At 55.3% G+C, this 112999-nt stretch overlaps 1 long non-coding RNA gene across 4 annotated transcripts; it reads right to left on the bottom strand.

The window, feature by feature from the left end:
- Positions 1 to 33177: 33177 nt before the first annotated feature.
- Positions 33178 to 108959, bottom strand: LOC135311199 (uncharacterized). Of its 4 annotated transcripts, none has more exons than XR_010371001.1 (5): positions 108854 to 108959; positions 80085 to 80194; positions 51047 to 51156; positions 38658 to 38736; positions 33178 to 33284 (listed from the first exon to the last, which is right to left on the bottom strand). It is a non-coding gene; the product is annotated as an uncharacterized LOC135311199 (long non-coding RNA). The 4 variants fall into 4 exon arrangements; XR_010371000.1 differs by lacking the exon at positions 33178 to 33284 and adding an exon at positions 36885 to 36967; XR_010370998.1 differs by lacking the exon at positions 33178 to 33284 and having other exon boundaries at positions 38491 to 38736.
- Between the last annotated feature and the right edge of the window lie 4040 nt (positions 108960 to 112999).

The raw sequence follows: 112999 nt of genomic DNA, 5'->3' as shown, positions 1-112999 counted from the left end.
AACGGAGCCAGAGCCAGGCAGAGAGAGGCGGAGAAAGAAAAAGTAGCCACAGGCTACAGGACAGAGAGAGGGAGGCCTGAAAAGACGGGGAGGCAGGGAGCCACTCAGAGCGAGATGGAGAAAGAAGGGGCGGGGGGGGCGCCAAAAAAAAAAAAAAAAAAATTTTGCAGCAGGTAAGGAAAGAGAGGGGGCCAGGGGGGAGAGACAGGGAGGGCCCAGGACGCACAAGAGAGGCAACGGGGCCCCAGTGGCCCAGGACTCACCGCGACTCTCGCTCTCAGCGCTGCTGGCACAATTTAGCCGTTCAGATGCTTCTTTCCCCTCCTCTCCGCCCTGCCTCTTCTGCAGCTCCAGACTCTAGGCCGTTCTCCACCTAAAGAGGATACATGGGTGTCTTACCGCTCTTACGAGATGAGGCTTCCTAGGCACGTAGCCTAGCTCGCTCGTGCACTACACGCCCGTACCCAACTCCCGGTTACGCGTACAGACCCTGCGGTGCACGTTGGTGGCCTGGCCCGCTGCGGGCTACGAAGGGGGATCCTCCCTCCCTCACCTGCAGGGACAGGCTCTCTCTTGCCTGCGGCAGGAAGGCAGCTGGCAGCCAGAGCGCCTTCAGTTTCTTCTGCTTTACCTTTCGTTGGCGTCTCCAGCTTCAGCCGAGGCAGCTCCTGTCCACAGCCGGGAAGGGCTCTGTGTGTCCCTTTTCGCCCCCGCGCTGCGAGGATGGCAACGCCGGGCAGAGAGAAGCCACGCAAGCCTGAGACGGCTGCAGTCAACGGCATCCCCGGGGGAAGGACAGACAACCACGTCCTCAGCACGGTCTCTGGGAGAGGGAAAGAAGAAACAGCGACCGTCATTACCGTCGATCGACCCTGGCCAAAGCCCCTCCTTGCGCAGGGGCTTCTGGACACACCGCCCCTTCCCCGCGCTACTGCTAAGGGCCCCTGCGCCGAGGGGGAATCCAGTGCGCTCGAGGGCCGGCTCGCTGCCTTCACGACAGGGCCTGGGGGCGGCCAAGGGCTACGCAGCACGCTTCAGGGGAGGTGCCGGGGCTGGGGGCAGGCGCACGGGGCAAGGGGGGGCCAGGGGAGGCTGAGCGGGAGCTCCGGTGAGCCGGTGAGCCGGCGGCCATCATCTGCGCCCTGGGCAGGGGGAAAAGGTCCTCCTCCTTTCCCTCTTCCCTTCTGTCAGCTCCCGGGGAACTCACCGCTTCTCGGGGAGCGGCCGCACCTGGAAGCCCCCAGAAATCAACACGAATCCAACCCCAAAAATACACCGCGCCTACCGTACGCGGCACGGCCGCCCGGCACCCGAGCGCCGGAACACCGCGCCTCCCGCCGCGCCCCGGCGAGCCACGTGACAGGGCCGGCAGCCACTGCGCCAGGACTACCGCTCCCGGCATGCTCTGCGCCACAACGCGGCCGCCCGGCAGCCGAGCGCCACAAGGACTACAGCTCCCGGCACGCTCTGCGCCACAACACGGCCGCCCGGCAGCCCCCCGCCGCAAGGACTACAGCTCCCGGCATGCTCTGCGCCACAACACGGCCGCCCGGCAGCCCCCCGCCGCAAGGACTACAGCTCCCGGCACGCTCTGCGCCACAACACGGCCGCCCGGCAGCCCCCCGCCGCAAGGACTACAGCTCCCGGCATGCTCTGCGCCACAACATGGCCGCCCGGCAGCCCCCCGCCGCAAGGACTACAGCTCCCGGCATGCTCTGCGCCACAACACGGCCGCCCGGCAGCCCCCCGCCGCAAGGACTACAGCTCCCGGCATGCTCTGCGCCACAACACGGCCGCCCGGCAGCCCCCCGCCGCAAGGACTACAGCTCCCGGCACGCTCTGCGCCACAACATGGCCGCCCGCCCAGCCGCCACACGCACCACCACAGCTCCCGCCACGCCGCGAGCCCGCCCTCCCCGCTCTCTCACCCTGCGGGGCACCGTCCCTCCCGCCGATGCACCCGGAAGCCCCACCGAGCCCTCAGCACAGCCTCGCTCTCCCCACCGCCCGCTCCGACCCGCCGCTGCCCCGCCGCAGCCCTCCTCGGGACTTGACCCGGCACGCAGCGGCCCCCCACCCAGCCCCCGCTCACCTCCTCCCTCGCTACACTCGCAGCCCGCTGACGCTCGGCCACAGCTCCGCTCCGCCCCGCCCTCGGCTCACACTGGCCCCCCGGAGCAGGGCACCACCCCTTTTCCAGGGAGGAGCCGGCACCGCCAGCCCCACTGCCCGCACCTGGGGCTCCTCCAGCCAGACCCCGCCCACAGCTGAGGCGCAGCAGCAACGGGGGGCCCCCTCCCCTCACCCCCACAGTGCACCACCTCCTCCCCCGGGCTCCATCACAGCCCCTTGCCCCACGCCAAGGGAGCGCAAACGCAGCCCTCAGGCCAAAGGAGAGGGCAGGTGTTTGTGCAGGCGCGCACGTAACAAGTCCCAGGAGCGATTCGTGGCTCAGGGTCCCCAACGCTCCCCCTGCCCCAAGGCCACCTCGGCCGCCGTTGCCGCAGCCGCACGGAGCTGGTGGTGGCTGGGATAGTGCTCATTTTCTCCACAGTAGCTAGGAAGGGATACGTTTTGGATTTATGCTCAAAACACCGTTAATAATGTAGAGATGTTTTGGTTCTTGCTGAGCACTGCTTCCACAGTCAGGGCCTCTTCTGGTTCTCTCAGTGCCCCACCAGCAAGTAGGCTGGGACAGCTGGGAAAGCTTTCCCAGCTAACTGACCAAAGGGATATTCCATACCATTTGACATCATGCTCAGCACACGCAGCTGGGGGAAGAAGGGGGAGTCCTTGGGGGGGGGGGGGGGGCTACGGCATTTCTCTCCCTAAGTAACCATGACACATGACAGAGCCCTGCTTTCCCAGAGGTGGCTCAACACCTGCCCGCCGAAAAGGAGGAGTGAATTCATTCCTTGCTTTGCTTCCACGCACAACTTTTGCTTTACCTATTAAACAGTCTTGATCTCAGCCCATGATTTTTCTCACTTTTACCCTTCCAGCTCTCTCCCCCAGCCCACTGAGGGTGGAGCGAGCAAGCAGCTCCCTGGTGCAGAGTTGCCAGCTGGGGCTAAACCACGGCACGCGCTTGTCCGCGTTTGGCAGGGAAGGGACCGTCCGTCGCCTGGCTCCTGGAGCGACAGGCTGCTGGGCAGAGGGGGAGGCCACCAAAGGTGAGGAGCAGGGCACAGGACAGTAGGAAGAGAGAAGAGAAGAGCGGCAGCCGGCTGGACGGGGGCGGGGGGGCGTGTGTGCGTGTAGTGAGAAGGCACGAGGCAGGGAACAGGACGGCCAGAGAAGGACAGGGAGCCTGACGGAGGTGGAGATACAAGCAGCAGAGAGAGGGGAAGAGAGGCAGCAGAAAGAGGGGGGAAGAGCAGGACACAGACCAACAAAGAAGGAAGAGGAGCAGGCTGGAGACGCACAAAGAACCTGGGGCAGGCAGCACGACAGCGAGGGAGGAAAGAAGAATAGGGGCAGGAAGCTGGACCGAGCGCGATGGAGACAGACAAGACAAGCGACAAGAACAGGGCAGAAAGGGAAGAATGAAGCCACGGGGACAGGGAGCCGAGACAGCCAACAACGGAGGGAAGGGGCCGGGGAGGGAACACCACAAAACAAACCATGGGGCTACGTGGTACAGAGCACGAGAAGGCAGAGAATTAAGAATTAGGGACAGGGAGCCAGAAAAACAACAAAAAAAACACCCAAAACAAAGGGCGATGGGGAGCAAAAGGAATCGCAATGCGTACAGAAAGGAGAGAGAAACAATTCTAAAACAGGGTCATGGGGAAGCCAGAGACAGCAAGATGGAGAAAGGACAAAAGCTACAGGCTACAGGGCAGAGAGGGAAGAATTAATGAATAGACACAGAGAGCTGGGCAGAAAGAGATGGAGAAAGGCTGAAGATCACACGGCCAACAGGGAAGAGAGAAGAGAGGGAGGAATTTTCAAAACAGGGGCAAGAAGCCAGAGAGAGGGAGAGAGGCGCAACAATAAAATGGGGACAGGCCACAGGGCGGCGAGGAGGGAATCGATGAATAAGAACAGGAGACCAAAGAGAACACAATGTAGAATGGAAAAAAGGAACAGCGGCCTACAGGGAAGGAGGAATTAAAGATCAGGCACTGGGAGGCAGACAGAGACACATGAAGAAACAAGTAGGAAAAAAAAAAAAAAAAAACACACAACGGCAATGGGCTACAAAGACAGACAGAGAGGGAAGAAATAAAACATAGCAGCAAGGAGCTGGACAGAGAGAGATGAGGACAAACAAATAGCACGGGTCTACGTGACAGAGAACGTGGAATTAGAACACAGAGAGGGGGAGCCGGACAGAGAGAGAGGCCGAGAGAAAAATCTAGACGGGCTACGGCGGGCAGAGGCAGGAATTAAAACCTAGGGACAGGGAGCTGGACAGAGAGAGACAGAGATCACAGGGAACAGCGGCGGGTGCAGGAAGAACAGGAATTCAAGAATAGGGAAAGGGAGCTGGACAGAGAAGAACTCAGGCAGGCAAGTAACAGTAGCAGGGTACAGAGCAGAGCAGACGAACTAAAAAGCGCGGCGGGAGCGTTGAGGCAGACAGAGAGAGATTAAGAAAAAAGTCACGGGCTACGTGGCAAAGCAGGAGGAACTCAGAAACGGGGATGGCAACCAAGGGAGAGTGAGCTGGTGAAGGATAACGGGTATTCAAAGTGAGGGACGGGGAGCTGGGAAAAGCGAGGCAGAGAAAAACAGAATCACAGAGAGAATCACACAAAGCCAAAAAAGAAGAAACTGAACAACAGGAACAGGTGTAACCAAAGCGATGAAATCAACCAACCAGAGACGGTGTTCCATTACGGGAACACGGAGCGTACGAATCAGCGCATCTGTCGATCTGCATTTTAGTCCCTAGGCGATCGTTAATGTCAGCAGAACAACAGACAACGTGCTTCTGTCAGAAAAGGATGACAAAACGCGGTTTCGTGTAGCGCACTGAGAAAACTAGCCAAGACTGCCAAGATTAAGAGCCAAGAAGGTAAAAGGCAATTCTGGCAGGGGGAGATCGCGACCACCGACTCACGGACCACCACCGAGCCTGCGCAGTGATTTACATACGGAACGAGCCAGTTTGTACCGATCAGTAGACAGGACGATAATGAATATGTATGAATACGTAAAATTTTGATCTACAAATTCTACGGGAAAGGTGTGTGAGGTACGCACGCCAGGAGAAGCGATCCCCCGTGCATCTGGCGCCGTGAATAAAGAACGCCTGCTCTTTAATACTAAATCGGCGTTGAGGAGTTGTTTCCGATTTTACCGCGTTTTTCGGTAACACACGGAGTCAGACCAAGAGGGCCAGAGAAAGACAAATACCGACAGGCTACAGAACAGAGCAGGAGGAATAAAAAAATAAAAACGGAGCCAGAGCCAGGCAGAGAGAGGCGGAGAAAGAAAAAGTAGCCACAGGCTACAGGACAGAGAGAGGGAGGCCTGAAAAGACGGGGAGGCAGGGAGCCACTCAGAGCGAGATGGAGAAAGAAGGGGCGGGGGGGGCGCCAAAAAAAAAAAAAAAAAAAATTTTGCAGCAGGTAAGGAAAGAGAGGGGGCCAGGGGGGAGAGACAGGGAGGGCCCAGGACGCACAAGAGAGGCAACGGGGCCCCAGTGGCCCAGGACTCACCGCGACTCTCGCTCTCAGCGCTGCTGGCACAATTTAGCCGTTCAGATGCTTCTTTCCCCTCCTCTCCGCCCTGCCTCTTCTGCAGCTCCAGACTCTAGGCCGTTCTCCACCTAAAGAGGATACATGGGTGTCTTACCGCTCTTACGAGATGAGGCTTCCTAGGCACGTAGCCTAGCTCGCTCGTGCACTACACGCCCGTACCCAACTCCCGGTTACGCGTACAGACCCTGCGGTGCACGTTGGTGGCCTGGCCCGCTGCGGGCTACGAAGGGGGATCCTCCCTCCCTCACCTGCAGGGACAGGCTCTCTCTTGCCTGCGGCAGGAAGGCAGCTGGCAGCCAGAGCGCCTTCAGTTTCTTCTGCTTTACCTTTCGTTGGCGTCTCCAGCTTCAGCCGAGGCAGCTCCTGTCCACAGCCGGGAAGGGCTCTGTGTGTCCCTTTTCGCCCCCGCGCTGCGAGGATGGCAACGCCGGGCAGAGAGAAGCCACGCAAGCCTGAGACGGCTGCAGTCAACGGCATCCCCGGGGGAAGGACAGACAACCACGTCCTCAGCACGGTCTCTGGGAGAGGGAAAGAAGAAACAGCGACCGTCATTACCGTCGATCGACCCTGGCCAAAGCCCCTCCTTGCGCAGGGGCTTCTGGACACACCGCCCCTTCGCCGCGCTACTGCTAAGGGCCCCTGCGCCGAGGGGGAATCCAGTGCGCTCGAGGGCCGGCTCGCTGCCTTCACGACAGGGCCTGGGGGCGGCCAAGGGCTACGCAGCACGCTTCAGGGGAGGTGCCGGGGCTGGGGGCAGGCGCACGGGGCAAGGGGGGGGCCAGGGGAGGCTGAGCGGGAGCTCCGGTGAGCCGGGGAGGCGGCGGCCATCATCTGCGCCCTGGGCAGGGGGAAAAGGTCCTCCTCCTTTCCCTCTTCCCTTCTGTCAGCTCCCGGGGAACTCACCGCTTCTCGGGGAGCGGCCGCACCTGGAAGCCCCCAGAAATCAACACGAATCCAACCCCAAAAATACACCGCGCCTACCGTACGCGGCACGGCCGCCCGGCACCCGAGCGCCGGAACACCGCGCCTCCCGCCGCGCCCCGGCGAGCCACGTGACAGGGCCGGCAGCCACTGCGCCAGGACTACAGCTCCCGGCACGCTCTGCGCCACAACGCGGCCGCCCGGCAGCCCCCCGCCACAAGGACTACAGCTCCCGGCATGCTCTGCGCCACAACGCGGCCGCCCGGCAGCCCCCCGCCGCAAGGACTACAGCTCCCGGCACGCTCTGCGCCACAACACGGCCGCCCGGCAGCCCCCCGCCACAAGGACTACAGCTCCCGGCACGCTCTGCGCCACAACACGGCCGCCCGGCAGCCCCCCGCCGCAAGGACTACAGCTCCCGCCATGCTCTGCGCCACAACATGGCCGCCCGCCCAGCCGGCAGACGCACCACCACAGCTCCCGCCACGCCGCGAGCCCGCCCTCCCCGCTCTCTCACCCTGCGGGGCACCGACCCTCCCGCCGATGCACCCGGAAGCCCCACCGAGCCCTCAGCACAGCCTCGCTCTCCCCACCGCCCGCTCCGACCCGCCGCTGCCCCGCCGCAGCCCTCCTCGGGGCTTGACCCGGCACGCAGCGGCCCCCCACCCAGCCCCCGCTCACCTCCTCCCTCGCTACACTCGCAGCCCGCTGACGCTCGGCCACAGCTCCGCTCCGCTCCGCCCTCGGCTCACACTGGCCCCCCGGAGCAGGGCACCACCCCTTTTCCAGGGAGGAGCCGGCACCGCCAGCCCCACTGCCCGCACCTGGGGCTCCTCCAGCCAGACCCCGCCCACAGCTGAGGCGCAGCAGCAACGGGGGGCCCCCTCCCCTCACCCCCACAGTGCACCACCTCCTCCCCCGGGCTCCATCACAGCCCCTTGCCCCACGCCAAGGGAGCGCAAACGCAGCCCTCAGGCCAAAGGAGAGGGCAGCTGTTGGTGCAGGCGCGCACGTAACAAGTCCCAGGAGCGATTCGTGGCTCAGGGTCCCCAACGCTCCCCCTGCCCCAAGGCCACCTCGGCCGCCGTTGCCGCAGCCGCACGGAGCTGGTGGTGGCTGGGATAGTGCTCATTTTCTCCACAGTAGCTAGGAAGGGATACGTTTTGGATTTATGCTCAAAACCCCGTTAATAATGTAGAGATGTTTTGGTTCTTGCTGAGCACTGCTTCCACAGTCAGGGCCTCTTCTGGTTCTCTCAGTGCCCCACCAGCAAGTAGGCTGGGACAGCTGGGAAAGCTTTCCCAGCTAACTGACCAAAGGGATATTCCATACCATTTGACATCATGCTCAGCACACGCAGCTGGGGGAAGAAGGGGGAGTCCTTGGGGGGGGGGGGGGGGGGGGGGCTACGGCATTTCTCTCCCTAAGTAACCATGACACATGACAGAGCCCTGCTTTCCCAGAGGTGGCTCAACACCTGCCCGCCGAAAAGGAGGAGTGAATTCATTCCTTGCTTTGCTTCCACGCACAGCTTTTGCTTTACCTATTAAACAGTCTTGATCTCAGCCCATGATTTTTCTCACTTTTACCCTTCCAGCTCTCTCCCCCAGCCCACTGAGGGTGGAGCGAGCAAGCAGCTCCCTGGTGCAGAGTTGCCAGCTGGGGCTAAACCACGGCACGCGCTTGTCCGCGTTTGGCAGGAAAGGGACCGTCCGTCGCCCGGCTCCTGGAGCGACGGGCTGCTGGACAGAGGGGGAGGCCACCAAAGGTGAGGAGCAGGGCACAGGACAGTAGGAAGAGAGAAGAGAAGAGAAGAGCAGCAGCCGGCTGGACGGGGGCGGGGGGGCGTGTGTGCGTGTAGTGAGAAGGCACGAGGCAGGGAACAGGACGGCCAGAGAAGGACAGGGAGCCTGACGGAGGTGGAGATACAAGCAGCAGAGAGAGGGGAAGAGAGGCAGCAGAAAGAGGGAAGAGCAGGACACAGACCAACAAAGAAGGAAGAGGAGCAGGCTGGAGACGCACAAAGAACCTGGGGCAGGCAGCACGACAGCGAGGGAGGAAAGAAGAATAGGGGCAGGAAGCTGGACCGAGCGCGATGGAGACAGACAAGACAAGCGACAAGAACAGGGCAGAAAGGGAAGAATGAAGCCACGGGGACAGGGAGCCGAGACAGCCAACAACGGAGGGAAGGGGCCGGGGAGGGAACACCACAAAACAAACCATGGGGCTACGTGGTACAGAGCACGAGAAGGCAGAGAATTAAGAATTAGGGACAGGGAGCCAGAGAAACAACAACAAAAAAAAACACCCAAAACAAAGGGAGATGGGGAGCAAAAGGAATCGCAATGCGTACAGAAAGGAGAGAGAAACAATTCTAAAACAGGGTCACGGGGAAGCCAGAGACAGCAAGATGGAGAAAGGACAAAAGCTACAGGCTACAGGGCAGAGAGGGAAGAATTAATGAATAGACACAGAGAGCTGGGCAGAAAGAGATGGAGAAAGGCTGAAGATCACACGGCCAACAGGGAAGAGAGAAGAGAGGGAGGAATTTTCAAAACAGGGGCAAGAAGCCAGAGAGAGGGAGAGAGGCGCAACAATAAAATGGGGACAAGCCACAGGGCGGCGAGGAGGGAATCGATGAATAAGAACAGGAGACCAAAGAGAACACAATGTAGAATGGAAAAAAGGAACAGCGGCCTACAGGGAAGGAGGAATTAAAGATCAGGCACTGGGAGGCAGACAGAGACACATGAAGAAACAAGTAGGAAAAAAAAAAAAAAAAAACACACAACGGCAATGGGCTACAAAGACAGACAGAGAGGGAAGAAATAAAACATAGCAGCAAGGAGCTGGACAGAGAGAGATGAGGACAAACAAATAGCACGGGTCTACGTGACAGAGAACGTGGAATTAGAACACAGAGAGGGGGAGCCGGACAGAGAGAGAGGCCGAGAGAAAAATCTAGACGGGCTACGGCGGGCAGAGGCAGGAATTAAAACCTAGGGACAGGGAGCTGGACAGAGAGAGACAGAGATCACAGGGAACAGCGGCGGGTGCAGGAAGAACAGGAATTCAAGAATAGGGAAAGGGAGCTGGACAGAGAAGAACTCAGGCAGGCAAGTAACAGTAGCAGGGTACAGAGCAGAGCAGACGAACTAAAAAGCGCGGCGGGAGCGTTGAGGCAGACAGAGAGAGATTAAGAAAAAAGTCACGGGCTACGTGGCAAAGCAGGAGGAACTCAGAAACGGGGATGGCAACCAAGGGAGAGTGAGCTGGTGAAGGATAACGGGTATTCAAAGTGAGGGACGGGGAGCTGGGAAAAGCGAGGCAGAGAAAAACAGAATCACAGAGAGAATCACACAAAGCCAAAAAAGAAGAAACTGAACAACAGGAACAGGTGTAACCAAAGCGATGAAATCAACCAACCAGAGACGGTGTTCCATTACGGGAACACGGAGCGTACGAATCAGCGCATCTGTCGATCTGCATTTTAGTCCCTAGGCGATCGTTAATGTCAGCAGAACAACAGACAACGTGCTTCTGTCAGAAAAGGATGACAAAACGCGGTTTCGTGTAGCGCACTGAGAAAACTAGCCAAGACTGCCAAGATTAAGAGCCAAGAAGGTAAAAGGCAATTCTGGCAGGGGGAGATCGCGACCACCGACTCACGGACCACCACCGAGCCTGCGCAGTGATTTACATACGGAACGAGCCAGTTTGTACCGATCAGTAGACAGGACGATAATGAATATGTATGAATACGTAAAATTTTGATCTACACATTCTACGGGAAAGGTGTGTGAGGTACGCACGCCAGGAGAAGCGATCCCCCGTGCATCTGGCGCCGTGAATAAAGAACGCCTGCTCTTTAATACTAAATCGGCGTTGAGGAGTTGTTTCCGATTTTACCGCGTTTTTCGGTAACACACGGAGTCAGACCAAGAGGGCCAGAGAAAGACAAAATACCGACAGGCTACAGAACAGAGCAGGAGGAATAAAAAAATAAAAACGGAGCCAGAGCCAGGCAGAGAGAGGCGGAGAAAGAAAAAGTAGCCACAGGCTACAGGACAGAGAGAGGGAGGCCTGAAAAGACGGGGAGGCAGGGAGCCACTCAGAGCGAGATGGAGAAAGAAGGGGCGGGGGGGGCGCCAAAAAAAAAAAAAAAAAAAATTTTGCAGCAGGTAAGGAAAGAGAGGGGGCCAGGGGGGAGAGACAGGGAGGGCCCAGGACGCACAAGAGAGGCAACGGGGCCCCAGTGGCCCAGGACTCACCGCGACTCTCGCTCTCAGCGCTGCTGGCACAATTTAGCCGTTCAGATGCTTCTTTCCCCTCCTCTCCGCCCTGCCTCTTCTGCAGCTCCAGACTCTAGGCCGTTCTCCACCTAAAGAGGATACATGGGTGTCTTACCGCTCTTACGAGATGAGGCTTCCTAGGCACGTAGCCTAGCTCGCTCGTGCACTACACGCCCGTACCCAACTCCCGGTTACGCGTACAGACCCTGCGGTGCACGTTGGTGGCCTGGCCCGCTGCGGGCTACGAAGGGGGATCCTCCCTCCCTCACCTGCAGGGACAGGCTCTCTCTTGCCTGCGGCAGGAAGGCAGCTGGCAGCCAGAGCGCCTTCAGTTTCTTCTGCTTTACCTTTCGTTGGCGTCTCCAGCTTCAGCCGAGGCAGCTCCTGTCCACAGCCGGGAAGGGCTCTGTGTGTCCCTTTTCGCCCCCGCGCTGCGAGGATGGCAACGCCGGGCAGAGAGAAGCCACGCAAGCCTGAGACGGCTGCAGTCAACGGCATCCCCGGGGGAAGGACAGACAACCACGTCCTCAGCACGGTCTCTGGGAGAGGGAAAGAAGAAACAGCGACCGTCATTACCGTCGATCGACCCTGGCCAAAGCCCCTCCTTGCGCAGGGGCTTCTGGACACACCGCCCCTTCCCCGCGCTACTGCTAAGGGCCCCTGCGCCGAGGGGGAATCCAGTGCGCTCGAGGGCCGGCTCGCTGCCTTCACGACAGGGCCTGGGGGCGGCCAAGGGCTACGCAGCACGCTTCAGGGGAGGTGCCGGGGCTGGGGGCAGGCGCACGGGGCAAGGGGGGGCCAGGGGAGGCTGAGCGGGAGCTCCGGTGAGCCGGTGAGCCGGCGGCCATCATCTGCGCCCTGGGCAGGGGGAAAAGGTCCTCCTCCTTTCCCTCTTCCCTTCTGTCAGCTCCCGGGGAACTCACCGCTTCTCGGGGAGCGGCCGCACCTGGAAGCCCCCAGAAATCAACACGAATCCAACCCCAAAAATACACCGCGCCTACCGTACGCGGCACGGCCGCCCGGCACCCGAGCGCCGGAACACCGCGCCTCCCGCCGCGCCCCGGCGAGCCACGTGACAGGGCCGGCAGCCACTGCGCCAGGACTACCGCTCCCGGCACGCTCTGCGCCACAACGCGGCCGCCCGGCAGCCGAGCGCCACAAGGACTACAGCTCCCGGCATGCTCTGCGCCACAACACGGCCGCCCGGCAGCCGCGCGCCGCAAGGACTACAGCTCCCGGCACGCTCTGCGCCACAACACGGCCGCCCGGCAGCCCCCCGCCGCAAGGACTACAGCTCCCGGCATGCTCTGCGCCACAACACGGCCGCCCGGCAGCCCCCCGCCGCAAGGACTACAGCTCCCGGCACGCTCTGCGCCACAACACGGCCGCCCGGCAGCCCCCCGCCGCAAGGACTACAGCTCCCGGCATGCTCTGCGCCACAACATGGCCGCCCGGCAGCCCCCCGCCGCAAGGACTACAGCTCCCGGCATGCTCTGCGCCACAACACGGCCGCCCGGCAGCCCCCCGCCGCAAGGACTACAGCTCCCGGCATGCTCTGCGCCACAACACGGCCGCCCGGCAGCCCCCCGCCGCAAGGACTACAGCTCCCGGCACGCTCTGCGCCACAACATGGCCGCCCGCCCAGCCGGCAGACGCACCACCACAGCTCCCGCCACGCCGCGAGCCCGCCCTCCCCGCTCTCTCACCCTGCGGGGCACCGTCCCTCCCGCCGATGCACCCGGAAGCCCCACCGAGCCCTCAGCACAGCCTCGCTCTCCCCACCGCCCGCTCCGACCCGCCGCTGCCCCGCCGCAGCCCTCCTCGGGGCTTGACCCGGCACGCAGCGGCCCCCCACCCAGCCCCCGCTCACCTCCTCCCTCGCTACACTCGCAGCCCGCTGACGCTCGGCCACAGCTCCGCTCCGCCCCGCCCTCGGCTCACACTGGCCCCCCGGAGCAGGGCACCACCCCTTTTCCAGGGAGGAGCCGGCACCGCCAGCCCCACTGCCCGCACCTGGGGCTCCTCCAGCCAGACCCCGCCCACAGCTGAGGCGCAGCAGCAACGGGGGGCCCCCTCCCCTCACCCCCACAGTGCACCACCTCCTCCCCCGGGCTCCATCACAGCCCCTTGCCCCACGCCAAGGGAGCGCAAACGCAGCCCTCAGGCCAAAGGAGAGGGCAGGTGTTTGTGCAGGCGCGCACGTAACAAGTCCCAGGAGCGATTCGTGGCTCAGGGTCCCCAACGCTCCCCCTGCCCCAAGGCCACCTCGGCCGCCGTTGCCGCAGCCGCACGGAGCTGGTGGTGGCTGGGATAGTGCTCATTTTCTCCACAGTAGCTAGGAAGGGATACGTTTTGGATTTATGCTCAAAACCCCGTTAATAATGTAGAGATGTTTTGGTTCTTGCTGAGCACTGCTTCCACAGTCAGGGCCTCTTCTGGTTCTCTCAGTGCCCCACCAGCAAGTAGGCTGGGACAGCTGGGAAAGCTTTCCCAGCTAACTGACCAAAGGGATATTCCATACCATTTGACATCATGCTCAGCACACGCAGCTGGGGGAAGAAGGGGGAGTCCTTGGGGGGGGGGGGGGGGGCTACGGCATTTCTCTCCCTAAGTAACCATGACACATGACAGAGCCCTGCTTTCCCAGAGGTGGCTCAACACCTGCCCGCCGAAAAGGAGGAGTGAATTCATTCCTTGCTTTGCTTCCACGCACAACTTTTGCTTTACCTATTAAACAGTCTTGATCTCAGCCCATGATTTTTCTCACTTTTACCCTTCCAGCTCTCTCCCCCAGCCCACTGAGGGTGGAGCGAGCAAGCAGCTCCCTGGTGCAGAGTTGCCAGCTGGGGCTAAACCACGGCACGCGCTTGTCCGCGTTTGGCAGGGAAGGGACCGTCCGTCGCCTGGCTCCTGGAGCGACAGGCTGCTGGGCAGAGGGGGAGGCCACCAAAGGTGAGGAGCAGGGCACAGGACAGTAGGAAGAGAGAAGAGAAGAGCGGCAGCCGGCTGGACGGGGGCGGGGGGGCGTGTGTGCGTGTAGTGAGAAGGCACGAGGCAGGGAACAGGACGGCCAGAGAAGGACAGGGAGCCTGACGGAGGTGGAGATACAAGCAGCAGAGAGAGGGGAAGAGAGGCAGCAGAAAGAGGGGGGAAGAGCAGGACACAGACCAACAAAGAAGGAAGAGGAGCAGGCTGGAGACGCACAAAGAACCTGGGGCAGGCAGCACGACAGCGAGGGAGGAAAGAAGAATAGGGGCAGGAAGCTGGACCGAGCGCGATGGAGACAGACAAGACAAGCGACAAGAACAGGGCAGAAAGGGAAGAATGAAGCCACGGGGACAGGGAGCCGAGACAGCCAACAACGGAGGGAAGGGGCCGGGGAGGGAACACCACAAAACAAACCATGGGGCTACGTGGTACAGAGCACGAGAAGGCAGAGAATTAAGAATTAGGGACAGGGAGCCAGAAAAACAACAAAAAAAACACCCAAAACAAAGGGCGATGGGGAGCAAAAGGAATCGCAATGCGTACAGAAAGGAGAGAGAAACAATTCTAAAACAGGGTCATGGGGAAGCCAGAGACAGCAAGATGGAGAAAGGACAAAAGCTACAGGCTACAGGGCAGAGAGGGAAGAATTAATGAATAGACACAGAGAGCTGGGCAGAAAGAGATGGAGAAAGGCTGAAGATCACACGGCCAACAGGGAAGAGAGAAGAGAGGGAGGAATTTTCAAAACAGGGGCAAGAAGCCAGAGAGAGGGAGAGAGGCGCAACAATAAAATGGGGACAGGCCACAGGGCGGCGAGGAGGGAATCGATGAATAAGAACAGGAGACCAAAGAGAACACAATGTAGAATGGAAAAAAGGAACAGCGGCCTACAGGGAAGGAGGAATTAAAGATCAGGCACTGGGAGGCAGACAGAGACACATGAAGAAACAAGTAGGAAAAAAAAAAAAAAAAACCACACAACGGCAATGGGCTACAAAGACAGACAGAGAGGGAAGAAATAAAACATAGCAGCAAGGAGCTGGACAGAGAGAGATGAGGACAAACAAATAGCACGGGTCTACGTGACAGAGAACGTGGAATTAGAACACAGAGAGGGGGAGCTGGACAGAGAGAGAGGCCGAGAGAAAAATCTAGACGGGCTACGGCGGGCAGAGGCAGGAATTAAAACCTAGGGACAGGGAGCTGGACAGAGAGAGACAGAGATCACAGGGAACAGCGGCGGGTGCAGGAAGAACAGGAATTCAAGAATAGGGAAAGGGAGCTGGACAGAGAAGAACTCAGGCAGGCAAGTAACAGTAGCAGGGTACAGAGCAGAGCAGACGAACTAAAAAGCGCGGCGGGAGCGTTGAGGCAGACAGAGAGAGATTAAGAAAAAAGTCACGGGCTACGTGGCAAAGCAGGAGGAACTCAGAAACGGGGATGGCAACCAAGGGAGAGTGAGCTGGTGAAGGATAACGGGTATTCAAAGTGAGGGACGGGGAGCTGGGAAAAGCGAGGCAGAGAAAAACAGAATCACAGAGAGAATCACACAAAGCCAAAAAAGAAGAAACTGAACAACAGGAACAGGTGTAACCAAAGCGATGAAATCAACCAACCAGAGACGGTGTTCCATTACGGGAACACGGAGCGTACGAATCAGCGCATCTGTCGATCTGCATTTTAGTCCCTAGGCGATCGTTAATGTCAGCAGAACAACAGACAACGTGCTTCTGTCAGAAAAGGATGACAAAACGCGGTTTCGTGTAGCGGACTGAGAAAACTAGCCAAGACTGCCAAGATTAAGAGCCAAGAAGGTAAAAGGCAATTCTGGCAGGGGGAGATCGCGACCACCGACTCACGGACCACCACCGAGCCTGCGCAGTGATTTACATACGGAACGAGCCAGTTTGTACCGATCAGTAGACAGGACGATAATGAATATGTATGAATACGTAAAATTTTGATCTACAAATTCTACGGGAAAGGTGTGTGAGGTACGCACGCCAGGAGGAGCGATCCCCCGTGCATCTGGCGCCGTGAATAAAGAACGCCTGCTCTTTAATACTAGATTGGTGTTGAATAGATATTTCCGATTTTACCGTGTTTTTTGGTAACAGTTTTGGCACCCCAGATGGGAACCTGCTTTTGAATCTCGACGGATCCGCAGGACCGTGGGACCTGCAGCCAGCCCCAAGGAATTCTTGGGGAGAGCTTCCGATCCCCAGGCCAGAGAATTCTGAGAAAGATCCCCTGGACTGAAGTAAACAAGGCATTCGTTTAAGAAGAAACTTAGGTAGAATAATATGTGGCGTTAGCTTCCCACATAGGACAGGATAGTGGGTTTGAGTCCCACAGGCCTGCCCGTAAGGCGCAGCGAAAGCCACGCAGGGTTGGGGCCAAGAGGTACCTCGGTTGGTAAGTCTCTGCTAGGCGAAAGCCTGTGGAGCGGGACCCGAGGGTAGGGGGGTCTTCAACAGGGGGTTGAAGTCTCCAGGGATATCTAGCAGGGGCTACAGATCCCAGTGGCGGATTCCCAGTGAGACCTCTAACGGGGGTTGGAGTCCCTCTGACTACTATTTGTGATAGTGCACTATCACAACTGCTAGTCGACTGGGAGATGGGAGCATTTCTGAGTAAGAAACCTATCCCACAGAGAACACCTTTGGGATGTACTTTGAAGCACTGGAAAGACATCGGGGGTGATGACCCACTAACTCGGAAACCATTAATTGAATATTGCAATCATTGGTGCCCAACGTATCAATTGGAAGGTGGGCACGAATGGCCAGAACAGGAGACATTGCAATATCATACCATCTTGCAATTAATGTTGTTTTGTAAAAAGGGAAGGCAAATGGGAAGAAGTGGCATATGTTGATTTGTTCTTTACACTGTGGAATCATCCAGCGTGGCAGAAACAGCGTGAGATATGTCCACAGGATTCTACAGCAATGTTTCTGAAAAGAGGAAAATGTGGTGAGAACTTGAAGTGTTGCTCTACTTGTGATACTGGATACTTCACTTGATGGAACTGACAAGAAAATAGTATTGAATACAGCCAGAAGGCAGGTGCAGGGAGCACATGCTAACAGGAATTTACAGAGAACAACGAATAAGAATTTTCCATCTACAAATCCCGAGTGGGACCCTAATCAGCCAGGACCCAGGGGAATGTTGACTAGATGTCAGAGACAGATTTTATTTGGAGTAAGACATGCAATGCCAAAAGCCATAAATTTTGACCCATTTATTAAGTGAGACAAGAATTAAAGGAGTCCCCTTCAGCCTTTATGGAAAGACTGAAGGTGACCACCAGAAAATATACTCATTTGAACCCAGAAAAACACAGAAAAAGCAATTCAGTTGGTCTCTATATTCATAAGACAATCAGCCCCAGATTGGGGGGGGTGGGGGGGGGAGTAAAAAAACCTTCAGAAACTAGAAGAACCTGAATCCAGAGATCTGGGTAAAATGCTTGAAGTAGCTTGGCATGAAGGAGACCAGAGGAATCAACCCTAGCTGAACACCTGGTTACACTGAAGCTAGGGAATGAAGAAATAGAATTTTTGGTAGATACGGGAGCCACTTCTTTGGTATTGAATACACGTAAAGAGAAAGTTGATCATAAACCAGTAGGTGTTGTTAGTGCGACAGGGCAAAGAAAAATTAGCCTTTCTTAGAGCCATTAAAGTTTAAATTGGAGAAGCAATGGGCAACTCACCAGTTTCTGTATATGCCTGAATGTCCACTGCCTCTGTTATGATGAGATCTATTAAGTAAATTAGATGCTCAAGTAACTTTTAAAGATGGAGAGATTAAATTACTAATACCAGAACAGAATCAAAAGCCACAGAGGCGAGAGCGTTTATGTTACAGGATTCCTCCAGGGAGGAACAGGTTCCCGAAGAAGTGGAAAACGTAGTAATTCCTTTGGTTTGAGCGAGCGGAGCTCCGGAGCGATCTAAGTGGGCAGAGCCGGTAAAAGTAACCTTAAAGCCTGGAGCCAAGCCGGTAAGACAAAAACAATACCGTATTAAGCGAGAGGCTCGAAAAGGATTAGAGAAGTTAATTATAAATTTTTTTCAGAATATGAGCTCTTAGTAGAATGTGAATCAGAATATAGTACTCCTGTGCCGCCAGTAAAGAAATCTAGAGGCAAAGAGTATTAGCTGGTTCACGATTTAAGGGCTATATCTCAGGTGGTCCAAGATCTACATCCGGTAGTAGCTAATCCATACACTTTACTGACCTCTTTTAAAGGAGGAGCATAAATGGTTTACTGTACTAGATTTGAAGGATGCCTTCTTTTGCATACCTCCAGGCATAAAAAGTCAAAGCCTATTTGCTTTGGAATGGGAAAGCCCCACCACAGAATGAAAGACACAGCTAACATGGACCGTACTTCCACAAGGATTTAAAATTAGTCCTACGATATTTGGGACTCAGCTGGCAAGAAAAAAAATTAGAAATATAGAAATGTCTAGAAAAAACAGAACCCAGGGAGAGGCATACTGTTACAGAATGCAGACGACATTCTGATAGTGGCAGAAAGTAAAGAATAATGTTTTGAAATTTTTAAATTTTCTGGGCCAAGGAAGATGCGGAGTTTCCAGAAACAAAACCCAAATAGGAGAAGCAACAGCCATTTATTTAGGATTCGAAATATCTCAAAGACAAAGACAATTAGAAAGTGAAAAGAAAGAAACTATTTGTCAAATTCCCGAACCTTGCGGCCCGAAGGAACTGAGAGCTTTTCTGAAAATAGTGAAATAGCGTCAGCTCTGGATTCTGAACTACAGACTGTATGTAAAACCATTATACGAGGCACTGAAAGAATCAAAGGATAAATATTTAACCTGGACGCCCGGATGCCAAACGGCATTCAAAGAACTGAAAAGAGCCTCAGTGATGGCCCCTGCATTAGGCCTACCCGATTTCGCTAAACCTTTTGAGCTGTTTGTCCACGAAAGACAACATTTAGCCCTTGGAGTGCTGACACAGCGACTGGGAACCTGGAAGAGACCCGTGGGCTACTTCTCCAAACAACTCGACCACGTGAGTAAAAGATGGCCTGGATGTTTACGGGCAGTGGCAACAGCAGCGCTGCCGATCCAGGAAGCCCCAAAGTTAACAATGGGACAAAAGATGACAGTATGTGTCCCGCACATAGCGGTGACTGTTTTAGAACAAAAGGGGGGTCGTTGGCTATCCCTTAGCAGAATGTTGAAATATCAAGTTGTTCTGTTAGAACAAGACCATGTGGAATCGAAGACTACTGCTATACTGAATCCTGTATGTTTTTAACAACAGAAAACCTTACGGACAGTTTCGAACACGATCGCTTGCTAACTATTGAACAAGTCTATTCCAGCAGACCAGGCCTGAGACACAAACCTCTGGGAAAATCCTGATCTGGAGTTGTTTACAGATGGAAGCAGCTCTGGGCGAGAAGAGAATGGCCGGATATGCTGTCGTTATCACCGCCGAGGGAATGGAGTCAGGGGCGCTGCCTGCGAACACCTCAGCACAGAAAGCAGTATTGGTAGCGTTGAAGCGAGCTCTGCGAATGGCAGAAGGACGAAGGATAAATATCTAGACTGATTCCAAACATGCATTTGGTGTGATCCACGATCATGGAGCTACTGGGAAGGAAAAAGGACTGCCATCAGCCCAAGAATCATTGATACAGCATAAAGAAGACATTCTCCAACTTCCGGAAGACGTGCAGAAACCAAAAGAAGTGGCGGTAAAGCGTTGCAAAGCTCATCGATTCGGCCAGACGGCTGTAAACATAAGCAAACGATTGACAGATAAAGCTGCAAAGAGGACTGCAGAGCAAGGTATCCTTGCACTAGTACCAGTAAAACAGATCGGAATTCCAAAGTTGAAACCGAGATTATTATAATAAATTGGATGAGCAATTAGCAGAACAATTGGAAGCATCACAAAACACAGAGAGATGGTAGGTAACACCAGAAAAACAAGTAATAATAATAACAACCCCACAAGTTATGACAGAACTTGCAAAAGAAAAGCATGAGCAAACACATTAGGGTGTAGATGCTACGGTTTTGAGTTTAAAAGCATCTGTAGCGTGTGTAGGCATGACAAGAATAATTAAACCCATGGTAGCTAAGTGTCCAATCTGTCCTAGAAATAATCCCCTGAACCAAAGGAAACCACCTTTAGGAGTAACAAAACAAAAAATTCTCCCGGAAATTATTAGCAAATTAAGTTCTCTGAGTTACCCAGACAAAATAGATATAGCAGTATTTGTTAGTGATGATGGACAAGTTTTCTAGTTGGCCAGAAGCTTTCTCGTGCTGCACCAACAAAGCTAGAGTAGTAGTTAAAATGTTGCTGAAAGAAATAATACCAAGATTTAGAGTGCCAACAGGAATGTCCTCTGGGAGAGGACCACATTTTTTTGCAGAGGTAGTTCAACAAATTAATAAAATTTTGGGTATAAAATGGAACCTGCATATGCCCTAGAGACCACAATCAAGTGAAAACTTTGAGAAGATGAACCAAACACTGAACTGACATAGTGGAATATTATTGATCTAGGATGGAAGTATTGAGAAAATGATTATTTCAAAACTTCCAAAGGGGGGAAATGTAACCAAAGCGATGAAATCAACCAACCAGAGACGGTGTTCCATTACGGGAACACGGCGCGTACGAATCAGCGCATCTGTCGATCTGCATTTTAGTCCCTAGGCGATCGTTAATGTCAGCAGAACAACAGACAACGTGCTTCTGTCAGAAAAGGATGACAAAACGCGGTTTCGTGTAGCGGACTGAGAAAACTAGCCAAGACTGCCAAGATTAAGAGCCAAGAAGGTAAAAGGCAATTCTGGCAGGGGGAGATCGCGACCACCGACTCACGGACCACCACCGAGCCTGCGCAGCGATTTACATACGGAACGAGCCAGTTTGTACCGATCAGTAGACAGGACGATAATGAATATGTATGAATACGTAAAATTTTGATCTACAAATTCTACGGGAAAGGTGTGTGAGGTACGCACGCCAGGAGAAGCGATCCCCCGTGCATCTGGCGCCGTGAATAAAGAACGCCTGCTCTTTAATACTAAATCGGCGTTGAGGAGTTGTTTCCGATTTTACCGCGTTTTTCGGTAACACACGGAGTCAGACCAAGAGGGCCAGAGAAAGACAAAATACCGACAGGCTACAGAACAGAGCAGGAGGAATAAAAAAATAAAAACGGAGCCAGAGCCAGGCAGAGAGAGGCGGAGAAAGAACAAGTAGCCACAGGCTACAGGACAGAGAGAGGGAGGCCTGAAAAGACGGGGAGGCAGGGAGCCACTCAGAGCGAGATGGAGAAAGAAGGGGCGGGGGGGGCGCCAAAAAAAAAAAAAAAATTTTGCAGCAGGTAAGGAAAGAGAGGGGGCCAGGGGGGAGAGACAGGGAGGGCCCAGGACGCACAAGAGAGGCAACGGGGCCCCAGTGGCCCAGGACTCACCGCGACTCTCGCTCTCAGCGCTGCTGGCACAATTTAGCCGTTCAGATGCTTCTTTCCCCTCCTCTCCGCCCTGCCTCTTCTGCAGCTCCAGACTCTAGGCCGTCCTCCACCTAAAGAGGATACACGGGTGTCTTACCGCTCTTACGAGATGAGGCTTCCTAGGCACGTAGCGTAGCCTAGCTCGCTCGTGCCGGAGCTGGGGGCAGGAGCACGGGGCAAGGGGGGCCAGGGGAGGCTGAGGGGGAGCTCTGGTGAGCTGGGGAGTCGGCTATCTTCTGCACCCTGGGCAGGGGGAAAAGGTCATCCTCCTCCTCCTCCTTTCCCTCTTCCCTTCTATCAGCTCCTGGGTAACTCCTGGGGCTGCCCTCACCCGCTCGCCTTTAGCATACCAGAAGCCTGCCTCGGCAGGTCGTTTGAAGCTTCCCATCCCACCAGCCCCAGTAGTGCAGGCACACAAGGAGACACCCCTGCACCCACCAAAGGGGCTCGCTCACCTCGCCGGCAGCCCTAGGCCTCACCCGACACAGGGAATCGTGTCCGACACACCACCACGCTGCAGCAGGAGCGGAGGAGGCCTTTCCTTACCAGGAAGCAGCAACGAGCACGGCGGCATCACCTCGCAGGCACCGCAGCATCGCAGGGCTGTCACCTGCGGAGAGAGCAATGGGGATCACAGGGACGCCACCGCGCGTGCGCGGCTCCCGGGCTCAGTACCCAACTCTGGTCGCTGGGCAGCAGCATTATCTGAATTACTCTTCTCGATTAATACCATCCAGAAACCGTAACTTGGCTGCATCCACAGAGCTTCTATTCCTCTGCACCTTTCCCCCTCGCAGCCCCAGCAGCACCGTTCATTGCCTCTGCACCAAACAGCAAAGCGTCTCGAGCATTTCAGTCCTTTCCTCTCGACTGCTTAAAAAAATCTGGTGCTTGCTACTGTCCATGCCACTGCCCCCCCCGCCCATGCCTGAGGGAGGAGAAGCAGCACAGCAAACCTGGGGAACAAGGTTGGGTCCCCCACCCCCGCAGAATAAGCCCCAGGAACTGCTTGTAGGCATGTGGCATCAGGGTTGTGATAGGGTTTTGTTTTGGTTTTCTTTTTTTTCCCCTGCCTTCTTTACATAATGTATTAATTGGGGTTGCTTTTCCAAACTACTGAGTTCTGTGGGGACTTTTTGTGCTTTTACCCTACAAAAAATGGTCATTTTCACTTTCGGTTTTGTGCATGAGAATGGTTGGTGGGTGCTTTTAGGTGGTTGTTCCTTCCCCACCACCACCCTTTTTTTCCCTTTCCAGCTGCACAAATCCAGCTGGAGTTGGCTTTCCCAGAAGCCCCAAGTTGTTTTCTTTCCACCAGAATTCTTTCTGTTTTTTTCACCCCCCATTGCAGACCCAGAGTCAGGGGGTTTGAGGTATTTTTGTGCCCAGGCAGCAGCTCCCAGGCTGCATAAGCAGCCCCACAGGGGGAAGTCCCCGTTTGAGGGAATCGGCCCCAAATTGGGATGGGAAAGTGAAGACAAGGGAAAAAAAAACCTGAATAACCTGAAAAAGAACACCTACTCCAGCCCACCAAGCACCGGTCACCTTGCCTGACTCACCTCCAGGGCCCAGATCACGCTCGGCTCATCGCTTAGCGCCCTCGGATCACAAAAAAAAAGAGTAAAACCCATAATGGAGCCCTATAGCCATCAGTCACATCTTCCCTCCAGTACTACACAGACTCACCTTCTTCCAGCGCTCCCCTGGGCTCTCCTCCGTTGCCCTGCACGACTCATCCACCTGCACCTGGAAAAACAGTGTTACTGAACAAGTCACCTGGAGGCACAGCAACAGCTTAACCATTCCACAGCTCTTGCGCCCCCGTAGGAATACCATCTAGAGCCCAACTACAGCCTGCCGTTAAAGGAAATGCGTTAAATCAAACGTTAAGCCCTCGCACGTACAAGCCGGAACAGCAAACACACGGCACGCTCGCGCACCCAGGGCGCAGCCCGACGGAGGTCCACGGGCACCTCGCCGGTCTGATGCGGAGCCGCCCAGCATCCCTGCGAGCACAGCTGCAGGCGCAACAGCAGTTTCACCTACACCCATCTCAGCGCGCAGCGCTTCTGAAGCTTTAAGCTGAAAGCCCTACCTTGACCCTTGGCCACACTAGAAGCGAGCCGTGGCTAGGACTCCACAGAAACACAGCAACACAAATTGCACACCCACAGCGGCGACAGCCTTGCAGCTATTTAGACCAGGAACAACAGAGAAAAGTAAAACAGCTTCATCACCCGCACAGGAAAAGCAGCAGACGGAGACAAAGGGTCAGCATTCACAGCCCTTACAGAACACAGGCGTTCTCTCTCCTTCCACTCCTAAACCCATCCCCACTCAGGTCTAAGTATCGCAGCCCTGCTGGGGCAATATCGAGAGCGGGGAACAAGAGCCCTGCCGCCGGCCGTTTGTGCGGCAGGACACAAAAACAGAGGGACATGTTTTGCCACACACAACCCTGAATCTCCTGAAAATTTATGTTTACCAAAAATAGCCATTTGGAACATATTCCCAAAAACATTCGGCAATGAAACGCTTACGTGCTTGACACCCGCACATTTTTGGGGAACTTGCTATTTGCTTCCTGGTTTTGCTGGTCTTCCCTCAGAAGTTCTACCTGCAGCCAAGTTATTCCCACCCGCCCGACCGGTTCAACCATTCACCTTCCTGGTATTACCAGCACATTGACACAGGCGAGGAACTTAACTGCTCTTCTAAAACTATCCAAATGACAATCACAGCCCTGAAAGAGGAGTGGAAGAGAAGAAAAGGAGAGATCAGGCAGCAAAGATGCCCTGCAGGCTGCTGCCAGCCAACACTGCACTCTTTTGTTAAAGCCACCCCACCCCCCCAAACGCAAAAAAAAAGCCCCATGACTTTGTGGAGTGCGGTTTTTTCTTCTTTTCAGCAGTCCTTCTGGAGCTCATCCCTGTCTCAGCATCTTGTCTTGTCAGAGCATGAAGATGCAGATGATCTGTATCCCGACGACATCTGCATGGGATGAATACATTTTCAGAAATAGACCAGATCTGTGAGACTCCTGTCACCTTTGTGGTTTTAATAATCATAACTCAATTTTGTCGACTGACACACTTGTGAGAACTAACTTTGAAACTTAGCCTCTCCTTGGGGAAAAAAACGTGTTAGACACCAAATGAAACTGATTCAGAGCTCCGAACCACGATGGAGCCGATAGAGCTGCTGTGACTTAGTTTGTATGATTAATTAATTGGTTAATAACTATCCTAAGCAGCACAGAAAGAAGAGCTGGACCCAAAGAGGGTGCGCTGCGCTGGATCCAAAAAGCACCCTTCCTCCAGAGACCCGCCTCAGGTGGCGAGTTCGCTCTGGTGCATGCCGGCCTCCCGAACTTCGGGGTCCGATGTGACCGGACCCCCACCTCCGGGGAGGGTCCGCGTACCCTGCCCAACCCCTGCTTTCCCCTGCAGCCCCCAATGCCCCCACCCCACCCCAACCCCCCAGCCTGCACAAGCAGCCAAACCGGCTTCTGCTTTTGGCCCCCAAACCAGCTCACTTTGGGACCGTTTCTGAGCTAAAAAGCCCAGCTGCTGAGCCTGTTCTCAAGTCCCAAAAATGCAGCACTCGACCTCTGCTCCTCAGCCCCAAACCACACGACTTAGTCCCCTCGGTCAGGCCCTCAAAACGCACGACTCGATCTGTTTCAGGGCCCCGGCGTCAGCCACAGGAGCCTGCTCTCACGGCCCAGGAACAGAAGAGCTGCGCTCTCCCCGCTCAGGGACCAAACCAGCTGAGCCTGGCTGCGTCCCGGCCCCCTCCGCAGTCCCCACGGGCAACGCTCAGGGCCGCGGAGAGCGCAGCCACCCCGCAGCCCCGCACCCCCACGGCCCACGCGGGCACTGTCGGGGAGGCCTCGGGAACTGAACTGCGCGGGCCCGGCCCCGCACCCCGGCGGGGCAGCCCAGCGCCGGCCCGGCAGCGCTTTCCTCCTGCTCTCGCAGGCCTCGTTTCCCCGGCACCGCCGGGCCCGCACCCCAACCCCACAGGGGGCCGGGCCCAGCCCGCCTCCAGCAAACCGCGGCGGCAGCAGCCGGGGTCCCTGCCTGCCTCGCGGGCAAGGGGGGACCCGCCCGGCACCGCAGGGGCCCCCGCCGGGGTCGCCGCCGCCGCCCGACCCCGACGAGGAGCAGCCGAGAGCCGGGTGGGGCTGCCCCTACTTCCCCACGGCCGGGCACGGGCTCGGCCCCAAAACCCAACCACCGACCCACGACAGCGCTCGGCCCGGGGCCGCTGCTGCCCGCAACCCCCCCCCCCCGGGGACTCCGCGGACCGGGAGACCCCACAGCCGAAACCCGCCGACCCACAGCGCGCCCAGCCACGCACGCGGCTCCTCACCTGCCCCCCGGCGCGGCTCCGGCTGCCCCACGGCCCGGCACGGAGCCGAACCCGGCCACCGGACCATCCGCCGCCCCCCCGCAACCCCCGGACGCTCCGGGCCGGTTCTCGTCCCTTTTCGCTCCGACGCCTCGAGCCGAGCCGGCCCCGCTCCTCCGAGCTACCGGCGGTGCCCGCTCTGCTGCTCGGGGCCGGGCCCTGTTCTCGCCCGGACGCGAGAAGCCGCCCCGGGGTCTCCTCGGTGCGTCCAGCCCCGTGCCGTGCCGGAGCGGGGAGAGCCGGGTACGAGCGCGGAGCCCTGGGGCAGGGGTTGCCCCAGTGCCGCCGACGGTGTGGGGGTGTGTGTCGTCGTCCCCCGCCCCACGCGGGGGGCGCACACACGGTACACCCGCGGGCAGGGGCATCCCCGGGGAGCCGTGCGGCCGGGCTGCGCCGTAGGAGGGGAAGGTGATGTTGGTTTCCCATTTTCCCCGCAGCCTGATCCTCCCCCCATCCCCCGTACTGAGTTGCCCCCCCCGCCCACCCCTTCCCGCGCGTTACAGCCCGCGAAAAAGCTTTTAACAACCCCATCGACAACACTCCCTTTATCCCTCTTCCAGCAGCAGCAGCAGCGAGAGATTAAGCCAACTGCAGCAGAGAGGAGGAAGGCAAGGAGAGCCTTTTCAAGCAAGGGCAGGACAAAAATGCACGGCGTGGACAGGCACAGGAGAGGCTGCGTTATCTGGAAAGCACAACACCTACCCAAGGGCAGAAAATAAGGAACGAATCGTTTGCAAGGAGCTGCAGCAGACAGGTCACCTTTTTCTTTATTGCTCTCCTGCCCTTTGTTATCCAAAGCGATAGGCTTCACCACCGGGCAGAAAATAGCTGCCTAGATTTACACGGACAACCAGAAACAATCAAGCCACCCAGGAAAAAGTTCACAGCAGAGGTATAACACATCAGCAGCTAAAACATTTGTTACGCAGGCACAACCAGGCACTAAACAAAGGCTTTCCAACATTGGAGATCTAGAACAGGTAGACATTAGCACAGAAGCGCAAGGGGCTCCGTCACCCTGCACAAATCTCCCCGTGCCTACACACGCACACGTTCAGAAGTTTTTTATCAGAAAACGCCTGACTGAGCCATTTGCCACAGTCACGAGACTCACGACATGACACACGAGGTGGGCCCAGAGTTTTAAGGCAAAAATACCTCCCCCGCCCCCCACCCGAGATCTTTCAGGCTCCAGACCTGCCATCTCCCCGCACCAAACCTCCCCGGCCAAAGGGTTTCAGGTGGCCCAAAACACAGTACACAGAAAATAAACGGGGAAAGCCCTACATTGTGCAAAAGAGAACGATGCCCGACCAGGGCTTCTCTGCGGGGCCCGGGCTCGGCACGGAGCCCCCCCCCGGCACGAGCACGGGCCCGGGCCGGTCACGGAGCCCCCCCCCGCCCGGCCCCGGGCCCGGCACGGAGCCGACCCAGCCCCCCCCCCCCCCCGCCCGGCCCCGGGCCCGGCACGGAGGAGCCAGCCCCCCCCTCCCCCGCCCGGCCCCGGGCCCGGCACGGAGGAGCCAGCCCCCCCCCCCCCCCCGCCCGGCCCCGGGCCCGGCACGGAGGAGCCAGCCCCCCCCTCCCCCGCCCGGCCCCGGGCCCGGCACGGAGGAGCCAGCCCCCCCCTCCCCCGCCCGGCCCCGGGCCCGGCACGGAGGAGCCAGCTCCCCCCTCCCCTCCCCCGGGCCGGGCCCGGCACGGAGGAGCCAGCACCCCCCTCCCCCGCCCGGCCCCGGGGCCGGCACGGAGGAGCCAGCACCCCCCTCCCCTCCCCCGGGCCGGGCCCGGCACGGAGGAGCCAGCCCCCCCCCGGCACGAGCCCGGCCCCGGGGCCGGCGCGACGGAGCTCCCCCCCCCCCGCCCGGCCCCGGGCCCGGCGCGACGGAGCTCCCCCCGCCCGGCACCGAGCCCGGCCCGGGCCGGCGACGGAGCCCCCCCCAGGGTCGGGCCCGCACGGAGCCCCCCCCACCCCCGGCCCACACGGAGCCCCCACCGCTGCCCGAACTCACCCACCAGCGCTCTCCGGCCCCCGGCTACGGCCGCGCTGCTCTCTCAGGCGGCTGCCGCAGACGAGGATCGGGAGCCGCCAGGCCTCCACGAGTCCCGAGGGGCTGCCGGCCACCGCAGGGGATGGCTGCCTGCGGCCGGACTGCCGCGGCGCTCCCCGCCCAGCTCCGAGCAGTCTCCGCCGGCCACGGGCTTCCCACGCCGGGCCGCAGAGGGGCCCCGGCACCGCAAAGAGACCCCTCGCGACCCGGCCGCCCCACGCACCTCTCCCACCTCCGCTCCGCCGCGCACGCGCCACCGGAAGCCCGGGCCCCGCGGGGCGGCCCTTAGAGGGCGGCCGGAAGGACCGGCCCCCACCGGCCCCGCCCCCGCGCCGGACCGCCCCCGCGCCCAGCCGGTGAGCGCCAGCGCCCCCTGCTGGCCGGGCCGCGCTCAGCTCGCGAGGGCGCCGAGGGCCGGGCGGGGCGGGACGCGCCGGCTCGGGGCCGGCTCCTTTCGGGGCGAGCGGGCGAGCGAGAGACCCCTGCGGGCCCCGGTCACGGCCGGGCAGAGCCGCGCGCCCTCCGGGAGCGGCTGAACGGGGCTGCCGCTCGTGACACGTACCGAGCCGTCCGCGACGGGAGCGAGCAGAGGAGGAAGGGGCCGGCGGCCGCGGGGCCCTGCCCGCAGGCACGGGGGGGGGGGGTGCGGGCTGGGGCCCGTGGGGCCGCCCTGCTGGGCCGCTGCCCTGCGCCGCACCGCGCTGGGGGCTGGGGCCCGACCGGCGCCGGGGGACCGGGGGCAGCCACGAGCAGGGGGCCTGAGCTTAGCCACGGCCTGCAAAACACCCCGCAGCGTGAGACGCTGCGAGGCCAAGGTGGTCCTTGGCAATGGGGGCGCCTGGGCTCGGCCTCCGCCGTACCCGTCCTGGGTCTGCGTGGCGTTCCAGGGGAACGGTGTTCTCCTTGTGCGGAAGGTGGGCTGGCCGTTCGGCCGTGCCCCGGCCGTTACCGATACTGCCAGAGGCGCTCGCACGCTCTGGCCCGTTACTGCTGCGGGACCGCGCCGTAGCCGAAAGAAGAGGTGTTGTGTTTTCTCACAGAAAAGCCTCCTACGGTCAGTGGAAGAAATAACCTCCTTCCGTGGCACTGACTCTTTTCGTCCAGTCCATAGCCGGCTTTCGGCTTTTGTCTTTACAGCATTCAGTTTGCTTTCTGCCAAGCTTTCTACCTGCTGTGAAACATTTGGATGGTTTTTTCTTGTTGCTTTTTTTCCCCCCTACTTGCTCCACAGCTCCCACACCAACCACCCAGCGCGGCTCGCCTTTCAGCCCCCAGACCCAGGAGCCTTGCCCTGGGACGGCCCGTACATGTCAGCAGAGTTGTTCCAGCTCTCACCCTGTCCCTACCCAGCTGAGGACGTCTGTGTCCGTGGCAGACACCCAGACACTGCCCCTGCAGCGTGGCAGTCCCCTGCCCCGTCAGTGAAAACTGCGGCAATATCGGCTAAGTTTAAAAGCGTCGGCAGGAGGTGCAGGATACGTAAATAAAGCGGCGGTTGGCTGCGGGGTACGGGTGCGATATAAATACATTTTGTTTACAGGCCTTCGTGCCTATTCAGCGTTGAACGGCACCGCAGCCCACCCACCCCGGGGCTCACGGGGCTCGGAGAAGGGTCTCTCCAAGGGCACAACCTAAGGCAGCGCAGGAAGCCCAGCTGCCACGCTCCCAGTCGCTACGGGACGCTTGCTTACAGCTACACCGACGAGGGTGCGGATGAGGCTGGAACTAGCAGAAATGCTGACTCTTCTGGCCTTTTATTTGCGGAAGGCACAGCGCGCGAGCCTCGGCGGCTCACAGGAGAAGCGTGCGGCGCTGCCGGACTCTCATTCTCAGCTCACGTACTACTGCCAAAGCTCCTGCCCTGTGCTGTGCCAGATGCCGGCTGGCGTGAGCACCTGGGCTCCTGAGGGACCCCCTTGTCCTGAGAGCCAGAGGTACTCGCTTCCCTTTGCATGAGGCCTGTAGGAGATAGACCCTGCAATTTAAAAAATCTGTATCAAACGTGGCAGACTCAAAGGGGGGCATTTTAAAAAAGGCAGGTTTGTTTTCTTTTTTAACTTTACGATCTACAGCCTAGCAAAGAGCTCCCTTTCAGTGTCAGTCGCTTGGCCTTCTCCCCTACTGACGAGGTCCCAGCCTCCCGGTGAGATCTCGCTGGAGATATTCTCAGTTTCCCTCAGGTACGGGGCTGCCCTGGCCCGAGGCCAGCGAAGAAGCTGACTTTGCCCGTGCCTGAATCAGCAACACGTCCAGCAGGCGACTTGCAGAGCCCAGGGAACCCTCGTAAAGAGGTCTGGGGGTGGGCCGCGCCACATCTGCGGCATCGGCCGTGGGAAAGGACCGGCGCAGTAAAGCAGGTGGGTGAAACCGCGGTCCGCGCCAGTACGTGCTGCTGCCTGGGGCATGGCTTTGCTGCGGGTCAAGTCAGATGCTCTCTGTAAGAGTCAGTCAGGGCAAAGGCCGCAGCAGATGTCTTTTCTGCTCATTTTAACAAAGGCTGGACGGAGCCCATAGAGGAAGGCACTACGCGTCTTGCTGGGTCTGTTTGCCTGCCTTCTCGTAAGCCGTCGCGGAAACTTGCACGAGCAAAGCCTGTGCAAGCTGATGACAGCCACGCACGGTTGAAGAGGGAGCAGACGGTGAGAGCAGAGGTGCGCGCTCAGGCTGTGCGCTGGAAGCTAATGCTAATGCTGCAAAATAAAGAGTGGATTTTCTTTTTTGGGTTTAGGTGAGCGCTAAACATGACATGTGCGTGTGTGCGTGTGTCTCTCGCAGGTTTTTGTCATACACCCCACCCCCCCGCCCCAAAAAAAACACCCGCACATGCCACGCGTTAAACAGTGGTTTTCCATTGTACTTAGACGTGCTTACATAGGTGTGTTGGTTTTTTTCTTTTTTAATGCAGAAACAGCAATACGATAGATTTAATACAGCTAGCAATTAGATGGGTGTAGCTTTAGAGCGTCGGCTGTTTACAAAGCAACTGCACACCTTCTTTAACTCACAGTTTAAACAGGTAAACTTGCAGTGCATCACACGTGCTTTGTACAGTCACGGTCCACACGGCAGGCCAGATGCTTCCCCCTGCCTTGTCCTTGTTCCCCCGACTCCGACGGGACCGCCGAGGCCACCCTGGGGACAGCGCCGCTTTCTAGCAGCTGGGTTGCTTGCCTGGACGCCCCACAGACAAACAGTCATTTCCCCACTGAACCTCTTCTCAAATATTTTCCTAGCCCTGCAGGCCCCAGGTCCTTTGGTTCATATTTCCTTTTTTCCGGGCTTGATGCACAGGACCGACGATTTCCAGAAACAGAAACAGAGGCTGATTCAGTCCAGGCTAAACATTCTCTGACCTAAACCAAACTGCCTTCGAAGAGATAGCTGTACTGTAGGCACCACCTCGGGAACAGAAGTTGCCCTGTCATTAAAAAAAAAAAAAAAAAAAAAAAGCAGGAAAACAAGGCATTTCAGGCTGAGGAGGCTGAACGGTGTGCTGGGGGCGGTGGGGGGCTGGAAAGAAACAGTTCAGACGATTAGAGCGAGCTTGGCGTTGCAAAGCGTGCCATTATTTTTAATTCGGCAGTCAGAAGAAAATAGATTCTGACACTGATTTCCTGCGTGCTGCGGGAGTTCTCTCCTCAGCATTCCTGTGCACCATTTTACTTTTGTGTCCCGTCCGCTTCGCTTTTGCGCTGTAGCTCTCCGGTTCTAGCTACGCTTCCCACCACCCCCATTACGCTTTGACAAGCCCAGCTCTCACTGTGCTTCCCTTCCCTTCCCTTCCCTTCCCGTATGCGCGTGCAGGGAAAAGCCCGCGCGTCTGCCACTACAGGACCCGCTCTGGGGGGCAGGAGAGATGACGACGCTCCCTGACAGAGGACACAGCTGAGGGGCGGTCCGCCGGGGCCGGGGAGATGGCAGCACCTTCCCTCAGCTGCCCCATCCGAGCACAGGTGCAGGTGCGCACTGAGGAGAGACAAGCAGGCAGGAGCTGCAGAGCGAGAGAGAAAATAAAATTCACGGGCGGGTGCTACTTGCGTCTCATTTTTAGCGCAAGACATTAATTCTCAGCACATTCTTGGAGCTGCCCCTTTGGGACTCACGGAGAAGAGGGAGGTTGGCCACGCGGTGCAGCCCAGCTCTGCTTCCCCTAAATGGTTTTACTGTTCAGGTGTTGCCCTAATCTGGCCGGTACCCCCGCAAAGAGTTTGGGATTTCTGCTGCCTCTCCGGGCCAGCCACAGACCCCGACTTCATCGCAGCGAATGACCCTGCACTCGTCAGAGCGGTTGCCGAGTCACATCCCGCTGCCTTCCCTGCAGAACTGGAGACCCTTTTTCAGCCCTTGCCCCCTCTTCTCTCAGCTCGTCGCCCATCCCTTTATCAGTGCCGGCACCGATCCTGCCTCCAGCTCGCCCTGTCCCCACCTGCGAGCGCCCAACAGGAGCTAAATGTCTCCTCAAGGATGCACGGAAGAGACGCGCAGGTAACCCAGCACAGACCCCCTGCAAACATCTTCTTTCCATTTGCTTTCCTCTCCTGACACGAAGGGATGACTTAGGAAAAGCGTACTGCTCGCGTTTCACATGCACCGCTTCTACTTTCACTCTCGCTCTCCTTGGCAGTAATTAATAGCGGTGGCGGGGGGGGCTGGGGCATTCCCCCAAAGCGGCTGCGGTTACATCCGGGCGGTTGTGGCACTCCATTAGCTTTGTAATTTTTAAATCTAAATCTTCTGGAATTGTTAGTTCTGGTCAGGAATCACCCGTACCTGCAAATTTTCTTAATAGCTACGCTTGAACCCAGCCACTGTTTAACAGCTCACCTTTATTTCTCTTCATTTAAGAACCCAAAGCTTCGTTTACTGCTTGGGTTGGAAGCAGGAGCTGTCGCTGCCTCCGAACTTTCTAACAGCCCTGTTACAATTTCAGTACTACCCGCTCCCAATTTAGCTTTCCGGGTCGATTTTCATTCTAGATTCTAAAATTTCCTTATTTTGTTTCTGATCAGGAGTCATTAATGCCTGCAGTTGATTTAATAACGGCTGCATTTAGATTGAGCTATTAATGACTCGCAACTCTATTTATGGCATAAAAAAGGACTGCCTTTATTTTTTTTAATTACAGATTAGGAATAATGACTGCCTGGTTTGTTCAGTAATAGCTGCGATTAAATTGAGTCACGACTCCTCCCTAAATAATATGTGTTTATTTGCACTCCTACAATTTAACCTCCCCTTCACCGGTCAGGGGCACCGACAAGTGCCCGCGCGTACCTCCGCGCCCCCTGCGCCGGCTCCCCAGGGAGCAGCCTCGTACCCTGACCAGAGTCTGCAGCGGCCCGTTGTCGGCCCAGCTCCTCGCCCTCGAGCGGCGGATCCGCTGCTGCCCAGAGGGGACGGAAACGGCGCGGGGTAAATGATAATGTGAAATGATAAACGAATAAAATGATCTCACAAGGGGGAAGAAAACCAGCAAAGCAAAAACCAAACCCCAAACAGAACACCATACCACTAAACCGCCTCACCGCCCCCTCAGCGCCCAAAACAGCATCCCGGGAGGAAAAAAGCAAAGCAGGCCACAAGGGACCTTTCTAGTACAGCTGCTGCCAAAGAGCGCCAAGCTCTGGAAGCCTTACCTCAGGCAACGCCTCCGCTTCTCTAAGCGCCAGAGCACGCCTGCCCGGGGGGCTGAGACAGCCCCAGAGCTGCGACCGCCCGAGGGAACACGGGAGCCCCGGCGCCAGAGGAGCCCGGGGGCAGCGAGAGCTGCCCGAGCCCCGGCTGGGGCTCTTCGACCCCCGGGCCCCGCCCCCGCCCTTCCCACAGCGCCCCGCGAAAGGGGCGGGCCGAGCCCCCCGAGGGGTGAAGGCCCCGGGAGCCGTACGGGAGCCGCCTGGAGCTCCCGGCGCGGGAGGGGGGGGGGGAGAGAAAACACCCAAACCGAGCCCCCCCCGAGCGGAGCAAACACAGGCTCGGGCCGTTGCCGGGGGGCGGGGCCTGTCGCTAAGGGGAGAGAGCCGGCACCGCCCCCCGGGCCGTTGCCAGGGGGCGGGGCCTGTCGCTAAGGGGAGAGAGCCGGCACCGCCCCCCGGGCCGTTGCCGGGGGGCGGGGCCTGTCGCTAAGGGGAGAGAGCCGGCACCGCCCCCCGGGCCGTTGCCAGGGGGTGGGGCCTGTCGCTAAGGGGAGAGAGCCGGCACCGCCCCCCGGGCCGTTGCTAGGGGGCTGGGCCTGTCGCTAAGGGGAGAGAGCCGGCACCGCCCCCCGGTCCGTTGCCGGGGGGCGGGGCCTGTCGCTAAGGGGAGAGAGCCGGCACCGCCCCCCGGGCCGTTGCCAGGGGGCGGGGCCTGTCGCTAAGGGGAGAGAGACGGCACCGCCCCCCGGGCCGTTGCCAGGGGGCGGGGCCTGTCGCTAAGGGGAGAGAGACGGCACCGCCCCCCGGGCCGTTGCCAGGGGGCGGGGCCTGTCGCTAAGGGGAGAGAGCCGGCACCGCCCCCCGGGCCGTTGCCAGGGGGCGGGGCCTGTCGCTAAGGGGAGAGAGCCGGCACCGCCCCCCGGGCCGTTGCCTTGGGGCGGGGCCTGTCGCTAAGGGGAGAGAGCCGGCACCGCCCCCCGGGCCGTTGCCTTGGGGCGGGGCCTGTCGCTAAGGGGAGAGAGCCGGCACCGCCCCCCGGGCCGTTGCCAGGGGGCGGGGCCTGTCGCTAAGGGGAGAGAGCCGGCACCGCCCCCCGGGCCGTTGCCAGGGGGCGGGGCCTGTCGCTAAGGGGAGAGAGCCGGCACCGCCCCCCGGTCCGTTGCCAGGAGGTGGGGCCTGTCGCTAAGGGGAGAGAGCCGGCACCGCCCCCCGGGCCGTTGCCAGGGGGCGGGGCCTGTCGCTAAGGGGAGAGAGCCGGCACCGCCCCCCGGGCCGTTGCCAGGGGGCGGGGCCTGTCGCTAAGGGGAGAGAGCCGGCACCGCCCCCCGGGCCGTTGCCAGGGGGCGGGGCCTGTCGCTAAGGGGAGAGAGCCGGCACCGCCCCCCGGGCCGTTGCCAGGGGGCGGGGCCTGTCGCTAAGGGGAGAGAGCCGGCACCGCCCCCCGGGCCGTTGCCAGGGGGCGGGGCCTGTCGCTAAGGGGAGAGAGACGGCACCGCCCCCCGGGCCGTTGCCAGGGGGCGGGGCCTGTCGCTAAGGGGAGAGAGCCGGCACCGCCCCCCGGGCCGTTGCCAGGGGGCGGGGCCTGTCGCTAAGGGGAGAGAGCCGGCACCGCCCCCCGGGCCGTTGCCAGGGGGCGGGGCCTGTCGCTAAGGGGAGAGAGCCGGCACCGCCCCCCGGGCCGTTGCCAGGGGGCGGGGCCTGTCGCTAAGGGGAGAGAGCCGGCACCGCCCCCCGGGCCGTTGCCAGGGGGTGGGGGCTGTCGCTAAGGGGAGAGAGCCGGCACCGCCCCCCGGGCCGTTGCCAGGGGGCGGGGCCTGTCGCTAAGGTGGGTGGGGCCAGGTGGGTCAGCCATCAGACCGCCTGCCCGCCCATCGCCGGGGGCGGGGCCCGTTGCTAAGAGCGTGTCGAGGAGTATCAGCACCACCCTCACCGGGCTATCGCAAGGGGTCAACACCTGTCGCTAAGGGCTGTGGTACACGGCTCCAGCCCCCACGGTGCCGTCACCAGGTAGCGGGGGGGGGGTGTCACTAAGTGGCGTGGAGAAGTGAGCGCGGCGAAATGTCGCTACAGCCCGTGCACGGCTGCTGGCTGCAGTACCGCGGTTTGGCCGCACGGTGGCGGCAGAGAGCAGGAAAGGGCGCCACTGCGCATGCGCGGCCGTCCGCCTGCAGTACCGCGGTTTGGCCGCACGGTGGCGGCAGATAGCAGAAAAAGGCGCCACTGCGCATGCGCGGCCGCCCGCCTGCAGTACCGCGCCTTGGTCGCACGGTGGCGGTAGAGAGCAGAAAAGGGCGCCACTGCGCATGCGCGGCTGCCCGCCTGCAGTACCGCGCCTTGGTCGCACGGTGGCAGCAGAGAGCAGCAAAGGCGCCACTGCGCATGCGCGGCCGGCCGCCTGCAGTACCGCGGTTTGGCCGCACGGTGGCGGCAGAGAGCAGCAAAGGCGCCACTGCGCATGCGCACTGTCCTCCCGCCTGCCCCACTCGCCCCCACCCCACGCCCGAGGGAGGAGAAGCAGCACAAACCACCTGGGGAAAAAGGTCCCCTTTCCCACCCCCACCCCCCCCCGGAGTAAGCCCCATCAGTTGCTGTAGGCCTGCGGCATCAGGGCTGGGACAGGGAGAGCAGCAAATCCTGGAGGGTTAAAGAAGAAAATCCATCAGGGGAACACAGCTGCCCCTCTGAAGGCAGGCTGCCCGGGGTGAGGGGGGCAGCTGTGCGTCGGGGCACAGGGCAGCCAGGCAGACCAGATGCCAGCGGCTGCCCTGCAAAGGAGTTGTGCGCTGCTGAGCCTTGGGCTTCGTTGGCTTGGCAGCGCCTCGCCTCGCCACTGCTCATCCTGCGTAAGCACGAGGCTTCAGCGAGCACAGAACAGGAGGCCAGGGGAAGCGGGGGGGAGGAATGTCACCGGGGAAAAAAAGTCATGCAGGGGGGCCATCTCAGGGGACAGCGTCTGGGAGGGCACAGACACACGCAGAGGGAGGGCGGGGGAGGAGGCGGACACTGCCGGACAGGGGCACGTCTGGGCAGACACGCCATGGGGAACATGCATGGGGATGACTGACACCAGCGGGGTCCCCCCAGGATAATCCACAATGGGCAACTCACCTGGGCTCACCTGCAGCAGATGATCCGCTCCAGATAACCGACCCACTCCGGAGAATCCATTCCGGATAAGCCCCAGCAATGCCCCTCAAACTGCTGCTGTTTCACCCCAAATTTTCCCCAATTTGGGGTTTTTGGGGCGGTCGTTTGGTGGTGCTGATTTCTGTTTGGATGGCTTGGCTTTTTTTGTTGTTGGGGGTTTTGGGGGTTTTACCTTATGGAAAAGCAAAAAAAGCCAAAGGAACAAAGTTGGGATTGCTTTTCCAAACGGTTCACTTCTGGGTCTCTTTGGCCCTTTCCACAACAAAGAAATCGGTGATTTTTGCTCCTGGTTTTGTGCATGAGAATGGTTAGTGGGGTTCCACCCCCCCCCCCCACCGCTTCCCCCCCCCCCCTTTCCAGCTGCACAAACCCAGCAGGAGTGGGCTTTCCCAGGAGCCCCCAATTGTTTTCTTTCCCCCAAACCTGTTTGGGTGTTTTGCCTGTTTGGGGTTTTTCACCCCCCACTGCAGACCCAGACTCGAGGGCTTTGGGGTGTTTGTCTGCCCTGGCAGCAGCTCCCAGGCGGCCTGCGCAGCCCCAGAGGGGGAAGTCCCCATCTGGGGGAATCGGCCCCAAATCGGGATGGGAGAAGGAGAACGGGAAAGGGGCAGCATTTGAAAGCGCTTTTGTGTCTTCAGTTGATTGGGGGGTGGGGGTGGGGTGTGTGTCCAATTTTTAAATCCTCTCTATAAACATCTCTATCAACATGGTTTCTTTGCATTTTAAAACCTTATATAGCATAGACATTTGCACTTGTGTGTCTGCTTACACATCCTTACAGAGTACATCTATAGTTTATATATACTATCTATTTTACATTTACATACAACACCTGTTTAGACTTAGCTATTAAATTTACACTTACACCTACTTAGGCTATTTACACTTACACAGCATATCTATTTACACATACCTGTTCAGACTTCCATATTAACACGTATATAAACCACCTATTTAGGCTAGCTATCTGCTTACTTACCCTTTGACACTTCAATCTTTTTCGACTTCTCTATTTAGACATCTACTTACAGTTATACCTAGGCTTATTTCACTCTATATAACCTCTATTTAGATTACACATCTGCTTAGACTATGTAACACACACTAAGCGTAGATGCTCGCTCTAGCCAGACTTTCTTCTGCTTTGAATTCCTTCATCTGTCCTTTTTCTTCATTTTAAACTCCTTTATTGTTTAATTTAGATATTTAGACAGTCGAGTTACTTTTGTGTTTTAAAACCCTGTATCTCGATGTAGAATTTCTGTATCCTGAAATACGTTATATAATATAGGAGAGAGAAGTTCTTATTTTATATATATTGACATGTAATATTAATTGATAGATGTATAAAGGGATTTTAAAATAAGAGGGTTTTGTAATAGCCCCCCTGAATTTTCAGGCATTTGGGGGCTGCAACCCCCCTTTTTGGGGGGGAACCCCTACATGACGCCCCCACTCACCTGTTCCTCTGACGCATTATCAGCTCCCCCAGTGACACCGGGGCGCCCCGCATGACATCATCACACCACCACCACCCCCCCCCCCCCCCCAATTTTATTCACCCCCAAGAAGGGCACTAAACAAGGGAATCTACTCCAACCTGCAGCTCATTACTTTAATAGTGCCATTTACAAAGGTACACACACACACACCCCCACACCCCCCAGAAAAGGGGGAGCTCTGCTAAAATCTAAAAGGTGGGGCAGCCCCCCAAACAGCTGCAGCCCCCCCAGCCCCTGTCCACAGGCTAGCGGCCGCCCCACGGCGGAGCGGGAGCGTGCCAGAGGACAGTGTCACATCTCTCTCGGGCTCTGCTCGGCCACGCTCCCGCGCTGGGACGGGCTCCCCGGGGCGACAAACAGCCCCGGTCCCTGGGGGCCCCGACTCTCCCCACCAGGCAGCCCTCGCGGCCGCACCTGCGGGGCACCCGCTGGAGACAGAGCCGGGAGCCCCCAGGCAGAGGGATGGCCCCTTACCTTCACCACGCTTAACGACCGGCAGGCAAACCCGGGCCGGGGGGCATCTCTTGAGCATCACGAGACACTGAGAAGACATCTGAAAAACAGAAATCCCAAACTATATTTCAGCACATGAATAAAATAGCACAGAAGAAAATGGAGGAACTCAGTCAGCACAAGGGATAGGAAGGAAATTGAGCCGCAGCAAGATTCTGGGCAAACGGGTCACGTCAAAACACAACACCTCCTTTAAAAGCTAGAGGGACTGGAACACTTGAAAACGGTATTAAGACTAACCGATACCATTTTGAACAGATTCTTCGCGTAACACTGAACGCTCTGGCTGGTGCTGGAAAACGTCTCATCCCTTCCTTACGGCACCGCTGCGGGGAGATAACCCCGTGAGGCTGCGGGGCAAAGTTGTACCGGAACCGGAACCTCCGCTTACAGATCCGCCGCAGCAGCTACAGCCCTCGCCCTGCCGCCGCACGTCTTGCTGCCTGGCTCCATGAAGCCTGAAGCGAAGCGTCAAACTTGAAAGAGTAACGTAAAAAATTAAGAATAAATCTCAGTAATGCACTTTGTGCTGAGAAGGCGGGCGCGTGTTTACGCACATCCAATATGAGCGTCTAGGCTCTGAAAGCTTTCCATTTTCCTTCTGCGTTCATTTAACTCACACAGCCGTTCACACCCGCCATAAGATTATCTATCTCCAAAATACACAGCAGCAACGTGACTGGGGGGTTTTGGCGTGTTATGGAGTCGGGAGGGACGTCCGCCCAGCTGCCCCGCCCGAGAGATGCTGCTGAACTGCCAGGGAAACGCGCATCGAAAGCGAGACTGAAATAAAATACTTAAGAGCGCTCCCTCAAAATACTGGTGGGAAAAAACCGCCCCCACCCCAACATTCAGTCGCCCCTCGTTAAAGGGGAGAAATAAAACATAGCAGCAAGGAGCTGGACAGAGAGAGATGAGGACAAACAAACAGCACGGGTCTACGTGTCAGAGAACGTGGAATTAGAACACAGAGAGGGGGAGCTGGACAGAGAGGGGCCGAGAGAAAATCTAGACGGGCTACGGCGGGCAGAGGCAGGAATTAAAACCTAGGGACAGGGAGCTGGACAGAGAGAGACGGAGATCACAGGGAACAGCGGCGGGTGCAGGAAGAACAGGAATTCATGAATAGGGAAAGGGAGCTGGACAGAGAAGAACTCAGGCAGGCAAGTAACAGTAGCAGGGTACAGAGCAGAGCAGACGAACTAAAAAGCGCGGCGGGAGCGTTGAGGCAGACAGAGAGAGATTAAGAAAAAAAGTCACGGGCTACGTGGCAAAGCAGGAGGAACTCAGAAACGGGGATGGCAACCAAGGGAGAGTGAGCTGGTGAAGGATAACGGGTATTCAAAGTGAGGGACGGGGAGCTGGGAAAAGCGAGGCAGAGAAAAACAGAATCACAGAGAGAATCACACAAAGCCAAAAAAGAAGAAACTGAACAACAGGAACAGGTGTCACCAAAGCGATGAAATCAACCAACCAGAGACGGTGTTCCATTACGGGAACACGGAGCGTACGAATCAGCGCATCTGTCGATCTGCATTTTAGTCCCTAGGCGATCGTTAATGTCAGCAGAACAACAGACAACGTGCTTCTGTCAGAAAAGGATGACAAAACGCGGTTTCGTGTAGCGGACTGAGAAAACTAGCCAAGACTGCCAAGATTAAGAGCCAAGAAGGTAAAAGGCAATTCTGGCAGGGGGAGATCGCGACCACCGACTCACGGACCACCACCGAGCCTGCGCAGCGATTTACATACGGAACGAGCCAGTTTGTACCGATCAGTAGACAGGACGATAATGAATATGTATGAATACGTAAAATTTTGATCTACAAATTCTACGGGAAAGGTGTGTGAGGTACGCACGCCAGGAGGAGCGATCCCCCGTGCATCTGGCGCCGTGAATAAAGAACGCCTGCTCTTTAATACTAAATTGGTGTTGAATAGATATTTCCGATTTTACCGTGTTTTTCGGTAACAGTTTTGGCACCCCAGATGGGAACCTGCTTTTGAATCTCGACGGATCCGCGGGACCGTGGGACCTGCAGCCAGCCCCAAGGAATTCTTGGGGAGAGCTTCCGATCCCCAGGCCAGAGAATTCTGAGAAAGATCCCTTGGACTGAAGTAAACAAGGCATTCGTTTAAGAAGAAACTTAGGTAGAATAATATGTGGCGTTAGCTTCCCACATAGGATAGATAGTGGGTTTGAGTCCCACAGGCCTGCCCGTAAGGCGCGGCGAAAGCCACGCCGGGTTGGGGCCAAGAGGTACCTCGGTTGGTAAGTCTCTGCTAGGCGAAAGCCTGTGGAGCGGGACCCGAGGGTAGGGGGGTCTTCAACAGGGGGTTGAAGTCTCCAGGGATATCTAGCAGGGGGCTACAGATCCCAGTGAGACCTCTAACGGGGGTTGGAGTCCCTCTGACTACTATTTGTGATAGTGCACTATCACAACTGCTAGTCGACTGGGAGATGGGAGCATTTCTGAGTAAGAAACCTATCCCACAGAGAACACCTTTGGGATGTACTTTGAAGCACTGGAAAGACATCGGGGGTGATGACCCACTAACTCGGAAACCATTAATTGAATATTGCAATCATTGGTGCCCAACGTATCAATTGGAAGGTGGGCACGAATGGCCAGAACAGGAGACATTGCAATATCATACCATCTTGCAATTAATGTTGTTTTGTAAAAAGGGAAGGCAAATGGGAAGAAGTGGCATATGTTGATTTGTTCTTTACACTGTGGAATCATCCAGAGTGGCAGAAACAGCGTGAGATATGTCCACAGGATTCTACGGCAATGTTTCTGAAAAGAGGAAAATGTGGTGAGAACTTGAAGTGTTGCTCTACTTGTGATACTGGATACTTCACTTGATGGAACTGACAAGAAAATAGTATTGAATACAGCCAGAAGGCAGGTGCAGGGAGCACATGCTAACAGGAATTTACAGAGAACAACGAATAAGAATTTTCCATCTACAAATCCCGAGTGGGACCCTAATCAGCCAGGACCCAGGGGAATGTTGACTAGATGTCAGAGACAGATTTTATTTGGAGTAAGACATGCAATGCCAAAAGCCATAAATTTTGACCCATTTATTAAGTGAGACAAGAATTAAAGGAGTCCCCCCCTTCAGCCTTTATGGAAAGGCTGAAGGTGACCACCAGAAAATATACTCATTTGAACCCAGAAAAAAACAGAAAAAGCAATTCAGTTGGTCTCTATATTCATAAGACAATCAGCCCCAGATTGGGGGGGGTGGGGGGGGGGAGTAAAAAAACCTTCAGAAACTAGAAGAACCTGAATCCAGAGATCTGGGTAAAATGCTTGAAGTAGCTTGGCATGAAGGAGACCAGAGGAATCAACCCTAGCTGAACACCTGGTTACACTGAAGCTAGGGAATGAAGAAATAGAATTTTTGGTAGATACGGGAGCCACTTCTTTGGTATTGAATACACGTAAAGAGAAAGTTGATCATAAACCAGTAGGTGTTGTTAGTGCGACAGGGCAAAGAAAAATTAGCCTTTCTTAGAGCCATTAAAGTTTAAATTGGAGAAGCAATGGGCAACTCACCAGTTTCTGTATATGCCTGAATGTCCACTGCCTCTGTTATGATGAGATCTATTAAGTAAATTAGATGCTCAAGTAACTTTTAAAGATGGAGAGATTAAATTACTAATACCAGAACAGAATCAAAAGCCACAGAGGCGAGAGCGTTTATGTTACAGGATTCCTCCAGGGAGGAACAGGTTCCCGAAGAAGTGGAAAACGTAGTAATTCCTTTGGTTTGAGCGAGCGGAGCTCCGGAGCGACCTAAGCGGGCAGAGCCGGTAAAAGTAACCTTAAAGCCTGGAGCCAAGCCGGTAAGACAAAAACAATACCGTATTAAGCGAGAGGCTCGAAAAGGATTAGAGAAGTTAATTATAAATTTTTTTCAGAATATGAGCTCTTAATAGAATGTGAATCAGAATATAGTACTCCTGTGCCGCCAGTAAAGAAATCTAGAGGCAAAGAGTATTAGCTGGTTCACGATTTAAGGGCTATATCTCAGGTGGTCCAAGATCTACATCCGGTAGTAGCTAATCCATACACTTTACTGACCTCTTTTAAAGGAGGAGCATAAATGGTTTACTGTACTAGATTTGAAGGATGCCTTCTTTTGCATACCTCCAGGCATAAAAAGTCAAAGCCTATTTGCTTTGGAATGGGAAAGCCCCACCACAGAATGAAAGACACAGCTAACATGGACCGTACTTCCACAAGGATTTAAAATTAGTCCTACGATATTTGGGACTCAGCTGGCAAGAAAAAAAATTAGAAATATAGAAATGTCTAGAAAAAACAGAACCCAGGGAGAGGCATATTGTTACAGAATGCAGACGACATTCTGATAGTGGCAGAAAGTAAAGAATAATGTTTTGAAATTTTTAAATTTTCTGGGCCAAGGAAGATGCGGAGTTTCCAGAAACAAAACCCAAATAGGAGAAGCAACAGCCATTTATTTAGGATTCGAAATATCTCAAAGACAAAGACAATTAGAAAGTGAAAAGAAAGAAACTATTTGTCAAATTCCCGAACCTTGCGGCCCGAAGGAACTGAGAGCTTTTCTGAAAATAGTGAAATAGCGTCAGCTCTGGATTCTGAACTACAGACTGTATGTAAAACCATTATATGAGGCACTGAAAGAATCAAAGGATAAATATTTAACCTGGACGCCCGGATGCCAAACGGCATTCAAAGAACTGAAAAGAGCCTCAGTGATGGCCCCTGCATTAGGCCTACCCGATTTCGCTAAACCTTTTGAGCTGTTTGTCCACGAAAGACAACATTTAGCCCTTGGAGTGCTGACACAGCGACTGGGAACCTGGAAGAGACCCGTGGGCTACTTCTCCAAACAACTCGACCACGTGAGTAAAAGATGGCCTGGATGTTTACGGGCAGTGGCAACAGCAGCGCTGCCGATCCAGGAAGCCCCAAAGTTAACAATGGGACAAAAGATGACAGTATGTGTCCCGCACATAGCGGTGACTGTTTTAGAACAAAAGGGGGGTCGTTGGCTATCCCTTAGCAGAATGTTGAAATATCAAGTTGTTCTGTTAGAACAAGACCATGTGGAATCGAAGACTACTGCTATACTGAATCCTGCTATGTTTTTAACAACAGAAAACCTTACGGACAATTTCGAACACGATCGCTTGCTAACTATTGAACAAGTCTATTCCAGCAGACCAGGCCTGAGACACAAACCTCTGGGAAAATCCTGATCTGGAGTTGTTTACAGATGGAAGCAGCTCTGGGCGAGAAGAGAATGGCCGGATATGCTGTCGTTATCACCGCCGAGGGAATGGAGTCAGGGGCGCTGCCTGCGAACACCTCAGCACAGAAAGCAGTATTGGTAGCGTTGAAGCGAGCTCTGCGAATGGCAGAAGGACGAAGGATAAATATCTAGACTGATTCCAAACATGCATTTGGTGTGATCCACGATCATGGAGCTACTGGGAAGGAAAAAGGACTGCCATCAGCCCAAGAATCATTGATACAGCATAAAGAAGACATTCTCCAACTTCCGGAAGACGTGCAGAAACCAAAAGAAGTGGCGGTAAAGCGTTGCAAAGCTCATCGATTCGGCCAGACGGCTGTAAACATAAGCAAACGATTGACAGATAAAGCTGCAAAGAGGACTGCAGAGCAAGGTATCCTTGCACTAGTACCAGTAAAACAGATCGGAATTCCAAAGTTGAAACCGAGATTATTATAATAAATTGGATGAGCAATTAGCAGAACAATTGGAAGCATCACAAAACACAGAGATGGTAGGTAACACCAGAAAAACAAGTAATAATAATAACAACCCCACAAGTTATGACAGAACTTGCAAAAGAAAAGCATGAGCAAACACATTAGGGTGTAGATGCTACGGTTTTGAGTTTAAAAGCATCTGTAGCGTGTGTAGGCATGACAAGAACAGTTAAACCCATGGTAGCTAAGTGTCCAATCTGTCCTAGAAATAATCCCCTGAACCAAAGGAAACCACCTTTAGGAGTAACAAAACAAAAAATTCTCCCGGAAATTATTAGCAAATTAAGTTTTCTGAGTTACCCAGACAAAATAGATATAGCAGTATTTGTTAGTGATGATGGACAAGTTTTCTAGTTGGCCAGAAGCTTTCTCGTGCTGCACCAACAAAGCTAGAGTAGTAGTTAAGATGTTGCTGAAAGAAATAATACCAAGATTTAGAGTGCCAACAGGAATGTCCTCTGGGAGAGGACCACATTTTTTTGCAGAGGTAGTTCAACAAATTAATAAAATTTTGGGTATAAAATGGAACCTGCATATGCCCTAGAGACCACAATCAAGTGAAAATTTTGAGAAGATGAACCAAACACTGAACTGACATAGTGGAATATTATTGATCTAAGATGGAAGTATTGAGAAAATGATTATTTCAAAACTTCCAAAGGGGGGAAATGTAACCAAAGCGATGAAATCAACCAACCAGAGACGGTGTTCCATTACGGGAACACGGAGCGTACGAATCAGCGCATCTGTCGATCTGCATTTTAGTCCCTAGGCGATCGTTAATGTCAGCAGAACAACAGACAACGTGCTTCTGTCAGAAAAGGATGACAAAACGCGGTTTCGTGTAGCGCACTGAGAAAACTAGCCAAGACTGCCAAGATTAAGAGCCAAGAAGGTAAAAGGCAATTCTGGCAGGGGGAGATCGCGACCACCGACTCACGGACCACCACCGAGCCTGCGCAGCGATTTACATACGGAACAAGCAAGTTTGTACCAATCAGTAGACAGGACGATAATGAATATGTATGAATACGTAAAATTTTGATCTACAAATTCTACGGGAAAGGTGTGTGAGGTACGCACGCCAGGAGGAGCGATCCCCCGTGCATCTGGCGCCGTGAATAAAGAACGCCTGCTCTTTAATACTAGATTGGTGTTGAATAGATATTTCCGATTTTACCGCGTTTTTCGGTAACAGTTTTGGCACCCCAGATGGGAACCTGCTTTTGAATCTCGACGGATCCGCAGGACCGTGGGACCTGCAGCCAGCCCCAAGGAATTCTTGGGGAGAGCTTCCGATCCCCAGGCCAGAGAATTCTGAGAAAGATCCCCTGGACTGAAGTAAACAAGGCATTCGTTTACGAAGAAACTCAGGTAGAATAATATGTGGCGTTAGCTTCCCACATAGGATAGATAGTGGGTTTGAGTCCCACAGGCCTGCCCGTAAGGCGCGGCGAAAGCCACGCCGGGTTGGGGCCAAGAGGTACCTCGGTTGGTAAGTCTCTGCTAGGCGAAAGCCTGTGGAGCGGGACCCGAGGGTAGGGGGGTCTTCAACAGGGGGTTGAAGTCTCCAGGGATATCTAGCAGGGGGCTACAGATCCCAGTGAGACCTCTAACGGGGGTTGGAGTCCCTCTGACTACTATTTGTGATAGTGCACTATCACAACTGCTAGTCGACTGGGAGATGGGAGCATTTCTGAGTAAGAAACCTATCCCACAGAGAACACCTTTGGGATGTACTTTGAAGCACTGGAAAGACATCGGGGGTGATGACCCACTAACTCGGAAACCATTAATTGAATATTGCAATCATTGGTGCCCAACGTATCAATTGGAAGGTGGGCACGAATGGCCAGAACAGGAGACATTGCAATATCATACCATCTTGCAATTAATGTTGTTTTGTAAAAAGGGAAGGCAAATGGGAAGAAGTGGCATATGTTGATTTGTTCTTTACACTGTGGAATCATCCAGAGTGGCAGAAACAGCGTGAGATATGTCCACAGGATTCTACGGCAATGTTTCTGAAAAGAGGAAAATGTGGTGAGAACTTGAAGTGTTGCTCTACTTGTGATACTGGATACTTCACTTGATGGAACTGACAAGAAAATAGTATTGAATACAGCCAGAAGGCAGGTGCAGGGAGCACATGCTAACAGGAATTTACAGAGAACAACGAATAAGAATTTTCCATCTACAAATCCCGAGTGGGACCCTAATCAGCCAGGACCCAGGGGAATGTTGACTAGATGTCAGAGACAGATTTTATTTGGAGTAAGACATGCAATGCCAAAAGCCATAAATTTTGACCCATTTATTAAGTGAGACAAGAATTAAAGGAGTCCCCCCCTTCAGCCTTTATGGAAAGGCTGAAGGTGACCACCAGAAAATATACTCATTTGAACCCAGAAAAAAACAGAAAAAGCAATTCAGTTGGTCTCTATATTCATAAGACAATCAGCCCCAGATTGGGGGGGGTGGGGGGGGGGAGTAAAAAAACCTTCAGAAACTAGAAGAACCTGAATCCAGAGATCTGGGTAAAATGCTTGAAGTAGCTTGGCATGAAGGAGACCAGAGGAATCAACCCTAGCTGAACACCTGGTTACACTGAAGCTAGGGAATGAAGAAATAGAATTTTTGGTAGATACGGGAGCCACTTCTTTGGTATTGAATACACGTAAAGAGAAAGTTGATCATAAACCAGTAGGTGTTGTTAGTGCGACAGGGCAAAGAAAAATTAGCCTTTCTTAGAGCCATTAAAGTTTAAATTGGAGAAGCAATGGGCAACTCACCAGTTTCTGTATATGCCTGAATGTCCACTGCCTCTGTTATGATGAGATCTATTAAGTAAATTAGATGCTCAAGTAACTTTTAAAGATGGAGAGATTAAATTACTAATACCAGAACAGAATCAAAAGCCACAGAGGCGAGAGCGTTTATGTTACAGGATTCCTCCAGGGAGGAACAGGTTCCCGAAGAAGTGGAAAACGTAGTAATTCCTTTGGTTTGAGCGAGCGGAGCTCCGGAGCGATCTAAGTGGGCAGAGCCGGTAAAAGTAACCTTAAAGCCTGGAGCCAAGCCGGTAAGACAAAAACAATACCGTATTAAGCGAGAGGCTCGAAAAGGATTAGAGAAGTTAATTATAAATTTTTTTCAGAATATGAGCTCTTAGTAGAATGTGAATCAGAATATAGTACTCCTGTGCCGCCAGTAAAGAAATCTAGAGGCAAAGAGTATTAGCTGGTTCACGATTTAAGGGCTATATCTCAGGTGGTCCAAGATCTACATCCGGTAGTAGCTAATCCATACACTTTACTGACCTCTTTTAAAGGAGGAGCATAAATGGTTTACTGTACTAGATTTGAAGGATGCCTTCTTTTGCATACCTCCAGGCATAAAAAGTCAAAGCCTATTTGCTTTGGAATGGGAAAGCCCCACCACAGAATGAAAGACACAGCTAACATGGACCGTACTTCCACAAGGATTTAAAATTAGTCCTACGATATTTGGGACTCAGCTGGCAAGAAAAAAATTAGAAATATAGAAATGTCTAGAAAAAACAGAACCCAGGGAGAGGCATATTGTTACAGAATGCAGACGACATTCTGATAGTGGCAGAAAGTAAAGAATAATGTTTTGAAATTTTTAAATTTTCTGGGCCAAGGAAGATGCGGAGTTTCCAGAAACAAAACCCAAATAGGAGAAGAAGCAGCCATTTATTTAGGATTTGAAATATCTCAAAGACAAAGACAATTAGAAAGTGAAAAGAAAGAAACTATTTGTCAAATTCCCGAACCTAGCGGCCCGAAGGAACTGAGAGCTTTTCTGAAAATAGTGAAATAGCGTCAGCTCTGGATTCTGAACTACAGACTGTATGTAAAACCATTATACGAGGCACTGAAAGAATCAAAGGATAAATATTTAACCTGGACGCCCGGATGCCAAACGGCATTCAAAGAACTGAAAAGAGCCTCAGTGATGGCCCCTGCATTAGGCCTACCCGATTTCGCTAAACCTTTTGAGTTGTTTGTCCACGAAAGACAACATTTAGCCCTTGGAGTGCTGACACAGCGACTGGGAACCTGGAAGAGACCCGTGGGCTACTTCTCCAAACAACTCGACCACGTGAGTAAAAGATGGCCTGGATGTTTACGGGCAGTGGCAACAGCAGCGCTGCCGATCCAGGAAGCCCCAAAGTTAACAATGGGACAAAAGATGACAGTATGTGTCCCGCACATAGCGGTGACTGTTTTAGAACAAAAGGGGGGTCGTTGGCTATCCCTTAGCAGAATGTTGAAATATCAAGTTGTTCTGTTAGAACAAGACCATGTGGAATCGAAGACTACTGCTATACTGAATCCTGCTATGTTTTTAACAACAGAAAACCTTACGGACAATTTCGAACACGATCGCTTGCTAACTATTGAACAAGTCTATTCCAGCAGACCAGGCCTGAGACACAAACCTCTGGGAAAATCCTGATCTGGAGTTGTTTACAGATGGAAGCAGCTCTGGGCGAGAAGAGAATGGCCGGATATGCTGTCGTTATCACCGCCGAGGGAATGGAGTCAGGGGCGCTGCCTGCGAACACCTCAGCACAGAAAGCAGTATTGGTAGCGTTGAAGCGAGCTCTGCGAATGGCAGAAGGACGAAGGATAAATATCTAGACTGATTCCAAACATGCATTTGGTGTGATCCACGATCATGGAGCTACTGGGAAGGAAAAAGGACTGCCATCAGCCCAAGAATCATTGATACAGCATAAAGAAGACATTCTCCAACTTCCGGAAGACGTGCAGAAACCAAAAGAAGTGGCGGTAAAGCGTTGCAAAGCTCATCGATTCGGCCAGACGGCTGTAAACATAAGCAAACGATTGACAGATAAAGCTGCAAAGAGGACTGCAGAGCAAGGTATCCTTGCACTAGTACCAGTAAAACAGATCGGAATTCCAAAGTTGAAACCGAGATTATTATAATAAATTGGATGAGCAATTAGCAGAACAATTGGAAGCATCACAAAACACAGAGATGGTAGGTAACACCAGAAAAACAAGTAATAATAATAACAACCCCACAAGTTATGACAGAACTTGCAAAAGAAAAGCATGAGCAAACACATTAGGGTGTAGATGCTACGGTTTTGAGTTTAAAAGCATCTGTAGCGTGTGTAGGCATGACAAGAATAATTAAACCCATGGTAGCTAAGTGTCCAATCTGTCCTAGAAATAATCCCCTGAACCAAAGGAAACCACCTTTAGGAGTAACAAAACAAAAAATTCTCCCGGAAATTATTAGCAAATTAAGTTCTCTGAGTTACCCAGACAAAATAGATATAGCAGTATTTGTTAGTGATGATGGACAAGTTTTCTAGTTGGCCAGAAGCTTTCTCGTGCTGCACCAACAAAGCTAGAGTAGTAGTTAAAATGTTGCTGAAAGAAATAATACCAAGATTTAGAGTGCCAACAGGAATGTCCTCTGGGAGAGGACCACATTTTTTTGCAGAGGTAGTTCAACAAATTAATAAAATTTTGGGTATAAAATGGAACCTGCATATGCCCTAGAGACCACAATCAAGTGAAAACTTTGAGAAGATGAACCAAACACTGAACTGACATAGTGGAATATTATTGATCTAGGATGGAAGTATTGAGAAAATGATTATTTCAAAACTTCCAAAGGGGGGAAATGTAACCAAAGCGATGAAATCAACCAACCAGAGACGGTGTTCCATTACGGGAACACGGAGCGTACGAATCAGCGCATCTGTCGATCTGCATTTTAGTCCCTAGGCGATCGTTAATGTCAGCAGAACAACAGACAACGTGCTTCTGTCAGAAAAGGATGACAAAACGCGGTTTCGTGTAGCGCACTGAGAAAACTAGCCAAGACTGCCAAGATTAAGAGCCAAGAAGGTAAAAGGCAATTCTGGCAGGGGGAGATCGCGACCACCGACTCACGGACCACCACCGAGCCTGCGCAGCGATTTACATACGGAACGAGCCAGTTTGTACCGATCAGTAGACAGGACGATAATGAATATGTATGAATACGTAAAATTTTGATCTACAAATTCTACGGGAAAGGTGTGTGAGGTACGCACGCCAGGAGAAGCGATCCCCCGTGCATCTGGCGCCGTGAATAAAGAACGCCTGCTCTTTAATACTAAATCGGCGTTGAGGAGTTGTTTCCGATTTTACCGCGTTTTTCGGTAACACACGGAGTCAGACCAAGAGGGCCAGAGAAAGACAAAATACCGACAGGCTACAGAACAGAGCAGGAGGAATAAAAAAATAAAAACGGAGCCAGAGCCAGGCAGAGAGAGGCGGAGAAAGAACAAGTAGCCACAGGCTACAGGACAGAGAGAGGGAGGCCTGAAAAGACGGGGAGGCAGGGAGCCACTCAGAGCGAGATGGAGAAAGAAGGGGCGGGGGGGGCGCCAAAAAAAAAAAAAAAATTTTGCAGCAGGTAAGGAAAGAGAGGGGGCCAGGGGGGAGAGACAGGGAGGGCCCAGGACGCACAAGAGAGGCAACGGGGCCCCAGTGGCCCAGGACTCACCGCGACTCTCGCTCTCAGTGCTGCTGGCACAATTTAGCCGTTCAGATGCTTCTTTCCCCTCCTCTCCGCCCTGCCTCTTCTGCAGCTCCAGACTCTAGGCCGTCCTCCACCTAAAGAGGATACACGGGTGTCTTACCGCTCTTACGAGATGAGGCTTCCTAGGCACGTAGCGTAGCCTAGCTCGCTCGTGCCGGAGCTGGGGGCAGGAGCACGGGGCAAGGGGGGCCAGGGGAGGCTGAGGGGGAGCTCTGGTGAGCTGGGGAGTCGGCTATCTTCTGCACCCTGGGCAGGGGGAAAAGGTCATCCTCCTCCTCCTCCTTTCCCTCTTCCCTTCTATCAGCTCCTGGGTAACTCCTGGGGCTGCCCTCACCCGCTCGCCTTTAGCATACCAGAAGCCTGCCTCGGCAGGTCGTTTGAAGCTTCCCATCCCACCAGCCCCAGTAGTGCAGGCACACAAGGAGACACCCCTGCACCCACCAAAGGGGCTCGCTCACCTCGCCGGCAGCCCTAGGCCTCACCCGACACAGGGAATCGTGTCCGACACACCACCACGCTGCAGCAGGAGCGGAGGAGGCCTTTCCTTACCAGGAAGCAGCAACGAGCACGGCGGCATCACCTCGCAGGCACCGCAGCATCGCAGGGCTGTCACCTGCGGAGAGAGCAATGGGGATCACAGGGACGCCACCGCGCGTGCGCGGCTCCCGGGCTCAGTACCCAACTCTGGTCGCTGGGCAGCAGCATTATCTGAATTACTCTTCTCGATTAATACCATCCAGAAACCGTAACTTGGCTGCATCCACAGAGCTTCTATTCCTCTGCACCTTTCCCCCTCGCAGCCCCAGCAGCACCGTTCATTGCCTCTGCACCAAACAGCAAAGCGTCTCGAGCATTTCAGTCCTTTCCTCTCGACTGCTTAAAAAAATCTGGTGCTTGCTACTGTCCATGCCACTGCCCCCCCCGCCCATGCCTGAGGGAGGAGAAGCAGCACAGCAAACCTGGGGAACAAGGTTGGGTCCCCCACCCCCGCAGAATAAGCCCCAGGAACTGCTTGTAGGCATGTGGCATCAGGGTTGTGATAGGGTTTTGTTTTGGTTTTCTTTTTTTTCCCCTGCCTTCTTTACATAATGTATTAATTGGGGTTGCTTTTCCAAACTACTGAGTTCTGTGGGGACTTTTTGTGCTTTTACCCTACAAAAAATGGTCATTTTCACTTTCGGTTTTGTGCATGAGAATGGTTGGTGGGTGCTTTTAGGTGGTTGTTCCTTCCCCACCACCACCCTTTTTTTCCCTTTCCAGCTGCACAAATCCAGCTGGAGTTGGCTTTCCCAGAAGCCCCAAGTTGTTTTCTTTCCACCAGAATTCTTTCTGTTTTTTTCACCCCCCATTGCAGACCCAGAGTCAGGGGGTTTGAGGTATTTTTGTGCCCAGGCAGCAGCTCCCAGGCTGCATAAGCAGCCCCACAGGGGGAAGTCCCCGTTTGAGGGAATCGGCCCCAAATTGGGATGGGAAAGTGAAGACAAGGGAAAAAAAAACCTGAATAACCTGAAAAAGAACACCTACTCCAGCCCACCAAGCACCGGTCACCTTGCCTGACTCACCTCCAGGGCCCAGATCACGCTCGGCTCATCGCTTAGCGCCCTCGGATCACAAAAAAAAAGAGTAAAACCCATAATGGAGCCCTATAGCCATCAGTCACATCTTCCCTCCAGTACTACACAGACTCACCTTCTTCCAGCGCTCCCCTGGGCTCTCCTCCGTTGCCCTGCACGACTCATCCACCTGCACCTGGAAAAACAGTGTTACTGAACAAGTCACCTGGAGGCACAGCAACAGCTTAACCATTCCACAGCTCTTGCGCCCCCGTAGGAATACCATCTAGAGCCCAACTACAGCCTGCCGTTAAAGGAAATGCGTTAAATCAAACGTTAAGCCCTCGCACGTACAAGCCGGAACAGCAAACCCACGGCACGCTCGCGCACCCAGGGCGCAGCCCGACGGAGGTCCACGGGCACCTCGCCGGTCTGATGCGGAGCCGCCCAGCATCCCTGCGAGCACAGCTGCAGGCGCAACAGCAGTTTCACCTACACCCATCTCAGCGCGCAGCGCTTCTGAAGCTTTAAGCTGAAAGCCCTACCTTGACCCTTGGCCACACTAGAAGCGAGCCGTGGCTAGGACTCCACAGAAACACAGCAACACAAATTGCACACCCACAGCGGCGACAGCCTTGCAGCTATTTAGACCAGGAACAACAGAGAAAAGTAAAACAGCTTCATCACCCGCACAGGAAAAGCAGCAGACGGAGACAAAGGGTCAGCATTCACAGCCCTTACAGAACACAGGCGTTCTCTCTCCTTCCACTCCTAAACCCATCCCCACTTAGGTCTAAATATCGCAGCCCTGCTGGGGCAATATCGAGAGCGGGGAACAAGAGCCCTGCCGCCCGCCGTTTGTGCGGCAGGACACAAAAACAGAGGGACATGTTTTGCCACACACAACCCTGAATCTCCTGAAAATTTATGTTTACCAAAAATAGCCATTTGGAACATATTCCCAAAAACATTCGGCAATGAAACGCTTACGTGTTTGACACCCGCACATTTTTGGGGAACTTGCTATTTGCTTCCTGGTTTTGCTGGTCTTCCCTCAGAAGTTCTACCTGCAGCCAAGTTATTCCCACCCGCCCGACCGGTTCAAGCGTTCACCTTCCTGGTATTACCAGCACATTGACACAGGCGAGGAACTTAACTGCTCTTCTAAAACTATCCAAATGACAATTACAGCCCTGAAAGAGGAGTGGAAGAGAAGAAAAGGAGAGATCAGGCAGCAAAAATGCCCTGCAGGCTGCTGCCAGCCAACACTGCACTCTTTTGTTAAAGCCACCCCACCCCCCCAAACGCAAAAACAAACCCCATGACTTTGTGGAGTGCGGTTTTTTCTTCTTTTCAGCAGTCCTTCTGGAGCTCATCCCTGTCTCAGCATCTTGTCTTGTCAGAGCATGAAGATGCAGATGATCTGTATCCCGATGACATCTGCATGGGATGAATACATTTTCAGAAAACGCCCGACTGAGCCATTTGCCACAGTCACGAGACTCACGACATGACACACGAGGTGGGCCCAGAGTTTTAAGGCAAAAATACCTCCCCCGCCCCCCACCCGAGATCTTTCAGGCTCCAGACCTGCCATCTCCCCGCACCAAACCTCCCCGGCCAAAGGGTTTCAGGTGGCCCAAAACACAGTACACAGAAAATAAACGGGGAAAGCCCTACATTGTGCAAAAGAGAACGATGCCCGACCAGGGCTTCTCTGCGGGGCCCGGGCTCGGCACGGAGCCCCCCCCCGGCACGAGCACGGGCCCGGGCCGGTCACGGAGCCCCCCCCCGCCCGGCCCCGGGCCCGGCACGGAGGAGCCAGCCGCCCCCTCCCCCGCCCGGCCCCGGGCCCGGCACGGAGGAGCCAGCCGCCCCCTCCCCCGCCCGGCCCCGGGCCCGGCACGGAGGAGCCAGCCGCCCCCTCCCCCGCCCGGCCCCGGGCCCGGCACGGAGGAGCCAGCCGCCCCCTCCCCCGCCCGGCCCCGGGCCCGGCACGGAGGAGCCAGCCGCCCCCTCCCCCGCCCGGCCCCGGGCCCGGCACGGAGGAGCCAGCCCCCCCCTCCCCCGCCCGGCCCCGGGCCCGGCACGGAGGAGCCAGCCCCCCCCTCCCCCGCCCGGCCCCGGGCCCGGCACGGAGGAGCCAGCCCCCCCCTCCCCCGCCCGGCCCCGGGCCCGGCACGGAGGAGCCAGCCCCCCCCTCCCCCGCCCGGCCCCGGGCCCGGCACGGAGGAGCCAGCCCCCCCCTCCCCCGCCCGGCCCCGGGCCCGGCACGGAGGAGCCAGCCCCCCCCTCACCCGCCCGGCCCCGGGCCCGGCACGGAGGAGCCAGCCCCCCCCTCCCCCGCCCGGCCCCGGGCCCGGCACGGAGGAGCCAGCCCCCCCCTCCCCCGCCCGGCCCCGGGCCCGGCACGGAGGTGCCAGCCCCCCCCTCCCCCGCCCGGCCCCGGGCCCGGCACGGAGGAGCCAGCCCCCCCCTCCCCCGCCCGGCCCCGGGCCCGGCACGGAGGTGCCAGCCCCCCCCTCCCCCGCCCGGCCCCGGGGCCGGCACGGAGGAGCCAGCCGCCCCCTCCCCCGCCCGGCCCCGGGCCCGGCACGGAGGAGCCAGCCCCCCCCTCCCCCGCCCGGCCCCGGGCCCGGCACGGAGGAGCCAGCCCCCCCCTCCCCCGTCCGGCCCCGGGCCCGGCACGGAGGAGCCAGCCCCCCCCTCACCCGCCCGGCCCCGGGCCCGGCACGGAGGAGCCAGCCCCCCCCTCACCCGCCCGGCCCCGGGCCCGGCGCGACGGAGGCGTCCCCCGCCCCGCCCGGCCCCGGGCCCGGCGCGACGGAGCTCCTCCCGCCCGGCACCGAGCCCGGCCCAGGCCCGGCGCGACGGAGCCCCCCCCGCCCGGCCCAGGGTCGGGCCCGCACGGAGCCCCCCCCACCCCCGGCCCACAAGGAGCCCCCACCGCTGCCCGAACTCACCCACCAGCGCTCTCCGGCCCCCGGCTACGGCCGCGCTGCTCTCTCAGGCGGCTGCCGCAGACGAGGATCGGGAGCCGCCAGGCCTCCAGGAGTCCCGAGGGGCTGCCGGCCACCGCAGGGGATGGCTGCCTGCGGCCGGACTGCCGCGGCGCTCCCCGCCCAGCTCCGAGCAGTCTCCGCCGGCCACGGGCTTCCCACGCCGGGCCGCAGAGGGGCCCCGGCACCGCAAAGAGACCCCTCGCGACCCGGCCGCCCCACGCACCTCTCCCACCTCCGCTCCGCCGCGCACGCGCCACCGGAAGCCCGGGCCCCGCGGGGCGGCCCTTAGAGGGCGGCCGGAAGGACCGGCCCCCACCGGCCCCGCCCCCGCGCCGGACCGCCCCCGCGCCCAGCCGGTGAGCGCCAGCGCCCCCTGCTGGCCGGGCCGCGCTCAGCTCGCGAGGGCGCCGAGGGCCGGGCGGGGCGGGACGCGCCGGCTCGGGGCCGGCTCCTTTCGGGGCGAGCGGGCGAGCGAGAGACCCCTGCGGGCCCCGGTCACGGCCGGGCAGAGCCGCGCGCCCTCCGGGAGCGGCTGAACGGGGCTGCCGCTCGTGACACGTACCGAGCCGTCCGCGACGGGAGCGAGCAGAGGAGGAAGGGGCCGGCGGCCGCGGGGCCCTGCCCGCAGGCACGGGGGGGGGGGTGCGGGCTGGGGCCCGTGGGGCCGCCCTGCTGGGCCGCTGCCCTGCGCCGCACCGCGCTGGGGGCTGGGGCCCGACCGGCGCCGGGGGACCGGGGGCAGCCACGAGCAGGGGGCCTGAGCTTAGCCACGGCCTGCAAAACACCCCGCAGCGTGAGACGCTGCGAGGCCAAGGTGGTCCTTGGCAATGGGGGCGCCTGGGCTCGGCCTCCGCCGTACCCGTCCTGGGTCTGCGTGGCGTTCCAGGGGAACGGTGTTCTCCTTGTGCGGAAGGTGGGCTGGCCGTTCGGCCGTGCCCCGGCCGTTACCGATACTGCCAGAGGCGCTCGCACGCTCTGGCCCGTTACTGCTGCGGTACCGCGCCGTAGCCGAAAGAAGAGGTGTTGTGTTTTCTCACAAAAAAGCCTCCTACGGTCAGTGGAAGAAATAACCTCCTTCCGTGGCACTGACTCTTTTCGTCCAGTCCATAGCCGGCTTTCGGCTTTTGTCTTTACAGCATTCAGTTTGCTTTCTGCCAAGCTTTCTACCTGCTGTGAAACATTTGGATGGTTTTTTCTTGTTGCTTTTTTTCCCCCCTACTTGCTCCACAACTCCCACACCAATCACCCAGCGCGGCTCGCCTTTCAGCCCCCAGACCCAGGAGCCTTGCCCTGGGACGGCCCGTACATGTCAGCAGAGTTGTTCCAGCTCTCACCCTGTCCCTACCCAGCTGAGGACGTCTGTGTCCGTGGCAGACACCCAGACACTGCCCCTGCAGCGTGGCAGTCCCCTGCCCCATCAGTGAAAACTGCGGCAATATCGGCTAAGTTTAAAAGCGTCGGCAGGAGGTGCAGGATACGTAAATAAAGCGGCGGTTGGCTGCCGGGTACGGGTGCGATATAAATACATTTTGTTTACAGGCCTTCGTGCCTATTCAGCGTTGAACGGCACCGCAGCCCACCCACCCCGGGGCTCACGGGGCTCGGAGAAGGGTCTCTCCAAGGGCACAACCTAAGGCAGCGCAGGAAGCCCAGCTGCCACGCTCCCAGTCGCTACGGGACGCTTGCTTACAGCTACACCGACGAGGGTGCGGATGAGGCTGGAACTAGCAGAAATGCTGACTCTTCTGGCCTTTTATTTGCGGAAGGCACAGCGCGCGAGCCTCGGCGGCTCACAGGAGAAGCGTGCGGCGCTGCCGGACTCTCATTCTCAGCTCACGTACTACTGCCAAAGCTCCTGCCCTGTGCTGTGCCAGATGCCGGCTGGCGTGAGCACCTGGGCTCCTGAGGGACCCCCTTGTCCTGAGAGCCAGAGGTACTCGCTTCCCTTTGCATGAGGCCTGTAGGAGATAGACCCTGCAATTTAAAAAATCTGTATCAAACGTGGCAGACTCAAAGGGGGGCATTTTAAAAAAGGCAGGTTTGTTTTCTTTTTTAACTTTACGATCTACAGCCTAGCAAAGAGCTCCCTTTCAGTGTCAGTCGCTTGGCCTTCTCCCCTACTGACGAGGTCCCAGCCTCCCGGTGAGATCTCGCTGGAGATATTCTCAGTTTCCCTCAGGTACGGGGCTGCCCTGGCCCGAGGCCAGCGAAGAAGCTGACTTTGCCCGTGCCTGAATCAGCAACACGTCCAGCAGGCGACTTGCAGAGCCCAGGGAACCCTCGTAAAGAGGTCTGGGGGTGGGCCGCGCCACATCTGCGGCATCGGCCGTGGGAAAGGACCGGCGCAGTAAAGCAGGTGGGTGAAACCGCGGTCCGCGCCAGTACGTGCTGCTGCCTGGGGCATGGCTTTGCTGCGGGTCAAGTCAGATGCTCTCTGTAAGAGTCAGTCAGGGCAAAGGCCGCAGCAGATGTCTTTTCTGCTCATTTTAACAAAGGCTGGACGGAGCCCATAGAGGAAGGCACTACGCGTCTTGCTGGGTCTGTTTGCCTGCCTTCTCGTAAGCCGTCGCGGAAACTTGCACGAGCAAAGCCTGTGCAAGCTGATGACAGCCACGCACGGTTGAAGAGGGAGCAGACGGTGAGAGCAGAGGTGCGCGCTCAGGCTGTGCGCTGGAAGCTAATGCTAATGCTGCAAAATAAAGAGTGGATTTTCTTTTTTGGGTTTAGGTGAGCGCTAAACATGACATGTGCGTGTGTGCGTGTGTCTCTCGCAGGTTTTTGTCATACACCCCACCCCCCCGCCCCAAAAAAACCACCCGCACATGCCACGCGTTAAACAGTGGTTTTCCATTGTACTTAGACGTGCTTACATAGGTGTGTTGGTTTTTTTCTTTTTTAATGCAGAAACAGCAATACGATAGATTTAATACAGCTAGCAATTAGATGGGTGTAGCTTTAGAGCGTCGGCTGTTTACAAAGCAACTGCACACCTTCTTTAACTCACAGTTTAAACAGGTAAACTTGCAGTGCATCACACGTGCTTTGTACAGTCACGGTCCACACGGCAGGCCAGATGCTTCCCCCTGCCTTGTCCTTGTTCCCCCGACTCCGACGGGACCGCCGAGGCCACCCTGGGGACAGCGCCGCTTTCTAGCAGCTGGGTTGCTTGCCTGGACGCCCCACAGACAAACAGTCATTTCCCCACTGAACCTCTTCTCAAATATTTTCCTAGCCCTGCAGGCCCCAGGTCCTTTGGTTCATATTTCCTTTTTTCCGGGCTTGATGCACAGGACCGACGATTTCCAGAAACAGAAACAGAGGCTGATTCAGTCCAGGCTAAACATTCTCTGACCTAAACCAAACTGCCTTCGAAGAGATAGCTGTACTGTAGGCACCACCTCGGGAACAGAAGTTGCCCTGTCATTAAAAAAAAAAAAAAAAAAAAAAAGCAGGAAAACAAGGCATTTCAGGCTGAGGAGGCTGAACGGTGTGCTGGGGGCGGTGGGGGGCTGGAAAGAAACAGTTCAGACGATTAGAGCGAGCTTGGCGTTGCAAAGCGTGCCATTATTTTTAATTCGGCAGTCAGAAGAAAATAGATTCTGACACTGATTTCCTGCGTGCTGCGGGAGTTCTCTCCTCAGCATTCCTGTGCACCATTTTACTTTTGTGTCCCGTCCGCTTCGCTTTTGCGCTGTAGCTCTCCGGTTCTAGCTACGCTTCCCACCACCCCCATTACGCTTTGACAAGCCCAGCTCTCACTGTGCTTCCCTTCCCTTCCCTTCCCGTATGCGCGTGCAGGGAAAAGCCCGCGCGTCTGCCACTACAGGACCCGCTCTGGGGGGCAGGAGAGATGACGACGCTCCCTGACAGAGGACACAGCTGAGGGGCGGTCCGCCGGGGCCGGGGAGATGGCAGCACCTTCCCTCAGCTGCCCCATCCGAGCACAGGTGCAGGTGCGCACTGAGGAGAGACAAGCAGGCAGGAGCTGCAGAGCGAGAGAGAAAATAAAATTCACGGGCGGGTGCTACTTGCGTCTCATTTTTAGCGCAAGACATTAATTCTCAGCACATTCTTGGAGCTGCCCCTTTGGGACTCACGGAGAAGAGGGAGGTTGGCCACGCGGTGCAGCCCAGCTCTGCTTCCCCTAAATGGTTTTACTGTTCAGGTGTTGCCCTAATCTGGCCGGTACCCCCGCAAAGAGTTTGGGATTTCTGCTGCCTCTCCGGGCCAGCCACAGACCCCGACTTCATCGCAGCGAATGACCCTGCACTCGTCAGAGCGGTTGCCGAGTCACATCCCGCTGCCTTCCCTGCAGAACTGGAGACCCTTTTTCAGCCCTTGCCCCCTCTTCTCTCAGCTCGTCGCCCATCCCTTTATCAGTGCCGGCACCGATCCTGCCTCCAGCTCGCCCTGTCCCCACCTGCGAGCGCCCAACAGGAGCTAAATGTCTCCTCAAGGATGCACGGAAGAGACGCGCAGGTAACCCAGCACAGACCCCCTGCAAACATCTTCTTTCCATTTGCTTTCCTCTCCTGACACGAAGGGATGACTTAGGAAAAGCGTACTGCTCGCGTTTCACATGCACCGCTTCTACTTTCACTCTCGCTCTCCTTGGCAGTAATTAATAGCGGTGGCGGGGGGGGCTGGGGCATTCCCCCAAAGCGGCTGCGGTTGTGGCACTCCATTAGCTTTGTAATTTTTAAATCTAAATCTTCTGGAATTGTTAGTTCTGGTCAGGAATCACCCGTACCTGCAAATTTTCTTAATAGCTACGCTTGACCCCAGCCACTGTTTAACAGCTCACCTTTATTTCTCTTCATTTAAGAACCTAAAGCTTCGTTTACTGCTTGGGTTGGAAGCAGGAGCTGTCGCTGCCTCTGAACTTTCTAACAGCCCTGTTACAATTTCAGTACTACCCGCTCCCAATTTAGCTTTCCGGGTCGATTTTCATTCTAGATTCTAAAATTTCCTTATTTTGTTTCTGATCAGGAGTCATTAATGCCTGCAGTTGATTTAATAACGGCTGCATTTAGATTGAGCTATTAATGACTCGCAACTCTATTTATGGCATAAAAAAGGGCTGCCTTTATATTTTTTTTAATTACAGATTAGGAATAATGACTGCCTGGTTTGTTCAGTAATAGCTGCGATTAAATTGAGTCACGACTCCTCCCTAAATAATATGTGTTTATTTGCACTCCTACAATTTAACCTCCCCTTCACCGGTCAGGGGCACCGACAAGTGCCCGCGCGTACCTCCGCGCCCCCTGCGCCGGCTCCCCAGGGAGCAGCCTCGTACCCTGACCAGAGTCTGCAGCGGCCCGTTGTCGGCCCAGCTCCTCGCCCTCGAGCGGCGGATCCGCTGCTGCCCAGAGGGGACGGAAATGGCGCGGGGTAAATGATAATGTGAAATGATAAGCGAATAAAATGATCTCACAAGGGGGAAGAAAACCAGCAAAGCAAAAACCAAACCCCAAACAGAACACCATACCACTAAACCGCCTCACCGCCCCCTCAGCGCCCAAAACAGCATCCCGGGAGGAAAAAAGCAAAGCAGGCCACAAGGGACCTTTCTAGTACAGCTGCTGCCAAAGAGCGCCAAGCTCTGGAAGCCTTACCTCAGGCAACGCCTCCGCTTCTCTAAGCGCCAGAGCACGCCTGCCCGGGGGGCTGAGACAGCCCCAGAGCTGCGACCGCCCGAGGGAACACGGGAGCCCCGGCGCCAGAGGAGCCCGGGGGCAGCGAGAGCTGCCCGAGCCCCGGCTGGGGCTCTTCGACCCCCGGGCCCCGCCCCCGCCCTTCCCACAGCGCCCCGCGAAAGGGGCGGGCCGAGCCCCCCGAGGGGGGAAGGCCCCGGGAGCCGTACGGGAGCCGCCTGGAGCTCCCGGCGCGGGAGGGGGGGGGGAGAGAAAACACCCAAACCGAGCCCCCCCCCGAGCGGAGCAAACACAGGCTCGGGCCGTTGCCGGGGGGCGGGGCCTGTCGCTACGGGGAGAGAGCCGGCACCGCCCCCCGGGCCGTTGCCAGGGGGCGGGGCCTGTCGCTAAGGGGAGAGAGCCGGCACCGCCCCCCGGTCCGTTGCCAGGGGGCGGGGCCTGTCGCTAAGGGGAGAGAGCCGGCACCGCCCCCCGGGCCGTTGCTAGGGGGCTGGGCCTGTCGCTAAGGGGAGAGAGCCAGCACCGCCCCCCGGGCCGTTGCTAGGGGGCTGGGCCTGTCGCTAAGGGGAGAGAGCCGGCACCGCCCCCTGGGCCGTTGCCAGGGGGCGGGGCCTGTCGCTAAGGGGAGAGAGCCGGCACCGCCCCCCGGTCCGTTGCCAGGGGGCGGGGCCTGTCGCTAAGGGGAGAGAGCCGGCACCGCCCCCCGGGCCGTTGCCAGGGGGCTGGGCCTGTCGCTAAGGGGATAGAGCCGGCACCGCCCCCCGGTCCGTTGCCAGGGGGCGGGGCCTGTCGCTAAGGGGAGAGAGCCGGCACCGCCCCCCGAGCCGTTGCCGGGGGGCGGGGCCTGTCGCTAAGGGGAGAGAGCCGGCACCGCCCCCCGGTCCGTTGCCAGGGGGCGGGGCCTGTCGCTAAGGGGAGAGAGCCGGCACCGCCCCCCGGTCCGTTGCCAGGGGGCGGGGCCTGTCGCTAAGGGGAGAGAGCCGGCACCGCCCCCCGGGCCGTTGCCAGGGGGCGGGGCCTGTCGCTAAGGGGAGAGAGCCGGCACCGCCCCCCGGGCCGTTGCCAGGGGGCGGGGCCTGTCGCTAAGGGGAGAGAGCCGGCACCGCCCCCCGGGCCGTTGCCGGGGGGCGGGGCCTGTCGCTAAGGGGAGAGAGCCGGCACCGCCCCCCGGGCCGTTGCTAGGGGGCTGGGCCTGTCGCTAAGGGGAGAGAGCTGGCACCGCCCCCCGGGCCGTTGCCAGGGGGCGGGGCCTGTCGCTAAGGGGAGAGAGCCGGCACCGCCCCCCGGGCCGTTGCCAGGGGGCTGGGCCTGTCGCTAAGGGGAGAGAGCCGGCACCGCCCCCCGGGCCGTTGCCAGGGGGCGGGGCCTGTCGCTAAGGGGAGAGAGCCGGCACCGCCCCCCGGGCCGTTGCCAGGGGGCGGGGCCTGTCGCTAAGGGGAGAGAGCCGGCACCGCCCCCCGGGCCGTTGCCAGGGGGCGGGGCCTGTCGCTAAGGGGAGAGAGCCGGCACCGCCCCCCGGGCCGTTGCCAGGGGGCGGGGCCTGTCGCTAAGGGGAGAGAGCCGGCACCGCCCCCCGGGCCGTTGCCAGGGGGCGGGGCCTGTCGCTAAGGGGAGAGAGCCGGCACCGCCCCCCGGTCCGTTGCCGGGGGGCGGGGCCTGTCGCTAAGGGGAGAGAGCCGGCACCGCCCCCCGGGCCGTTGCCGGGGGGCGGGGCCTGTCGCTAAGGGGAGAGAGCCGGCACTGCCCCTCGGCCGTTGCTAGGGGGCTGGGCCTGTCGCTAAGGGGAGAGAGCCGGCACCGCCCCCCGGGCCGTTGCCAGGGGGCTGGGCCTGTCGCTAAGGGGAGAGAGCCGGCACCGCCCCCCGGGCCGTTGCTAGGGGGCTGGGCCTGTCGCTAAGGGGAGAGAGCCGGCACCGCCCCCCGGGCCGTTGCTAGGGGGCTGGGCCTGTCGCTAAGGGGAGAGAGCCGGCACCGCCCCCCGGGCCGTTGCCAGGGGGCGGGGCCTGTCGCTAAGGGGAGAGAGCCGGCACCGCCCCCTGGGCCGTTGCCAGGGGGCGGGGCCTGTCGCTAAGGGGAGAGAGCCGGCACCGCCCCCCGGTCCGTTGCCAGGGGGCGGGGCCTGTCGCTAAGGGGAGAGAGCCGGCACCGCCCCCCGGGCCGTTGCCAGGGGGCGGGGCCTGTCGCTAAGGGGAGAGAGCCGGCACCGCCCCCCGGGCCGTTGCCAGGGGGCTGGGCCTGTCGCTAAGGGGAGAGCCGGCACCGCCCCCCGGGCCGTTGCTAGGGGGCTGGGCCTGTCGCTAAGGGGAGAGAGCCGGCACCGCCCCCCGGTCCGTTGCCAGGGGGCGGGGCCTGTCGCTAAGGGGAGAGAGCCGGCACCGCCCCCCGGTCCGTTGCCAGGGGGCGGGGCCTGTCGCTAAGGGGGTGTGTCCAAAGGGACGCTGGCAATGCCCCTGGAACCATCACCACGGGCAGGGCCTCTTGCTATGGAGGGTGGGGCCAGGCAGCACCAGCAACACCCCCAGGCTGTCACCAGGGGGTGGGGCCTGTTGCTACCTGGGGGTGCTGGGGAGCACAGGAGCACGGCCCCGCCCCACCAGGCCCTCGCCAGGGGGCGGGGCCTGTCGCAAAGGTGGGTGGGGCCAGGTGGGTCAGCCATCAGACCGCCTGCCCGCCCATCGCCGGGGGCGGGGCCCGTTGCTAAGAGCGTGTCGAGGAGTATCAGCACCACCCTCACCGGGCTATCGCAAGGGGTCAACACCTGTCGCTAAGGGCTGTGGTACACGGCTCCAGCCCCCACGGTGCCGTCACCAGGTAGCGGGGGGGGGGTGTCACTAAGTGGCGTGGAGAAGTGAGCGCGGCGAAATGTCGCTACAGCCCGTGCACGGCTGCTGGCTGCAGTACCGCGGTTTGGCCGCACGGTGGCGGCAGAGAGCAGGAAAGGGCGCCACTGCGCATGCGCGGCTGCCCGCCTGCAGTACCGAGGTTTGGTCACACGGTGGCGGCAGAGAGCAGGAAAGGGCGCCACTGCGCATGCGCCGCTGCCCGCCTGCAGTACCGAGGTTTGGCCGCACGGTGGCGGCAGAGAGCTAAGCAGTACCGCGGTATGGCCGCACGGTGGCGGCAGAGAGCAGAAAAAGGCGCCACTGCGCATGCGCGGCCGCCCGCCTGCAGTACCAGCATCTGCTTGCACGGCAACAGCAGCGGCCAGAGGAAAACTTCACCCTCGGGAACGGGCGGCTTCCCGTCTGCCGTACCCGGTTTTGATCGACCGGTGACTGCCGCGATCGGATAAGGGGCGGGTGGAAATCTCTACCAGGGTAGCGGAGCTCCCGCCTGCAGTCCCGGGGCTCGGTCGCTCGGTGAAAGCAGCGCGCAGAAAACAACAGGTGGCCACTGCGCATGCGCGGCTGCCCGCCTGCAGTACCGCTGTTTGGTCGCACGGTGGCGGCAGAGAGCTAAAATGGCGCCACTGCGCATGCGCGGCTGCCCGCCTGCAGTACCGCGGTTTGGCCGCACGGTGGCGGCAGAGAGCTAAAATGGCGCCACTGCGCATGCGCGGCTGCCCGCCTGCAGTACCGCGGTTTGGCCGCACGGTGGCGGCAGAGAGCTAAAATGGCGCCACTGCGCATGCGCGGCCGCCCGCCTGCAGTACCGCGGTTTGGCCGCACGGTGGCGGCAGAGAGCAGCAAAGGCGCCACTGCGCATGCGCACTGTCCTCCCGCCTGCCCCACTCGCCCCCACCCCACGCCCGAGGGAGGAGAAGCAGCACAAACCACCTGGGGAAAAAGGTCCCCTTTCCCACCCCCACACCCCCCCGGAGTAAGCCCCATCAGTTGCTGTAGGCCTGCGGCATCAGGGCTGGGACAGGGAGAGCAGCAAGTCAACAGGTCCTGGAGGGTTAAAGAAGAAAATCCATCAGGGGAACACAGCTGCCCCTCTGAAGGCAGGCTGCCCGGGGTGAGGGGGGCAGCCGTGCGTCGGGGCACAGGGCAGCCAGGCAGACCAGATGCCAGCGGCTGCCCTGCAAAGGAGTTGTGCGCTGCTGAGCCTTGGGCTTCGTTGGCTTGGCAGCGCCTCGCCTCGCCACTGCTCATCCTGCGTAAGCACGAGGCTTCAGCGAGCACAGAACAGGAGGCCAGGGGAAGCGGGGGGGAGGAATGTCACCGGGGAAAAAAAGTCATGCAGGGGGGCCATCTCAGGGGACAGCGTCTGGGAGGGCACAGACACACGCAGAGGGAGGGCGGGGGAGGAGGCGGACACTGCCGGACAGGGGCATGTCTGGGCAGACACGCCATGGGGAACATGCATGGGGATGACTGACACCAGCGGGGTCCCCCCAGGATAATCCACAATGGGCAACTCACCTGGGCTCACCTGCAGCAGATGATCCGCTCCAGATAACCGACCCACTCCGGAGAATCCATTCCGGATAAGCCCCAGCAATGCCCCTCAAACTGCTGCTGTTTCACCCCAAATTTTCCCCAATTTGGGGTTTTTGGGGCGGTCGTTTGGTGGTGCTGATTTCTGTTTGGATGGCTTGGCTTTTTTTGTTGTTGGGGGTTTTGGGGGTTTTACCTTATGGAAAAGCAAAAAAAGCCAAAGGAACAAAGTTGGGATTGCTTTTCCAAACGGTTCACTTCTGGGTCTCTTTGGCCCTTTCCACAACAAAGAAATCGGTGATTTTTGCTCCTGGTTTTGTGCATGAGAATGGTTAGTGGGGTTCCACCCCCCCCCCCCACCGCTTCCCCCCCCCCCCCCCCCCCCCCCTTTCCAGCTGCACAAACCCAGCAGGAGTGGGCTTTCCCAGGAGCCCCCAATTGTTTTCTTTCCCCCAAACCTGTTTGGGTGTTTTGCCTGTTTGGGGTTTTTCACCCCCCACTGCAGACCCAGACTCGAGGGCTTTGGGGTGTTTGTCTGCCCTGGCAGCAGCTCCCAGGCGGCCTGCGCAGCCCCAGAGGGGGAAGTCCCCATCTGGGGGAATCGGCCCCAAATCGGGATGGGAGAGGGAGAACGGGAAAGGGGCAGCATTTGAAAGCGCTTTTGTGTCTTCAGTTGATTGGGGGGTGGGGGTGGGGTGTGTGTCCAATTTTTAAATCCTCTCTATAAACATCTCTATCAACATGGTTTCTTTGCATTTTAAAACCTTATATAGCATAGACATTTGCACTTGTGTGTCTGCTTACACATCCTTACAGAGTACATCTATAGTTTATATATACTATCTATTTTACATTTACATACAACACCTGTTTAGACTTAGCTATTAAATTTACACTTACACCTACTTAGGCTATTTACACTTACACAGAATATCTATTTACACATACCTGTTCAGACTTCCATATTAACACGTATATAAACCACCTATTTAGGCTAGCTATCTGCTTACTTACCCTTTGACACTTCAATCTTTTTCGACTTCTCTATTTAGACATCTACTTACAGTTATACCTAGGCTTATTTCACTCTATATAACCTCTATTTAGATTACACATCTGCTTAGACTATGTAACACACACTAAGCGTAGATGCTCGCTCTAGCCAGACTTTCTTCTGCTTTGAATTCCTTCATCTGTCCTTTTTCTTCATTTTAAACTCCTTTATTGTTTAATTTAGATATTTAGACAGTCGAGTTACTTTTGTGTTTTAAAACCCTGTATCTCGATGTAGAATTTTTGTATCCTGAAATACGTTATATAATATAGGAGAGAGAAGTTCTTATTTTATATATATTGACATGTAATATTAATTGATAGATGTATAAAGGGATTTTAAAATAAGAGGGTTTTGTAATAGCCCCCCTGAATTTTCAGGCATTTGGGGGCTGCAACCCCCCTTTTTGGGGGGGAACCCCTACATGACGCCCCCACTCACCTGTTCCTCTGACGCATTATCAGCTCCCCCAGTGACACCGGGGCGCCCCGCATGACATCATCACACCACCACCACCACCACCCCCCCCAATTTTATTCACCCCCAAGAAGGGCACTAAACAAGGGAATCTACTCCAACCTGCAGCTCATTACTTTAATAGTGCCATTTACAAAGGTACACACACACACACCCCCACACCCCCCAGAAAAGGGGGAGCTCTGCTAAAATCTAAAAGGTGGGGCAGCCCCCCAAACAGCTGCAGCCCCCCCAGCCCCTGTCCACAGGCTAGCGGCCGCCCCACGGCGGAGCGGGAGCGTGCCAGAGGACAGTGTCACATCTCTCTCGGGCTCTGCTCGGCCACGCTCCCGCGCTGGGATGGGCTCCCCGGGGCGACAAACAGCCCCGGTCCCTGGGGGCCCCGACTCTCCCCACCAGGCAGCCCTCGCGGCCGCACCTGCGGGGCACCCGCTGGAGACAGAGCCGGGAGCCCCCAGGCAGAGGGATGGCCCCTTACCTTCACCACGCTTAACGACCGGCAGGCAAACCCGGGCCGGGGGGCATCTCTTGAGCATCACGAGACACTGAGAAGACATCTGAAAAACAGAAATCCCAAACTATATTTCAGCACGTGAATAAAATAGCACAGAAGAAAATGGAGGAACTCAGTCAGCACAAGGGATAGGAAGGAAATTGAGCCGCAGCAAGATTCTGGGCAAACGGGTCACGTCAAAACACAACACCTCCTTTAAAAGCTAGAGGGACTGGAACACTTGAAAACGGTATTAAGACTAACCGATACCATTTTGAACAGATTCTTCGCGTAACACTGAACGCTCTGGCTGGTGCTGGAAAACGTCTCATCCCTTCCTTACGGCACCGCTGCGGGGAGATAACCCCGTGAGGCTGCGGGGCAAAGTTGTACCGGAACCGGAACCTCCGCTTACAGATCCGCCGCAGCAGCTACAGCCCTCGCCCTGCCGCCGCACGTCTTGCTGCCTGGCTCCATGAAGCCTGAAGCGAAGCGTCAAACTTGAAAGAGTAACGTAAAAAATTAAGAATAAATCTCAGTAATGCACTTTGTGCTGAGAAGGCGGGCGCGTGTTTACGCACATCCAATATGAGCGTCTAGGCTCTGAAAGCTTTCCATTTTCCTTCTGCGTTCATTTAACTCGCACAGCCGTTCACACCCGCCATAAGATTATCTATCTCCAAAATACACAGCAGCAACGTGACTGGGGGGTTTTGGCGTGTTATGGAGTCGGGAGGGACGTCCGCCCAGCTGCCCCGCCCAAGAGATGCTGCTGAACTGCCAGGGAAACGCGCATCGAAAGCGAGACTGAAATAAAATACTTAAGAGCGCTCCCTCAAAATACTGGTGGGAAAAAACCGCCCCCACCCCAACATTCAGTCGCCCCTCGTTAAAGGGGAGAAATAAAACATAGCAGCAAGGAGCTGGACAGAGAGAGATGAGGACAAACAAACAGCACGGGTCTACGTGACAGAGAACGTGGAATTAGAACACAGAGAGGGGGAGCTGGACAGAGAGGGGCCGAGAGAAAATCTAGACGGGCTACGGCGGGCAGAGGCAGGAATTAAAACCTAGGGACAGGGAGCTGGACAGAGAGAGACGGAGATCACAGAGAACAGCGGCGGGTGCAGGAAGAACAGGAATTCATGAATAGGGAAAGGGAGCTGGACAGAGAAGAACTCAGGCAGGCAAGTAACAGTAGCAGGGTACAGAGCAGAGCAGACGAACTAAAAAGCGCGGCGGGAGCGTTGAGGCAGACAGAGAGAGATTAAGAAAAAAGTCACGGGCTACGTGGCAAAGCAGGAGGAACTCAGAAACGGGGATGGCAACCAAGGGAGAGTGAGCTGGTGAAGGATAACGGGTATTCAAAGTGAGGGACGGGGAGCTGGGAAAAGCGAGGCAGAGAAAAACAGAATCACAGAGAGAATCACACAAAGCCAAAAAAGAAGAAACTGAACAACAGGAACAGGTGTAACCAAAGCGATGAAATCAACCAACCAGAGACGGTGTTCCATTACGGGAACACGGAGCGTACGAATCAGCGCATCTGTCGATCTGCATTTTAGTCCCTAGGCGATCGTTAATGTCAGCAGAACAACAGACAACGTGCTTCTGTCAGAAAAGGATGACAAAACGCGGTTTCGTGTAGCGGACTGAGAAAACTAGCCAAGACTGCCAAGATTAAGAGCCAAGAAGGTAAAAGGCAATTCTGGCAGGGGGAGATCGCGACCACCGACTCACGGACCACCACCGAGCCTGCGCAGTGATTTACATACGGAACGAGCCAGTTTGTACCGATCAGTAGACAGGACGATAATGAATATGTATGAATACGTAAAATTTTGATCTACAAATTCTACGGGAAAGGTGTGTGAGGTACGCACGCCAGGAGGAGCGATCCCCCGTGCATCTGGCGCCGTGAATAAAGAACGCCTGCTCTTTAATACTAGATTGGTGTTGAATAGATATTTCCGATTTTACCGTGTTTTTTGGTAACAGTTTTGGCACCCCAGATGGGAACCTGCTTTTGAATCTCGACGGATCCGCAGGACCGTGGGACCTGCAGCCAGCCCCAAGGAATTCTTGGGGAGAGCTTCCGATCCCCAGGCCAGAGAATTCTGAGAAAGATCCCCTGGACTGAAGTAAACAAGGCATTCGTTTAAGAAGAAACTTAGGTAGAATAATATGTGGCGTTAGCTTCCCACATAGGACAGGATAGTGGGTTTGAGTCCCACAGGCCTGCCCGTAAGGCGCGGCGAAAGCCACGCAGGGTTGGGGCCAAGAGGTACCTCGGTTGGTAAGTCTCTGCTAGGCGAAAGCCTGTGGAGCGGGACCCGAGGGTAGGGGGGTCTTCAACAGGGGGTTGAAGTCTCCAGGGATATCTAGCAGGGGCTACAGATCCCAGTGGCGGATTCCCAGTGAGACCTCTAACGGGGGTTGGAGTCCCTCTGACTACTATTTGTGATAGTGCACTATCACAACTGCTAGTCGACTGGGAGATGGGAGCATTTCTGAGTAAGAAACCTATCCCACAGAGAACACCTTTGGGATGTACTTTGAAGCACTGGAAAGACATCGGGGGTGATGACCCACTAACTCGGAAACCATTAATTGAATATTGCAATCATTGGTGCCCAACGTATCAATTGGAAGGTGGGCACGAATGGCCAGAACAGGAGACATTGCAATATCATACCATCTTGCAATTAATGTTGTTTTGTAAAAAGGGAAGGCAAATGGGAAGAAGTGGCATATGTTGATTTGTTCTTTACACTGTGGAATCATCCAGCGTGGCAGAAACAGCGTGAGATATGTCCACAGGATTCTACAGCAATGTTTCTGAAAAGAGGAAAATGTGGTGAGAACTTGAAGTGTTGCTCTACTTGTGATACTGGATACTTCACTTGATGGAACTGACAAGAAAATAGTATTGAATACAGCCAGAAGGCAGGTGCAGGGAGCACATGCTAACAGGAATTTACAGAGAACAACGAATAAGAATTTTCCATCTACAAATCCCGAGTGGGACCCTAATCAGCCAGGACCCAGGGGAATGTTGACTAGATGTCAGAGACAGATTTTATTTGGAGTAAGACATGCAATGCCAAAAGCCATAAATTTTGACCCATTTATTAAGTGAGACAAGAATTAAAGGAGTCCCCCCCTTCAGCCTTTATGGAAAGGCTGAAGGTGACCACCAGAAAATATACTCATTTGAACCCAGAAAAAAACAGAAAAAGCAATTCAGTTGGTCTCTATATTCATAAGACAATCAGCCCCAGATTGGGGGGGGTGGGGGGGGGGAGTAAAAAAACCTTCAGAAACTAGAAGAACCTGAATCCAGAGATCTGGGTAAAATGCTTGAAGTAGCTTGGCATGAAGGAGACCAGAGGAATCAACCCTAGCTGAACACCTGGTTACACTGAAGCTAGGGAATGAAGAAATAGAATTTTTGGTAGATACGGGAGCCACTTCTTTGGTATTGAATACACGTAAAGAGAAAGTTGATCATAAACCAGTAGGTGTTGTTAGTGCGACAGGGCAAAGAAAAATTAGCCTTTCTTAGAGCCATTAAAGTTTAAATTGGAGAAGCAATGGGCAACTCACCAGTTTCTGTATATGCCTGAATGTCCACTGCCTCTGTTATGATGAGATCTATTAAGTAAATTAGATGCTCAAGTAACTTTTAAAGATGGAGAGATTAAATTACTAATACCAGAACAGAATCAAAAGCCACAGAGGCGAGAGCGTTTATGTTACAGGATTCCTCCAGGGAGGAACAGGTTCCCGAAGAAGTGGAAAACGTAGTAATTCCTTTGGTTTGAGCGAGCGGAGCTCCGGAGCGATCTAAGTGGGCAGAGCCGGTAAAAGTAACCTTAAAGCCTGGAGCCAAGCCGGTAAGACAAAAACAATACCGTATTAAGCGAGAGGCTCGAAAAGGATTAGAGAAGTTAATTATAAATTTTTTTCAGAATATGAGCTCTTAGTAGAATGTGAATCAGAATATAGTACTCCTGTGCCGCCAGTAAAGAAATCTAGAGGCAAAGAGTATTAGCTGGTTCACGATTTAAGGGCTATATCTCAGGTGGTCCAAGATCTACATCCGGTAGTAGCTAATCCATACACTTTACTGACCTCTTTTAAAGGAGGAGCATAAATGGTTTACTGTACTAGATTTGAAGGATGCCTTCTTTTGCATACCTCCAGGCATAAAAAGTCAAAGCCTATTTGCTTTGGAATGGGAAAGCCCCACCACAGAATGAAAGACACAGCTAACATGGACCGTACTTCCACAAGGATTTAAAATTAGTCCTACGATATTTGGGACTCAGCTGGCAAGAAAAAAAATTAGAAATATAGAAATGTCTAGAAAAAACAGAACCCAGGGAGAGGCATACTGTTACAGAATGCAGACGACATTCTGATAGTGGCAGAAAGTAAAGAATAATGTTTTGAAATTTTTAAATTTTCTGGGCCAAGGAAGATGCGGAGTTTCCAGAAACAAAACCCAAATAGGAGAAGCAACAGCCATTTATTTAGGATTCGAAATATCTCAAAGACAAAGACAATTAGAAAGTGAAAAGAAAGAAACTATTTGTCAAATTCCCGAACCTTGCGGCCCGAAGGAACTGAGAGCTTTTCTGAAAATAGTGAAATAGCGTCAGCTCTGGATTCTGAACTACAGACTGTATGTAAAACCATTATACGAGGCACTGAAAGAATCAAAGGATAAATATTTAACCTGGACGCCCGGATGCCAAACGGCATTCAAAGAACTGAAAAGAGCCTCAGTGATGGCCCCTGCATTAGGCCTACCCGATTTCGCTAAACCTTTTGAGCTGTTTGTCCACGAAAGACAACATTTAGCCCTTGGAGTGCTGACACAGCGACTGGGAACCTGGAAGAGACCCGTGGGCTACTTCTCCAAACAACTCGACCACGTGAGTAAAAGATGGCCTGGATGTTTACGGGCAGTGGCAACAGCAGCGCTGCCGATCCAGGAAGCCCCAAAGTTAACAATGGGACAAAAGATGACAGTATGTGTCCCGCACATAGCGGTGACTGTTTTAGAACAAAAGGGGGGTCGTTGGCTATCCCTTAGCAGAATGTTGAAATATCAAGTTGTTCTGTTAGAACAAGACCATGTGGAATCGAAGACTACTGCTATACTGAATCCTGCTATGTTTTTAACAACAGAAAACCTTACGGACAATTTCGAACACGATCGCTTGCTAACTATTGAACAAGTCTATTCCAGCAGACCAGGCCTGAGACACAAACCTCTGGGAAAATCCTGATCTGGAGTTGTTTACAGATGGAAGCAGCTCTGGGCGAGAAGAGAATGGCCGGATATGCTGTCGTTATCACCGCCGAGGGAATGGAGTCAGGGGCGCTGCCTGCGAACACCTCAGCACAGAAAGCAGTATTGGTAGCGTTGAAGCGAGCTCTGCGAATGGCAGAAGGACGAAGGATAAATATCTAGACTGATTCCAAACATGCATTTGGTGTGATCCACGATCATGGAGCTACTGGGAAGGAAAAAGGACTGCCATCAGCCCAAGAATCATTGATACAGCATAAAGAAGACATTCTCCAACTTCCGGAAGACGTGCAGAAACCAAAAGAAGTGGCGGTAAAGCGTTGCAAAGCTCATCGATTCGGCCAGACGGCTGTAAACATAAGCAAACGATTGACAGATAAAGCTGCAAAGAGGACTGCAGAGCAAGGTATCCTTGCACTAGTACCAGTAAAACAGATCGGAATTCCAAAGTTGAAACCGAGATTATTATAATAAATTGGATGAGCAATTAGCAGAACAATTGGAAGCATCACAAAACACAGAGATGGTAGGTAACACCAGAAAAACAAGTAATAATAATAACAACCCCACAAGTTATGACAGAACTTGCAAAAGAAAAGCATGAGCAAACACATTAGGGTGTAGATGCTACGGTTTTGAGTTTAAAAGCATCTGTAGCGTGTGTAGGCATGACAAGAACAGTTAAACCCATGGTAGCTAAGTGTCCAATCTGTCCTAGAAATAATCCCCTGAACCAAAGGAAACCACCTTTAGGAGTAACAAAACAAAAAATTCTCCCGGAAATTATTAGCAAATTAAGTTTTCTGAGTTACCCAGACAAAATAGATATAGCAGTATTTGTTAGTGCTGATGGACAAGTTTTCTAGTTGGCCAGAAGCTTTCTCGTGCTGCACCAACAAAGCTAGAGTAGTAGTTAAGATGTTGCTGAAAGAAATAATACCAAGATTTAGAGTGCCAACAGGAATGTCCTCTGGGAGAGGACCACATTTTTTTGCAGAGGTAGTTCAACAAATTAATAAAATTTTGGGTATAAAATGGAACCTGCATATGCCCTAGAGACCACAATCAAGTGAAAATTTTGAGAAGATGAACCAAACACTGAACTGACATAGTGGAATATTATTGATCTAAGATGGAAGTATTGAGAAAATGATTATTTCAAAACTTCCAAAGGGGGGAAATGTAACCAAAGCGATGAAATCAACCAACCAGAGACGGTGTTCCATTACGGGAACACGGAGCGTACGAATCAGCGCATCTGTCGATCTGCATTTTAGTCCCTAGGCGATCGTTAATGTCAGCAGAACAACAGACAACGTGCTTCTGTCAGAAAAGGATGACAAAACGCGGTTTCGTGTAGCGCACTGAGAAAACTAGCCAAGACTGCCAAGATTAAGAGCCAAGAAGGTAAAAGGCAATTCTGGCAGGGGGAGATCGCGACCACCGACTCACGGACCACCACCGAGCCTGCGCAGCGATTTACATACGGAACAAGCAAGTTTGTACCAATCAGTAGACAGGACGATAATGAATATGTATGAATACGTAAAATTTTGATCTACAAATTCTACGGGAAAGGTGTGTGAGGTACGCACGCCAGGAGGAGCGATCCCCCGTGCATCTGGCGCCGTGAATAAAGAACGCCTGCTCTTTAATACTAGATTGGTGTTGAATAGATATTTCCGATTTTACCGCGTTTTTCGGTAACAGTTTTGGCACCCCAGATGGGAACCTGCTTTTGAATCTCGACGGATCCGCAGGACCGTGGGACCTGCAGCCAGCCCCAAGGAATTCTTGGGGAGAGCTTCCGATCCCCAGGCCAGAGAATTCTGAGAAAGATCCCCTGGACTGAAGTAAACAAGGCATTCGTTTACGAAGAAACTCAGGTAGAATAATATGTGGCGTTAGCTTCCCACATAGGATAGATAGTGGGTTTGAGTCCCACAGGCCTGCCCGTAAGGCGCGGCGAAAGCCACGCCGGGTTGGGGCCAAGAGGTACCTCGGTTGGTAAGTCTCTGCTAGGCGAAAGCCTGTGGAGCGGGACCCGAGGGTAGGGGGGTCTTCAACAGGGGGTTGAAGTCTCCAGGGATATCTAGCAGGGGGCTACAGATCCCAGTGAGACCTCTAACGGGGGTTGGAGTCCCTCTGACTACTATTTGTGATAGTGCACTATCACAACTGCTAGTCGACTGGGAGATGGGAGCATTTCTGAGTAAGAAACCTATCCCACAGAGAACACCTTTGGGATGTACTTTGAAGCACTGGAAAGACATCGGGGGTGATGACCCACTAACTCGGAAACCATTAATTGAATATTGCAATCATTGGTGCCCAACGTATCAATTGGAAGGTGGGCACGAATGGCCAGAACAGGAGACATTGCAATATCATACCATCTTGCAATTAATGTTGTTTTGTAAAAAGGGAAGGCAAATGGGAAGAAGTGGCATATGTTGATTTGTTCTTTACACTGTGGAATCATCCAGAGTGGCAGAAACAGCGTGAGATATGTCCACAGGATTCTACGGCAATGTTTCTGAAAAGAGGAAAATGTGGTGAGAACTTGAAGTGTTGCTCTACTTGTGATACTGGATACTTCACTTGATGGAACTGACAAGAAAATAGTATTGAATACAGCCAGAAGGCAGGTGCAGGGAGCACATGCTAACAGGAATTTACAGAGAACAACGAATAAGAATTTTCCATCTACAAATCCCGAGTGGGACCCTAATCAGCCAGGACCCAGGGGAATGTTGACTAGATGTCAGAGACAGATTTTATTTGGAGTAAGACATGCAATGCCAAAAGCCATAAATTTTGACCCATTTATTAAGTGAGACAAGAATTAAAGGAGTCCCCCCCTTCAGCCTTTATGGAAAGGCTGAAGGTGACCACCAGAAAATATACTCATTTGAACCCAGAAAAAAACAGAAAAAGCAATTCAGTTGGTCTCTATATTCATAAGACAATCAGCCCCAGATTGGGGGGGGTGGGGGGGGGGAGTAAAAAAACCTTCAGAAACTAGAAGAACCTGAATCCAGAGATCTGGGTAAAATGCTTGAAGTAGCTTGGCATGAAGGAGACCAGAGGAATCAACCCTAGCTGAACACCTGGTTACACTGAAGCTAGGGAATGAAGAAATAGAATTTTTGGTAGATACGGGAGCCACTTCTTTGGTATTGAATACACGTAAAGAGAAAGTTGATCATAAACCAGTAGGTGTTGTTAGTGCGACAGGGCAAAGAAAAATTAGCCTTTCTTAGAGCCATTAAAGTTTAAATTGGAGAAGCAATGGGCAACTCACCAGTTTCTGTATATGCCTGAATGTCCACTGCCTCTGTTATGATGAGATCTATTAAGTAAATTAGATGCTCAAGTAACTTTTAAAGATGGAGAGATTAAATTACTAATACCAGAACAGAATCAAAAGCCACAGAGGCGAGAGCGTTTATGTTACAGGATTCCTCCAGGGAGGAACAGGTTCCCGAAGAAGTGGAAAACGTAGTAATTCCTTTGGTTTGAGCGAGCGGAGCTCCGGAGCGATCTAAGTGGGCAGAGCCGGTAAAAGTAACCTTAAAGCCTGGAGCCAAGCCGGTAAGACAAAAACAATACCGTATTAAGCGAGAGGCTCGAAAAGGATTAGAGAAGTTAATTATAAATTTTTTTCAGAATATGAGCTCTTAGTAGAATGTGAATCAGAATATAGTACTCCTGTGCCGCCAGTAAAGAAATCTAGAGGCAAAGAGTATTAGCTGGTTCACGATTTAAGGGCTATATCTCAGGTGGTCCAAGATCTACATCCGGTAGTAGCTAATCCATACACTTTACTGACCTCTTTTAAAGGAGGAGCATAAATGGTTTACTGTACTAGATTTGAAGGATGCCTTCTTTTGCATACCTCCAGGCATAAAAAGTCAAAGCCTATTTGCTTTGGAATGGGAAAGCCCCACCACAGAATGAAAGACACAGCTAACATGGACCGTACTTCCACAAGGATTTAAAATTAGTCCTACGATATTTGGGACTCAGCTGGCAAGAAAAAAATTAGAAATATAGAAATGTCTAGAAAAAACAGAACCCAGGGAGAGGCATATTGTTACAGAATGCAGACGACATTCTGATAGTGGCAGAAAGTAAAGAATAATGTTTTGAAATTTTTAAATTTTCTGGGCCAAGGAAGATGCGGAGTTTCCAGAAACAAAACCCAAATAGGAGAAGAAGCAGCCATTTATTTAGGATTTGAAATATCTCAGAGACAAAGACAATTAGAAAGTGAAAAGAAAGAAACTATTTGTCAAATTCCCGAACCTAGCGGCCCGAAGGAACTGAGAGCTTTTCTGAAAATAGTGAAATAGCGTCAGCTCTGGATTCTGAACTACAGACTGTATGTAAAACCATTATACGAGGCACTGAAAGAATCAAAGGATAAATATTTAACCTGGACGCCCGGATGCCAAACGGCATTCAAAGAACTGAAAAGAGCCTCAGTGATGGCCCCTGCATTAGGCCTACCCGATTTCGCTAAACCTTTTGAGTTGTTTGTCCACGAAAGACAACATTTAGCCCTTGGAGTGCTGACACAGCGACTGGGAACCTGGAAGAGACCCGTGGGCTACTTCTCCAAACAACTCGACCACGTGAGTAAAAGATGGCCTGGATGTTTACGGGCAGTGGCAACAGCAGCGCTGCCGATCCAGGAAGCCCCAAAGTTAACAATGGGACAAAAGATGACAGTATGTGTCCCGCACATAGCGGTGACTGTTTTAGAACAAAAGGGGGGTCGTTGGCTATCCCTTAGCAGAATGTTGAAATATCAAGTTGTTCTGTTAGAACAAGACCATGTGGAATCGAAGACTACTGCTATACTGAATCCTGCTATGTTTTTAACAACAGAAAACCTTACGGACAATTTCGAACACGATCGCTTGCTAACTATTGAACAAGTCTATTCCAGCAGACCAGGCCTGAGACACAAACCTCTGGGAAAATCCTGATCTGGAGTTGTTTACAGATGGAAGCAGCTCTGGGCGAGAAGAGAATGGCCGGATATGCTGTCGTTATCACCGCCGAGGGAATGGAGTCAGGGGCGCTGCCTGCGAACACCTCAGCACAGAAAGCAGTATTGGTAGCGTTGAAGCGAGCTCTGCGAATGGCAGAAGGACGAAGGATAAATATCTAGACTGATTCCAAACATGCATTTGGTGTGATCCACGATCATGGAGCTACTGGGAAGGAAAAAGGACTGCCATCAGCCCAAGAATCATTGATACAGCATAAAGAAGACATTCTCCAACTTCCGGAAGACGTGCAGAAACCAAAAGAAGTGGCGGTAAAGCGTTGCAAAGCTCATCGATTCGGCCAGACGGCTGTAAACATAAGCAAACGATTGACAGATAAAGCTGCAAAGAGGACTGCAGAGCAAGGTATCCTTGCACTAGTACCAGTAAAACAGATCGGAATTCCAAAGTTGAAACCGAGATTATTATAATAAATTGGATGAGCAATTAGCAGAACAATTGGAAGCATCACAAAACACAGAGATGGTAGGTAACACCAGAAAAACAAGTAATAATAATAACAACCCCACAAGTTATGACAGAACTTGCAAAAGAAAAGCATGAGCAAACACATTAGGGTGTAGATGCTACGGTTTTGAGTTTAAAAGCATCTGTAGCGTGTGTAGGCATGACAAGAATAATTAAACCCATGGTAGCTAAGTGTCCAATCTGTCCTAGAAATAATCCCCTGAACCAAAGGAAACCACCTTTAGGAGTAACAAAACAAAAAATTCTCCCGGAAATTATTAGCAAATTAAGTTCTCTGAGTTACCCAGACAAAATAGATATAGCAGTATTTGTTAGTGATGATGGACAAGTTTTCTAGTTGGCCAGAAGCTTTCTCGTGCTGCACCAACAAAGCTAGAGTAGTAGTTAAAATGTTGCTGAAAGAAATAATACCAAGATTTAGAGTGCCAACAGGAATGTCCTCTGGGAGAGGACCACATTTTTTTGCAGAGGTAGTTCAACAAATTAATAAAATTTTGGGTATAAAATGGAACCTGCATATGCCCTAGAGACCACAATCAAGTGAAAACTTTGAGAAGATGAACCAAACACTGAACTGACATAGTGGAATATTATTGATCTAGGATGGAAGTATTGAGAAAATGATTATTTCAAAACTTCCAAAGGGGGGAAATGTAACCAAAGCGATGAAATCAACCAACCAGAGACGGTGTTCCATTACGGGAACACGGAGCGTACGAATCAGCGCATCTGTCGATCTGCATTTTAGTCCCTAGGCGATCGTTAATGTCAGCAGAACAACAGACAACGTGCTTCTGTCAGAAAAGGATGACAAAACGCGGTTTCGTGTAGCGCACTGAGAAAACTAGCCAAGACTGCCAAGATTAAGAGCCAAGAAGGTAAAAGGCAATTCTGGCAGGGGGAGATCGCGACCACCGACTCACGGACCACCACCGAGCCTGCGCAGCGATTTACATACGGAACGAGCCAGTTTGTACCGATCAGTAGACAGGACGATAATGAATATGTATGAATACGTAAAATTTTGATCTACAAATTCTACGGGAAAGGTGTGTGAGGTACGCACGCCAGGAGAAGCGATCCCCCGTGCATCTGGCGCCGTGAATAAAGAACGCCTGCTCTTTAATACTAAATCGGCGTTGAGGAGTTGTTTCCGATTTTACCGCGTTTTTCGGTAACACACGGAGTCAGACCAAGAGGGCCAGAGAAAGACAAAATACCGACAGGCTACAGAACAGAGCAGGAGGAATAAAAAAATAAAAACGGAGCCAGAGCCAGGCAGAGAGAGGCGGAGAAAGAACAAGTAGCCACAGGCTACAGGACAGAGAGAGGGAGGCCTGAAAAGACGGGGAGGCAGGGAGCCACTCAGAGCGAGATGGAGAAAGAAGGGGCGGGGGGGGCGCCAAAAAAAAAAAAAAAATTTTGCAGCAGGTAAGGAAAGAGAGGGGGCCAGGGGGGAGAGACAGGGAGGGCCCAGGACGCACAAGAGAGGCAACGGGGCCCCAGTGGCCCAGGACTCACCGCGACTCTCGCTCTCAGTGCTGCTGGCACAATTTAGCCGTTCAGATGCTTCTTTCCCCTCCTCTCCGCCCTGCCTCTTCTGCAGCTCCAGACTCTAGGCCGTCCTCCACCTAAAGAGGATACACGGGTGTCTTACCGCTCTTACGAGATGAGGCTTCCTAGGCACGTAGCGTAGCCTAGCTCGCTCGTGCCGGAGCTGGGGGCAGGAGCACGGGGCAAGGGGGGCCAGGGGAGGCTGAGGGGGAGCTCTGGTGAGCTGGGGAGTCGGCTATCTTCTGCACCCTGGGCAGGGGGAAAAGGTCATCCTCCTCCTCCTCCTTTCCCTCTTCCCTTCTATCAGCTCCTGGGTAACTCCTGGGGCTGCCCTCACCCGCTCGCCTTTAGCATACCAGAAGCCTGCCTCGGCAGGTCGTTTGAAGCTTCCCATCCCACCAGCCCCAGTAGTGCAGGCACACAAGGAGACACCCCTGCACCCACCAAAGGGGCTCGCTCACCTCGCCGGCAGCCCTAGGCCTCACCCGACACAGGGAATCGTGTCCGACACACCACCACGCTGCAGCAGGAGCGGAGGAGGCCTTTCCTTACCAGGAAGCAGCAACGAGCACGGCGGCATCACCTCGCAGGCACCGCAGCATCGCAGGGCTGTCACCTGCGGAGAGAGCAATGGGGATCACAGGGACGCCACCGCGCGTGCGCGGCTCCCGGGCTCAGTACCCAACTCTGGTCGCTGGGCAGCAGCATTATCTGAATTACTCTTCTCGATTAATACCATCCAGAAACCGTAACTTGGCTGCATCCACAGAGCTTCTATTCCTCTGCACCTTTCCCCCTCGCAGCCCCAGCAGCACCGTTCATTGCCTCTGCACCAAACAGCAAAGCGTCTCGAGCATTTCAGTCCTTTCCTCTCGACTGCTTAAAAAAATCTGGTGCTTGCTACTGTCCATGCCACTGCCCCCCCCGCCCATGCCTGAGGGAGGAGAAGCAGCACAGCAAACCTGGGGAACAAGGTTGGGTCCCCCACCCCCGCAGAATAAGCCCCAGGAACTGCTTGTAGGCATGTGGCATCAGGGTTGTGATAGGGTTTTGTTTTGGTTTTCTTTTTTTTCCCCTGCCTTCTTTACATAATGTATTAATTGGGGTTGCTTTTCCAAACTACTGAGTTCTGTGGGGACTTTTTGTGCTTTTACCCTACAAAAAATGGTCATTTTCACTTTCGGTTTTGTGCATGAGAATGGTTGGTGGGTGCTTTTAGGTGGTTGTTCCTTCCCCACCACCACCCTTTTTTTCCCTTTCCAGCTGCACAAATCCAGCTGGAGTTGGCTTTCCCAGAAGCCCCAAGTTGTTTTCTTTCCACCAGAATTCTTTCTGTTTTTTTCACCCCCCATTGCAGACCCAGAGTCAGGGGGTTTGAGGTATTTTTGTGCCCAGGCAGCAGCTCCCAGGCTGCATAAGCAGCCCCACAGGGGGAAGTCCCCGTTTGAGGGAATCGGCCCCAAATTGGGATGGGAAAGTGAAGACAAGGGAAAAAAAAACCTGAATAACCTGAAAAAGAACACCTACTCCAGCCCACCAAGCACCGGTCACCTTGCCTGACTCACCTCCAGGGCCCAGATCACGCTCGGCTCATCGCTTAGCGCCCTCGGATCACAAAAAAAAAGAGTAAAACCCATAATGGAGCCCTATAGCCATCAGTCACATCTTCCCTCCAGTACTACACAGACTCACCTTCTTCCAGCGCTCCCCTGGGCTCTCCTCCGTTGCCCTGCACGACTCATCCACCTGCACCTGGAAAAACAGTGTTACTGAACAAGTCACCTGGAGGCACAGCAACAGCTTAACCATTCCACAGCTCTTGCGCCCCCGTAGGAATACCATCTAGAGCCCAACTACAGCCTGCCGTTAAAGGAAATGCGTTAAATCAAACGTTAAGCCCTCGCACGTACAAGCCGGAACAGCAAACCCACGGCACGCTCGCGCACCCAGGGCGCAGCCCGACGGAGGTCCACGGGCACCTCGCCGGTCTGATGCGGAGCCGCCCAGCATCCCTGCGAGCACAGCTGCAGGCGCAACAGCAGTTTCACCTACACCCATCTCAGCGCGCAGCGCTTCTGAAGCTTTAAGCTGAAAGCCCTACCTTGACCCTTGGCCACACTAGAAGCGAGCCGTGGCTAGGACTCCACAGAAACACAGCAACACAAATTGCACACCCACAGCGGCGACAGCCTTGCAGCTATTTAGACCAGGAACAACAGAGAAAAGTAAAACAGCTTCATCACCCGCACAGGAAAAGCAGCAGACGGAGACAAAGGGTCAGCATTCACAGCCCTTACAGAACACAGGCGTTCTCTCTCCTTCCACTCCTAAACCCATCCCCACTTAGGTCTAAATATCGCAGCCCTGCTGGGGCAATATCGAGAGCGGGGAACAAGAGCCCTGCCGCCCGCCGTTTGTGCGGCAGGACACAAAAACAGAGGGACATGTTTTGCCACACACAACCCTGAATCTCCTGAAAATTTATGTTTACCAAAAATAGCCATTTGGAACATATTCCCAAAAACATTCGGCAATGAAACGCTTACGTGTTTGACACCCGCACATTTTTGGGGAACTTGCTATTTGCTTCCTGGTTTTGCTGGTCTTCCCTCAGAAGTTCTACCTGCAGCCAAGTTATTCCCACCCGCCCGACCGGTTCAAGCGTTCACCTTCCTGGTATTACCAGCACATTGACACAGGCGAGGAACTTAACTGCTCTTCTAAAACTATCCAAATGACAATTACAGCCCTGAAAGAGGAGTGGAAGAGAAGAAAAGGAGAGATCAGGCAGCAAAAATGCCCTGCAGGCTGCTGCCAGCCAACACTGCACTCTTTTGTTAAAGCCACCCCACCCCCCCAAACGCAAAAACAAACCCCATGACTTTGTGGAGTGCGGTTTTTTCTTCTTTTCAGCAGTCCTTCTGGAGCTCATCCCTGTCTCAGCATCTTGTCTTGTCAGAGCATGAAGATGCAGATGATCTGTATCCCGATGACATCTGCATGGGATGAATACATTTTCAGAAAACGCCCGACTGAGCCATTTGCCACAGTCACGAGACTCACGACATGACACACGAGGTGGGCCCAGAGTTTTAAGGCAAAAATACCTCCCCCGCCCCCCACCCGAGATCTTTCAGGCTCCAGACCTGCCATCTCCCCGCACCAAACCTCCCCGGCCAAAGGGTTTCAGGTGGCCCAAAACACAGTACACAGAAAATAAACGGGGAAAGCCCTACATTGTGCAAAAGAGAACGATGCCCGACCAGGGCTTCTCTGCGGGGCCCGGGCTCGGCACGGAGCCCCCCCCCGGCACGAGCACGGGCCCGGGCCGGTCACGGAGCCCCCCCCCGCCCGGCCCCGGGCCCGGCACGGAGGAGCCAGCCGCCCCCTCCCCCGCCCGGCCCCGGGCCCGGCACGGAGGAGCCAGCCGCCCCCTCCCCCGCCCGGCCCCGGGCCCGGCACGGAGGAGCCAGCCGCCCCCTCCCCCGCCCGGCCCCGGGCCCGGCACGGAGGAGCCAGCCGCCCCCTCCCCCGCCCGGCCCCGGGCCCGGCACGGAGGAGCCAGCCGCCCCCTCCCCCGCCCGGCCCCGGGCCCGGCACGGAGGAGCCAGCCCCCCCCTCCCCCGCCCGGCCCCGGGCCCGGCACGGAGGAGCCAGCCCCCCCCTCCCCCGCCCGGCCCCGGGCCCGGCACGGAGGAGCCAGCCCCCCCCTCCCCCGCCCGGCCCCGGGCCCGGCACGGAGGAGCCAGCCCCCCCCTCCCCCGCCCGGCCCCGGGCCCGGCACGGAGGAGCCAGCCCCCCCCTCACCCGCCCGGCCCCGGGCCCGGCACGGAGGAGCCAGCCCCCCCCTCCCCCGCCCGGCCCCGGGCCCGGCACGGAGGTGCCAGCCCCCCCCTCCCCCGCCCGGCCCCGGGCCCGGCACGGAGGAGCCAGCCCCCCCCTCCCCCGCCCGGCCCCGGGCCCGGCACGGAGGTGCCAGCCCCCCCCTCCCCCGCCCGGCCCCGGGGCCGGCACGGAGGAGCCAGCCGCCCCCTCCCCCGCCCGGCCCCGGGCCCGGCACGGAGGAGCCAGCCCCCCCCTCCCCCGCCCGGCCCCGGGCCCGGCACGGAGGAGCCAGCCCCCCCCTCCCCCGTCCGGCCCCGGGCCCGGCACGGAGGAGCCAGCCCCCCCCTCACCCGCCCGGCCCCGGGCCCGGCACGGAGGAGCCAGCCCCCCCCTCACCCGCCCGGCCCCGGGCCCGGCGCGACGGAGGCGTCCCCCGCCCCGCCCGGCCCCGGGCCCGGCGCGACGGAGCTCCTCCCGCCCGGCACCGAGCCCGGCCCAGGCCCGGCGCGACGGAGCCCCCCCCGCCCGGCCCAGGGTCGGGCCCGCACGGAGCCCCCCCCACCCCCGGCCCACAAGGAGCCCCCACCGCTGCCCGAACTCACCCACCAGCGCTCTCCGGCCCCCGGCTACGGCCGCGCTGCTCTCTCAGGCGGCTGCCGCAGACGAGGATCGGGAGCCGCCAGGCCTCCAGGAGTCCCGAGGGGCTGCCGGCCACCGCAGGGGATGGCTGCCTGCGGCCGGACTGCCGCGGCGCTCCCCGCCCAGCTCCGAGCAGTCTCCGCCGGCCACGGGCTTCCCACGCCGGGCCGCAGAGGGGCCCCGGCACCGCAAAGAGACCCCTCGCGACCCGGCCGCCCCACGCACCTCTCCCACCTCCGCTCCGCCGCGCACGCGCCACCGGAAGCCCGGGCCCCGCGGGGCGGCCCTTAGAGGGCGGCCGGAAGGACCGGCCCCCACCGGCCCCGCCCCCGCGCCGGACCGCCCCCGCGCCCAGCCGGTGAGCGCCAGCGCCCCCTGCTGGCCGGGCCGCGCTCAGCTCGCGAGGGCGCCGAGGGCCGGGCGGGGCGGGACGCGCCGGCTCGGGGCCGGCTCCTTTCGGGGCGAGCGGGCGAGCGAGAGACCCCTGCGGGCCCCGGTCACGGCCGGGCAGAGCCGCGCGCCCTCCGGGAGCGGCTGAACGGGGCTGCCGCTCGTGACACGTACCGAGCCGTCCGCGACGGGAGCGAGCAGAGGAGGAAGGGGCCGGCGGCCGCGGGGCCCTGCCCGCAGGCACGGGGGGGGGGGTGCGGGCTGGGGCCCGTGGGGCCGCCCTGCTGGGCCGCTGCCCTGCGCCGCACCGCGCTGGGGGCTGGGGCCCGACCGGCGCCGGGGGACCGGGGGCAGCCACGAGCAGGGGGCCTGAGCTTAGCCACGGCCTGCAAAACACCCCGCAGCGTGAGACGCTGCGAGGCCAAGGTGGTCCTTGGCAATGGGGGCGCCTGGGCTCGGCCTCCGCCGTACCCGTCCTGGGTCTGCGTGGCGTTCCAGGGGAACGGTGTTCTCCTTGTGCGGAAGGTGGGCTGGCCGTTCGGCCGTGCCCCGGCCGTTACCGATACTGCCAGAGGCGCTCGCACGCTCTGGCCCGTTACTGCTGCGGTACCGCGCCGTAGCCGAAAGAAGAGGTGTTGTGTTTTCTCACAAAAAAGCCTCCTACGGTCAGTGGAAGAAATAACCTCCTTCCGTGGCACTGACTCTTTTCGTCCAGTCCATAGCCGGCTTTCGGCTTTTGTCTTTACAGCATTCAGTTTGCTTTCTGCCAAGCTTTCTACCTGCTGTGAAACATTTGGATGGTTTTTTCTTGTTGCTTTTTTTCCCCCCTACTTGCTCCACAACTCCCACACCAATCACCCAGCGCGGCTCGCCTTTCAGCCCCCAGACCCAGGAGCCTTGCCCTGGGACGGCCCGTACATGTCAGCAGAGTTGTTCCAGCTCTCACCCTGTCCCTACCCAGCTGAGGACGTCTGTGTCCGTGGCAGACACCCAGACACTGCCCCTGCAGCGTGGCAGTCCCCTGCCCCATCAGTGAAAACTGCGGCAATATCGGCTAAGTTTAAAAGCGTCGGCAGGAGGTGCAGGATACGTAAATAAAGCGGCGGTTGGCTGCCGGGTACGGGTGCGATATAAATACATTTTGTTTACAGGCCTTCGTGTCTATTCAGCGTTGAACGGCACCGCAGCCCACCCACCCCGGGGCTCACGGGGCTCGGAGAAGGGTCTCTCCAAGGGCACAACCTAAGGCAGCGCAGGAAGCCCAGCTGCCACGCTCCCAGTCGCTACGGGACGCTTGCTTACAGCTACACCGACGAGGGTGCGGATGAGGCTGGAACTAGCAGAAATGCTGACTCTTCTGGCCTTTTATTTGCGGAAGGCACAGCGCGCGAGCCTCGGCGGCTCACAGGAGAAGCGTGCGGCGCTGCCGGACTCTCATTCTCAGCTCACGTACTACTGCCAAAGCTCCTGCCCTGTGCTGTGCCAGATGCCGGCTGGCGTGAGCACCTGGGCTCCTGAGGGACCCCCTTGTCCTGAGAGCCAGAGGTACTCGCTTCCCTTTGCATGAGGCCTGTAGGAGATAGACCCTGCAATTTAAAAAATCTGTATCAAACGTGGCAGACTCAAAGGGGGGCATTTTAAAAAAGGCAGGTTTGTTTTCTTTTTTAACTTTACGATCTACAGCCTAGCAAAGAGCTCCCTTTCAGTGTCAGTCGCTTGGCCTTCTCCCCTACTGACGAGGTCCCAGCCTCCCGGTGAGATCTCGCTGGAGATATTCTCAGTTTCCCTCAGGTACGGGGCTGCCCTGGCCCGAGGCCAGCGAAGAAGCTGACTTTGCCCGTGCCTGAATCAGCAACACGTCCAGCAGGCGACTTGCAGAGCCCAGGGAACCCTCGTAAAGAGGTCTGGGGGTGGGCCGCGCCACATCTGCGGCATCGGCCGTGGGAAAGGACCGGCGCAGTAAAGCAGGTGGGTGAAACCGCGGTCCGCGCCAGTACGTGCTGCTGCCTGGGGCATGGCTTTGCTGCGGGTCAAGTCAGATGCTCTCTGTAAGAGTCAGTCAGGGCAAAGGCCGCAGCAGATGTCTTTTCTGCTCATTTTAACAAAGGCTGGACGGAGCCCATAGAGGAAGGCACTACGCGTCTTGCTGGGTCTGTTTGCCTGCCTTCTCGTAAGCCGTCGCGGAAACTTGCACGAGCAAAGCCTGTGCAAGCTGATGACAGCCACGCACGGTTGAAGAGGGAGCAGACGGTGAGAGCAGAGGTGCGCGCTCAGGCTGTGCGCTGGAAGCTAATGCTAATGCTGCAAAATAAAGAGTGGATTTTCTTTTTTGGGTTTAGGTGAGCGCTAAACATGACATGTGCGTGTGTGCGTGTGTCTCTCGCAGGTTTTTGTCATACACCCCACCCCCCCGCCCCAAAAAAACCACCCGCACATGCCACGCGTTAAACAGTGGTTTTCCATTGTACTTAGACGTGCTTACATAGGTGTGTTGGTTTTTTTCTTTTTTAATGCAGAAACAGCAATACGATAGATTTAATACAGCTAGCAATTAGATGGGTGTAGCTTTAGAGCGTCGGCTGTTTACAAAGCAACTGCACACCTTCTTTAACTCACAGTTTAAACAGGTAAACTTGCAGTGCATCACACGTGCTTTGTACAGTCACGGTCCACACGGCAGGCCAGATGCTTCCCCCTGCCTTGTCCTTGTTCCCCCGACTCCGACGGGACCGCCGAGGCCACCCTGGGGACAGCGCCGCTTTCTAGCAGCTGGGTTGCTTGCCTGGACGCCCCACAGACAAACAGTCATTTCCCCACTGAACCTCTTCTCAAATATTTTCCTAGCCCTGCAGGCCCCAGGTCCTTTGGTTCATATTTCCTTTTTTCCGGGCTTGATGCACAGGACCGACGATTTCCAGAAACAGAAACAGAGGCTGATTCAGTCCAGGCTAAACATTCTCTGACCTAAACCAAACTGCCTTCGAAGAGATAGCTGTACTGTAGGCACCACCTCGGGAACAGAAGTTGCCCTGTCATTAAAAAAAAAAAAAAAAAAAAAAAGCAGGAAAACAAGGCATTTCAGGCTGAGGAGGCTGAACGGTGTGCTGGGGGCGGTGGGGGGCTGGAAAGAAACAGTTCAGACGATTAGAGCGAGCTTGGCGTTGCAAAGCGTGCCATTATTTTTAATTCGGCAGTCAGAAGAAAATAGATTCTGACACTGATTTCCTGCGTGCTGCGGGAGTTCTCTCCTCAGCATTCCTGTGCACCATTTTACTTTTGTGTCCCGTCCGCTTCGCTTTTGCGCTGTAGCTCTCCGGTTCTAGCTACGCTTCCCACCACCCCCATTACGCTTTGACAAGCCCAGCTCTCACTGTGCTTCCCTTCCCTTCCCTTCCCGTATGCGCGTGCAGGGAAAAGCCCGCGCGTCTGCCACTACAGGACCCGCTCTGGGGGGCAGGAGAGATGACGACGCTCCCTGACAGAGGACACAGCTGAGGGGCGGTCCGCCGGGGCCGGGGAGATGGCAGCACCTTCCCTCAGCTGCCCCATCCGAGCACAGGTGCAGGTGCGCACTGAGGAGAGACAAGCAGGCAGGAGCTGCAGAGCGAGAGAGAAAATAAAATTCACGGGCGGGTGCTACTTGCGTCTCATTTTTAGCGCAAGACATTAATTCTCAGCACATTCTTGGAGCTGCCCCTTTGGGACTCACGGAGAAGAGGGAGGTTGGCCACGCGGTGCAGCCCAGCTCTGCTTCCCCTAAATGGTTTTACTGTTCAGGTGTTGCCCTAATCTGGCCGGTACCCCCGCAAAGAGTTTGGGATTTCTGCTGCCTCTCCGGGCCAGCCACAGACCCCGACTTCATCGCAGCGAATGACCCTGCACTCGTCAGAGCGGTTGCCGAGTCACATCCCGCTGCCTTCCCTGCAGAACTGGAGACCCTTTTTCAGCCCTTGCCCCCTCTTCTCTCAGCTCGTCGCCCATCCCTTTATCAGTGCCGGCACCGATCCTGCCTCCAGCTCGCCCTGTCCCCACCTGCGAGCGCCCAACAGGAGCTAAATGTCTCCTCAAGGATGCACGGAAGAGACGCGCAGGTAACCCAGCACAGACCCCCTGCAAACATCTTCTTTCCATTTGCTTTCCTCTCCTGACACGAAGGGATGACTTAGGAAAAGCGTACTGCTCGCGTTTCACATGCACCGCTTCTACTTTCACTCTCGCTCTCCTTGGCAGTAATTAATAGCGGTGGCGGGGGGGGCTGGGGCATTCCCCCAAAGCGGCTGCGGTTGTGGCACTCCATTAGCTTTGTAATTTTTAAATCTAAATCTTCTGGAATTGTTAGTTCTGGTCAGGAATCACCCGTACCTGCAAATTTTCTTAATAGCTACGCTTGACCCCAGCCACTGTTTAACAGCTCACCTTTATTTCTCTTCATTTAAGAACCTAAAGCTTCGTTTACTGCTTGGGTTGGAAGCAGGAGCTGTCGCTGCCTCTGAACTTTCTAACAGCCCTGTTACAATTTCAGTACTACCCGCTCCCAATTTAGCTTTCCGGGTCGATTTTCATTCTAGATTCTAAAATTTCCTTATTTTGTTTCTGATCAGGAGTCATTAATGCCTGCAGTTGATTTAATAACGGCTGCATTTAGATTGAGCTATTAATGACTCGCAACTCTATTTATGGCATAAAAAAGGGCTGCCTTTATATTTTTTTTAATTACAGATTAGGAATAATGACTGCCTGGTTTGTTCAGTAATAGCTGCGATTAAATTGAGTCACGACTCCTCCCTAAATAATATGTGTTTATTTGCACTCTAACAATTTAACCTCCCCTTCACCGGTCAGGGGCACCGACAAGTGCCCGCGCGTACCTCCGCGCCCCCTGCGCCGGCTCCCCAGGGAGCAGCCTCGTACCCTGACCAGAGTCTGCAGCGGCCCGTTGTCGGCCCAGCTCCTCGCCCTCGAGCGGCGGATCCGCTGCTGCCCAGAGGGGACGGAAATGGCGCGGGGTAAATGATAATGTGAAATGATAAGCGAATAAAATGATCTCACAAGGGGGAAGAAAACCAGCAAAGCAAAAACCAAACCCCAGACAGAACACCATACCACTAAACCGCCTCACCGCCCCCTCAGCGCCCAAAACAGCATCCCGGGAGGAAAAAAGCAAAGCAGGCCACAAGGGACCTTTCTAGTACAGCTGCTGCCAAAGAGCGCCAAGCTCTGGAAGCCTTACCTCAGGCAACGCCTCCGCTTCTCTAAGCGCCAGAGCACGCCTGCCCGGGGGGCTGAGACAGCCCCAGAGCTGCGACCGCCCGAGGGAACACGGGAGCCCCGGCGCCAGAGGAGCCCGGGGGCAGCGAGAGCTGCCCGAGCCCCGGCTGGGGCTCTTCGACCCCCGGGCCCCGCCCCCGCCCTTCCCACAGCGCCCCGCGAAAGGGGCGGGCCGAGCCCCCCGAGGGGGGAAGGCCCCGGGAGCCGTACGGGAGCCGCCTGGAGCTCCCGGCGCGGGAGGGGGGGGGGAGAGAAAACACCCAAACCGAGCCCCCCCCCGAGCGGAGCAAACACAGGCTCGGGCCGTTGCCGGGGGGCGGGGCCTGTCGCTACGGGGAGAGAGCCGGCACCGCCCCCCGGGCCGTTGCCAGGGGGCGGGGCCTGTCGCTACGGGGAGAGAGCCGGCACCGCCCCCCGGGCCGTTGCCAGGGGGCGGGGCCTGTCGCTAAGGGGAGAGAGCCGGCACCGCCCCCCGGTCCGTTGCCAGGGGGCGGGGCCTGTCGCTAAGGGGAGAGAGCCGGCACCGCCCCCCGGGCCGTTGCTAGGGGGCTGGGCCTGTCGCTAAGGGGAGAGAGCCAGCACCGCCCCCCGGGCCGTTGCTAGGGGGCTGGGCCTGTCGCTAAGGGGAGAGAGCCGGCACCGCCCCCTGGGCCGTTGCCAGGGGGCGGGGCCTGTCGCTAAGGGGAGAGAGCCGGCACCGCCCCCCGGTCCGTTGCCAGGGGGCGGGGCCTGTCGCTAAGGGGAGAGAGCCGGCACCGCCCCCCGGGCCGTTGCCAGGGGGCTGGGCCTGTCGCTAAGGGGATAGAGCCGGCACCGCCCCCCGGTCCGTTGCCAGGGGGCGGGGCCTGTCGCTAAGGGGAGAGAGCCGGCACCGCCCCCCGAGCCGTTGCCGGGGGGCGGGGCCTGTCGCTAAGGGGAGAGAGCCGGCACCGCCCCCCGGTCCGTTGCCAGGGGGCGGGGCCTGTCGCTAAGGGGAGAGAGCCGGCACCGCCCCCCGGTCCGTTGCCAGGGGGCGGGGCCTGTCGCTAAGGGGAGAGAGCCGGCACCGCCCCCCGGGCCGTTGCCAGGGGGCGGGGCCTGTCGCTAAGGGGAGAGAGCCGGCACCGCCCCCCGGGCCGTTGCCAGGGGGCGGGGCCTGTCGCTAAGGGGAGAGAGCCGGCACCGCCCCCCGGGCCGTTGCCGGGGGGCGGGGCCTGTCGCTAAGGGGAGAGAGCCGGCACCGCCCCCCGGGCCGTTGCTAGGGGGCTGGGCCTGTCGCTAAGGGGAGAGAGCTGGCACCGCCCCCCGGGCCGTTGCCAGGGGGCGGGGCCTGTCGCTAAGGGGAGAGAGCCGGCACCGCCCCCCGGGCCGTTGCCAGGGGGCTGGGCCTGTCGCTAAGGGGAGAGAGCCGGCACCGCCCCCCGGGCCGTTGCCAGGGGGCGGGGCCTGTCGCTAAGGGGAGAGAGCCGGCACCGCCCCCCGGGCCGTTGCCAGGGGGCGGGGCCTGTCGCTAAGGGGAGAGAGCCGGCACCGCCCCCCGGGCCGTTGCCAGGGGGCGGGGCCTGTCGCTAAGGGGAGAGAGCCGGCACCGCCCCCCGGGCCGTTGCCAGGGGGCGGGGCCTGTCGCTAAGGGGAGAGAGCCGGCACCGCCCCCCGGGCCGTTGCCAGGGGGCGGGGCCTGTCGCTAAGGGGAGAGAGCCGGCACCGCCCCCCGGTCCGTTGCCGGGGGGCGGGGCCTGTCGCTAAGGGGAGAGAGCCGGCACCGCCCCCCGGGCCGTTGCCGGGGGGCGGGGCCTGTCGCTAAGGGGAGAGAGCCGGCACCGCCCCCCGGGCCGTTGCCGGGGGGCGGGGCCTGTCGCTAAGGGGAGAGAGCCGGCACTGCCCCTCGGCCGTTGCTAGGGGGCTGGGCCTGTCGCTAAGGGGAGAGAGCCGGCACCGCCCCCCGGGCCGTTGCCAGGGGGCTGGGCCTGTCGCTAAGGGGAGAGAGCCGGCACCGCCCCCCGGGCCGTTGCTAGGGGGCTGGGCCTGTCGCTAAGGGGAGAGAGCCGGCACCGCCCCCCGGGCCGTTGCTAGGGGGCTGGGCCTGTCGCTAAGGGGAGAGAGCCGGCACCGCCCCCCGGGCCGTTGCCAGGGGGCGGGGCCTGTCGCTAAGGGGAGAGAGCCGGCACCGCCCCCTGGGCCGTTGCCAGGGGGCGGGGCCTGTCGCTAAGGGGAGAGCCGGCACCGCCCCCCGGGCCGTTGCTAGGGGGCTGGGCCTGTCGCTAAGGGGAGAGAGCCGGCACCGCCCCCCGGTCCGTTGCCAGGGGGCGGGGCCTGTCGCTAAGGGGAGAGAGCCGGCACCGCCCCCCGGTCCGTTGCCAGGGGGCGGGGCCTGTCGCTAAGGGGGTGTGTCCAAAGGGACGCTGGCAATGCCCCTGGAACCATCACCACGGGCAGGGCCTCTTGCTATGGAGGGTGGGGCCAGGCAGCACCAGCAACACCCCCAGGCTGTCACCAGGGGGTGGGGCCTGTTGCTACCTGGGGGTGCTGGGGAGCACAGGAGCACGGCCCCGCCCCACCAGGCCCTCGCCAGGGGGCGGGGCCTGTCGCAAAGGTGGGTGGGGCCAGGTGGGTCAGCCATCAGACCGCCTGCCCGCCCATCGCCGGGGGCGGGGCCCGTTGCTAAGAGCGTGTCGAGGAGTATCAGCACCACCCTCACCGGGCTATCGCAAGGGGTCAACACCTGTCGCTAAGGGCTGTGGTACACGGCTCCAGCCCCCACGGTGCCGTCACCAGGTAGCGGGGGGGGGGTGTCACTAAGTGGCGTGGAGAAGTGAGCGCGGCGAAATGTCGCTACAGCCCGTGCACGGCTGCTGGCTGCAGTACCGCGGTTTGGCCGCACGGTGGCGGCAGAGAGCAGGAAAGGGCGCCACTGCGCATGCGCGGCTGCCCGCCTGCAGTACCGAGGTTTGGTCACACGGTGGCGGCAGAGAGCAGAAAAAGGCGCCACTGCGCATGCGCGGCCGCCCGCCTGCAGTACCAGCATCTGCTTGCACGGCAACAGCAGCGGCCAGAGGAAAACTTCACCCTCGGGAACGGGCGGCTTCCCGTCTGCCGTACCCGGTTTTGATCGACCGGTGACTGCCGCGATCGGATAAGGGGCGGGTGGAAATCTCTACCAGGGTAGCGGAGCTCCCGCCTGCAGTCCCGGGGCTCGGTCGCTCGGTGAAAGCAGCGCGCAGAAAACAACAGGTGGCCACTGCGCATGCGCGGCTGCCCGCCTGCAGTACCGCTGTTTGGTCGCACGGTGGCGGCAGAGAGCTAAAATGGCGCCACTGCGCATGCGCGGCTGCCCGCCTGCAGTACCGCGGTTTGGCCGCACGGTGGCGGCAGAGAGCTAAAATGGCGCCACTGCGCATGCGCGGCTGCCCGCCTGCAGTACCGCGGTTTGGCCGCACGGTGGCGGCAGAGAGCTAAAATGGCGCCACTGCGCATGCGCGGCCGCCCGCCTGCAGTACCGCGGTTTGGCCGCACGGTGGCGGCAGAGAGCAGCAAAGGCGCCACTGCGCATGCGCACTGTCCTCCCGCCTGCCCCACTCGCCCCCACCCCACGCCCGAGGGAGGAGAAGCAGCACAAACCACCTGGGGAAAAAGGTCCCCTTTCCCACCCCCACACCCCCCCGGAGTAAGCCCCATCAGTTGCTGTAGGCCTGCGGCATCAGGGCTGGGACAGGGAGAGCAGCAAGTCAACAGGTCCTGGAGGGTTAAAGAAGAAAATCCATCAGGGGAACACAGCTGCCCCTCTGAAGGCAGGCTGCCCGGGGTGAGGGGGGCAGCCGTGCGTCGGGGCACAGGGCAGCCAGGCAGACCAGATGCCAGCGGCTGCCCTGCAAAGGAGTTGTGCGCTGCTGAGCCTTGGGCTTCGTTGGCTTGGCAGCGCCTCGCCTCGCCACTGCTCATCCTGCGTAAGCACGAGGCTTCAGCGAGCACAGAACAGGAGGCCAGGGGAAGCGGGGGGGAGGAATGTCACCGGGGAAAAAAAGTCATGCAGGGGGGCCATCTCAGGGGACAGCGTCTGGGAGGGCACAGACACACGCAGAGGGAGGGCGGGGGAGGAGGCGGACACTGCCGGACAGGGGCATGTCTGGGCAGACACGCCATGGGGAACATGCATGGGGATGACTGACACCAGCGGGGTCCCCCCAGGATAATCCACAATGGGCAACTCACCTGGGCTCACCTGCAGCAGATGATCCGCTCCAGATAACCGACCCACTCCGGAGAATCCATTCCGGATAAGCCCCAGCAATGCCCCTCAAACTGCTGCTGTTTCACCCCAAATTTTCCCCAATTTGGGGTTTTTGGGGCGGTCGTTTGGTGGTGCTGATTTCTGTTTGGATGGCTTGGCTTTTTTTGTTGTTGGGGGTTTTGGGGGTTTTACCTTATGGAAAAGCAAAAAAAGCCAAAGGAACAAAGTTGGGATTGCTTTTCCAAACGGTTCACTTCTGGGTCTCTTTGGCCCTTTCCACAACAAAGAAATCGGTGATTTTTGCTCCTGGTTTTGTGCATGAGAATGGTTAGTGGGGTTCCACCCCCCCCCCCCACCGCTTCCCCCCCCCCCCCCCCCCCCCCCTTTCCAGCTGCACAAACCCAGCAGGAGTGGGCTTTCCCAGGAGCCCCCAATTGTTTTCTTTCCCCCAAACCTGTTTGGGTGTTTTGCCTGTTTGGGGTTTTTCACCCCCCACTGCAGACCCAGACTCGAGGGCTTTGGGGTGTTTGTCTGCCCTGGCAGCAGCTCCCAGGCGGCCTGCGCAGCCCCAGAGGGGGAAGTCCCCATCTGGGGGAATCGGCCCCAAATCGGGATGGGAGAGGGAGAACGGGAAAGGGGCAGCATTTGAAAGCGCTTTTGTGTCTTCAGTTGATTGGGGGGTGGGGGTGGGGTGTGTGTCCAATTTTTAAATCCTCTCTATAAACATCTCTATCAACATGGTTTCTTTGCATTTTAAAACCTTATATAGCATAGACATTTGCACTTGTGTGTCTGCTTACACATCCTTACAGAGTACATCTATAGTTTATATATACTATCTATTTTACATTTACATACAACACCTGTTTAGACTTAGCTATTAAATTTACACTTACACCTACTTAGGCTATTTACACTTACACAGAATATCTATTTACACATACCTGTTCAGACTTCCATATTAACACGTATATAAACCACCTATTTAGGCTAGCTATCTGCTTACTTACCCTTTGACACTTCAATCTTTTTCGACTTCTCTATTTAGACATCTACTTACAGTTATACCTAGGCTTATTTCACTCTATATAACCTCTATTTAGATTACACATCTGCTTAGACTATGTAACACACACTAAGCGTAGATGCTCGCTCTAGCCAGACTTTCTTCTGCTTTGAATTCCTTCATCTGTCCTTTTTCTTCATTTTAAACTCCTTTATTGTTTAATTTAGATATTTAGACAGTCGAGTTACTTTTGTGTTTTAAAACCCTGTATCTCGATGTAGAATTTTTGTATCCTGAAATACGTTATATAATATAGGAGAGAGAAGTTCTTATTTTATATATATTGACATGTAATATTAATTGATAGATGTATAAAGGGATTTTAAAATAAGAGGGTTTTGTAATAGCCCCCCTGAATTTTCAGGCATTTGGGGGCTGCAACCCCCCTTTTTGGGGGGGAACCCCTACATGACGCCCCCACTCACCTGTTCCTCTGACGCATTATCAGCTCCCCCAGTGACACCGGGGCGCCCCGCATGACATCATCACACCACCACCACCACCACCCCCCCCAATTTTATTCACCCCCAAGAAGGGCACTAAACAAGGGAATCTACTCCAACCTGCAGCTCATTACTTTAATAGTGCCATTTACAAAGGTACACACACACACACCCCCACACCCCCCAGAAAAGGGGGAGCTCTGCTAAAATCTAAAAGGTGGGGCAGCCCCCCAAACAGCTGCAGCCCCCCCAGCCCCTGTCCACAGGCTAGCGGCCGCCCCACGGCGGAGCGGGAGCGTGCCAGAGGACAGTGTCACATCTCTCTCGGGCTCTGCTCGGCCACGCTCCCGCGCTGGGATGGGCTCCCCGGGGCGACAAACAGCCCCGGTCCCTGGGGGCCCCGACTCTCCCCACCAGGCAGCCCTCGCGGCCGCACCTGCGGGGCACCCGCTGGAGACAGAGCCGGGAGCCCCCAGGCAGAGGGATGGCCCCTTACCTTCACCACGCTTAACGACCGGCAGGCAAACCCGGGCCGGGGGGCATCTCTTGAGCATCACGAGACACTGAGAAGACATCTGAAAAACAGAAATCCCAAACTATATTTCAGCACGTGAATAAAATAGCACAGAAGAAAATGGAGGAACTCAGTCAGCACAAGGGATAGGAAGGAAATTGAGCCGCAGCAAGATTCTGGGCAAACGGGTCACGTCAAAACACAACACCTCCTTTAAAAGCTAGAGGGACTGGAACACTTGAAAACGGTATTAAGACTAACCGATACCATTTTGAACAGATTCTTCGCGTAACACTGAACGCTCTGGCTGGTGCTGGAAAACGTCTCATCCCTTCCTTACGGCACCGCTGCGGGGAGATAACCCCGTGAGGCTGCGGGGCAAAGTTGTACCGGAACCGGAACCTCCGCTTACAGATCCGCCGCAGCAGCTACAGCCCTCGCCCTGCCGCCGCACGTCTTGCTGCCTGGCTCCATGAAGCCTGAAGCGAAGCGTCAAACTTGAAAGAGTAACGTAAAAAATTAAGAATAAATCTCAGTAATGCACTTTGTGCTGAGAAGGCGGGCGCGTGTTTACGCACATCCAATATGAGCGTCTAGGCTCTGAAAGCTTTCCATTTTCCTTCTGCGTTCATTTAACTCGCACAGCCGTTCACACCCGCCATAAGATTATCTATCTCCAAAATACACAGCAGCAACGTGACTGGGGGGTTTTGGCGTGTTATGGAGTCGGGAGGGACGTCCGCCCAGCTGCCCCGCCCAAGAGATGCTGCTGAACTGCCAGGGAAACGCGCATCGAAAGCGAGACTGAAATAAAATACTTAAGAGCGCTCCCTCAAAATACTGGTGGGAAAAAACCGCCCCCACCCCAACATTCAGTCGCCCCTCGTTAAAGGGGAGAAATAAAACATAGCAGCAAGGAGCTGGACAGAGAGAGATGAGGACAAACAAACAGCACGGGTCTACGTGACAGAGAACGTGGAATTAGAACACAGAGAGGGGGAGCTGGACAGAGAGGGGCCGAGAGAAAATCTAGACGGGCTACGGCGGGCAGAGGCAGGAATTAAAACCTAGGGACAGGGAGCTGGACAGAGAGAGACGGAGATCACAGAGAACAGCGGCGGGTGCAGGAAGAACAGGAATTCATGAATAGGGAAAGGGAGCTGGACAGAGAAGAACTCAGGCAGGCAAGTAACAGTAGCAGGGTACAGAGCAGAGCAGACGAACTAAAAAGCGCGGCGGGAGCGTTGAGGCAGACAGAGAGAGATTAAGAAAAAAGTCACGGGCTACGTGGCAAAGCAGGAGGAACTCAGAAACGGGGATGGCAACCAAGGGAGAGTGAGCTGGTGAAGGATAACGGGTATTCAAAGTGAGGGACGGGGAGCTGGGAAAAGCGAGGCAGAGAAAAACAGAATCACAGAGAGAATCACACAAAGCCAAAAAAGAAGAAACTGAACAACAGGAACAGGTGTAACCAAAGCGATGAAATCAACCAACCAGAGACGGTGTTCCATTACGGGAACACGGAGCGTACGAATCAGCGCATCTGTCGATCTGCATTTTAGTCCCTAGGCGATCGTTAATGTCAGCAGAACAACAGACAACGTGCTTCTGTCAGAAAAGGATGACAAAACGCGGTTTCGTGTAGCGGACTGAGAAAACTAGCCAAGACTGCCAAGATTAAGAGCCAAGAAGGTAAAAGGCAATTCTGGCAGGGGGAGATCGCGACCACCGACTCACGGACCACCACCGAGCCTGCGCAGTGATTTACATACGGAACGAGCCAGTTTGTACCGATCAGTAGACAGGACGATAATGAATATGTATGAATACGTAAAATTTTGATCTACAAATTCTACGGGAAAGGTGTGTGAGGTACGCACGCCAGGAGGAGCGATCCCCCGTGCATCTGGCGCCGTGAATAAAGAACGCCTGCTCTTTAATACTAGATTGGTGTTGAATAGATATTTCCGATTTTACCGTGTTTTTTGGTAACAGTTTTGGCACCCCAGATGGGAACCTGCTTTTGAATCTCGACGGATCCGCAGGACCGTGGGACCTGCAGCCAGCCCCAAGGAATTCTTGGGGAGAGCTTCCGATCCCCAGGCCAGAGAATTCTGAGAAAGATCCCCTGGACTGAAGTAAACAAGGCATTCGTTTAAGAAGAAACTTAGGTAGAATAATATGTGGCGTTAGCTTCCCACATAGGACAGGATAGTGGGTTTGAGTCCCACAGGCCTGCCCGTAAGGCGCGGCGAAAGCCACGCAGGGTTGGGGCCAAGAGGTACCTCGGTTGGTAAGTCTCTGCTAGGCGAAAGCCTGTGGAGCGGGACCCGAGGGTAGGGGGGTCTTCAACAGGGGGTTGAAGTCTCCAGGGATATCTAGCAGGGGCTACAGATCCCAGTGGCGGATTCCCAGTGAGACCTCTAACGGGGGTTGGAGTCCCTCTGACTACTATTTGTGATAGTGCACTATCACAACTGCTAGTCGACTGGGAGATGGGAGCATTTCTGAGTAAGAAACCTATCCCACAGAGAACACCTTTGGGATGTACTTTGAAGCACTGGAAAGACATCGGGGGTGATGACCCACTAACTCGGAAACCATTAATTGAATATTGCAATCATTGGTGCCCAACGTATCAATTGGAAGGTGGGCACGAATGGCCAGAACAGGAGACATTGCAATATCATACCATCTTGCAATTAATGTTGTTTTGTAAAAAGGGAAGGCAAATGGGAAGAAGTGGCATATGTTGATTTGTTCTTTACACTGTGGAATCATCCAGCGTGGCAGAAACAGCGTGAGATATGTCCACAGGATTCTACAGCAATGTTTCTGAAAAGAGGAAAATGTGGTGAGAACTTGAAGTGTTGCTCTACTTGTGATACTGGATACTTCACTTGATGGAACTGACAAGAAAATAGTATTGAATACAGCCAGAAGGCAGGTGCAGGGAGCACATGCTAACAGGAATTTACAGAGAACAACGAATAAGAATTTTCCATCTACAAATCCCGAGTGGGACCCTAATCAGCCAGGACCCAGGGGAATGTTGACTAGATGTCAGAGACAGATTTTATTTGGAGTAAGACATGCAATGCCAAAAGCCATAAATTTTGACCCATTTATTAAGTGAGACAAGAATTAAAGGAGTCCCCCCCTTCAGCCTTTATGGAAAGGCTGAAGGTGACCACCAGAAAATATACTCATTTGAACCCAGAAAAAAACAGAAAAAGCAATTCAGTTGGTCTCTATATTCATAAGACAATCAGCCCCAGATTGGGGGGGGTGGGGGGGGGGAGTAAAAAAACCTTCAGAAACTAGAAGAACCTGAATCCAGAGATCTGGGTAAAATGCTTGAAGTAGCTTGGCATGAAGGAGACCAGAGGAATCAACCCTAGCTGAACACCTGGTTACACTGAAGCTAGGGAATGAAGAAATAGAATTTTTGGTAGATACGGGAGCCACTTCTTTGGTATTGAATACACGTAAAGAGAAAGTTGATCATAAACCAGTAGGTGTTGTTAGTGCGACAGGGCAAAGAAAAATTAGCCTTTCTTAGAGCCATTAAAGTTTAAATTGGAGAAGCAATGGGCAACTCACCAGTTTCTGTATATGCCTGAATGTCCACTGCCTCTGTTATGATGAGATCTATTAAGTAAATTAGATGCTCAAGTAACTTTTAAAGATGGAGAGATTAAATTACTAATACCAGAACAGAATCAAAAGCCACAGAGGCGAGAGCGTTTATGTTACAGGATTCCTCCAGGGAGGAACAGGTTCCCGAAGAAGTGGAAAACGTAGTAATTCCTTTGGTTTGAGCGAGCGGAGCTCCGGAGCGATCTAAGTGGGCAGAGCCGGTAAAAGTAACCTTAAAGCCTGGAGCCAAGCCGGTAAGACAAAAACAATACCGTATTAAGCGAGAGGCTCGAAAAGGATTAGAGAAGTTAATTATAAATTTTTTTCAGAATATGAGCTCTTAGTAGAATGTGAATCAGAATATAGTACTCCTGTGCCGCCAGTAAAGAAATCTAGAGGCAAAGAGTATTAGCTGGTTCACGATTTAAGGGCTATATCTCAGGTGGTCCAAGATCTACATCCGGTAGTAGCTAATCCATACACTTTACTGACCTCTTTTAAAGGAGGAGCATAAATGGTTTACTGTACTAGATTTGAAGGATGCCTTCTTTTGCATACCTCCAGGCATAAAAAGTCAAAGCCTATTTGCTTTGGAATGGGAAAGCCCCACCACAGAATGAAAGACACAGCTAACATGGACCGTACTTCCACAAGGATTTAAAATTAGTCCTACGATATTTGGGACTCAGCTGGCAAGAAAAAAAATTAGAAATATAGAAATGTCTAGAAAAAACAGAACCCAGGGAGAGGCATACTGTTACAGAATGCAGACGACATTCTGATAGTGGCAGAAAGTAAAGAATAATGTTTTGAAATTTTTAAATTTTCTGGGCCAAGGAAGATGCGGAGTTTCCAGAAACAAAACCCAAATAGGAGAAGCAACAGCCATTTATTTAGGATTCGAAATATCTCAAAGACAAAGACAATTAGAAAGTGAAAAGAAAGAAACTATTTGTCAAATTCCCGAACCTTGCGGCCCGAAGGAACTGAGAGCTTTTCTGAAAATAGTGAAATAGCGTCAGCTCTGGATTCTGAACTACAGACTGTATGTAAAACCATTATACGAGGCACTGAAAGAATCAAAGGATAAATATTTAACCTGGACGCCCGGATGCCAAACGGCATTCAAAGAACTGAAAAGAGCCTCAGTGATGGCCCCTGCATTAGGCCTACCCGATTTCGCTAAACCTTTTGAGCTGTTTGTCCACGAAAGACAACATTTAGCCCTTGGAGTGCTGACACAGCGACTGGGAACCTGGAAGAGACCCGTGGGCTACTTCTCCAAACAACTCGACCACGTGAGTAAAAGATGGCCTGGATGTTTACGGGCAGTGGCAACAGCAGCGCTGCCGATCCAGGAAGCCCCAAAGTTAACAATGGGACAAAAGATGACAGTATGTGTCCCGCACATAGCGGTGACTGTTTTAGAACAAAAGGGGGGTCGTTGGCTATCCCTTAGCAGAATGTTGAAATATCAAGTTGTTCTGTTAGAACAAGACCATGTGGAATCGAAGACTACTGCTATACTGAATCCTGCTATGTTTTTAACAACAGAAAACCTTACGGACAATTTCGAACACGATCGCTTGCTAACTATTGAACAAGTCTATTCCAGCAGACCAGGCCTGAGACACAAACCTCTGGGAAAATCCTGATCTGGAGTTGTTTACAGATGGAAGCAGCTCTGGGCGAGAAGAGAATGGCCGGATATGCTGTCGTTATCACCGCCGAGGGAATGGAGTCAGGGGCGCTGCCTGCGAACACCTCAGCACAGAAAGCAGTATTGGTAGCGTTGAAGCGAGCTCTGCGAATGGCAGAAGGACGAAGGATAAATATCTAGACTGATTCCAAACATGCATTTGGTGTGATCCACGATCATGGAGCTACTGGGAAGGAAAAAGGACTGCCATCAGCCCAAGAATCATTGATACAGCATAAAGAAGACATTCTCCAACTTCCGGAAGACGTGCAGAAACCAAAAGAAGTGGCGGTAAAGCGTTGCAAAGCTCATCGATTCGGCCAGACGGCTGTAAACATAAGCAAACGATTGACAGATAAAGCTGCAAAGAGGACTGCAGAGCAAGGTATCCTTGCACTAGTACCAGTAAAACAGATCGGAATTCCAAAGTTGAAACCGAGATTATTATAATAAATTGGATGAGCAATTAGCAGAACAATTGGAAGCATCACAAAACACAGAGATGGTAGGTAACACCAGAAAAACAAGTAATAATAATAACAACCCCACAAGTTATGACAGAACTTGCAAAAGAAAAGCATGAGCAAACACATTAGGGTGTAGATGCTACGGTTTTGAGTTTAAAAGCATCTGTAGCGTGTGTAGGCATGACAAGAACAGTTAAACCCATGGTAGCTAAGTGTCCAATCTGTCCTAGAAATAATCCCCTGAACCAAAGGAAACCACCTTTAGGAGTAACAAAACAAAAAATTCTCCCGGAAATTATTAGCAAATTAAGTTTTCTGAGTTACCCAGACAAAATAGATATAGCAGTATTTGTTAGTGCTGATGGACAAGTTTTCTAGTTGGCCAGAAGCTTTCTCGTGCTGCACCAACAAAGCTAGAGTAGTAGTTAAGATGTTGCTGAAAGAAATAATACCAAGATTTAGAGTGCCAACAGGAATGTCCTCTGGGAGAGGACCACATTTTTTTGCAGAGGTAGTTCAACAAATTAATAAAATTTTGGGTATAAAATGGAACCTGCATATGCCCTAGAGACCACAATCAAGTGAAAATTTTGAGAAGATGAACCAAACACTGAACTGACATAGTGGAATATTATTGATCTAAGATGGAAGTATTGAGAAAATGATTATTTCAAAACTTCCAAAGGGGGGAAATGTAACCAAAGCGATGAAATCAACCAACCAGAGACGGTGTTCCATTACGGGAACACGGAGCGTACGAATCAGCGCATCTGTCGATCTGCATTTTAGTCCCTAGGCGATCGTTAATGTCAGCAGAACAACAGACAACGTGCTTCTGTCAGAAAAGGATGACAAAACGCGGTTTCGTGTAGCGCACTGAGAAAACTAGCCAAGACTGCCAAGATTAAGAGCCAAGAAGGTAAAAGGCAATTCTGGCAGGGGGAGATCGCGACCACCGACTCACGGACCACCACCGAGCCTGCGCAGCGATTTACATACGGAACAAGCAAGTTTGTACCAATCAGTAGACAGGACGATAATGAATATGTATGAATACGTAAAATTTTGATCTACAAATTCTACGGGAAAGGTGTGTGAGGTACGCACGCCAGGAGGAGCGATCCCCCGTGCATCTGGCGCCGTGAATAAAGAACGCCTGCTCTTTAATACTAGATTGGTGTTGAATAGATATTTCCGATTTTACCGCGTTTTTCGGTAACAGTTTTGGCACCCCAGATGGGAACCTGCTTTTGAATCTCGACGGATCCGCAGGACCGTGGGACCTGCAGCCAGCCCCAAGGAATTCTTGGGGAGAGCTTCCGATCCCCAGGCCAGAGAATTCTGAGAAAGATCCCCTGGACTGAAGTAAACAAGGCATTCGTTTACGAAGAAACTCAGGTAGAATAATATGTGGCGTTAGCTTCCCACATAGGATAGATAGTGGGTTTGAGTCCCACAGGCCTGCCCGTAAGGCGCGGCGAAAGCCACGCCGGGTTGGGGCCAAGAGGTACCTCGGTTGGTAAGTCTCTGCTAGGCGAAAGCCTGTGGAGCGGGACCCGAGGGTAGGGGGGTCTTCAACAGGGGGTTGAAGTCTCCAGGGATATCTAGCAGGGGGCTACAGATCCCAGTGAGACCTCTAACGGGGGTTGGAGTCCCTCTGACTACTATTTGTGATAGTGCACTATCACAACTGCTAGTCGACTGGGAGATGGGAGCATTTCTGAGTAAGAAACCTATCCCACAGAGAACACCTTTGGGATGTACTTTGAAGCACTGGAAAGACATCGGGGGTGATGACCCACTAACTCGGAAACCATTAATTGAATATTGCAATCATTGGTGCCCAACGTATCAATTGGAAGGTGGGCACGAATGGCCAGAACAGGAGACATTGCAATATCATACCATCTTGCAATTAATGTTGTTTTGTAAAAAGGGAAGGCAAATGGGAAGAAGTGGCATATGTTGATTTGTTCTTTACACTGTGGAATCATCCAGAGTGGCAGAAACAGCGTGAGATATGTCCACAGGATTCTACGGCAATGTTTCTGAAAAGAGGAAAATGTGGTGAGAACTTGAAGTGTTGCTCTACTTGTGATACTGGATACTTCACTTGATGGAACTGACAAGAAAATAGTATTGAATACAGCCAGAAGGCAGGTGCAGGGAGCACATGCTAACAGGAATTTACAGAGAACAACGAATAAGAATTTTCCATCTACAAATCCCGAGTGGGACCCTAATCAGCCAGGACCCAGGGGAATGTTGACTAGATGTCAGAGACAGATTTTATTTGGAGTAAGACATGCAATGCCAAAAGCCATAAATTTTGACCCATTTATTAAGTGAGACAAGAATTAAAGGAGTCCCCCCCTTCAGCCTTTATGGAAAGGCTGAAGGTGACCACCAGAAAATATACTCATTTGAACCCAGAAAAAAACAGAAAAAGCAATTCAGTTGGTCTCTATATTCATAAGACAATCAGCCCCAGATTGGGGGGGGTGGGGGGGGGGAGTAAAAAAACCTTCAGAAACTAGAAGAACCTGAATCCAGAGATCTGGGTAAAATGCTTGAAGTAGCTTGGCATGAAGGAGACCAGAGGAATCAACCCTAGCTGAACACCTGGTTACACTGAAGCTAGGGAATGAAGAAATAGAATTTTTGGTAGATACGGGAGCCACTTCTTTGGTATTGAATACACGTAAAGAGAAAGTTGATCATAAACCAGTAGGTGTTGTTAGTGCGACAGGGCAAAGAAAAATTAGCCTTTCTTAGAGCCATTAAAGTTTAAATTGGAGAAGCAATGGGCAACTCACCAGTTTCTGTATATGCCTGAATGTCCACTGCCTCTGTTATGATGAGATCTATTAAGTAAATTAGATGCTCAAGTAACTTTTAAAGATGGAGAGATTAAATTACTAATACCAGAACAGAATCAAAAGCCACAGAGGCGAGAGCGTTTATGTTACAGGATTCCTCCAGGGAGGAACAGGTTCCCGAAGAAGTGGAAAACGTAGTAATTCCTTTGGTTTGAGCGAGCGGAGCTCCGGAGCGATCTAAGTGGGCAGAGCCGGTAAAAGTAACCTTAAAGCCTGGAGCCAAGCCGGTAAGACAAAAACAATACCGTATTAAGCGAGAGGCTCGAAAAGGATTAGAGAAGTTAATTATAAATTTTTTTCAGAATATGAGCTCTTAGTAGAATGTGAATCAGAATATAGTACTCCTGTGCCGCCAGTAAAGAAATCTAGAGGCAAAGAGTATTAGCTGGTTCACGATTTAAGGGCTATATCTCAGGTGGTCCAAGATCTACATCCGGTAGTAGCTAATCCATACACTTTACTGACCTCTTTTAAAGGAGGAGCATAAATGGTTTACTGTACTAGATTTGAAGGATGCCTTCTTTTGCATACCTCCAGGCATAAAAAGTCAAAGCCTATTTGCTTTGGAATGGGAAAGCCCCACCACAGAATGAAAGACACAGCTAACATGGACCGTACTTCCACAAGGATTTAAAATTAGTCCTACGATATTTGGGACTCAGCTGGCAAGAAAAAAATTAGAAATATAGAAATGTCTAGAAAAAACAGAACCCAGGGAGAGGCATATTGTTACAGAATGCAGACGACATTCTGATAGTGGCAGAAAGTAAAGAATAATGTTTTGAAATTTTTAAATTTTCTGGGCCAAGGAAGATGCGGAGTTTCCAGAAACAAAACCCAAATAGGAGAAGAAGCAGCCATTTATTTAGGATTTGAAATATCTCAGAGACAAAGACAATTAGAAAGTGAAAAGAAAGAAACTATTTGTCAAATTCCCGAACCTAGCGGCCCGAAGGAACTGAGAGCTTTTCTGAAAATAGTGAAATAGCGTCAGCTCTGGATTCTGAACTACAGACTGTATGTAAAACCATTATACGAGGCACTGAAAGAATCAAAGGATAAATATTTAACCTGGACGCCCGGATGCCAAACGGCATTCAAAGAACTGAAAAGAGCCTCAGTGATGGCCCCTGCATTAGGCCTACCCGATTTCGCTAAACCTTTTGAGTTGTTTGTCCACGAAAGACAACATTTAGCCCTTGGAGTGCTGACACAGCGACTGGGAACCTGGAAGAGACCCGTGGGCTACTTCTCCAAACAACTCGACCACGTGAGTAAAAGATGGCCTGGATGTTTACGGGCAGTGGCAACAGCAGCGCTGCCGATCCAGGAAGCCCCAAAGTTAACAATGGGACAAAAGATGACAGTATGTGTCCCGCACATAGCGGTGACTGTTTTAGAACAAAAGGGGGGTCGTTGGCTATCCCTTAGCAGAATGTTGAAATATCAAGTTGTTCTGTTAGAACAAGACCATGTGGAATCGAAGACTACTGCTATACTGAATCCTGCTATGTTTTTAACAACAGAAAACCTTACGGACAATTTCGAACACGATCGCTTGCTAACTATTGAACAAGTCTATTCCAGCAGACCAGGCCTGAGACACAAACCTCTGGGAAAATCCTGATCTGGAGTTGTTTACAGATGGAAGCAGCTCTGGGCGAGAAGAGAATGGCCGGATATGCTGTCGTTATCACCGCCGAGGGAATGGAGTCAGGGGCGCTGCCTGCGAACACCTCAGCACAGAAAGCAGTATTGGTAGCGTTGAAGCGAGCTCTGCGAATGGCAGAAGGACGAAGGATAAATATCTAGACTGATTCCAAACATGCATTTGGTGTGATCCACGATCATGGAGCTACTGGGAAGGAAAAAGGACTGCCATCAGCCCAAGAATCATTGATACAGCATAAAGAAGACATTCTCCAACTTCCGGAAGACGTGCAGAAACCAAAAGAAGTGGCGGTAAAGCGTTGCAAAGCTCATCGATTCGGCCAGACGGCTGTAAACATAAGCAAACGATTGACAGATAAAGCTGCAAAGAGGACTGCAGAGCAAGGTATCCTTGCACTAGTACCAGTAAAACAGATCGGAATTCCAAAGTTGAAACCGAGATTATTATAATAAATTGGATGAGCAATTAGCAGAACAATTGGAAGCATCACAAAACACAGAGATGGTAGGTAACACCAGAAAAACAAGTAATAATAATAACAACCCCACAAGTTATGACAGAACTTGCAAAAGAAAAGCATGAGCAAACACATTAGGGTGTAGATGCTACGGTTTTGAGTTTAAAAGCATCTGTAGCGTGTGTAGGCATGACAAGAATAATTAAACCCATGGTAGCTAAGTGTCCAATCTGTCCTAGAAATAATCCCCTGAACCAAAGGAAACCACCTTTAGGAGTAACAAAACAAAAAATTCTCCCGGAAATTATTAGCAAATTAAGTTCTCTGAGTTACCCAGACAAAATAGATATAGCAGTATTTGTTAGTGATGATGGACAAGTTTTCTAGTTGGCCAGAAGCTTTCTCGTGCTGCACCAACAAAGCTAGAGTAGTAGTTAAAATGTTGCTGAAAGAAATAATACCAAGATTTAGAGTGCCAACAGGAATGTCCTCTGGGAGAGGACCACATTTTTTTGCAGAGGTAGTTCAACAAATTAATAAAATTTTGGGTATAAAATGGAACCTGCATATGCCCTAGAGACCACAATCAAGTGAAAACTTTGAGAAGATGAACCAAACACTGAACTGACATAGTGGAATATTATTGATCTAGGATGGAAGTATTGAGAAAATGATTATTTCAAAACTTCCAAAGGGGGGAAATGTAACCAAAGCGATGAAATCAACCAACCAGAGACGGTGTTCCATTACGGGAACACGGAGCGTACGAATCAGCGCATCTGTCGATCTGCATTTTAGTCCCTAGGCGATCGTTAATGTCAGCAGAACAACAGACAACGTGCTTCTGTCAGAAAAGGATGACAAAACGCGGTTTCGTGTAGCGCACTGAGAAAACTAGCCAAGACTGCCAAGATTAAGAGCCAAGAAGGTAAAAGGCAATTCTGGCAGGGGGAGATCGCGACCACCGACTCACGGACCACCACCGAGCCTGCGCAGCGATTTACATACGGAACGAGCCAGTTTGTACCGATCAGTAGACAGGACGATAATGAATATGTATGAATACGTAAAATTTTGATCTACAAATTCTACGGGAAAGGTGTGTGAGGTACGCACGCCAGGAGAAGCGATCCCCCGTGCATCTGGCGCCGTGAATAAAGAACGCCTGCTCTTTAATACTAAATCGGCGTTGAGGAGTTGTTTCCGATTTTACCGCGTTTTTCGGTAACACACGGAGTCAGACCAAGAGGGCCAGAGAAAGACAAAATACCGACAGGCTACAGAACAGAGCAGGAGGAATAAAAAAATAAAAACGGAGCCAGAGCCAGGCAGAGAGAGGCGGAGAAAGAACAAGTAGCCACAGGCTACAGGACAGAGAGAGGGAGGCCTGAAAAGACGGGGAGGCAGGGAGCCACTCAGAGCGAGATGGAGAAAGAAGGGGCGGGGGGGGCGCCAAAAAAAAAAAAAAAATTTTGCAGCAGGTAAGGAAAGAGAGGGGGCCAGGGGGGAGAGACAGGGAGGGCCCAGGACGCACAAGAGAGGCAACGGGGCCCCAGTGGCCCAGGACTCACCGCGACTCTCGCTCTCAGTGCTGCTGGCACAATTTAGCCGTTCAGATGCTTCTTTCCCCTCCTCTCCGCCCTGCCTCTTCTGCAGCTCCAGACTCTAGGCCGTCCTCCACCTAAAGAGGATACACGGGTGTCTTACCGCTCTTACGAGATGAGGCTTCCTAGGCACGTAGCGTAGCCTAGCTCGCTCGTGCCGGAGCTGGGGGCAGGAGCACGGGGCAAGGGGGGCCAGGGGAGGCTGAGGGGGAGCTCTGGTGAGCTGGGGAGTCGGCTATCTTCTGCACCCTGGGCAGGGGGAAAAGGTCATCCTCCTCCTCCTCCTTTCCCTCTTCCCTTCTATCAGCTCCTGGGTAACTCCTGGGGCTGCCCTCACCCGCTCGCCTTTAGCATACCAGAAGCCTGCCTCGGCAGGTCGTTTGAAGCTTCCCATCCCACCAGCCCCAGTAGTGCAGGCACACAAGGAGACACCCCTGCACCCACCAAAGGGGCTCGCTCACCTCGCCGGCAGCCCTAGGCCTCACCCGACACAGGGAATCGTGTCCGACACACCACCACGCTGCAGCAGGAGCGGAGGAGGCCTTTCCTTACCAGGAAGCAGCAACGAGCACGGCGGCATCACCTCGCAGGCACCGCAGCATCGCAGGGCTGTCACCTGCGGAGAGAGCAATGGGGATCACAGGGACGCCACCGCGCGTGCGCGGCTCCCGGGCTCAGTACCCAACTCTGGTCGCTGGGCAGCAGCATTATCTGAATTACTCTTCTCGATTAATACCATCCAGAAACCGTAACTTGGCTGCATCCACAGAGCTTCTATTCCTCTGCACCTTTCCCCCTCGCAGCCCCAGCAGCACCGTTCATTGCCTCTGCACCAAACAGCAAAGCGTCTCGAGCATTTCAGTCCTTTCCTCTCGACTGCTTAAAAAAATCTGGTGCTTGCTACTGTCCATGCCACTGCCCCCCCCGCCCATGCCTGAGGGAGGAGAAGCAGCACAGCAAACCTGGGGAACAAGGTTGGGTCCCCCACCCCCGCAGAATAAGCCCCAGGAACTGCTTGTAGGCATGTGGCATCAGGGTTGTGATAGGGTTTTGTTTTGGTTTTCTTTTTTTTCCCCTGCCTTCTTTACATAATGTATTAATTGGGGTTGCTTTTCCAAACTACTGAGTTCTGTGGGGACTTTTTGTGCTTTTACCCTACAAAAAATGGTCATTTTCACTTTCGGTTTTGTGCATGAGAATGGTTGGTGGGTGCTTTTAGGTGGTTGTTCCTTCCCCACCACCACCCTTTTTTTCCCTTTCCAGCTGCACAAATCCAGCTGGAGTTGGCTTTCCCAGAAGCCCCAAGTTGTTTTCTTTCCACCAGAATTCTTTCTGTTTTTTTCACCCCCCATTGCAGACCCAGAGTCAGGGGGTTTGAGGTATTTTTGTGCCCAGGCAGCAGCTCCCAGGCTGCATAAGCAGCCCCACAGGGGGAAGTCCCCGTTTGAGGGAATCGGCCCCAAATTGGGATGGGAAAGTGAAGACAAGGGAAAAAAAAACCTGAATAACCTGAAAAAGAACACCTACTCCAGCCCACCAAGCACCGGTCACCTTGCCTGACTCACCTCCAGGGCCCAGATCACGCTCGGCTCATCGCTTAGCGCCCTCGGATCACAAAAAAAAAGAGTAAAACCCATAATGGAGCCCTATAGCCATCAGTCACATCTTCCCTCCAGTACTACACAGACTCACCTTCTTCCAGCGCTCCCCTGGGCTCTCCTCCGTTGCCCTGCACGACTCATCCACCTGCACCTGGAAAAACAGTGTTACTGAACAAGTCACCTGGAGGCACAGCAACAGCTTAACCATTCCACAGCTCTTGCGCCCCCGTAGGAATACCATCTAGAGCCCAACTACAGCCTGCCGTTAAAGGAAATGCGTTAAATCAAACGTTAAGCCCTCGCACGTACAAGCCGGAACAGCAAACCCACGGCACGCTCGCGCACCCAGGGCGCAGCCCGACGGAGGTCCACGGGCACCTCGCCGGTCTGATGCGGAGCCGCCCAGCATCCCTGCGAGCACAGCTGCAGGCGCAACAGCAGTTTCACCTACACCCATCTCAGCGCGCAGCGCTTCTGAAGCTTTAAGCTGAAAGCCCTACCTTGACCCTTGGCCACACTAGAAGCGAGCCGTGGCTAGGACTCCACAGAAACACAGCAACACAAATTGCACACCCACAGCGGCGACAGCCTTGCAGCTATTTAGACCAGGAACAACAGAGAAAAGTAAAACAGCTTCATCACCCGCACAGGAAAAGCAGCAGACGGAGACAAAGGGTCAGCATTCACAGCCCTTACAGAACACAGGCGTTCTCTCTCCTTCCACTCCTAAACCCATCCCCACTTAGGTCTAAATATCGCAGCCCTGCTGGGGCAATATCGAGAGCGGGGAACAAGAGCCCTGCCGCCCGCCGTTTGTGCGGCAGGACACAAAAACAGAGGGACATGTTTTGCCACACACAACCCTGAATCTCCTGAAAATTTATGTTTACCAAAAATAGCCATTTGGAACATATTCCCAAAAACATTCGGCAATGAAACGCTTACGTGTTTGACACCCGCACATTTTTGGGGAACTTGCTATTTGCTTCCTGGTTTTGCTGGTCTTCCCTCAGAAGTTCTACCTGCAGCCAAGTTATTCCCACCCGCCCGACCGGTTCAAGCGTTCACCTTCCTGGTATTACCAGCACATTGACACAGGCGAGGAACTTAACTGCTCTTCTAAAACTATCCAAATGACAATTACAGCCCTGAAAGAGGAGTGGAAGAGAAGAAAAGGAGAGATCAGGCAGCAAAAATGCCCTGCAGGCTGCTGCCAGCCAACACTGCACTCTTTTGTTAAAGCCACCCCACCCCCCCAAACGCAAAAACAAACCCCATGACTTTGTGGAGTGCGGTTTTTTCTTCTTTTCAGCAGTCCTTCTGGAGCTCATCCCTGTCTCAGCATCTTGTCTTGTCAGAGCATGAAGATGCAGATGATCTGTATCCCGATGACATCTGCATGGGATGAATACATTTTCAGAAAACGCCCGACTGAGCCATTTGCCACAGTCACGAGACTCACGACATGACACACGAGGTGGGCCCAGAGTTTTAAGGCAAAAATACCTCCCCCGCCCCCCACCCGAGATCTTTCAGGCTCCAGACCTGCCATCTCCCCGCACCAAACCTCCCCGGCCAAAGGGTTTCAGGTGGCCCAAAACACAGTACACAGAAAATAAACGGGGAAAGCCCTACATTGTGCAAAAGAGAACGATGCCCGACCAGGGCTTCTCTGCGGGGCCCGGGCTCGGCACGGAGCCCCCCCCCGGCACGAGCACGGGCCCGGGCCGGTCACGGAGCCCCCCCCCGCCCGGCCCCGGGCCCGGCACGGAGGAGCCAGCCGCCCCCTCCCCCGCCCGGCCCCGGGCCCGGCACGGAGGAGCCAGCCGCCCCCTCCCCCGCCCGGCCCCGGGCCCGGCACGGAGGAGCCAGCCGCCCCCTCCCCCGCCCGGCCCCGGGCCCGGCACGGAGGAGCCAGCCGCCCCCTCCCCCGCCCGGCCCCGGGCCCGGCACGGAGGAGCCAGCCGCCCCCTCCCCCGCCCGGCCCCGGGCCCGGCACGGAGGAGCCAGCCCCCCCCTCCCCCGCCCGGCCCCGGGCCCGGCACGGAGGAGCCAGCCCCCCCCTCCCCCGCCCGGCCCCGGGCCCGGCACGGAGGAGCCAGCCCCCCCCTCCCCCGCCCGGCCCCGGGCCCGGCACGGAGGAGCCAGCCCCCCCCTCACCCGCCCGGCCCCGGGCCCGGCACGGAGGAGCCAGCCCCCCCCCTCCCCCGCCCGGCCCCGGGCCCGGCACGGAGGAGCCAGCCCCCCCCTCACCCGCCCGGCCCCGGGCCCGGCACGGAGGAGCCAGCCCCCCCCTCCCCCGCCCGGCCCCGGGCCCGGCACGGAGGAGCCAGCCCCCCCCTCCCCCGCCCGGCCCCGGGCCCGGCACGGAGGTGCCAGCCCCCCCCCTCCCCCGCCCGGCCCCGGGCCCGGCACGGAGGAGCCAGCCCCCCCCTCCCCCGCCCGGCCCCGGGCCCGGCACGGAGGTGCCAGCCCCCCCCTCCCCCGCCCGGCCCCGGGGCCGGCACGGAGG

This window comes from Phalacrocorax carbo, unplaced genomic scaffold, assembly GCF_963921805.1.
Source record: "Phalacrocorax carbo unplaced genomic scaffold, bPhaCar2.1 SCAFFOLD_122, whole genome shotgun sequence".
Classification (NCBI taxonomy): Eukaryota; Metazoa; Chordata; class Aves; order Suliformes; family Phalacrocoracidae; genus Phalacrocorax; species Phalacrocorax carbo.
The sequence above is the reverse complement of the archived record's forward strand: the minus strand, read 5'-3'. Positions and strand labels throughout refer to the sequence as shown.